This window comes from Bombina bombina, chromosome 2 (assembly GCF_027579735.1).
Source record: "Bombina bombina isolate aBomBom1 chromosome 2, aBomBom1.pri, whole genome shotgun sequence".
NCBI lineage: Eukaryota > Metazoa > Chordata > Amphibia > Anura > Bombinatoridae > Bombina > Bombina bombina.
Window position 1 is genome coordinate 506,433,938 of NC_069500.1, and position 144,179 is coordinate 506,578,116.

The following is a 144,179-nucleotide window of genomic DNA, read 5'->3' on the forward strand; positions in this document are numbered from 1 at the left end:
CTTCCGCTTGAGGATCCCTGGATCTGGACAGATACCTGGGGAGTTTCTTGTTTAGATGAGAGGCCATCAGATCTATTTCTGGAAGTCCCCACATTTGGACAATCTAAAGAAATACCTCTGGGTGAAGAGACCATTCGCCCGGATGCAACGTTTGGCGACTGAGATAATCCGCTTCCCAATTGTCTATACCTGGGATATGAACCGCAGAAATTAGACAGGAGCTGGATTCCGCCCAAACCAGAATTCGAGATACTTCTTTCATACCCAGAGGGCTGTGAGTCCCTCCTTGATGATTGATGTATGCCACAGATGTGACATTGTCTGTCTGAAAACAAATGAACGATTCTCTCTTTAGAAGAGACCAAGACTGAAGAGCTCTGAAAATTGCACGGAGTTCCAAAATATTGATCGGTAATCTCACCTCCTGAGATTCCCAAACCCCTTGTGCCGTCAGAGACCCCCACACAGCCCCCCAACCTGTAAGACTTGCATCTGTTGAGATTACAGTCCAGGTCGGAAGAACAAAAGAAGCCCCCTGAACTAAACGATGGTGATCTGTCCACCACGTCAGAGAGTGTCGTACAATAGTTTTCAAAGATATTAATTGAGATATCTTTGTGTAATCCCTGCACCACTGGTTCAGCATACAGAGTTGAAGAGGTCGCATGTGAAAACGAGCAAAGGGGATCGCGTCCGATGCAGCAGTCATAAGACCTAGAATTTCCATGCATAAGGCTACCGAAGGGAATGATTGTGACTGAAGGTTTCGACAAGCTGATATCAATTTTAGACGTCTCTTGTCTGTCAAAGATAGAGTCATGGACACTGAATCTATCTGGAAACCCAAAAAGGTTACCCTTGTCTGAGGAATCAATGAACTTTTTAGTAAATTGATCCTCCAACCATGATCTTGAAGAAACAACACAAGTCGATTCGTATGAGATTCTGCTAAATGTGAAGACTGAGCAAGTACCAAGATATCGTCCAAATAAGGAAATACCACAATACCCTGTTCTCTGATTACAGACAGAAGGGCACCGAGAACCTTTGTAAAAATTATTGGAGCTGTTGCTAGGCCAAATGGCAGAGCCACAAACTGGTAATGCTCGTCTAGGAACGAGAATCTCAGAAACTGATAGTGATCTGGATGAATCGGAATATGCAGATATGCATCCTGTAAATCTATTGTAGACATATAATGCCCTTGCTGAACAAAAGGCAGGATAGTCCTTACAGTTACCATTTTAAATGTTGGTATCCTTACATAACGATTCAATATTTTTAGATCCAGAACTGGTCTGAAGGAATTCTCCTTCTTTGGTACAATGAAGAGATTTGAATAAAACCCCATCCCCTGTTCCAGAACTGGAACTGGCATAATTACTCCAGCCAACTCTAGATCTGAAACACATTTCAGAAATGCTTGAGCCTTTGCTGGATTTACTGGGACACGGGAAAGAAAAAATCTCTTTGCAGGAGGCCTTATCTTGAAGCCAATTCTGTACCCTTCTGAAACAATATTCTGAATCCAAAGATTGTGAACGGAATTGATCCAAATTCCTTTGAAAAAACGTAATCTGCCCCCTACCAGCTGAGCTGGAATGAGGGCCGCACCTTCATGTGGACTTAGGAGCTGGCTTTGATTTTCTAAAAGGCTTGGATTTATTCCAGACTGGAGATGGTTTCCAAACTGATACCGCTCCTGAGGATGAAGGATCAGGCTTTTGTTCCTTGTTGTGACGAAAGGAACGAAAACGATTATTAGACCTAAATTTACCTTTAGATTTTTTATCCTGTGGTAAAAAAGTTCCTTTCCCTCCAGTAACAGTTGAGATAACAGAATCCAACTGAGAACCAAATAATTTATTACCCTGGAAAGAAAGGGAAAGCAGAGTAGACTTAGAAGACATATCAGCATTCCAAGTTTTAAGCCATAAAGCTCTTCTAGCTAAAATAGCTAGAGACATATACCTGACATCAACTCTAATGATATCAAAGATGGCATCACAAATATAATTATTAGCATGTTGAAGAAGAAGAATAATAATGCTATGAGAATTATGATCTGTTACTTGTTGCGCTAAAGCTTCCAACCAAAAAGTTGAAGCTGCAGCAACATCCGCCAAAGATATAGCAGGTCTAAGAAGATTACCTGAACACAAGTAAGCTTTTCTTAGAAAGGATTCAATTTTCCTATCTAAAGGATCCTTAAAGGAAGTACCATCTGCCGTAGGAATGGTAGTACGCTTAGCAAGAGTAGAGACAGCCCCATCAACCTTAGGGATTTTGTCCCAAAATTCTAATCTGTCAGATGGCACAGGATATAATTGCTTAAAACGTTTAGAAGGAGTAAATGAATTACCCAAATTATTCCATTCCCTGGAAATTACTTCAGAAATAGCACCAGGAACAGGAAAAACTTCTGGAATAACTACAGGAGATTTAAAAACCTTATCTAAACGTTTAGATTTAGTATCAAGAGGACCAGAATCCTCAATTTCTAATGCAATTAGGACTTCTTTAAGTAAAGAACGAATAAATTCCATTTTAAATAAATATGAAGATTTATCAGCATCAACCTCTGAGACAGAATCCTCTGAACCAGAAGAGCCATTATCAGAATCAGAATGATGATGTTCATTTAAAAATTCATCTGGAAAATGAGAAGTTTTAAAAGACTTTTTACGTTTACTAGAAGGAGGAATAACAGACATAGCCTTCTTAATGGATTTAGAAACAAAATCTCTTATGTTATCAGGAACACTCTGAGTATTAGATGTTGATGGAACAGCAACAGGTAATGTAACTTTACTAAAGGAAATATCTGCATTAACAAGTTTGTCATGACATTCAATACAAACAACAGCTGGAGGAACAGCTACCAAAAGTTTATAGCAGATACACTTAGCTTTGGTAGCTCCAGCACCAGGCAGCGATTTTCCAGAAGTATCTTCTGACTCAGCTTCAACATGGGACATCTTGCAATATGTAATAGAAAAAAACAACATATAAAGCAAAATTGATCAAATTCCTTAAATGACAGTTTCAGGAATGGGAAAAAATGCCAGTGAACAAGCTTCTAGCAACCAGAAGCAATAAAAAATGAGACTTAAATAATGTGGAGACAAAAGTGACGCCCATATTTTTTTAGCGCCAAATAAGACGCCCACATTATTTGGCGCCTAAATGCTTTTGGCGCAAAAAATGACGCCACATCCGGAACGCCGACATTTTTGCCGCAAAAGAACGTAAAAAATGACGCAACTTCCGGCGACACATATGACGCCGGAAACAGAAAAAAAAAAATTTGCGCCAAAAAAGTCCGTGCCAAGAATGACGCAATAAAATGAAGCATTTTCAGCCCCCGCGAGCCTAACAGCCCACAGGGAAAGTCAAATTTTAAGGTAAGAAAAAAATTGTTTTATTCAAATGCATTATCCCAAATATGAAACTGACTGTCTGAAAATAAGGAATGTTGAACATCCTGAGTCAAGGCAAATAAATGTTTGAATACATATATTTAGAACTTTATAAAAAAGTGCCCAACCATAGCTTAGAGTGTCACAGAAAATAAGACTTACTTACCCCAGGACACTCATCTACATGTTGTAGAAAGCCAAATCAGTACTGAAACGAAAATCAGCAGAGGTAATGGTATATATATATATATAAGAGTATATCGTCGATCTGAAAAGGGAGGTAAGAGATGAATCTCTACGACCGATAACAGAGAACCTATGAAATAGACCCCGTAGAAGGAGATCATTGAATTCAAATAGGCAATACTCTCCTCACATCCCTCTGACATTCACTGCACGCTGAGAGGAAAACCGGGCTCTAACCTGCTGCGGAGCGCATATCAACGTAGAATCTAGCACAAACTTACTTCACCATCTCCATAGGAGGCAAAGTTTGTAAAACTGATTTGTGGGTGTGGTGAGGGGTGTATTTGTAGGCATTTTGAGGTTTGGGAAACTTTGCCCCTCCTGGTAGGAATGTATATCCCATACGTCACTAGCTCATGGACTCTTGCTAATTACATGAAAGAAATTAGATTTGGATGGTTGAAAGGACCCTGAAGTAGAAGGTCCTGTCTCAGAGGCAGAGTCCATGGTGGAGAGGATGACATGTCCACCAGATCTGCATACCAAGTCCTGCGAGGCCACGCAGGTGCTATCAAAATCACTGAAGCTCTCTCCTATTTGATCTTGGCAATCAGACGAGGGAGCACAGGAAACAGTGGAAACACATAAGCCAGGTTGAAGGACCAAGGCACTGCTAGAGCATCTATCAGTGCTGCCTTGGGATCCCTGGACCTGGAACCGTAACAAGGAAGCTTGGTGTTCTGATGAGACGCCATGAGATCCAGTTCTGGTTTGCCCCAAAGTTGAATCAACTGTGCAAATACCTCCGGATGGAGCTCCCACTCCACCGGATGAAAAGTCTGTCGACTTAGAAAATCCACCTCCCAGTTCTCTACTCCTGGGATATGGATAGCTGAGAGATGGCAAGAGTGAATCTCTGCCCATCGATTATCTTTGAAACCTCCAACATTGCTAGGGAACTCCTTGTTCCCCCTTGATGGTTGATGTAAGCTACAGTCGTGATGTTGTCCGACTGAAATCTGATGAACCTGACCGCAGCTAGCTGAGGCCAAGCCTGAAGAGCATTGAATATCTTAGTTCCAGAATGTTTATCGGAAGGAGTGCTTCCTCCTGAGTCCACGATCCCTGAGCCTTCAGGGAGTTCCAGACTGCACCCCAGCCCAGAAGGCTGACATCTGTTCTTACTATTGTCCAATCTGGCCTGCGGAAGGTCATACCCTTGGACAGATGGACCCGAGATAGCCACCAGAGAAGAGCATCCCTGGTCTCTTGATCCAGATTTAGTAGAGGGGACAAATCCGTGTAATCCCCATTCCACTGACTGAGCATGCAGAGTTGCAGCGGTCTGAGATGTAGGCGGGCAAACGGCACTATGTCCATTGCCGCTAACATTAAGCCGATTACTTCCATACACTGAGCCACTGAAGGGCGAGAAGTAGAATAAAGAACACGGCAGGAATTTAGAAGTTTTGACAACCTGGCCTCTGTCAGGTAAATATTAATTTCTACAGAATCTATCAGAGCTCCCAGGAAGGAAACTCTTGTGAGAGGGGATAGAGAACTCTTCTTTTCGTTCACTTTCCACCCATGAGACCTCAGGAATGCCAGAACAATGTCCGTATGGGACTTGGCAATTTGGAAATTCGACGCCTGTATCAGAATGTCGTCTAAGTAAGGGGCTACTGCTATGCCCCGCGGCCTTAGGACCGCCAGAAGTGACCCCAGAACCTTCATAAAGATTCTTGGTGCCGTAGCTAACCCAAAAGGGAAGAGCCACAAACTGGTAATGCCTGTCTAGGAAGGCGAACCTGAGAAACCGATGATGATCTTTGTGTATCGGAATGTGAAGATAAGCATCCTTTAAGTCCACGGCAGTCATGTATTGACCCTCCTGGATCATAGGTAGGATGGTTCGAATAGTCTCCATCTTGAAAGATGGGACCCTGAGAAATTTGTTTAGGGTCTTGAGATCTAAGATTGGTCTGAAGGTTCCCTCTTTCTTGGGAACCACAAAGAGATTTGAATAGAAGCCTTGCCCCTGTTCCTCCTTTGGAAATGGGTGGATCACTCCCATAACTAGGTGGTCTTGAACACAATGTAAGAATGCCTCTCTCTTTATCTGGTCTGCAGATAATTGTGAGAGGTGAAATCTTCCTTTTGGGGAAGAAGCTTTGAAGTCCAGAAGATATCCCTGGGACACAATTTCCTTCGCCCAAGCCTGGGCGAAGAGAGAAAGTCTGCCCCCTACTAGATCCGTTACCGGATCGGGGGCTGATCTCTCATGCTGTCTTAGAGGCAGCAGCAGGCTTCTTGGCCTGCTTACCTTTGTTCCAGGCCTGGTTAGGTCTCCAGACCGGCTTGGACTGGGCAAAATTTCCCTCTTGTTTTGCATTAGAGGGAGTTGATGCCGCGCTCGTCTTAAAGTTTCAAAAGGCACAAAAATTAGTTTGTTTGGTCCTTAATTTATTAGACCTATCCTGAGGAAGGGCATGACCTTTTCCTCCAGTAATATCAGAAATGATCTCCTTCAGTCCAGGCCCGAATAGGGTCTGCCCCTTGAAGGGAATGTTGAGAAGCTTAGACTTTGAAGTAACGTCAGCTGACCAGGATTTAAGCCATAGCGCCCTACGCGCCTGTATAGCAAAACCTGAGTTCTTAGCCGTTAGTTTGGTTAAATGAACAACGGCGTCAGAAACAAATGAATTGGCTAGCTTAAGCGCTTTAAGCTTGTCAAGTATATCATCCAATGGAGTTTCTACCTGTAAGGCCTCTTCCAGAGACTCAAACCAGAAGGCCGCAGCAGCAGCAGTGACCGGGGCAATGCATGCAAGAGGCTGGAGAATAAAACCTTGTTGAATAAACATTTTCTTAAGGTAACCCTCTAACTTTTTATCCATTGGATCTAGGAAAGCACAACTGTCCTCGACGGGAATAGTTGTACGCTTAGCTAGGGTATAAACTGCTCCCTCCACCTTAGGGACCGTTTGCCATAAGTCCCGTGTAGCGACATCTATTGGAAACATTTTCTTAAAAATAGGAGGGGGAGAGAACGGTACACCTGGTTTATCCCATTCCTTAGTAATAATTTCTGAAACCCTTTTAGGTATTGGAAAAACATCAGTGTAAACAGGCACTGCATAGTATTTATCCAATCTACACAATTTCTCTGCCACTATAATGGTGTCACAGTCATCCAGAGTAGCTAAAACCTCCCTGAGCAACACGCGGAGGTGTTCAAGCTTAAATTTAAATGTAGACATATCAGAATCAGGTTGAAGCATCTTCCCCGAGTCAGAAAAATCACCCACAGAAAGAAGCTCTCCTGCCTCAGCTTCTGCATATTGTGAGGGGATATCAGACATAGCTACTAAAGCGTCAGAGAGCTCTGTATTTTTTCTAGTCCCAGAGCTGTCTCGCTTTCCTTGTAACCCTGGTAGTTTGGACAATACCACTGTAAGGGTATGATCCATAACTGCCGCCATGTCTTGTAAAGTAAACGCCATGGGCGCGCTAGATGTACTTGGCGCCACTTGAGCGGGAGTCAAAGGTTCTGACACGTGGGGCGAGTTAGTCGGCATAACTTCCCCCTTGTCAATTTCCTCTGGTGATAAATCTTTTAAAGACAGAATATGATCTTTATAACAAAGTAAAATCAGTACATTTGGTACACATTCTAAGAGGGGGTTCCACAATGGCTTCTAAACATAATGAACAAGGAGTTTCCTCTATGTCAGACATGTTTAAACAGACTAGCAATGAGACCAGCAAGCTTGGAAAACACTTTGATAAATGTAAACAAGCAAAAAATATAAACGGTACTGTGCCTTTAAGAGAAACAAATTGTCAGAAATTGAAAAACAGTGATAAAAAGCAGTAAATTTTACGAAATGTTTACAGTGTGTATAATAGACTAACAGAGCATTGCACCCACTTGCAAATGGATGATTAACCCCTTAGTTTCAAAACCGGATCAAAAAAAACCATAAAAACGTTTATTTAACAGTCACAACAAACTGCCACAGCTCTGCTGTGGTCCTACCTGCCCATACAACGACTTTTGAAGGCACAAAAACCCTTTGTAGAGGTCCTAAGTGTTCAGGGGACTCCCTGAACACAGAAAGTTTTATCACCAATATGTAGAAAAAAACGTTTAAACACTTCCAGCAAACGTTATCTTATTTTCAGTAATGTGAGAAAGTAATAAGAATATTACCTTTTACAGCAAGCATGATACTAGTTATTAAATCACTGTAATCAGGCTTACCTTAAATAAATCCGGGAATTAACAGCATTTTCTAGCATTCATTTCTCTAGAAAAATTTAAACTGCACATACCTCATAGCAGGAGACCCTGCACGCCATTCCCCCAGCTGAAGTTACCTCATCTCTTCAGTTATGTGTGAGAACAGCAATGGATCTTAGTTACAACCTGCTAAGATCATCAAAAACCACAGGCAGACTCTTCTTCAACTTTCTGCCTGAGGCTAAAACAGTACAACTCCTGTACCATTTGAAAATAACCACATCTCTCTAGCTACTTCCTATCTTGTCGAGAGCTGCAAGAGAATGACTGGTAGGTGGCAGTTAGGGGAGGAGCTCTATAGACAGCTCTGCTGTGGGTGATCCTCTTGCAGCTTCCGGTTGGGAAGGAGAATATCCCACAAGTAATGGATGATCCGTGGACTGGATACACCTTACAAGAGAAAGTGTTTTTTTTTTTATCATCAGATACAGATTATAAGTCATGGAAAATTGTGTACTGGCAGACAACTGCCAGTATCTAAGATGATGGAAATGAGAGAGCAGGAAGGCTTAGAAAGCTTTTTGGGAGGGATCAGGGAGGTGGGAAGGTAAGGGGATAATCCTACACTGAAGAACATAATTATAATTAAAAAAATTATTTTTTTTTTTTTTAAAAAAAAGGTCTAATACTGCATACTGGCAGACTGTCTGCCAGTACTTAAGATGGGGGTGACCAGTGGGGGGGGGGGGGGGGGGGGGAGCTGTTTGAGAGTGATCACAGAGGCCCCTTGAACTAAACGATGGTGATCCAACCACCAAGTCAGAGAAGAACGAACATTGGGATCTAAGGATATTAATTGTGATATCTTTGTATAATCCCTGCACCATTGATTCAGCATACAAAGCTGGAGAGGTCTCATGTGAAAACGAGCAAAAGGGATTGCGTCCGATGCAGCAGTCATGAGACCTAAAATTTCCATGCATAAAGCTACCGAAGGGAAAGATTGAGACTGAAATTGGTTTCAGCTTGTCGAAACCTTCAGACGTCTCTTTTCTGTAAAAGACAAAGTCATGGACACTGAATCTATTTGGAAACCTAAAAAGGTTACCCATGTCTGAGGAATCAAGGAACTCTTTGGTAAATTGATCCTCCAACCATGTCTTTGAAGAAACAACACAAGTTGATTTGTGTGAGATTCTGCAGAATGTAAAGACTGAGCAAGTACCAAGATATCGTCCAAATAAGGATATACCGCAATACCCTGCTCCCTGATTACAGAGAGAAGGGCACCGAGAACCTTCGAAAAGATCCTTGGGGCTGTAGCTAGACCAACAGGAAGAGCAAAAAACTGGTAATGCTTATCTAGAAAAGAGAATCTCAGGAACTGATAGTGATCCGGATGAATTGGAATATAAAGATATGCATCCTGTAAGTCTATTGTGGACATATAATGCCCTTGCTGAACAAAAGGCAGAATAGTCCTTATAGTCACCATTTAGAATGTTGGTATCCTTACATAACGATTCAATATTTTTAGATCCAGAACCGATCGGAAAGAACTCTCTTTCTTTGGAACAATGAACAGATTTGAATAAAACCCCAGGCCGCGTTCCAGAACTGGAACTGACATAATTACCCCAGCTGACTCCAGATCTGAAACACATTTCAGAAACGCTTGAGCCTTCACTGGGTTTACTGGAATGCGTGAAAGAAAAAAAATCTTCTCACAGGCGGTCTTACCTTGAAACCTATTCTGTACCCTTGTGAAACAATTTTCTGAATCCAAAGACTTTGAATCGAATTGATCCAAACATCTTTGAAAAATTGTAACCTGCCCCCTACCAGCTGAGCTGGAATGAGGGCCGCACCTTCATGCGGATTTGGGAGCTGGTTTGGACTTTCTAAAAGGCTTGGATTTATTCCAGACTGGAGAAGGTTTCCAAACGAAAACTGTTCCTTTAGAGGAAGGGTCAGGCTTTTGTTCCTTATTCTGACGAAATGAACGAAAATGATTAGCAGCCCTATATTTACCTTTAGATTTGTTATCCTGAGGTAAAAAGGCTCCCTTCCCCCCAGTAACAGTTGAAATTATTGAGTCTAACTGAGAACCAAACTATTTATTACCTTGGAAAGAAAGAGAAAGCAATGTTGACTTAGAAGGCATATCTGCATTCCAAGACTTAAGCCATAAAGCTCTTCTAGCTAAAATAGCTAAAGACATGTACCTGACATCAATTCTAATGATATCGAAAATGGCATCACACAAAGTTATTAGCATGTTGAAGGAGTTTAATAATGCTATAAACATTATGGTCTGACACTTGTTGCGCTAAAGCCTCCAAACAGAAAGTTGAATCTGCAGCAACATCAGCCAAAGAAATAGAAGGTCTAAGAAGATTACCTGAACATAAATAAGCCTTCCTTAGAAAGGATTCAACCTTTCTATCTAAAGGATCTTTAAACGAAGTACTATCTGCCGTAGGAATAGTAGTACGTTAAGCAAGAGTAGAAATAGCCCCATCAACTTTGGGGATTTTATCCCAAAACTTTAATCTGTCAGATGGCAAAGGGTACAATTTCTTAAACCTTGGAGAAGGAGTAAAAGAAGTACCCAGACTATTCTATTCCCTAGAAATTACTTCTGAAATAGCATCAGGAACTGGAAAAACTTCTGGAATAACCACAGAAGGTTTAAAAACTGCATTTAAACGCTTAGTAGTTTTAATATCAAGAGGACTAGACTCCTCCATATCTAAAGCAATCAACACTTCCTTAAGTAAAGAACGAATAAACTCCATATTAAATAAATATGAAGATTTATCAGTGTCAATATCTGAGGTAGAATCTTCTGAATCAGATAGATCCACATCAGAAATAGATAAGTCAGAATGATGGCGGTCATTTAAAAATTCATCTGAAATATGTGAAGTTTTAAAAGACCTCTTATGTTTAGCAGAAGGAGGAACAACAGACTAAACCTTTCTGAATAGATTTAGAAACAAATTCTTTAACATTAACAGGAACATCCTGAACATTAGATGTTGAAGGAACAACAACAGGTAATGGATTATTACTAATGGAAATACTATCTGCGTTTGAAAGCTTATCATGACAAGTATCACAAACAGCCGGAGGAACAGTTACCAAAAGTTTACAACAAACGCACTCAGCGTCTTTCCAGAAGTAGATTCTGATCCAGGGTCAGGTAGTTACATCTTGCAATATGTAAAAGAAAAAACAACATATAAAGCAAAATTATCAAATTCCTTAAATGGCAGTTTCAGGAATGGGAAAAAATGCAAAATGAAACAAGCTTCTAGAAAACCAGAAGCAACTGAATAGTGAGACGGAAATAGTGTGAAAAAACTGGCGTCAGAAAGGACGCCCATATTTTTGGCACCAAGTATAACGCCCACACATTTTGGTGCAAAGAATGAAGCCCATATTTTTGGGCGCCAAAAAAACATCCGCAATACACATACGTAAAAAATGATGCAATTACGTAAAAACTTCCGGCGCCAACTATGACGCCGGAAATGACGAAATTTTTGCGCCAAAAAAGTCTCGCGCAAAAAACGACGCAATAAATAGAAGCATTTTCTGCACCCGCGAGCCTAACAGCCCGCAATTTTTTGAAAAAAAGTCAATTGAAAATTTAAGGTAAGAAAAAAAGATACTTATATGCATTTTCCCAAAAAATGAAACTGACTGTCTGAATGAAGGAATACTGATTATCCTGAATCATGGCAAATATAAGTTTAAACACATATATTTAGAACTTTACATATAAAGTGCCCAACCATAGCTTTGAGTGTCATAAATAGAAATAAGACTTACTTACCCTAAGACACTCATCTACATAAAGTAGATAGCCAAACCAGTACCAGTAGAGGTAATGGTATATAAGAGTATATCGTCGATCTGAAAAGGGAGGTAGGAGAAGAAATCTCTACGACCAATAACAGAGAACCTATGAAATAGATCCCCTAGAGGAAGACCATTGTATTCAAATAGGCAATACTCTCTCACATTCTCTGACATTCACTGCACTCTGAGAGGAAAACCGAGCTTCAGCCTGCTGCGAAGCGCATATCAACGTAGAACCAAGCACAAACTTACTTCACCACCTCCATGGGAGGCAAAGTTTGTAAAAACTGAATTGTGGGTGTGGTGAGGGGTGTATTTATAGGCATTTTAAGGTTTGGGAAACTTTGCCCCTCCTGGTAGGAACTTATATCCCATACGTCACTAGCTCATGGACTCTTGCTAATTACATGAAAGAAATTAGCACTTACCTCAGAAATCTGCCTGGCAGTAAGGCAGCTCATCCGGCTTGTTTAGTCTTCCCCTTCACATTGCCCTGTGGAAATAAAAAGTGCTGAGTATTCTCTCTCTCAGACTTTGACAAACAGGGCAGCATAAGTGTATGGAAGGCATAGTGAGAATTATGTCCCACAAGTTCCCATTGCTCTAAAGCCACCAAAAGCTCTACTGAAGAGACTGATATGGACTACGGCTACACCCCAGAACAAAGCAGCACACTCTGGTACTACTTTAAAAATAATTAACTCTTGATTGAAGAATCTTTTACTAACGCCTCACTTTACCTCTTCCTATCACTAACGTAGGCAAAGAGAATGACTGGAGTGGGAGGGAAGGGAGGAGCTATTTAACCGCTCTGCTGTGGTGCTCTTTGCCTCCTTCTGCTGACCAGGAGGTGAATATCCCATTAGTAATTAAGATGATCCGTGGACTCATCGTGTCTTAAAAAACAAAAAGCTGGTGACGTGGCTAAGAAGTGACCATGAACAGTCGCACTTCATGAAGCTCCTGGAGCCAAATTACTTACTTTCAAGAATGTATGGGATATGGAGCTAGTTTTGAATTATAATTACAGGTAGCCCTCAGTTTAGGTTCCAGAAGGAATGGTTGTAAATCGAAACCGTTGTAAATTGAAACCCAGTTTACAAAGTAAGTCAATGGGAAGTGAGGGAGATAGGTTCCAGGCCCCTCTCAAAATTGTCATAAGTAACACCTAATACATTATTTTTAAAACTTTGAAATGAAGACTTTAAATGCTAAACAGCATTATAAACCTAATAAAATAATCACACAACACAGAATATATAATTAAACTAAGTTAAATGAACAAAAACATTTGCTAAACAGCATTATAAACCTAATAAAATAATCACGCAACACAGACTTCACTTGCATTTTTCTGCAAACAGTTCTATCTATGCATTCCAATCTGGACTGATTTATAGACAGGAAGATCTTGTTCCTTTGAAATCTGCTCGATAGCTCAGGTCTGGTTAAACTGATTAATTTCAGCTTGCTTGGCTTTGCTGCAACACAAGCTGACAGCTCCCCCTACTGGCTATTTTAATAAATGCACTGCTTCTTAATGCTTTTCAATAGCAGTCACATGACTGGAAAAAAAGGTTGTTATTCTGAAACTGTGTAAATTGAACCGTTGTAAAACGAGGGCCACCTGTATAAGATTCTATTACTGCTTGCTTTCCAGACCTAAGATATACCCAGCTATCTTTTAAATAAGGGCTCTCAGGACCTGAATTGGCCAAATAATTATAGTGGGCTGTCATCTGCACACGAGGCTGTAACAATCTACCCGATGACTTAATATAAGAAGCTCTCACATGCAGAAGCTATGAAGGCTCTATAATACTTCAACTACTAAGCCTTATATCCCGGGTATAGTGGGACCAGCTAATAGCCACTCTTTGACAGCAGGATGGAGGAGTTCCGCACAAGTATCACAGCTTTGCTACGTGCTCTAGAGCGCAACATGGATAGAAACTTCGCTGACCTGATTGCCGCCGCTAAAGGGACTCACATACAAGATGACGCTCAACACCCGCCACTGCTTGAGTGCGACGCCATAGATCCAATAGAAGGCTCCTACATCGCAAAAATGACACCAAGCTATAGTCTAGATAAATGTGGCCAGCACCCAGACCTTACCTGGAGCAAGCATGCCAAAAGCAGCAGAGGAACACATTCTGACTCCCCATCAGGCTCCCGGTATAGAAGCTCTGACTTTTAAAAGGATGAGCGCTACTCTTCTACCTGATCCAGTGAGTTTCCCCTGTTGAGGAGCTCCTGGCACCTAACCAGCCACTCGTTCTTACTTTTGCTTCAGGTGGGGAGCCTATACTCGCCTCTGTGCCCTGGATTTTCTGCTCGGGAGAAGCGGCCGGTCCCCGGGGCGGGATGTTTGGGGCTAGTCAGGATCCACATGGCCCCTGAGCAACTGCACGGTCTGGAGGTGTTCTGGTTATACGTCCTTCAGAGGTGGTACGCACCGGGGATCCTCAGACTTTATTCTAGCTACATATAAAAATAGATGGGCAGCGGGACTCTCTTCATTGTCCGGCAGGATTAACCCAATCCGGTGTAGGCTAGATTTGGAAACTAGAATGGGTGGAATGACAAGCCTATATCCATGAGAACTCATGAAAACTGTTTAATACTTCTTGTTTCCCCTACGCACATATTTTGTTAATTGGGACTATACATATTTACTAGTTTAACTGCATTACATGTTGAGTGTTAGTTCTGATTGCTGAAAAATAGGTTTAGTAATGTCCTGTGTATTATGTTTGCAGACTGATACATGCTCTCTTTCTATGGGTCTGACCATTAAGGGTTAACTACAGAGGAACCTGATGTCTCATTTTCTTATATATGCCTTTCTGCTGTATGGATATCATTGAAATGCATTATCTAATGGTTCTTTTTTTTTGCAGTGTATACACCACTTACGCCTGATATTAGCAATATGAGTAGTGTCAGTTATTATTTAGCAGCTTTGTATCTTCAGGTCATGCCTTCAGATTTTAGTTATATCGGAGAACCCAAGAATACTAATGCTATCTATCCTCTAAGCGAATTGGACTTGACATTAGATAAGCCCATAGTTGATTCATAATTTTGAAGTAGGTTCCCTATGTCATCTGGAACCTAACTGATAACTTATCCCTTTGTACTTAAGAAACATGTTAGGTATCCTACCTTAACTCCCGGCTAAATCAACTACCCTATAGCTCCAACTAAAATTCACCCCATGATAGTATTCTTCCCCAGCCTATCCTAGTTAGTTAGTTGTGTTGCCCTTAACACTGAGGAGATAGTATGTTTTTACTGCTGAGGGTTATCTTGCCATAAGCTACTCGCATGGGTGCAGGTTACTTCTACTACCAGGTTTGCAAATACCAATATATATTGGCCACTACTCTACTTATCCCTTACCCGGCATCTCTCCCTACTTAACCCAACAAGCCACTATTTTATATTTTCCTTTATTTGGCATATATGCATCAATAGTCAATACCCAGAGTATATGGATTTCATTAAAGGATTACTTTCTGTTATAATTTTTAAGCTAAATAACTAACATATTAACGTTAATAAACATTAATTAAAACCTGACCTATATTTTCTCCAAAACGAAGTTTCATAACGTTCTAAAAGTTATATCTTTTATTCGCCGATGATGTCATGTTATCCTGCCCACTATTTTCAGCACTGAGTGTTCAAAATACTTAAACCAATAACTGTGTTTAAAGCGCCATTTTGAAACCTAGGTATTGTAAACGGATTGGTACAGAGCAAAGGATACCCACGGAGTGGGTTTGGAAAACAATTAAATTTGCAGACAAGATTTCTGATATACGGTAGAGATATGTTAATGAAATGCTATTGATAAAAAGCGTATTTGGGGTAGTTAGTAAGTAACAGGCATAGAAAATATTTACTTACAGTGGCCCTTTAAGCCTAAATTTTTTTTTTTTTTTTTATCAGAGCGTCCGCCATCCTCATAATATTTAGCTGAACTTCATCTTTCTATTCTCTTTTTCATTGCCTCTCTCTCAGACATTGCACACTCCTAACAAGGTCCCCCCCCTCCCCTCCTTTAATCTAAGCAGTGCTTACATGCTGATTTACCCCAACCTTTTTCTTTTTTGTTTTTATCTACTATTCTACACCTTATAGTTATACTATCATATTTATTTTATTTCATTTGCTAACCTTTTATTACTTAACTAGGTCCAAAAGCGACCAACTTCAAAACCAATTTCCTCCCCCAGACTATATAAGCTTTGTTGGGTTCAAGAGTAACCCTTAGTGCCAAAGGAGGAACCCACCTAGGAAAAACAGAATTTATGTTTACCTGATAAATTACTTTCTCCAACGGTGTGTCCGGTCCACGGCGTCATCCTTACTTGTGGGATATTCTCTTCCCCAACAGGAAATGGCAAAGAGCCCAGCAAAGCTGGTCACATGATCCCTCCTAGGCTCCGCCTACCCCAGTCATTCGACCGACGTTGAGGAATATTTGCATAGGAGAAACCATATGATACCGTGGTGACTGTAGTTAAAGAAAATAAATTATCAGACCTGATTAAAAAACCAGGGCGGGCCGTGGACCGGACACACCGTTGGAGAAAGTAATTTATCAGGTAAACATAAATTCTGTTTTCTCCAACATAGGTGTGTCCGGTCCACGGCGTCATCCTTACTTGTGGGAACCAATACCAAAGCTTTAGGACACGGATGAAGGGAGGGAGCAAATCAGGTCACCTAAATGGAAGGCACCACGGCTTGCAAAACCTTTCTCCCAAAAATAGCCTCAGAAGAAGCAAAAGTATCAAACTTGTAAAATTTGGTAAAAGTGTGCAGTGAAGACCAAGTCGCTGCCCTACATATCTGATCAACAGAAGCCTCGTTCTTGAAGGCCCATGTGGAAGCCACAGCCCTAGTGGAAGGAGCTGTGATCCTTTCAGGAGGCTGCCGTCCGGCAGTCTCGTAAGCCAATCTGATGATGCTTTTAATCCAAAAAGAGAGAGAGGTAGAAGTTGCTTTTTGACCTCTCCTTTTACCAGAATAAACAACAAACAAGGAAGATGTTTGTCTAAAATCCTTTGTAGCATCTAAATAGAATTTTAGAGCGCGAACAACATCCAAATTGTGCAACAAACGTTCCTTCTTCGAAACTGGTTTCGGACACAGAGAAGGCACGACTATCTCCTGGTTAATGTTTTTGTTAGAAACAACTTTTGGAAGAAAACCAGGTTTAGTACGTAAAACCACCTTATCTGCATGGAACACCAGATAAGGAGGAGAACACTGCAGAGCAGATAATTCTGAAACTCTTCTAGCAGAAGAAATTGCAACCAAAAACAAAACTTTCCAAGATAATAACTTAATATCAACGGAATGTAAGGGTTCAAACGGAACCCCCTGAAGAACTGAAAGAACTAAGTTGAGACTCCAAGGAGGAGTCAAAGGTTTGTAAACAGGCTTGATTCTAACCAGAGCCTGAACAAAGGCTTGAACATCTGGCACAGCTGCCAGCTTTTTGTGAAGTAACACAGACAAGGCAGAAATCTGTCTCATCAAGGAACTTGCAGATAATCCTTTTTTCCAATCCTTCTCGAAGGAAGGATAGAATCTTAGGAATCTTAACCTTGTCCCAAGGGAATCCTTTAGATTCACACCAACAGATATATTTTTTCCAAATTTTGTGGTAAATTTTTCTAGTTACAGGCTTTCTGGCCTGAACAAGAGTATCAATAACAGAATCTGAGAACCCTCGCTTTGATAAGATCAAGCGTTCAATCTCCAAGCAGTCAGCTGGAGTGGGACCAGATTCGGATGTTCGAACGGACCTTGAACAAGAAGGTCTCGTCTCAAAGGTAGCTTCCATGGTGGAGCCGATGACATATTCACCAGATCTGCATACCAAGTCCTGCGTGGCCACGCAGGAGCTATCAAGATCACCGACGCCCTCTCCTGATTGATCCTGGCTACCAGCCTGGGGATGAGAGGAAACGGCGGGAATACATAAGCTAGTTTGAAGGTCCAAGGTGCTACTAGTGCATCTACTAGAGTCGCCTTGGGATCCCTGGATCTGGACCCATAGCAAGGAACCTTGAAGTTCTGACGAGAGGCCATCAGATCCATGTCTGGAATGCCCCACAGTTGAGTGATTTGGGCAAAGATTTCCGGATGGAGTTCCCACTCCCCCGGATGCAATGTCTGACGACTCAGAAAATCCGCTTCCCAATTTTCCACTCCTGGGATGTGGATTGCAGACAGGTGGCAGGAGCGAGTCTCCGCCCATTGAATGATTTTGGTCACTTCTTCCATCGCCAGGGAACTCCTTGTTCCCCCCTGATGGTTGATGTACGCAACAGTCGTCATGTTGTCTGATTGAAACCGTATGAACTTGGCCCTCGCTAGCTGAGGCCAAGCCTTGAGAGCATTGAATATCGCTCTCAGTTCCAGAATATTTATCGGTAGAAGAGATTCTTCCCGAGACCAAAGACCCTGAGCTTTCAGGGATCCCCAGACCGCGCCCCAGCCCATCAGACTGGCGTCGGTCGTGACAATGACCCACTCTGGTCTGCGGGAGGTCACCCCTTGTGACAGGTTGTCCATGGACAGCCACCAACGGAGTGAGTCTCTGGTCCTCTGATTTACTTGTATCTTCGGAGACAAGTCTGTATAGTCCCCATTCCACTGACTGAGCATACACAGTTGTAATGGTCTTAGATGAATGCGCGCAAAAGGAACTATGTCCATTGCCGCTACCATCAAACCTATCACTTCCATGCACTGCGCTATGGAAGGAAGAGGAACGGAATGAAGTATCCGACAAGAGTTTAGAAGTTTTGTTTTTCTGGTCTCTGTCAGAAAAATCCTCATTTCTAAGGAGTCTATTATTGTTCCCAAGAAGGGAACTCTTGTCGACGGAGATAGAGAACTCTTTTCCACGTTCACTTTCCATCCGCGAGATCTGAGAAAGGCCAGGACTATGTCCGTGTGAGCCTTTGCTTGAGGAAGGGACGACGCTTGAATCAGAATGTCGTCCAAGTAAGGTACTACAGCAATGCCCCTTGGTCTTAGCACCGCCAGAAGGGACCCTAGTACCTCTGTGAAAATCCTTGGAGCAGTGGCTAATCCGAAAGGAAGCGCCACAAACTGGTAATGCTTGTCCAGGAATGCGAACCTTAGGAACCGATGATGTCCCTTGTGGACAGGAATATGTAGATACGCATCCTTTAAATCCACCGTGGTCAAGAATTGACCTTCCTGGATGGAAGGATTGTTCGAATGGTTTCCATTTTGGACGATGGAACCTTGAGAAACTTGTTTAGGATCTTGAGATCTAAGATTGGTCTGAACGTTCCCTCTTTTTTGGGAACTACGAACAGAGTGGAGTAGAACCCCATCCCTCGTTCTTTTAATGGAACAGGATGAATCACTTCCAGAAGATAACCTTGGGAGACTATTTCTAGCGCCCAAGGATCCAGAACATCTCTTGCCCAAGCCTGAGTGAAGAGAGAGAGTCTGCCCCCCACCAAATCCGGTCCCGGATCGGGGGCCCGCATCTCATGCTGTCTTGGGAGCAGTGGCAGGTTTCTTGGCCTGCTTTCCTTTGTTCCAGCCTTGCATTGGTCTCCAGGCTGGATTGGCTTGAGAAGTATTACCCTCCTGCTTAGAGGACGTAGCACTTGGGGCTGGTCCGTTTCTGCGAAAGGGACGAAAATTAGGTTTATTTTTGGCCTTGAAAGACCTATCCTGAGGAAGGGCGTGGCCCTTGCCCCCAGCGATATCAGAGATAATCTCTTTCAAGTCAGGGCCAAACAGTGTTTTCCCCTTGAAAGGAATGTCAAGCAATTTGTTCTTGGAAGACGCATCCGCTGACCAAGATTTTAACCAAAGCGCTCTGCGCGCCACAATAGCAAACCCAGAATTTTTCGCCGCTAACCTAGCCGATTGCAAGGTGGCGTCTAGGGTGAAAGAATTAGCCAATTTAAGAGCACGAATTCTGTCCATAATCTCCTCATAAGAAGAAGAATTACTAATAATCGCCTTTTCTAGCTCATCGAACCAGAAACACGCGGCTGTAGTGATAGGGACAATGCATGCAATTGGTTGTAGAAGGTAACCTTGCTGAACAAACATCTTTTTTAGCAAACCTAATTTTTTATCCATAGGATCTTGGAAAGCACAACTATCTTCTATGGGTATAGTGCTGCGCTTGTTTAGAGTAGAAACCGCCCCCTCGACCTTGGGGACTGTCTGCCATAAGTCCTTACTGGGGTCGACTATAGGAAACAATTTTTTAAATATGGGGGGAGGTACGAAAGGCATACCGGGCCTGTCCCATTCTTTATTAACAATGTACGCCACCCGCTTGGGTATAGGAAAAGCTTCGGGGGGCCCCGGGGCCTCTAGGAACTTGTCCATTTTACATAGTGTTTCTGGAATGACCAGATAATCACAATCATCCAAATTGGATAACACCTCCTTAAGCAGAGCGCAGAGATGTTCCAACTTAAATTTAAAAGTAATCACATCAGGTTCAGCTTGTTGAGAAATTTTTCCTGAATCTGAAATTTCTCCCTCAGACAAAACCTCCCTGGCCCCCTCAGACTGGTGTAGGGGCCCTTCAGAAACAATATCATCAGCGTCCTCATGCTCTTCAGTATTTTCTAAAACAGAGCAGTCGCGCTTTCGCTGATAAGTGGGCATATTGGCTAAAATGTTTTTGATAGAATTATCCATTACAGCCGTTAATTGTTGCATAGTAAGGAGTATTGGCGCGCTAGATGTACTAGGGGCCTCCTGTATGGGCAAGACTGGTGTAGACGAAGGAGGGGATGATGCAGTACCATGCCTACTCCCCTCACTTGAGGAATCATCTTGGGCATCATTTTTACTAAATTCTTTATGACATAAATCACATCTATTTAAATGAGAAGGAACCTTGGCTTCCCCACAGTCAGAACACAATCTATCTGGTAGTTCAGACATGTTAAACAGGCATAAACTTGATAACAAAGCACAAAAAACGTTTTAAAATAAAACCGTTACTGTCACTTTAAATTTTAAACTGAACACACTTTATTACTGCAATTGCGAAAAAGTATGAAGGAATTGTTCAAAATTCACCAAAATTTCACCACAGTGTCTTAAAGCCTTAAAAGTATTGCACACCAAATTTGGAAGCTTTAACCCTTAAAATAACGGAACCGGAGCCGTTTTTATATTTAACCCCTTTACAGTCCCTGGAATCTGCTTTGCTGAGACCCAACCAAGCCCAAAGGGGAATACGATACCAAATGATGCCTTCAGAAAGACTTTTCTATGTATCAGAGCTCCACACACATGCAGCTGCATGTCATGCTGTTCTCAAAAACAAGTGCGCCATACCGGCGCGAAAATGAGGCTCTGACTATGATTAGGGAAAGCCCCTATAGAATAAGGTGTCTAGAACAGTGCCTGCCGATATTATTTTACAAAAAATACCCAGATTAAATGATTCCTCAAGGCTAAATATGTGTAAATATGATCGATTTAGCCCAGAAAATGTCTACAGTCTTAATAAGCCCTTGTGAAGCCCTTATTTACTGTCTGAATAAAAATGGCTTACCGGATCCCATAGGGAAAATGACAGCTTCCAGCATTACATCGTCTTGTTAGAATGTGTCATACCTCAAGCAGCAAAAGACTGCTCACTGTTCCCCCAACTGAAGTTAATTCCTCTCAACAGTCCTGTGTGGAACAGCCATGGATTTTAGTAACGGTTGCTAAAATCATTTTCCTCATACAAACAGAAATCTTCATCTCTTTTCTGTTTCAGAGTAAATAGTACATACCAGCACTATTTTAAAATAACAAACTCTTGATTGAATAATAAAAACTACAGTTAAACACTAAAAAACTCTAAGCCATCTCCGTGGAGATGTTGCCTGTACAACGGCAAAGAGAATGACTGGGGTAGGCGGAGCCTAGGAGGGATCATGTGACCAACTTTGCTGGGCTCTTTGCCATTTCCTGTTGGGGAAGAGAATATCCCACAAGTAAGGATGACGCCGTGGACCGGACACACCTATGTTGGAGAAATATAAAACTGAGGTTCTAGATGACTACCTATAGTGACTCACTGCCTTACTTTTACCTTATTTAACTCCATTTGTATGGTAGAGATTTTGTAATTTGTGTTCTATGGTATTTCATTTAAGTGTATTTTTCTGTACAACCTCAATAAAAAACTATATTAAAAAAAAAAAAAGCTAAGTAATTTAAAGCTATCAAAATTTAGGTTGTTTATTATGGACTTTTAAAAGAACATTTGCAAAGTACTTTCATTAGCAAAAATGGATTTGAGTTGCAGTTACTAATGATCAGCCAGGCTGGTCTTCCTTACACTCTTCTGTTGCACCTGTGGATTTGTTAGACCCTATGTCTAAAAGGGTTTATATAGCTATATTAGAAATGCTAACATATATTAGATACTGGCTAACATAAAGCGGCAAAGTTCCTATAAATGGGTTGTGGTGGATGCAATCTTGTATTCCTCATGCTTTCAGATTACAGGCTCTTAAATATTTTTTAAACAGAGGGACTTTTCAGTCACTTTTACTGCTGAAAAACTAATTTTTACTAAAAGCATTTTGCAAATGTGCTTTTATTTAACATTGAAATGCAAATTTCCATGATGACCTCTTTAACAAAGAACCCCATCCTTACCAAAAGGATTTTTATACAACTGTAAATTTTTGATGTGAGATCCAAGAAGGGATTTTCATTTGCTCATCTGCATATGATCATTTGACCCCTCATTCAATATAAAAATTCCAAGGCCAACAAATATTGTTTATAAAATTCTTTATTGGTATTAGGTGAACTTTCGATAAAAAAAAAAAAAAAAAAAAAAAAAAAGTTTCTCTCCCTTTCTTCACTGAAATTACAAGACTCACACGAAATAAAAAAAAAAATTAATATAGCCGTTTTCTATTTGCACACCCCAAAAAAAAATAATAATAAAAAAAAAAAATTATTACCTTTCAACAATCCTAGGTGATGCATCCCCAAAAGGTTTAGTTTGGCGATATTCTAAACAGAAAAAAAAAAAAAAAAAATGTTTAAAAGTGAACACTGAGAGCAGAGTCAAACTGTTGTAAAACGAGTGCAGTCATTTGTCTAACCCCGCAAAATTCAGAAGGCATGTAAAGACAGCCAACCTGTCAGAGCACACCCCTGAGTGAAGATAGGTCATATTTTATCTACGACAAACTAAAATCCCAAAGCTCATAACTTGGAACAGAGAGAGGAACAGCTGTCGAGAACCACCACTTGCTGCCATTCATTATGTATACTATTAAACATAGTCCTCAAAGTACATGCAAGACACTACTAGATGACAAATACAGGGGGGGGGGGGGAATAAGCCAGACTAGCAGACAAGAAAGACTGAAATAGAAGTAAAATAAAGCAATTGTCTAGTCAAAATTAAACTCATGATTCATATTGTGCATTTTTAAAACAACTTTCTAATCTACTTCATTTCCCCCCTTCTCTTGGTATCTTTATTTGAATGTAATGCTTATTATTATTAAAATTGCCTGCTCTGAATCTTGAAAGTTTAATTTTTGATAGACTATTACTTTAAGGCTAATTAGCATTATAAAAACTATGTTGCCCCTGAAATGACACATGGCCCCTCAGGACTGCTAAACCAGCAGCGGTGTCATTTTATAGACCGACACTCCATTTCTAAATATTTAACCAATACATGAATAATAAACATTCTGTCAAACAAAAGATTGCCAAGTTTTACCAGCAGGTGAATTGGTCTCCATGAACTGTCAGATAGCTCTCTTCAAGACCTTGGACCAAGGCTCCTAGAACAAAACAAACTTTAGTCTCATGAAAAGATTAACAAAGCTAAAACCATATTCTATTAAGTGGATCATAAATTCAAAATTAAACTTTCATATCATGCACCGCCCCCCCTCCTAGGAGTGCATTTAGGGTTTCCACCTCGGCAATATTATATGTTCGTGTGTGGTCTATGTGCGCAGTGCATGTTGCCCTCTCCACACCCTGCATAATGTGTAACTCATAAGTGTCCAAGAAAACATGGCCGAGGTGGCAACCCCAAGTACACTGCTGCTCAAAAACATCAAAATTTGCTTCATTTAGTAATACAAGTAAAATGTAAAGTGGTTTAAAATGCTATGCTCGATATAAGACATTTTGGGTTGTGTTCCTTTAAGCCAAGCTTTTCTATTTAAATCTCTACATAAAATAGAAATATGGGCCTGCTCAGAGCATGAAGTATAATCACAGAAGTCAGGTGAAACACGGACTATGCAAACTCATCATTGCAGGCCAAATCCTCTGCAAACATTAGCAATGCAATAAGTGTTCAGCTAGAGAGGAGAATATACAACACACGCTTATATATAAAAGTGCAAAAAGACAATGCTCTAATGTGTAACAGCATTTTTATTAAATTATTGCTTTTGTGTAACTAAAGAAACAGAATTTGACAGTAGATAAGAGCTAAAAAGGCCCATCAAGTCTAACCGATATTACAGGTAACTTTTCTTAGGATAACCCTATGTCCCAGGCATGTAATGATTTCACCTATTGGAAGTTTATCCCAAGAATGCACCACCCTTTCTGTACAAAAATGCTTCCTCACATTTCTCCTGAATCTGCTAGCCTCTAATTTAAGGGACGTACACCACAAAAAATTATATATATTTGCTAATTAAATAAAAAGTTTAAATTAACATGCATAAGCCATTTTGCTTCTAAAGCCGCTAAGGAAGAAACTTTTCATATTAATACCGACGTAAAACAATTGTTAGAGAAGGGTTTTACCTCCCTAAATAGCGCTTACAGCCATCCATCATGCTGGAGCTGTTTTGTGTAATGTGGGTGGGCAGGGCTATATGTAAATGTAGGAAAAGCTGACAAAGCAGCTGCTCACTCCGCTTATTTTCCCTGCAGAGCTCTGCTGCAAGTCTGCTGGTTTGTCAATTCTCCGATTATCCTTTATTGAAAAGCAGCAATGCACTACTAGGAGCTAGCTAACAATTGGTGAGATAATAAAAGAAATTTGTAGTTTCATGTCTAATTTTAGGATGCTGTACCCTCCAGTACAATAGAGAAGCAAGGTCTTTATGTAGTATTGTTCACCCCTCCAGTGCTTTGTTCCTCAAACCGCAGTCATTATAGCTGAACTAGTGCACAGGTAAAATAATCAGCTGATGTATGAGAGCAAGTTTTACCATGGCCTCACTGCTCAGCTGATAACTTCACCTGTGCACTGGTTCAGCTATAATGAGAACCTGGCCTGTTGGGGGTACTTGAGAAACACTGCAATAGAGAAGCAAGGTCTTTATGTAGTATTGTACACATTTATATTTGTAATATTCTTACCTTTAAGAAGATCCAGAAGTCTTGACAAACTGCAGTCACCTCTCAGTGAGCACATAATGTGAACATTCATATGCCTTCATCTAAATAAAAAGAGCTTAAAGTTAACATATGGCAAATCCACCACGTGTTTCCTAGCGGCGCAAGTGCATAGAGATTTTACAATTAAAACAAATATCTCTTCGCCAAACCACCCAGCATACTCGTGTACTCTTTAAAAAAAAACTGCTCAGGGCATCCACATAATCATATATGTATCAGGTGAAACACGGACTAATGCAAGCTCATCACAGCAGTATTATTAAAATAAAAGGCCACCTCAAGACCTAGCTCCCCTCACAGTCTGCTGCGCTAAATTCTGTAGAACTGTTTCACCGATAACCGTTAGAAGCAACAAACACACAATTAAAGTTACCCACAGCACCAGCATTCTTATCGTGGCTATTTAGGCGCCAGTCTCATTATTATATACTGTCCTAGAGGCGGAAGTGTACATCACCCTGAAGGAGGGGCAGTGTATGCAAATGTAATGATGTGCACACGTTTATTAGCCGTTAGTTTTGTGCAGTGGTGGCGCCTATCAGAAATTACAATTCCGTCCGTATTCTAATTTCATCTCGTTAAAAGGACCCACAATTGTAACACTTGTGGTCCGTGATTCATTGCAGCTCTTGTGAAAATTATTTATTTTAAATAAATTAAAGCTTCCTAAATTTTCCATTTAACCCCACTACAGATATATATATAAAAAAAAATGCAATTGGTATCCTGTATAATCACCTAATCTTATCCAAAGTTCACATTTCAGCTTGGGACATTGCTCTTTAACTGAATAGTCGGTCTTGCGACATCACATCAATAGATTACCTATATGACAACACTTTGGTATTTATTTTATTTCATGTATTGCCGTTTTATTTTGTTTAAACTATTAAGAATTGTATTAAATACAAATATCGATTAATTATTTTCTTTATAAAATTAGATGTAAATTATCAGTTAACTAGTTCAAATTGAGATTTTCTACATACATTTTAACAACACGGAGGTCCGAGGGGTAAAAAACAAAGGTCTGATGATGATGAACTGCACTTAACTTTGCAGGCTATTATTAGGGTTGCCAGGTGTCTGGTATCTGACTGGACAGTCCGTTTTTTTCACCAGCTGTCTGTTAAAACATGAAGACAAAAATAAGACACCTTTTTTTTTTTTTTTTTTTTATTTAGTAGACATTGCCGTTCCAAAAGCTGCCGCTAGGTGTCACTCATGGCAGAACAGATGCTAGTTAGGTGAAGAAGCCGAGTTCTGTCAGCCACTTGCAATCAAACACAGATCAGGATGTGTAGTAGAGAGGGGCTGTGTGAGCAGCATGTAAGGTATTTATCTGGAGCTGTAAATTATCACTTGGATTTTAGTTAATTTTTAATGGGGAAAAAATAGAATTATATACAGGGGAGCCATTCCAACATTACTGTAAAGGATGTTTAACAGTATGTCTAGCTGCATCTATGCTATTTGGTTTTAGTGGCAGCTCTTAAGAATCGCATTAAGAAACTGCATCCCAGTACTAGTTTTAATTCTCAGTCCTTTCCTTGTCCTTACAACTTTTAGAAGAATGCTGGGGAATTACATTAGTGTGAATAAAGTGCATTTAAAGAGACATACTTTGATTTTAGACTTTACAGTTCAAATGAATGGACTGAGGTAGCTGCAACTGACTAAACAGTGCAATATGATTTTTAATACATGGGTTAATAAAGTATTGCAAGACTCTTTAGGAGTACACTGCTATCCTATAAATAATCTTAAATTCTCTAGTATAAAGCTGGCAGCCTTCTATTTTCCATCACACAATATATAAAGATAGAAATTAAAGGGACAGTAAAGTAATAAATTAGACTTTCAAGATTTAGACAGAGCATACAATTTTACACAACTTTCCAATTTACTTATTTTATTTATTTGCTTCCTTCTCTTGTTATTCTTTGCTGAAAAGTTTATCTACGTAAGCTCAGGAGCAGCAAATAACCTAGGTTCTAGCTGCTGATTGGGGGCTGCATATATCTACACAGATTTTCATTGGCTCACCCATGTGCTCAGTTAGAAACCAGCTGTGCATTGCTGCTTCTTCAACAAAGGATACCAAGAGAATGAAGGAAATTTGATAATAGAAGTAAACTGGAAAGTTGTTTAAAATTGTATGTTCTACCTAAATCATGAAAGAAAAATGTTGGGATTCATGTCCCTTTAAAGCCACGTTCTAAAAGAAAAGTTAGCAGCTGCAAGTCACTGCTTTTCATCCCAGTGTTCTGTACACTTGATCACTCTATATAACAAATACAAAGCCATAAAGGGGAATGCATGATGTATAAAATATAAATATATATATATATATATATATATATATATATATATATATATATATATATATATATATATATATATATATATATATATATATTTTCAGTTAAATGGTTACTCTCCTTGAAATGTGTAAACCTGTGTAATGTCCCTTTTATTATTTAATTTGACAGCTTTTTCGTGTAATTTAACTATTTTGCTTTCTCAATGACCCTGAGAGGCTGAAGGATATCCTTCGGAATCTATAAGTCTCACCCCCCACAACATTCTACACAGTGATTTTAATCACTGTAGAAGCTCATTTATGTCTGTCAATAATTGGCCACAGAAAAATATTTCCGTTAGAAGTGAGGGGCAGTCAAATCATTTCGGTTTGCATGTGTTCATGTGAGTCACAGGTTATTATTTATTTATTTGTTACTGGTAGCCAAGGGGTATAATAACTGCTCACTTTTGAAGAAATATATATTATATGGCGGGATCAATAATGAGGGCTAAGGTAGAGCTTTTTTTTTGGGGGGGGGGGGGTGGTTTGTGCCCAGTGACTGTCAGAGTGTCCGGTATTTTTGTGGAAGACAGCTGGCAACCCTAGCTATTATAACTCTGTGCTACATACTTTGACAATGTCTTGTTGTATGGGATGCTGAAAATACATTGTAACTCTTTGAAAAAATGTGAATCCATTACAAATCCAAAATAATGTTTAGTAAAACCTTACTGCAGCGGTTGTAACAGTGTGTAAGATAATAAAAAAAATTAAAAAAGTTGGGTTCGTCGTCCGGGATTTGAACCCAGGACCTCTCCAACCGAAAATGAGAATCATACCCATACCTAGAGTAGACTAACGAGCCGACTGTATATTAATGCATACAATATGGAATCTATAGTAGTACACATGAAAATTTAAAAAAAATAGAATTATTCTGCTTAAAAACGATGATACGCAAAACCGTTTTCATTATTCTACGTTTTATTATCATGCTTTTTTTTAATCTTATCAGAAATATGTTAAAGGGACACTGAACCCAAATTTTTTCTTTCAAGATTCAGATATAGCATGCAATTTTAAGCAACTTTCTAATTTACTCCCATTATCAAATTTTTTATTCTCTTGGTATGTTTATTTGAAAAGCAAGAATGTAAGTTTAGATGCCGGCCCATTTTTGGTGAACAAACTTGGTTGTCCTTGCTGATTGGACAGCACCAATAAACAAGTGCTGTCCATGGTTCTGAACCAATAATTTTCTGGCTCCTTAGCTTAGATGCCTTCTTTTTCAAATAAAGATAGCAAGAGAACGAAGAAAAATTGATAATAGGAGTAAATTAGAAAGATTCTTAAAATTGCATGCTCTATCTGAATCATGAAAGAAAAAGAAAAATTGGTTTCAGTGTCCCTTTAACCCCTTAATGACCGGATCATTTTTCAATTTTCTTACCCTTAAAGGGACACTGAACCCAATTTTTTTCTTTTGCAATTCAGAAAGAGCAAGCAATTTTAAGCAACTTTCTAATTTACTCCTATTATCAATTTTTCTTTGTTCGCTTGCTATCATTATTTGAAAAAGAAGGCATCTAAGCTTTTTTTTTTGGTTTCAGTACTCTGGACAGTACTTTTTTATTGGTGGATGAATTTATCCACCAATCAGCAAGGACAACCCAGGTTGTTCACCAAAAATGGGCCGGCATCTAAACTTTCATTCTTGCATTTCAAATAAAGATACCAAGAGAATGAAGAAAATGTGATAATAGGAGTAAATTAGAAAGTTGCTTAAAATTTCATGCTCAATCTGAATCACGAAAGAAATTTTTTGGGTACAGTGTCCCTTTAATGACAATGGCTATTTTTACATTTCTGCAGTGTTTGTGTTTAGCTGTAATTTTCCTCTTACTCATTTACTGTACCCACACATATTATATACCGTTTTTCTCGCCATTAAATGGACTTTCTAAAGATACCATTATTTTCATCATCTTATAATTTACTATAAAAAAAAATTATAAAATATGAGGAAAAAATTGAAAAAAAAAAAAAAACACTTTTTCTAACTTTGACCCCAAAAATCTGTTACACATCTACGACCTCCAAAAAACACCCATGCTAAATAGTTTCTAAATTTTGTCCTGAGTTTAGAAATACCCAATGTTTATATGCCCCTTGCTTTTTTTGCAAGTTATAGGGCAATAAGTACAAGTAGCACTTTGCTATTTCCAAACCACTTTTTTTCAAAATTAGCGCTAGTTACATTGGAACACTGATATCTGTCCGGAATCTCTGAATCTCCCTTGACATGTATATATTTTTTTTTAGAAGACAACCCAAAGTATTGATTTATGCCCATTTTGGTACATTTCATGCCACCATTTCACTGCCAAATGCGAGCAAATAAAAAAAAAAAAAATTGTTCACTTTTTCACAAATTTTGTCACAAACTTTAGGTTTCTCACTGAACGTATTTACAAACAGTTTGTGCAATTATGGCACAAATGGTTGTAAATGCTTCTCTGGGATCTCCTTTGTTCAGGAATAGCAGACATATATGGCTTTGGCGTTGCTTTTTGGCAATTAGGAGGCCACTAAATGCTGCTGCGCACCACACTTGTATTATGCCCAGCAGTTAAGGGGATAATTAGGTAGCTTGTAGAGAGCTTGCAGGGTTAATTTTAGCTTTAGTGTAGAGATCAGCCTCCCACCTGACACATCCCACCCCCTGATCCCTCCCAAACAGCTCTCTACCCTCCCCCACCCCACAATTGTCCCCGCCATCTTAAGTACTGGCAGAAAGTCTGCCAGTACTAAAATAAAAGGTGTTTTTTTTTTATATTTATTTATTTATTATTCATCTGTGATGGACCCCTGCCTTAGCCCCCAACCTCCCTGATCCCTCCCAGCCTACCTATTTGCCACCATATTGGGTACTGGCAGCTGTCTGCCAGTACCCAGTTTTCCCCAAAAAAGAAAGGTTGTTTTTTTGTTTTTTTTCTTTTTTTCTTAAACAGTGGTTTTCTGTAGTGTAGCTGCCCCCCCACCTAACCCCATCCCCCTACCCTAGCAGATCCTATTATTTATTTATTTATTTTTTTAAAAAAAAACCTTTTCTGCCCCCCTCTCCCCTCTCTCTTCTCTAGTCATTGGTGGCAGTGGTTGCTGCGTGCGCGCACACACACACACACATGCACGCCCGCAGGCCCCCCCCTCCGCACGCTCCCAGCATCCGGCGTGCACAAAGCACTTGAAGGAACCCGATGCCGGGGAGCGATGGGCCGCCCACCCGCCTCCCTTGTAAGCTCCCACCCACCAACGGCACCATCGCTACCGGTGCAGAGAGGGCCACAGAGTGGCTCTCTCTGCATCAGATGCTTTTTAAAGGGTATTGCAGGATGCCTCACTATCGAGGCATCACTGCAATACCCTGAGAGCTGCTGGAAGCGATTGCGATCGCTTCCAGCACTCTTAGACAACTGACGTACCAGGTACGTCCATTGTCACTGTCAGTTTTTGCAGGACGTACCTGGTACGTCAGTTGTCATTAAGGGGTTAACCCCTTGAGTGCTAACGACGGCTCTGAGCCATCACAGAGTTTCCCACTCTGGTGCCAACGACGGCTCAGAGCCGTCGCTAGCACTCTCACACATTGAGGGAGATCTGGGGGCTCCCACCCGGGCGATCGTGCCTATGAAGTGACAGGCATCGCCGGGGCTTCACGTTTTGCGCGGTGACGTCACAACGCAACTTTATTAACAAGTAACAGTACAAAGTATAGGGAAAGGGGGCATGCTGCTTAGACGCCTGTATCTCAGGCATCTAAGCAGCTACAGACCCCCAAGACTCACCATTGGAAAAGGTAAATCGCCTAACCTTTCCAATGGTGTAAGTCTTGGGGATCTGAAGAAAATTTTTATATATATATATATATATATATATATATATATATATATATATATATATATATATATATATATATATATATATATATATATATATATATATATATATATATATATATATATATATATATATATATATAAAATCTCAAAAAAAAAAAAAAAAACACCCCTTCAATCACCTTAGCACCCAGGTGGGAAAGTGCTTAGCACTCAAAGGGTTAATATGAATGGACTCAATATTCTATTGATACTTTTAAAAGAACGCTCGTTTTTAAAAATGGGCTCGTCCGGGATTTAAACCCGGGACCTCTCACACACAAAGCAAGAACCATACCCCTAGACAAAACGAGCCAATTACTAATATGAAGTTTCCCTACAAATTATTATGTATTTTATAAATATAATACTACAAAATGATCCTATGGCATATTTTGTATCTTTTACAGCTCAATGTAATTTCAATATATTCACAAACAAAAACATGATTGACATAGTGAAAACAAGGGCTCGTCTGGGATTTGAACCCGGGACCTCTCGCACCCAAATAGAGAATCAAACCCCTAGACCAACGAGCCTTTCAAATGGTCCCCTACAAACTATTTCTAGAAATGTTATGAATATTATACCATAAAATGATACTAACACATATTTTGTATGGCTTATTGCTCAATATAACTTCCATATATTCACAAACAAAACATGGTTTACATAGGGAAAACAAGGGCTGAAAGTTTGAAACAGAAATTGCACAATTCACTTTAAAATGGCATTGTTTAATTTATCTTCGCTATCACCATCCAATTCAAGTGAACCCATTTCACTATGATGCCACCTAAAAATGTAACAAAGGGCATGACTAACCTTTAGACATACAGCTGTTGTGACCCCACGAGGAGAGTTCATTTCCTAAAAATAAAATATATAGGAAAAGAATTTAGCTTTACATATACACACTGCCTACCTTAATAGCAAGATAACATCTGTGTTAATCAAAATGCTTTACTATTGTAAACGTTGATACACTACTACCCGTGAAGGTCAGCATGCGCCATAAAGTCAAACATAGGAAGGGCATCACTGTGTCGCCATCACTCTAGGAAAAAAGATGGCCGCCTACCAAATCCACCACGTGCTTCCAGGCCGCGCAAGTGCATTGAGATTTTACAATTAAAACAAATATCTCTTCGCCAAACCACCCAGCAAACTTGTGTACTCGTAAAACAAACAAAAAAAACAACTGCTCAGGGCATACACATAATCATATGTATCAGGTGAAACACGGACTAATGCAAGCTCATCACAGCAGTATTATTAAAATAAAAGACCACCTCAAGACATAGCTCCCCTCAGTCTGCTGCGCTAAATTCTGTAGAACTGTTTCACCGATAACCGTTAGCAGCAGCAAGCACGCAGTATAACTTACCCACAGCACCAGCATTCTTATTGTGGCTATTTAGGCGCCAGTCTCATTATATACTGTCCTAGAGGCGGAAGTGTACAGCACCCTGAAGGAGGGGCAGTGCATGCAAATGTAATGATGTGAAACTGGCACTAATGTTCATTTTTTAGGACAAATCAGCAGAAAAACAGCACAAATGAATGGTATATTTTTATTCACATTTTTGAAACATGGAGTGCCAACGTTACACAGCTGAGGTGAATTGGATGGCGGGTTACATCATTTTCACTGACAAAAAAACCCAAACTGTTATAACAAAAAAATCAAAGCAGTACAAATAAAGATGTTAACGGCACAAACCGGTAAAAACACAGCACTAACCAACCAGCTGGGTGACCTTTATTTAATCTGCAATAACTCAAAAAACAATTGCTATTATCTTAATAAAAGCAGCACAAATCTTATTTTGTATCACAAAACAGCACAAACGTAGCACTAACGAAACAGTGGATTTTTTATTTTTTTTATTTGTGCCGATTGTAGGGGGTCCAGCTTCACACAGCCTCCAGTCTTATACATTTTATAACGTAATAGTTAACTCTTTTATTCAAGGGTTGGGGTTATTTTCTTCTTATAGGATCTTAGATTTGTTTTAGGAACATTTTTCTTTAATACATTTCAAACTGTGAAACAAATAAACTTACTAACTAAATGTGATCATCGTTTATATTTAAAGGGTCTTATTTATCATCGTCTTTTGGGTCCTTTAGTGTAGGGAGGTAGTTTTCTATTTTTCCGTTTGCTCTGTGTCCATAAGTAAATTTGTTTCCCCCTATGTCTATGTACATTCATCTAACTCACGAGTTATTATACATGATCCAGTAAAACCATCTTTTGAAATTGATCGGTATTACCTTGAATCCAAGCTACGTTCTCTGTCATACTAAAATATGCCTTGGATCTTGTCTATCACTTCCTTCCAAATGGGGGGAGCCCACCTTCCAGTACCTCGCTATACAGACTCTGGTAGCCGTGCATAAGATTTTAATACATTTATTGTTGAGTTGAACTGTGGAATCCCCCGATTCAGGAGTGCCTGGGAAATGGATATAGGTGTACTCAAATGTTTTAACTGAACAAACAGTTTCCGTGGGGATTATCTAGATCAACTAGTTGGCAACTAACGAAGGCCCTGATTCTCAAAAATTCACTAAGCAGAGAGAGAAATAACCTTATTTTAATAAGCACTATTGTTAAAGGGACACTCAATCAAAATTAAACTTTCATTATTCAGATAGATCATGCAATTTTAAGCAATTTTCCAATTTACTTCCATTAACTAAATGTGCAGTCTTTTTATATTTAAACGTTTTGAGTCACCAGCTCCTACTGAGCATGTGCAAGAATAAGTGTGTATGCATTTGTGAATGGCTGATGGCTGTCACATGGTACAGGGGGAGTGGAAAAAAAGAGACATAACTTTTAAAATTATCAAAAAAATATATATATATATATATATATATATATATATATATCTACTACTCATTTGAAGTTCAGACTAAGTGCTATTGCATTGTCTTGATATTGTGCATTTGTTAATTATGCAAATCTACTGTTTTGACTGGTCCTTTAAGTCTATTTCCTTCGCATAATATTAACATTAGTGAACTCTGCTTAATGAGATAAACAGTTAATAACTAATATATGCCTTTAAAACAAATCGCTGAGGGAGCCCACATAGTAATGGAAAGAAATCTTATAGAAATATCACCAGACAAGGATAACAAGAAAAAGAATTACATTTGATAGAAGAAAATTGGAAAGTATTTTTAAACTTGTATGTTCTATCTACATCATACGTTTTTTTAGGGGGGTACGTCCCTTTAAGAAACAATTTTACACAATCATGAAGTTAAAGGGACAGTAACCTTACAAAATAATGTTACATACATTATCTTAGCAGCAGCTTTGCAAATCAAAAGCATTGCGAGATTTGATTCCAAAGTTGGACTTACCTGCTCTCCGCTCCAGGCTCTACTAAGCGGGTCTTGTTTTTCAAAAGTGCTTTGCGGGCGCCCGGTCTAGTCACAGTGCGCCCAATTGCACCATTGAACTGAATAGCTCGCTCCCGCTACCAGACCAGAGTTGGAGCAAGCTACATTTAGTTCAATTGTGCGGGCAGGTGCGCTGTGACTAGACAGCAAAAACACAAAGCACTTTTGAAAAACAAGACCAGATTAGAGCCTGGAGCAGAGACCAGGTAAGTCCAACTTTGGAATAAAAATAAATAAATCTTGCAATGCTTTTGATTTAGAAAGCCGCCGCTCACATAACATTATATAATTCTGCACTGTGTGCAGAATTTGATAACATTTTGTAAGTTTTGTCCCTTTAATGCTAGTTTAAAAAGGGACTGATTTTATCACCAATTTTGCTTTATTCTCTTGGTATTTCTTTGTTGAAAGCTAAACCTAGGTAGGCTCATATGCTAATTTCTTAGACCTCGAATTCCGTCTCTTTTCTGAATGCATTTTGCCAGTTTTCCACCACTAGAGGGTGTTAGTTCATGTGTGTCATAGATAACACTGTGCTCATGCACGTTGAGTTACTTAGGAGCCAACACTGATTAACTAAAATGAAAGTTTGTCAAAAGAAATAAGCCTTAGTGTAATATAACTGTTGGTTATGCAAAACTGGGGAATGGGTAATTTAGGGATTATCTATCTTTTAAAACAATGAAAATTCTGTTGTAGACTGTCCCTTTAATTTTAAAATCCATTAATTTTTTCATCCACAATTATTTTTAGCACGTTTACCCGCTGCTCTTTTTATATAAAATTATACAAAAATTGCATACCAACATCCTTTAAAAAAAAAATTAATAGTATGTTTTGTAGATGAGGACTTTTTAAAATGTACTTCCTTTTTCCAATACTCTATTTTGTGAGTTTACTATATCACCCAGTGACTAGTTTATTCCCCTAAATATGATTTCCCCAGTTTCTGTACTTACGACAGGCAATTTTGTTCTTCTGTATTTGTTCAACCATGACTTTCACTCTTGCTAAAGACGCACATACATATTATACAGTTTTACCCCTTAAGGACAGAGGCAATTGTCAAATTCTTCACATAACCAAAACTTAGAATTTGAGCTATACATTTGTGCAAACATAGCTTACCCTCTTTCACATTAAAAGTGATACTAAACCCAACTTTCTTTCATGATTTGGATAGAGCATGCGATTTTAAGCAAATTTCTAATTTTCCCCTATTAATTTTAAATCGTTTTGTCTTTATTTGAAAAGCAATAATGAAAGTCTAGGAGCCAGCCCATTTTTGGTTCAGCACCTGGGTAGCGCATGCTGATTGGTGACCAAATGTAGCCACCAATCAGCTAGCGCTATTCAGGGTGCTAGACCAAAAATGGGCTGGCTCCTAACCTTACATTTCCAAAATAGCAAGAGAACAAAGAAAAAAAGTAAGTTAGCATGCAATTTTAAGCAACTATCTGAATAAAAAAAAAAATGGGTTTAGTATCCCTTTAAGTGCACCCACACTTCAGGACAAATAGGGCTCTCTTGACAAATATATATAAACTTTAATTTAATAAGCATAAAGTTTTACTGCACCTAAAACATCCATATTGTATTCTGCAATAGTGAGACTGACACGCTAGCCGTTAAACCAGTACCTCTGCTAGTGTCAGTCGGCATTCCCCTTCTTACTCTGACAGCATGATATTGCATGCTCACTCCTGTGTCTGATCACAAAGGCTGTGCCGATTAGACATGGGAAGAAATGCCCATTTCTGGGACGTTTGGAAAGACTTCATCAAGGGACTATTTTACAGAGTTCAAAGTAAGATTAATTATATCAAAGTAGCTTGTTTTTTTAAAAAAATATAAAGATTTATAAAAAAAAAAAGCTAAGTAATTTAAAGCTATCAAAATGTAGGTTGTTTATGATGGACCTTTAAAAGAACATTTGCAAAAATGGATTTTAGTTTCAGTTACTACTGATCAGCCAGGCTGGTCTTCCTTACACTCTTCTGCTGCACCTGTGGATTTGTTAGACCCTATGTCTAAAAGGGTAATTCAGTATTGCAGCCTTAAGGCCAGGGTTTATATAGCTATATTAGAAATGCTAGCCCCATTTTAGATACTGGCTAAAATAAAGTGGCAAAGTTCCTATAAATGGGTTGTGGTGGATGCAATCTTGTATTCCTCATGCTTTCAGATTACAGGCTCTTAAATATTTTTTAAACAGAGGGACTTTTCAGTCACTTTTACTGCTGAAAAACTAATTTTTACTAAAAGCATTTTGCAAATGTGCTTTTATTTAACATTGAAATGCAAATTTCAATGTTGACCTCTTTAACAAAGAACCCCACCCTTACCAAAAGGATTTTTATACAACTGTAAATTTTTGAAGTGCGATCCAGTGATAATACAAGTTCCTCAGATCAAGCAGGGATTTTCATTTGCTCATCTGCATATGATCATTTGACCCCTCATTCAATATAAAAATTCCAAGGCCAACAAATATATTACCTTTCAACAATCCTAGGTGATGCATCCCCAAAAGGTTTAGTTTGGCGATATTCTAAACAGAAAAAAGAAAAGAAAAAAAGTTTTAAAGTGAACACTGAGAGCCGAGTCAAACTGTTGTAAAACGAGTGCAGTCATTTGTCTAACCCCGCAAAATTCAGAAGGCATGTAAAGACAGCCAACCTGTCAGAGCACACCCCTGAGTGAAGATAGGTCATATTTTATCTACGACAGCCTAAAATCCCAAAGCTCATAACTTGGAACAGAGAGAGGAACAGCTGTCGAGAACCACCACTTGCTGCCATTCATTATGTATACTATTAAACACAGTCCTCAAAGTACATGCAAGACACTACTAGATGACAAATACAGGGGGGAATAAGCCAGACTAGCAGACAAGAAAGACTGAAATAGAAGTAAAATAAAGCAATTGTCTAGTCAAAATTAAACTCATGATTCATATTGTGCATTTTTAAAACAACTTTCTAATCTACTTCATTTCCCCCCTTCTCTTGGTATCTTTATTTGAATGTAATGCTTATTATAATAAACAGGTATTTGTAGAGCACCAACAGATTCCACAGCGCTATAAACATAGGCGGTATACAAGATAACATTTATAGGGATCAAATGGGTAGAGGGCCCTGCCGAGAGTTGCACTGCTGTAGTCGGCCCTTATGAGGGTGATTTACAAACAGCTGGGCTCATAGGCTTACATTCTAAGGGGTTCAAGGGGATGCTTAGGAGCTGGGCCATTTTTGGTTCAGCATCTGGGTAGCACTAGCTGGTTGGTGGCTACATTTAGACACAAATCAGAAAGTGCTACCCAGGTCTGAACCAAAAATGGCCTTACTCCTATGCTTACATTCTTGCTTTTTCAAATAAAGATACCAAGAGAACAAAGAAAAAAAAATAGTAAATTAGAAAGTTGCTTAAAATTGCCTGCTCTATCTGAATCATGAAAGTTTAATTTTTGATAGACTATTACTTTAAGGCTAATTAGCATTATAAAAACTATGTTGCCCCTGAAATGACACATGGCCCCTCAGGACTGCTAAACCAGCAGCGGTGTCATTTTATAGACTGACACTCCATTTCTAAATATTTAACTAATACATGAATAATAAACATTCTGTCAAACAAAAGATTGCCAAGTTTTACCAGCAGGTGAATTGGTCTCCATGAACTGTCAGATAGCTCTCTTCAAGGCTCCTAGAACAAAACAAACTTTAGTCTCATGAAAAGATTAACAAAGCTAAAACCATATTCTATTAAGTGGATCATAAATTCAAAATTAAACTTTCATATCATGCACCGTCCCCCCCCTCCTAGGAGTGCATTTAGGGTTGCCACCTCGGCCATATTTTCCTGGACACTTATGAGTTACACATGGTACAGGGTTTTTAGGGATGAACATGAATAGTGCTGTCCAGAGTCACTGTTCGTGTGTGGTCTATGTGCGCAGTGCATGTTGCCCTCTCCACACCCTGCATAATGTGTAACTCATAAGTGTCCAGGAAAACATGGCCGAGGTGGCAACCCTAAGTACATTGCTGCTCAAAAAGATCAAAATTTGCTTCATTTAGTAATACAAGTAAAATGTGGTTTAAAATGCTATGCTCGATATAAGACATTTTGGGTTGTGTTCCTTTAAGCCACGCTTTTCTATTTAAATCTCTACATAAAATAGAAATATGGGCCTGCTCAGAGCATGAAGTATAATCACAGAAGTCAGGTGAAACACGGACTATGCAAACTCATCATTGCAGGCCAAATCCTCTGCAAACATTAGCAATGCAATAAGTGTTCAGCTAGAGATGAGAATATACAACACACGCTTATATATAAAAGTGCAAAAAGACAATGCTCTAATGTGTAACAGCATTTTTATTAAATTATTGCTTTTGTGTAACTAAAGAAACAGAATTTGACAGTAGATAAGAGCTAAAAAGGCCCATCAAGTCTAACCGATATTACAGGTAACTTTTCTTAGGATAACCCTATGTCCCAGGCATGTAATGATTTCACCTATTGGAAGTTTATCCCAAGAATGCACCACCCTTTCTGTACAAAAATGCTTCCTCACATTTCTCCTGAATCTGCTAGCCTCTAATTTAAGGGACGTACACCACAAAAAATTATATATATATTTGCTAATTACATAAAAAGTTTAAATTAACATGCATAAGCTATTTTGCTTCTAAAGCCGCTAAGGAAGAAACTTTTCATATTAATACCGACGTAAAACAATTGTTAGATAAGGGTTTTACCTCCCTAACTAGCGCTTACAGCCATCCATCATGCTGGAGCTGTTTTGTGTAATGTGGGTGGGCAGGGCTATATGTAAATGTAGGAAAAGCTGACAAAGCAGCTGCTCACTCCGCTTATTTTCCCTGCAGAGCTCTGCTGCAAGTCTGCTGGTTTGTCAATTCTCCGATTATCCTTTATTGAAAAGCAGCAATGCACTACTAGGAGCTAGCTAACAATTGGTGAGATAATAAAAGAAATTTGGAGTTTCATGTCTAATTTTAGGATGCTGTACCCTCCAGTACAATAGAGAAGCAAGGTCTTTATGTAGTATTGAACACTTTTACATTTATAATATTCTTACCTTTAAGAAGAGCCAGAAGTCTTGACAAACTGCAGTCACCTCTCAGTGAGCACATAATGTGAACATTCATATGCCTTCATCTAAATAAAAAGAGCTTAAAGTTAACATATGGCGAAAGGTAATTTCAGAAGCACTGCAGTTAATCTGTTCAGAGCATTAATGTAATCACAGAAAGCCTCAGGTGAAACTGAATACGCAAATCCCATCACAATGCCCCAGAGGGCAATATAAAATGGGCATGGGTATTCGGCAGTGGGTTTGCAGACCAGAGAGCCTGATTTATGCTTATGAAAGACCACACTAAGATCTGTTCAAATCCATATCTTAGCGTGGTGATCTTTCACTCTGGCTCTGAAAATAGACAAAATCCACCTACTTCTAGCTAACAGTTGCCACATATATAACACACATAAAGCAAAGAATATAGAGAAACTAATAAAGCCACAGCTGTTCAGCGTCCTTTTAACATTGGCTGTGTATTCTACACACAAAATTGCCAAATGCAGCATAAAAGTCTACTTTTTATTTTTAAACTTAATTTGTGCAGTTTCCATTACTTCTTGACACAGCCCTACAAGTGGGTTGGGCCTCTGTAGGAAGGCCATAAGCTGGTTTATTATAGACACAACTGCTGGGATAGGTCATGTCCCCTAAATGCACAAGGTTGAAACAGATTGCACAATTCACTTTAAAATGGCACTGTTAAATTTATCTTCGCTATCACCATCCAATTCAAGTGAACCCATTTCATTATCATGCCACCTAAAAATGTAACAAAGGGCATGAGTAACCTTTAGACATACAGCTGTTGTGACACCACGAGGAGAGTTCATTTCCTAAAAAAAATATGCTGCAGGGTGGAGTATGCAATTGTGTTTCTGGACATCACTATTCATATTCCTCCCTGCAAATCCTGCAGCATGTGTAACTTATAAGTGTTCTGTATTTCAAGGGATGGGCGGCAACCCTAGGCGCAAGTGCATTGAGATTTTACAATTAAAACAAATCTCTTCACCAAACCACCCAGCAAACTTGTGTACTCGTAAAACAAACAAAAAAAAACTGCTCAGGGCATACACATAATCATATATGTATCAGGTGAAACACGGACTAATGCAAGCTCATCACAGCAGTATTATTAAAATAAAAGACCACCTCAAGACATAGCTCCCCTCACAGTCTGCAAAAATGGATTTTAGTTTCAGTTACTACTGATCAGCCAGGCTGGTCTTCCTTACACTCTTCTGCTGCACCTGTGGATTTGTTAGACCCTATGTCTAAAAGGGTAATTCAGTATTGCAGCCTTAAGGCCAGGGTTTATATAGCTATATTAGAAATGCTAGCCCCATTTTAGATACTGGCTAAAATAAAGTGGCAAAGTTCCTATAAATGGGTTGTGGTGGATGCAATCTTGTATTCCTCATGCTTTCAGATTACAGGCTCTTAAATATTTTTTGAACAGAGGGACTTTTCAGTCACTTTTACTGCTGTAAAACTATTTTTTACTAAAAGCATTTTGCAAATGTGCTTTTATTTAACATTGAAATGCAAATTTCAATGTTGACCTCTTTAACAAAGAACCCCACCCTTACCAAAAGGATTTTTATACAACTGTAAATTTTTGAATTGCGATCCAGTGATAATACAAGTTCCTCAGATCAAGCAGGGATTTTCATTTGCTCATCTTCATATGATCATTTGACCCCTCATTCAATATAAAAATTCCAAGGCCAACAAATATATTACCTTTCAACAATCCTAGGTGATGCATCCCCAAAAGGTTTAGTTTGGCGATATTCTAAACAGAAAAAAGAAAAGAAAACAAGTTTAAAAGTGAACACTGAGAGCCGAGTCAAACTGTTGTAAAATGAGTGCAGTCATTTGTCTAACCCCGCAAAATTCAGAAGGCATGTAAAGACAGCCAACCTGTCAGAGCACCCCCTGAGTGAAGATAGGTCATATTTTATCTACGACAGCCTAAAATCCCAAAGCTCATAACTTGGAACAGAGAGAGGAACAGCTGTCGAGAACCACCACTTGCTACCATTCATTATGTATACTATTAAACACAGTCCTCAAAGTACATGCAATTTGTGCATTTTTAAAACATCTACTCCATTTCCCCCCCTTCTCTTGGTATCTTTATTTGAATGTAATGCTTATTATTATAAACAGGTATTTGTAGAGCACCAACAGATTCCACAGCGCTATAAACATAGGCGGTATACAAGATAACATTTATAGGGATCAAATGGGTAGAGGGCCCTGCCGAGAGTTGCACTGCTGTAGTCGGCCCTTATGAGGGTGATTTACAAACAGCTGGGCTCATAGGCTTACATTCTAAGGGGTTCAAGGGGATGCTTAGGAGCTGGGCCATTTTTGGTTCAGCATCTGGGTAGCACTAGCTGGTTGGTGGCTACATTTAGACACAAATCAGAAAGTGCTACCCAGGTCTGAACCAAAAATGGCCTTACTCCTATGCTTACATTCTTGCTTTTTCAAATAAAGATACCAAGAGAACAAAGAAAAAAAATAGTAAATTAGAAAGTTGCCTGCTCTATCTGAATCATGAAAGTTTAATTTTTGATAGACTATTACTTTAAGGCTAATTAGCATTATAAAAACTATGTTGCCCCTGAAATGACACATGGCCCCTCAGGACTGCTAAACCAGCAGCGGTGTCATTTTATAGACTGACACTCCATTTCTAAATATTTAACTAATACATGAATAATAAACATTCTGTCAAACAAAAGATTGCCAAGTTTTACCAGCAGGTGAATTGGTCTCCATGAACTGTCAGATAGCTCTCTTCAAGGCTCCTAGAACAAAACAAACTTTAGTCTCATGAAAAGATTAACAAAGCTAAAACCATATTCTATTAAGTGGATCATAAATTCAAAATTAAACTTTCATATCATGCACCCCCCCCGTATGCTTTGTTGAAATGCATACACAAGTAGGCTCAGGAGCAGCGACGCACTACTGAAGTTAGCTGCTCATTTAACTCAGGTAGCTCCTATGAGTGCATTGCTGCTCAAAAACATCAACTTGGCTTCATTTAGTAATACAAGTAAAATGTAGAGAGGTTTAAAATGCTATGCTCGATATAAGACATTTTGGGTTGTGTTCCTTAAAGCCAAGCTTTTCTATTTAAATCTCTACATAAAATAGAAATATGGGCCTGCTCAGAGCATGAAGTATAATCACAGAAGTCAGGTGAAACACGGACTATGCAAACTCATCATTGCAGACATAGTCAACATTTGAAAAAAAAACAAAAAAAAAAAAAACCACACACACACTTTCCAGCTATCAATTACCTGCATGAAAATTTTTACCACACCCCCTGCCCTAAAGTTCCGCTACACTTTGCCAAACCCGCACAATTTAGCCCCGCCTATTTATTATAGTGCAGAATATATAATTATATATATTAAAATATGAAACTAAAAAAAAAGGTATAGAACAAATGAGGGAATATGCACTATTGCCAGTAGGAGACCTGCGCCAGGTTTCTATATTTTTAGTGCTACTTAGTAGATCACTATTATAGTTGTTGCTGATCAAAAGAATAAATTTCTCTATTAACAGAAAGTAGTTTAGATTTTGACAATTATCTTTACACCCAATTTATTCTTTTACAAAATGAATCTTCAATAGATCTGTATATATCTTATTTTACTTTAAAATTCCAACGGTGCCTTGCACAGATAAAAGAAAATATCTACTGTTGTTTATTTAACATAACCTAAAAGTATAAATACAGTGCAAACTTAGTTTGAACTGGACATGCTTTAAGTAGAAGGTAGACAGCGCTGCAGTAAATGCTGTAGAGCCAACTTTCCCCCGCCCCAGATTTTTTTTTTTTTTACCTCACCTTCCCTCTTTTTGACCTTCTCAATAAAGGCAACACTGGTGTAGTGACAAATTTAACAAGGTCCCTTTATTTAAATCATATGCATATGAAAACGGCAATGATTCCCCTAACTAAACCCCCCCGTAATTGAGGCTTAACTTGCCTTAACCAGAAACCATCATTTGAAATCGTGGGTAGGGAGCCTATGCTCCCTCAGCCAGCCTACCAGGTGCTTAACTTACACCGCTCACCAAACGCTGCATTGCGCATGTGGAAACATTACTGGCTCGCCCGTCTGGGTCATAGACCTATATTTTCACTTACGCCCTTTGCGTTACTCAATCAAACCGTGCACCAACCCTGACTGCCAATAACCGCCACCATACCCAAAAACAAAAAAAAGAGGGGAGTCTTTGCCGCCACCTCCCTATACTATTCAACTGCCCAACCTAGCTTGTGACCTCTACTCCCCATGTTTTTTAGAGTGGTCCTTATGTCCTGTAGGAAAATGTATAAACCACCATCCGAATGATGTACCCCATCTGGCCTGTACATCTCCGTGCTTACCACTCTTAAATTTTCATGTTTGACCACTGCATGCCTTCAAGGCTCATGTAAGGTCATGCGAAACTGCGTGATGGCACTATTGATGCGCTTTCTAGCCCTAAAAACCGCCTCTCTGGGAATCTACGCCCCACCAATTGTGTTATTATACCAGTCTGATATGCTTTCCATCTAAAAATCAGCCCCTGTGGCAAGTGTTCCCATCTCATGCCTCTCCTCCCTAACTACAGTATTGAAGCTTTGCTGTTGCGGAAACCCAACTTCTGATTATTATCCCTTGTGGCCTATATACCACTAAACCAACCATTTAGGATGACAATCCAGAAATATAGGGGTCAGATGCCTGAGACTGTATGTTAAAGTCAAATAACCTATCTAGTACAGTAGAATCTCTTGAAACTATACTTGCTTTACAAAAAAGGTTAGGCCCAACTGATCACATAAGTAGGACACCATTAAAGGACCAGTCAACACAGATTTGCATAATCAACAAATGCAAGATAAGACAATAGCATTTACTCTGAATTTCAAATAAGTAGTAGATTTTTTACTAACAAATTTCAAAGTTATGTATATTTCCACTCCCCCTGTACCATGTGATGGCAATTAGCCAATCACAAATGCATATACGTATAGTCAGTGAATTCTTGCACATGCTCAGTAGGAGCTGGCGACTCAAAAAGTGTAAATATAAAAGAATGTGCACATTTTTTTTTTTAATGGAAGTATATTGGAAAATTGTTTAAAATTACATGCTGTATCTGAATCATGAAAATTTATTTTGACCTGAGTGTCCCTTTAAACCGCTGATCCAGTTCTAAAGAATGCAGTTCTTTCGTTATTAAATGCTTTTGCTTCAGGATAAGGTATCAAGCAAGCCCACAGTTCCTTCTCTGTCTGACTCACGGTAAATCCTCATGGAGAGCTTAACCAGAGCTTTCCAAACTTATTATGTTTGTGACACACTTTTTAGACCTACATCATTTCGCAACACAGTAATTCAGTTGTACTAGCAAAAAGGAGGTTAAACTAACTTGTTTTAAGAGATACGGACACATACATGAATTATATAATAATGAAATGTATTTACAAGTAACAGTATGTATGTGCAAGAATTAAAAAAAGTTTACCACCAATAGCTACTTGCTAGTTTAATGGGATGTACGAGGTTGATGGGGTGAACACAATTTCTGAATATTTGGTGGAATATTAGATAGACACTCGTATTTCATCATCAAGCATTTTTAAGCTTCCACTTCCTATCCATATATCAAGAACAGGAGCAGCAATGCACTACTGGGAGCTAGTTGCAAAAAAAAAAAAAAAAAAAAAAAAAAAAAAAAAAAAAAAACACCCACTGACTTCAGCTCAGCATTTAAGCTGCCGCCCTCAGAGCTCGGCGAGTCCCATTGACTACTGCCCGCGCTGCAAACACACTGCTGTCCCACTCACTGACTACACATGCAGTCACGAGCCAATTAAGGAGACTACACGTGCAGTCATGAGCCAATGTGCCGCTAATGGGAATAGTTTCAGCTCCCACTGAGCTGCGCCAATAGGTTAAGATGATCTGTGTCCCCCTAGGTATCAATCACGTGTCAACCAAGTGATATGCGTAGCAGGTAAGCGGAAAGTCAGAAACAATTTGTACAAATTTTTTTGCTGAAGCAGGGACACGCCTACACACTGCTGCCGACACACTAGTGTGTCCCAACACAGTTTGGAAAGCACTGGCTTAAACAATAGGACCATGCTTTAGTCCTCATCATGCGTAACTGTTCCCCTAGAGGATATAAACAGAAAATGGCATCCTTTTGATTAGCAAGGAATAGCTTTTAATAATTTCATTTGGTACCAAAAAACACTCCAGAATCAATAAACAACCATGTCTATACCGAAATTAGAAGCGGAACTAGGAATGCCTAACTTTAGAAATGCAGTCTTTCCCCAAAGTAAAGTGGACTGGAGTATAGATAAAAATTATAAACGTAGGTTATCCTAGAACAAGATATAATACAAACTTTACAAATTAGTAGACTCTGTTGGTCTATAACTACCTTGTAAAAAGAAAATAGTATGCTCCATCCAAGAAATAAAGCAACATTCCAAATCTGGGAAATAAGTTCAATACATGTACCCCACATCTCTTCTAAGGTCTGTCCCCCTCCCTTACTGGTAGAAAACAGAGAATTAGACTTAGGACATTATATAAAACCAAATAAACAATGTATGCACTGAAAACGTTCACATATTGGAATTAAAACTTCTGAAAAGTCCTGGCGAGTGCATTATTTTCTATGTACTTATCTGCTGCACCCTGGGCATTTGAACTGGATTTCTGGTCTATCTTGAAATATATATATATATATATATATATATCTCTCTCTATCTCCACACGGTGCCTTTATAAGAATTATACAGTATGGATTACGTAGGTAATTATTTTATGTTGCGTTTATTTCCAGTACTACAAATATTGATCTGACTGGCATAAAAGAAAAAAAAAAAAAAAAAAAAAAAGTGTGACACAAGAGTGTTCTTATGCATTGTGTACTTATTTTGTTTGTCACTTTAAGCAATATATATTAGTTTGTTTAAAATATTCTTCTAATAAATAGCTATAGCTGAACTAGCATTTAAGTAATGTATTTTTAAGGAATTTTGCTGTATTTTGCTCAAACTAGTTAAATGACTGCTATAATCATTAAAGGGCCAGTAAACCCACAAAATAATGTTATATAATTCTGCACATAGTGCAGAATTATATAACATCAGCTTAGCGCAAACTTTGTACCTTAAAAGATTTCAGTGAAAAAAATGCTACAAAAAGTTACTTTCTCAGTACGCCGCTCTTGGCTCTACTGAGCGGGTCTGTTTGTTTTCCCTAAGTCATCGGGCACGCTGTCTATTCACAGCCAGCCCGATCGTGCCATTAAACTAAATGTAACACGCTCCCACTCTGGGGGAGGAGGGGAAATCATCCTGCTCAGAGTTGGGAAAACAATTTGTTTACAAATAAAAATGGTCTAACTAAAGAACATTTAAAAAGGGACAGTATACACTCATTTTCATATAACTGCATGTAATAAACACTACTATAAAGAATAAGATGCACAGATACTGATATAAAAATTCAGTACAAAACTGTTTAAAAAAAAAAACTTATTAGCAGCTCTTAGTTTAGCTCTGTTGAAAAAGGTAGCTGGAAAGCCCACTGCAAGTGGGAAATAAGACCCTCCCCCTTCTTTTGCATATGAAAGGCCATTTACACAAACAGGAGCAAGCTGGAGAAGGCAGCTGACTGTATTCTCATAAAACTTTGGGGCTTGGTTAGGAGTCTGAAAATCAGAGCAATGTTATTTAAAAATAAGCATAACTATACATAAAAAAAAAAAAAAATGGGCTATATAAGTAGATCTTCTACAAAACATTTATGTAATGAAAAAAATGAGGGTATAATGTCCCTTTAACAAAGTTATTTCCAGAAATATCAGGCAAAGGACCATAGCAATATGAATAAGCAATATCCTAATGTTCAAAAAGGTTACAGAAGCTCAGAAATTGTGGGGATATAGAAAATTCAGCATATAGAGAAACATATCGATCTCATGCATTATTCACTGCATAGATTTATTAAATCTCAAGAAAGCTCTCTAATCTTGTATAATTATTTCTGTATGACTAAAACAGGACCTGGAGATATTTCTCTCACAGGAGAAATATGTGGTTTTTAGCATGATATTAGTTATAGATCGCATTTAATTGTATACAATTACTATTCGCAGCACACAAACATCTATTTTATACAGTGTTGTGTGTGATTAGTTATGGTAATATATGGGGCACATTGGGAATCAGAGGGAGAGGATGCTGCAGGGGGCAATGAGTAGGATTTAGGGGGATAACACTCACCTGTAACCCTGGTCTTCTTTCTAGGTAACTGTATGTGTAGCACGCTATCTTGCAGTCTTTTAGGTGGAACCTGCTTCCATGCTCCATGTCCCTGCGGCCTGTGAAACCAAGAGAAGCTGTCCCTGCGGCCTGTGAAACCAAGAGAAGCTGTCCCTGCGGCCTGTGAAACCAAGAGAAGCTGTCCCTGCGGCCTGTGAAACCAAGAGAAGCTGTCCCTGCGGCCTGTGAAACCAAGAGAAGCTGTCCCTGCGGCCTGTGAAACCAAGAGAAGCTGTCCCTGCGGCCTGTGAAACCAAGAGAAGCTGTCCCTGCGGCCTGTGAAACCAAGAGAAGCTGTCCCTGCGGCCTGTGAAACCAAGAGAAGCTGTCCCTGCGGCCTGTGAAACCAAGAGAAGCTGTCCCTGCGGCCTGTGAAACCAAGAGAAGCTGTCCCTGCGGCCTGTGAAACCGAGAGAAGCTGTCCCTGCGGCCTGTGAAACCGAGAGAAGCTGTCCCTGCGGCCTGTGAAACAGAGAGAAGCTGTCCCTGCGGCCTGTGAAACAGAGAGAAGCTGTCCCTGCGGCCTGTGAAACAGAGAGAAGCTGTCCCTGCGGCCTGTGAAACAGAGAGAAGCTGTCCCTGCGGCCTGTGAAACAGAGAGAAGCTGTCCCTGCGGCCTGTGAAACAGAGAGAAGCTGTCCCTGCGGCCTGTGAAACCAAGAGAAGCTGTCCCTGCGGCCTGTGAAACCAAGAGAAGCTGTCCCTGCGGCCTGTGAAACCAAGAGAAGCTGTCCCTGCGGCCTGTGAAACCAAGAGAAGCTGTCCCTGCGGCCTGTGAAACCAAGAGAAGCTGTCCCTGCGGCCTGTGAAACCAAGAGAAGCTGTCCCTGCGGCCTGTGAAACCAAGAGAAGCTGTCCCTGCGGCCTGTGAAACCAAGAGAAGCTGTCCCTGCGGCCTGTGAAACCAAGAGAAGCTGTCCCTGCGGCCTGTGAAACCAAGAGAAGCTGTCCCTGCGGCCTGTGAAACCAAGAGAAGCTGTCCCTGCGGCCTGTGAAACCAAGAGAAGCTGTCCCTGCGGCCTGTGAAACCAAGAGAAGCTGTCCCTGCGGCCTGTGAAACCAAGAGAAGCTGTCCCTGCGGCCTGTGAAACCAAGAGAAGCTGTCCCTGCGGCCTGTGAAACCAAGAGAAGCTGTCCCTGCGGCCTGTGAAGAAAGAAGACAAGCTGTAAACTGAACCTCCTACTCTGGTAAGTCCCTATTCTACCATACTCTTTTCTAGTCCCTCCCCTAGCCTCTCCCTATTTCTCCCCCAGCCTCTCCCTATTTCTCCCCCTATCCCCTTTGTTCTGCCAGCAGCTCCCTCCCCCCCTAGATCTTGGTATGGAGGGGGGGAGGGGAGATGCTGGCTTCTGGTGCTCCTCCATTGTCCCACCCACTTACTGAAAAGTAGTCTAGCTGCAGACTGGAGCTCCACTCTAGACAGGAAACATGTGACCTCCACTGACTCTAGACAGGAAACATGTGACCTACACTCAAAGATTTTTTTTTTTTAAATCAACTTTAATGTAACAAACAACCTATAGACAATCATTCTGAAAACGAAACATTTTGCAGCTTTCTTGTGGTTTATGCTGATTGTCATTTATAAGGTAACCACTGTGAGTGCACATTAACCCCATAGTTGCCAACATTTGAAAAAAATTTCCAGGGACACTTTGCAGCTATCAATTACTGCATGAAATTTTTTACCACACCCTCTTCCCTAAAGTTCCGCCCACTTGCCAAACCCACATAATTAGCATAATTAAGCTCCGCCTGTTTATTATGGTGCAGATTATATATATATATATATATATATATATATATATATATTTATTTTAAAATATGAAACTAAAAGGTATAGAAGGAAAATGCAAAAGGAAAATGTATGCACATATGCCATTAGCCCTGTCACTGAGGCAGACTTTTGGTTGCAGTGGTTTTCAGATATTTCCACCATTTTTGTTTATTCCCCATTCTGCTTCACCTGCACGGTCTATTAACTGCAGCAAAATTAAATAAACCTGTCAGAATCCATCTTCAACGCTGTGCAATAATCATCATCATCATATTGGTTTTATGGCTAATTGGTCACTTTGCCACCAACACACTGAAAGGGACATTAAACACTAAATAATTCTAGATAGAATTATGCATTCAAAGAAAAGATTAGTCAGAGAATAACCTGTAGATGTATTTTTTTAAGTTTCATGAGCTGTTTAAATATTGACAAAATAAGTGTACAGTATTGTGGAATATAAAATAATGGGAGCTGCCAGCTGCCATGTTGGAATTTAGGATAACTTCTCTGCTGTGGCCAATTAGTGACAGTTTTAAATAGGTCACTATAGTGTACAGCCAATGGCTGTGTGGAATATAACAATGTTCTGCACTTCCATTTCTAACAGGAACTGAAAAGAATTGAATTAAAGGAAAATGTGGACAAAATAAATCCTGAAAGTATATTGCCACTATTTTTTATATATTAAATTTATCATTTTATATAACCATCTCAAAGTGTTTAATGTCTCTTTAATGCACTTGTTCGTCTGCATTACACAGTTTGCATGTATCTCCATTTACAGTACACTAACCATGCATGAAAACTAGTCACTGCACGTCAGCAGCATCTTCAGCACTGATTACTATCCACTACACCAAATGCACTAGCACCAAGTGCTTGTAGAACTGCATCCACCTATTGCCCCTATTGATATAACTAAGGACCCACTGCAGTCAGCATCTCCAGCACTACTGATCCTGTACTCACTGTATCAAATCAATTCCAACATTAGACTCTGTATATTTGTTACTGTTGGTATATTTTACAATAAAAACATATACAGCTCACCTTCTAATTGTCCTGGAATATCTTAGTGAAAAATGTACCAGCAGTAAACGCAACAAGGAAGCATAAGGTCACAAGCATGGTTGTATTCTAAACATGGCAGCTGATCAGTCTCTCGCTACACTTTTCCTCTAAGGAAGAACACTCATGAGACTAATGAAGGGCACTGTGCGGGGCCCACATAAATCACCTTTTATGTTCCCTTATGTCAGATATGGCGGAATAAAGAATGGCATTTGACTTGAAGAACCTTAACAACATTGTAATGTCACTCACTCAATAGTCAGATGTCACGGTAGGTGTTGTTCTGAATAAAACATGCATACTGTGACCAGGATTTTGGACAGCTGCATAGGATAGAGACAGAAAATGTGGCCCCATGAGTGATACCATAGTATTTCTCAACACCAGTAGTCATGCAGCCTTAGTAGAGCAGATTTTTTTTAGGTACATTTCTTTTTGCACTGATCAGCAGATTAACCACAATATGCCTCAATTTTGTTTAGATAGAAATCCAGTTTAGAGCTTTGTGAGGACTAGAACCAAGAAACACTTTCATAATCTGTGTGCCAGAGGTTGGTATTAATGTCTGAACTGTTGACCAAAATCTCAGTTATATATATATATTGTTTGCAAGAAAACCGCTATGCACTGCTTTCACTGTGCTAGACAAATACATATTTAAATTTGGGACCATTTGTAAAATTTAGCAAAACAGCTTTACATCTTTGCAAAGCTCAAACTTTATGGGTTAATTGCATATTACCAATAAAATTTGAAAATACAATGTTTATAACTTACATTATTGTCTGAGTTTTAAATCACCCTCACTGCCAGCTGCCTCATCTGAAACTAATCTTTTCTTGGCGTGCAGTTCACAATGGACACAAGCAGCGTGACCAGACAAAAAAAAAAAGACTCTGGCACCCACATCGCACCTCTGGTGCGACTGTCGCAGACTTTTGGCACTGATATGGCTCAGGCTGCCTCTGCAGAGTAACTCGCGTGTGTAAAGTCTCCAATATATGAGCGGCAAGCCTCAGGGTCACATGATGGTGACGTTGCATGCTGACAGTGTCCTAAAGGATCGCGAGATTTAAAGTAGGAGACTGAGTCAGTGACACAGATCGCGCACAGGTCACGCTAGCTAAACCGGAGCTGCAGCCTGCTACTTGCCGGGACAGTCCGGGACATTTAAATGGCCGGCACTGGGACCCAAATTCCGGGACTGTCCCGGCAAAAACGGGACTGTTGGCAACTATGTAACCCTTTAGTGACAGGGTGAAAGTGCCTACATCGGAACACCTGTTCCGATGTAGACAAATTGAAACTACGCGATCGTGCATACGATTGCGAGATTTCAATTATTGGATCGCATCTGGGGGGCGTCCCTACAACCCTAGGAACGCCCTCCAGACCGCGATCAAGTCCTAGAAGCACAGAAGGCTTCAGGACAGCCGTTTGTTATGACGTTCTATTCCGTCATAACGGCTTTAAAGCCCAGTGTAATTATGACGGAATAGAACGGCATAACGGCGTTAAAAGGTTAAGAAGAACAAGAAAGCTGCAAAATGTTTCGTTTTCAGAATGATTGTCTATAGGTTGTTTGTTACATTAAAGTTGATTAAAAAAAAAAGCTTTGAGTGGAGGTCACATGTTTCCTGTCTAGAGTGGAGCTCCAGTCTGCAACTAGACCCTTCTCACTTACTGTGCTCCCTGCCCATCTGGTCACTCCACACTCAAAGGATTCACACTATGGGCTAGATTTATCAACGCTGAGGCGTACAGGGGCGCATATACGCGCCCCTGTACGCCTCAGCTCGCCTGTTGCGGGGCGAAATTACCCGCAGGTAATTAACATTGCACACAAGCGCAATTTTGCGCTCACGTGCATTCCCGTCCCCTGCCCGCGCGTGATTGGCTGTCGGACTCGACCGAGGAGATTGAATTTCGCCACAATAGAGATGGCGTAGATGTTAGGGAAGCAGCGGTCTGGTGACCGCTGCTTGATAAATCACGGCGAGCAAGTTCTTGAGAGAACTTGCAGCCGTAGGGGCTTAATAAATCTAGCCCTATATCACATTTAAATAAAGGATTTGGCTGACTAAACTGTGAACCTTGTGCAATTTAGATTAATAAAAGGAAACAGGAAGGAAAGTCAAGATCCTGAAACATGGATACAAAACTACTTGACTAACCTAAGCAGATCTGCTTTCACAGAGCTAACAACTGAAATGTCACACAGTTTGCAGGACTCAGCTGTGATCAAAGTACAGTGGCAAAGGGAGTGGGCAGTACACAATAGTGCAATACTGATAAACCCCCAAAGATCAGATAATCTCACTGTCCTCTAAACCAGTGTTCTACATTTTTTTTTTACCAGGACCCAGTACCATGATCCCACATACATTCGCGACCCTATTTTTATGTTTGGTCTGAAAATTTCTGAAGTAATATACAAAATAGCTGCCATTTTTAGCACAGTGGCTAAATATGTGTGCATGCTTTATTCCTGATTGTAGCAAAAGATAATAACAAACATTCTTATACAACACACACCCTCATACTACACACACACACACACCACATACTCACCCTCATACTACACAAACACACACACCACATACTCACCCTCATACTACACAAACACACACACCACATACTCACCCTCATACTACACACACACACACACACACACACACACACACACACACACACACCACATACTCACCCTCATACTACACACACACACACCACATACTCACCCTCATACTACACACACACACACCACATACTCACCCTCATACTACACACACCACATACTCACCCTCATACTACACACACACACACACACCACATACTCACCCTCATACTACACACACACACACACCACATACTCACCCTCATACTACACAAACACACACACCACATACTCACCCTCATACTACACACACACACACACACACACACACACCACATACTCACCCTCATACTACACACACACACACACACCACATACTCACCCTCATACTACACACACACACACCACATACTCACCCTCATACTACACACACCACATACTCACCCTCATACTACACACACACACACACACCACATACTCACCCTCATACTACACACACACACACACACCACATACTCACCCTCATACTACACACACACACACACACCACATACTCACCCTCATACTAAAAACACCACATACTCACCCTCATACTACACACACACTCAACCTCCTACTACACACACCCATTCTCAAACACTACACACACACACCCACACTCTCTCACCCTCATACTACACACACCCAACCTCAAACTACACACACACCCTCATACTACACACACTCACCCTCATACTACACACACCCACCCTCAAACTACACACTCACCCTCATACTACACACACCCACCCTCAAACTACACACACACACTCACCCTCATACTACACACCCACCCTCATACTACACACACTCACCACACTACACACACTCACCCTCATACTATACACACATCACACACACTCACCCTTATACAACACACACACACTACACATTTACCCTTATGCAACACCCCCCAACACACACTCACCCTTATACAACCCCCCACACACTCACCCTTATACAACACCCCCCACACACACTCACCCTTATACAACCCCCCACACACACACTCACCCTTATACAACCCACACACACACACCCTTATACAACCCCCCCCACACACTCACCCTTATACAACCCCCCCACACTCACTCTTATACGACCCACACCCCCAACACACACACTCTCCCTTATACAACCCCCCACACACACTCACCCTTATACAACACCCCCACACACACACACTCACCCTTATACAACACCCCCCCCCCACACACACTCACCCTTATACAACACCCCCCCACACACACACACTCACCCTTATACAACCCCCCCACACACACACACTCACCCTTATACAACACCCCCCCCCACACACACACACACTCACCCTTATACAACCCCCCACACATACTCACCCTTATACAACACCCCCCACACACTCACCCTTATACAACCCCCCACACCACACACTCATCCTTATACAACACCCCCCACACACACACTCACCCTTATACAACACCCCCCACACACTCACCCTTATACAACACCCCCCACACACTCACCCTTATACAACCCCCCACACACACACCCGTATACAACACCCCCCACACCACACACTCATCCTTATACACCCTCCCACACACCACACACTCACCCTTATACACCCCCCCCACATACACCACACACTCACCCTTATACAACACACACACACCACACACTCACCTTTATACAACACACACTCACCCTTATACAACACCCCCCACACACTCACTCTTATACAACACCCCCCAACACACACTCACCCTTATACAACCCCCCACACACTCACCCTTATACAACACCCCCCACACACACTCACCCTTATACAACACCCCCCACACACACTCACCCTTATACAACACACACACCACACACTCACCATTATACAACACCCCACACACACTCGCCCTTAAACAACACACCCACACACTCACCCTTATACAACCCCCCACACACACACTCACCCTTATACAACCCACACACACACACCCTTATACAACCCCCCCCCACACACACATTCACCCTTATACAAACCCCCCACACTCACTCTTATACAACCCACACCCCCAACACACACACTCTCCCTTATACAACCCCCCCACACAAACTCACCCTTATACAACACCCCCCCACACACACACTCACCCTTATACAACACCCCCCCACACACACACTCACCCTTATACAACACCCCCCCCACACACACACACACTCACCCTTATACAACCCCCCCACACACACACACTCACCCTTATACAACACCCCCCCCCCACACACACACACACACACACACTCACCCTTATACAACCCCCCACACATACTCACCCTTATACAACACCCCCCACACACTCACCCTTATACAAAGCCCCCACACACACACCCGTATACAACACCCCCCACACCACACACTCATCCTTATACAACACCCCCCACACACACACACTCACCCTTATACAACACCCCCACACACTCACCCTTATACAACCCCCCACACACACACTCACCCTTATACAACCCACACACACACACCCTTATACAACCCCCCCCACACACTCACCCTTATACAACCCCCCCACACTCACTCTTATACGACCCACACCCCCAACACACACACTCTCCCTTATACAACCCCCCACACACACTCACCCTTATACAACACCCCCCCACACACACACTCACCCTTATACAACACCCCCCCCCCCCACACACACTCACCCTTATACAACACCCCCCCCACACACACACACTCACCCTTATACAACCCCCCCACACACACACACTCACCCTTATACAACACCCCCCCCCCCACACACACACACACTCACCCTTATACAACCCCCCACACATACTCACCCTTATACAACACCCCCCACACACTCACCCTTATACAACCCCCCACACCACACACTCATCCTTATACAACACCCCCCACACACACACTCACCCTTATACAACACCCCCCACACACTCACCCTTATACAACACCCCCCACACACTCACCCTTATACAACCCCCCACACACACACCCGTATACAACACCCCCCACACCACACACTCATCCTTATACACCCTCCCACACACCACACACTCACCCTTATACACCCCCCCCACATACACCACACACTCACCCTTATACAACACACACACACCACACACTCACCTTTATACAACACACACTCACCCTTATACAACACCCCCCACACACTCACTCTTATACAACACCCCCCAACACACACTCACCCTTATACAACCCCCCACACACTCACCCTTATACAACACCCCCCACACACACTCACCCTTATACAACACCCCCCACACACACTCACCCTTATACAACACACACACCACACACTCACCATTATACAACACCCCACACACACTCGCCCTTAAACAACACACCCACACACTCACCCTTATACAACCCCCCACACACACACTCACCCTTATACAACACACACACACACACCCTTATACAACCCCCCCCCCACACACACATTCACCCTTATACAAACCCCCCACACTCACTCTTATACAACCCACACCCCCAACACACACACTCTCCCTTATACAACCCCCCCACACACACTCACCCTTATACAACACCCCCCCACACACACACTCACCCTTATACAACACCCCCCCACACACACACTCACCCTTATACAACACCCCCCCCACACACACACACACTCACCCTTATACAACCCCCCCACACACACACACTCACCCTTATACAACACCCCCCCCCCACACACACACACACACTCACCCTTATACAACCCCCCACACATACTCACCCTTATACAACACCCCCCACACACTCACCCTTATACAAAGCCCCCACACACACACCCGTATACAACACCCCCCACACCACACACTCATCCTTATACAACACCCCCCACACACACACACTCACCCTTATACAACACCCCCACACACTCACCCTTATACAACCCCCCACACACACACCCGTATACAACACCCCCCACACCACACACTCATCCTTATACACCCTCCCACACACCACACAGTCACCCTTATACACCCCCCCCACATACACCACACACTCACCCTTATACAACACACACACACCACACACTCACCTTTATACAACACACACTCACCCTTATACAACACCCCCCACACACTCACTCTTATACAACACCCCCCACCACACACTCACCCTTATACCCCCCACCCACACACATTCACCATTATACAACACCCCCCCCACACACACACACACACTCACCCTTATACAACCACCCCTCCACCACACACTCACCCTTATACCCCCCCACACACATTCACCCTTATACAACACCCCCCCACACACACACACCCTTATACAACCCCCCTCCACACACACTCACCCTTATACCCCCCCACACACACCCTTATACAACACCCCACACACACACACTCACCCTTATACAACACCCCCACACACACACTCACCCTTTTACAACACCCCCCCAACCCGATGAATTGATTTCTGATCAAGTACCCCCAACAGGCCAGGTTTTCATTATAGCCGAATCAGTGCACAGGTGAAGTAATCAGCTGATCAGTAACTCAGTGGTTACTAACTTACTCACACCCATCACCTGATTATGTCACCTGTGCACTGGTTCAGCTATCATTTAAACCTGCCCTGTTGGGGGTACTTGCGGCCCTCTGTACATGTGTTTCTCCCGCGTATCATATCTAGTGCCTCACCAGCCTCTGACCTCACTGCACGTCACTGCCTTATACAACACCCCCCCCACACACTCACCCTTATACAACACCCCCCTCCACACACTCACCCTTATACAAACCCCCACATACACACTCACCCTTATACAACACCCCCCCACACACACACACTCACCCTTATACAACTCCCTCCCCACACACTCACCCTTATACAACACCCCCCACACACACTCACCCTTATACAACCCCCCCCCACACACACCCGTATACAGCACCTCCCCCCACACCACACACTCACTCTTATACACCCCCCCACACACCACACTCTCACTCTTATACAACACACACACTCACCCACCCTTATACAACACACACTCACCTTTATACAACACCCCCCACTCACCTTTATACAACACCCCCCTCCACACACTCACCCTTATACAACACCCCCCCACACACACTCACCTTTATACAACACACACACCACACACTCACCCTTATACAACCCCCCCACACACTCACCCTTATACATCCCCCCCACACACACACTCACCCTTATACAACACACACACCACACACTCACCCTTATACAACACACACACACACTCACCCTTATACAACACACACACACTCACCCTTATACAACACACACACACCACACATTCACCCTTATACAACACCCCCCACACACTCACCCTTATACAACACACACACACACACCACACACTCACCCTTATACAGCACCCCCCCACTCACACTCACCCTTATAAAACACACACACCACACACTCACCCTTATACAACACCCCCCCCCACACACACACACCACACTCACCCTTATACAACAAACACATACCCTTATACAACACACACACACACACACACACACACACCACACACTCACCCTTATACAACACACACACACACACACCCTTATACACCACACACACACACCACACACTCACCCTTATACAACACACACACACCCTTATACAACACACACACACTCACCCTTATACAACACACACACCACACACTCACCTTTATACCACACACACACCCTTATACAGCACACACACTCACCCTTATACAACACACACACCACACACTCACCCTTATACAACACACACCACACACTCACCTTTATACAACACACACTCACCCTTATACAACACACACACTCACCCTTATACAACACCCCCCTCCACACACTCACCCTTATACAACACACACACCACACACTCACCCTTATACAACACTCCCCACACACTCACCCTTATACAACACCCCCCCCACACACACACCCTTATACAACACCCCCCCACACACACTCACCCTTATACAACCCCCCACACACACACCCGTATACAACACCCCCCCCCACACCACACACTCTCCCTTATACACCCTCACACACCACACACTCACTCTTATACACCCCCCCACACACCACACACTCACTCTTATACAACACACACACTCACCCTCCCTTATACAACACACACACACACCACACACTCACCTTTATACAACACCCCCCACTCACCTTTATACAACACCCCCCACTCACCTTTATACAACACCCCCCCCCCACTCACCTTTATACAACACCCCCCCACTCACCTTTATACAACACCCCCCGACACACTCACCCTTATACAACACCCCCCTCCACACACTCACCCTTATACATCCCCCCCACACACTCACCCTTATACAACCCCGCCCACACACAATCACCCTTATACAACATCCCCCCACACACTCACCCTTATACAACACCCCCACACACACACTCACCCTTATACAACACCCACACACACACACTCACCCTTATACAACACACACACCACACACTCACCCTTATACAACACACACACTCACCCTTATACAACACACACACACTCACCCTTATACCACACACACACTCACCCTTATACAACACACCAAAAATAATGATATAGCTGCACCACCAACTGTATTAAAACATCATGATTTTATTGTGCCACTTAAAACAGACAACGTTTCGGACCCATGTCCTTATTCATGTCTAGACATGAATAAGGACATGGGTCCGAAACGTTGTCTGTTTTAAGTGGCACAATAAAATCATGATGTTTTAATACATTTGGTGGTGCAGCTATATCATTATTTTTGCACTGTCTTCTTGGGACCTTGGTGCAGGTCCAATATTTGGCACACCTGCAAACAAGCTTTGTTATACCCTTGGTGCTTGGGCAATTCTTTGCTTTCTACCTTATACAACACACACACACTCCCCACACACTCACCCTTATACAACACCCCCCACACACACACACTCACCCTTATACAACACACACACACCACAAACTCACCCTTATACAACACACACACACAACCACACACACTCACCCTTCTACAACACCCCCCCACACACACACTCACCCTTATACAACACATACCCCCACAAACTCACCCTTATACAACACACACACACTCACCCTTATACAACACCCCCCACACACACCCTTATACAACACACACACACACTCACCCTTATATAACACACACTAACCCTTATACAACACACACACCACAAACTCACACTTATACAACACCCCCCACCCCCACTCACCCTTATACAACACCCCCACACACACACTCACCCTTATACAACACACACCCCCCACACACTAACCCTTATACAACACACACACACACACTCACCCTTATACAACACACACACACCCCCTTATACAACACACACACACACACTAACCCTTATACAACACACACACCACAAACTCACCCTTATACAAGCACACACACCACACACTCACCCTTATACAACCCCCACACACACACTCACCCTTATACAACACACACCCCCACACACCCACCCTTATACAACACACACACACACTCACCCTTACACAACACACACACACACACACTAACCCTTATACAACACATGCCACAAACTCACCCTTATACAACACCCCCCACACACTCACCCTTATATAACACTCCCCCCCACACACACACCCTTATACAACACCCCCCACACACACACACTCACCCTTATACAACCCCCACCCCCACACACTTACCCTTATGCAACACCCCCCCCCCCCACACACACACACACACACACTCACCCTTATGCAACACCCCCCCCACACACTCACCCTTATACAACCCCCCTCACACACTCACCCTTATACAACACCCCCCTCGCACACTCACCCTTATAAACCCCCACACACACTCACCCTTATACAAAACACACACACCACACACTTACCCTTATGCAACACCTCCCCCCCACACACACACTCACCCTTATACAACACCCCCCACACACTCACCCTTATACAACACCCCCCACGCACACTCACCCTTATAACCCCCCCACACACACACCACACACTCACCCTATACACCCCCCCACACACACATCACACACTCACCCTTATACAACACACACTCACCCTTATACAACCCCCACACCCCCTTATACAACACACACCCCCACACACCCACCCTTATACAACACACACACACACACACACTAACCCTTATACAACACACGCCACAAACTCACCCTTATACAACACCCCCCACACACTCACCCTTATACAACACTCCCCCCCACACACACACCCTTATACAACACGCCCCCACACACACACACTCACCCTTATGCAACACCCCCACACACACACTACACTCACCCTTATACAACACAAACCCCCACACACTCACCCTTATACAACCCCCCTCACACACTCACCCTTATACAACACCCCCCTCGCACACTCACCCTTATAAACCCCCCCACACACACACACTACACACTCACCCTTATACAACACACACACACCACACACTCACCCTTATACAACACACACACACTTACCCTTATGCAACACCTCCCCCCCACACACTCACCCTTATACAACACCCCCCACACACTCACCCTTATACAACACCCCCCACGCACACTCACCCTTATAACCCCCCCCACACTCACCCTATACACCCCCCACACACTCACCCTTATACAACACACTCATCCTTATACAACACACACACACCACACACTTACCCTTATACAACACACACACCACACACTCACCCTTATACAACACCCTTCCCCACACACACACTCACCCTTATACAATACCCTTCCCCCACACACTCACCCTTATACAACACCCCCCACACACACTCACCCTTATACAACACCCACACACTCACCTTTATACATCCCCCCTTTCACACACTCACTCTTATACAACACCCCCCCCCACACACTCAACCTTATACACCCCTCCACACACACACCACACAGTCACCCTATACACCCCCCCCACACACACCACACACTCACCCTTATACAACACACACTCACCCTTATACAACACCCTCCACACTCACCCTTATAATACACACACACACCACACACTCACCCTTATACAACACCCCCCACACACACACACTCACCCTTATACAACCCCCACCCACACACACACCCTTATACAACAGCCCCCCACACACTCACCCTTATACAACACCCCCCCACACACACTCACCCTTATACAACACACACACCCACACACTCACCCTTATACAACACACACCACACACTCACCCTTATACAACACACACACACACACACACTCACCCTTATACAACACACACACACACACCCTTATACAACACACACACCACACACCCACCCTTATACAACACTCCCCACACACTCACCCTTATACAACACCCCCCACACACACACACTCACCCTTATACAACATCCTCCCCACACACACACTCACCCTTATACAACACACACACACTCACCCTTATACAACACACACACACCACAAACTCACCCTTATACAACACCCACACACCCACACACACTCACCCTTATACAACACACAGACTCACCCTTATACAACACACACACACTCACCCATATACAACACACACACACACTCACCCTTATACAACACACACACACACACACACCCTTATACAACACACACACACTCACCCATATACAACACACACACACACTCACCCTTATACAACACACACACACTCACCCTTATACAACACCCCCCTCGCACACTCACCCTTATAAACCCCCCACACACACACACTACACACTCATCCTTATACAACACACACACACCACACACTCACCCTTATACAACACACACACACTTACCCTTATGCAACACCTCCCCCCCACACACACACACTCACCCTTATACAACACCCCCCACACACTCACCCTTATACAACACCCCCCACGCACACTCACCCTTATAACCCCCCCACACTCACCCTATACACCCCCCACACACTCACCCTTATACAACACACACTCATCCTTATACAACACACACACACCACACACTTACCCTTATACAACACACACACCACACACTCACCCTTATACAACACCCTTCCCCCACACACACACTCACCCATATACAATACCCTTCCCCCACACACTCACCCTTATACAACACCCCCCACACACACTCACCCTTATACAACACCCACACACTCACCTTTATACATCCCCCCTTTCACACACTCACTCTTATACAACACCCCCCCCACACACTCAACCTTATACACCCCTCCACACACACACCACACACTCACCCTATACACCCCCCACACACACACCACACACTCACCCTTATACAACACACACTCACCCTTATACAACACCCTCCACACTCACCCTTATAATACACACACACACCACACACTCACCCTTATACAACACCCCCCACACACACACACTCACCCTTATACAACCCCCACCCACACACACACCCTTATACAACAGCCCCCCACACACTCACCCTTATACAACACCCCCCCACACACACTCACCCTTATACAACACACACACCACACACTCACCCTTATACAACACACACCACACACTCACCCTTATACAACACACACACACACACTCACCCTTATACAACACACACACACACACACCCTTATACAACACACACACCACACACCCACCCTTATACAACACTCCCCACACACTCACCCTTATACAACACCCCCCACACACACACACTCACCCTTATACAACATCCTCCCCACACACACACTCACCCTTATACAACACACACACACTCACCCTTATACAACACACACACACCACAAACTCACCCTTATACAACACCCACACACCCACACACACTCACCCTTATACAACACACAGACTCACCCTTATACAACACACACACACTCACCCATATACAACACACACACACACTCACCCTTATACAACACACACACACACACACACCCTTATACAACACACACACCACACACCCACCCTTATACAACACTCCCCACACACTCACCCTTATACAACACCCCCCCCACACACACACTCACCCTTATACAACATCCTCCCCACACACACACTCACCCTTATACAACACACACACACCACAAACTCACCCTTATACAACACACACACACCCACACACACTCACCCTTATACAACACACACCCCCACACACTCACCCTTATACAACACACACACGCTCACCCTTATACAACACCCCCACCCACACACTCACCCTTATACAACACCCCCCACACACACACACCACACTCACCCTTATACAACACACACTAACCCTTATACAAAACACACACCACAAACTCACACTTATACAACACCCCCCCACCCCCACACACACTCACCCTTATACAACACACCCCCCCACACACACTCACCCTTATACAACACACACCCCCACACACTCACCCTTATACAACACACACACACACACACTAACCCTTATACAAGACACACACCACAAACTCACCCTTATACAACACACACACCACACACTCACCCTTAAACAACACCCCTCAAACATACTCACCCTTATACAACCCCCCCACACACACTCACCCTTATACAACACACACCCCCACACACTCACCCTTATACAACACACACACACACACACACACACACTAACCCTTATACAACACACGCCACAAACTCACCCTTATACAACACCCCCACACACTCACCCTTATACAACACTCCCCCCCACACACACACCCTTATACAACACCCCCCCCCCCCACACACACACTCACCCTTATACAACCCCCACCCCCACACACTTACCCTTATGCAACCCCCCCCACACACACACAGACTCGCCCTTATACAACACCCCCCACACACTCACACTTATACAACACCCCCACACACACACTCACCCTTATACAACCCCCCCTCACACACTCACCCTTATACAACACCCCCCCACGCACACTCACCCTTATAAACCCCCCCACACACACACCCCACACACACACCACACTCACCCTTATACAACACACACACCACACACTCACCCTTATACAACACACACACACCACACACTCACCCTTATACAACACACACAGACCACACACTTACCCTTATACAACACACATATACACACCACACACTTACCCTTATACAGAACACACACCACACACTCACCCTTATACAACACCCTTCCCCCACACACACACTCACACAACACCCTTCCCCCACACACTCACCCTTATACAACACCCCCCACACACACTCACCCTTATACAACACCCCCACACACACACTCACCCTTATACATGCCCCCCTTCACACCCCCCACATACACTCACCCTTATCCAACACACACACCACACACTCACCCTTATACAACACACACACACACACACACCACACACTCACCCTTATACAACCCCCCCACACACACACAACCTTATACAACCCCCCCCACACACACCCTTATACAACACCCCCCCCCCCCCACACACTCAACCTTATACACCTCCCCACACACTCACCCTTATACAACACACACACCACACACTCATCCTTATACAACACACGCCACACACTCACCCTTATACAACACCCCCCACACTCACCCTTATACAACCTCCCCCACACACACTCACCCTTATACAACCCCCCCACCCACACACTCACCCTTATACAACACCCCCCACACACACACACCACACTCACCCTTATACAACACACACATACCCTTATACAAAACACACACACCACACACTCACCCTTATACAACACACACACACCCTTATACGCCACGCACACACCACACACCCACCCTTATACAACACACACACACGCCACACGCCCTTATACAAAACAAACACACACCACACACTCACCCTTATACAACACACACGCCCTTATACAACACACACACCACACACTCACCTTTATACAACACACACACACACCACACACTCACCCTTATACAACACCCCCCACACACTCACCCTTATACAACCCCCCCACACACACTCACCCTTATACAACACCCCACACACACACACACACTCACCCTTATACAACACTCCCCACACACTTACCCTTATACAACACCCCCCACACACACTCACCCTTACACAACACCCTCCACACACACTCACCCTTATACAACACACACACTAACCCTTATACAACACACGCCACAAACTCACCCTTATACAACACCCCCCACACACTCACCCTTAAACAACACTCCCCCCCACACACACACCCTTATACAACACCCCACACACACTCACCCTTATACAACCCCCACCCCCACACACTTACCCTTATGCAACACCCCCCCACACACACACACACTCAGCCTTATACAACACCCCCCCACACACTCACCCTTATACAACACACCCCCCCACACATTCACCCTTATACAACCCCACAAAATTGCCAAATGCAGCCACCATATTCAACATAAAATTCTACTTTTTATTTTTAAACTTAATTTGTGCAGTTTCCATTACTTCCTGACACAGCCCTACAAGTGGGTTGGGCCTCTGTAGGAAGACCATAAGCTGGTTTACTATAGACACAACTGCTGGGATAGGTCCCCTAAATTCACAAGGTTGAAACAGAGATTGCACAATTCACTTTAAAATGGCACTGTTAAATTTATCTTCGCTATCACCATCCAATTCAAGTGAACCCATTTCAATATGATGCCACCTAAAAATGTAACAAAGGGCATGAGTAACCTTTAGACATACAGCTGTTGTGACCCCCACAAGGAGAGTTCATTTCCTAAAAAAAAAATATAGGAAAAGAATTTAGCTTTGCATATACACACTGCCTACCTTAAAAGCAAGAAAAAAATGCTTTACTATTGTTAACATTGATACACTACTACCCGTGAAGGTCAGCGTGCGCCATAAAGTCAAACCTAGGAGGGGCATCACACTGCGCCATCACTCTAGGAAAAAAGATGGCCGCCTACCAAATCCACCACGTGCTTCCTGGCGGCGCAAGTTTATTGAGATTTTACTTTATTTTAAAATTAAAACAAATATATCTTTGCCAAACCACCCAGCAAACTCGTGTACTCGTAAAACAAACAAAAAAACAACTGCTCAGGGCATACACATAATCATATATGTATCAGGTGAAACACGGACTAATGCAAGCTCATCACAGCAGTATTATTAAAATAAAAGATCACCTCAAGAACTAGCTCCCCTCAAAGTCTGTTGCGCTAAATTCTGTAGAACTGTTTCACCGATAACCGTTAGCAGCAGCAAGCACGCAGTACAACTTACCCACAGCACCAGCATTCTTATCGTGGGCTATTTACTTAGGCGCCAGTCTCATTATTATATACTGTCCTAGAGGCGGACGTGTACAGCACCCTGAAAGCACCCTGAAAGAGGGGCAGTGTATGTATGTATTAGCTGTTAGTTTTGTGCAGTGGTGGTGGCGCCTATAGGAAATTACAATTCCGGCCGTATTCTAATTTCATCTTGTTAAAAGGACCCACAATTGTAACACTTGTGGTCCGTGATTCATTGCAGCTTTTGTGAAAATATTTTATTTTAAATAAATTAAAGCTTCCTAAATTTTCCATTTAAAGGGTTAGAAATGTATTATCATTTGAACCTATTAAAATATATTAATATAAAGACTACTATAAATGCAATCAAATAAAACTTTTGTTTTTTTAAATGAAGCTTTCAAATATCTTAATTTTAAAGATTAAATTATCATGAAATGAGCAGTAACAACTGCCCATAAAATGAGGCATGGCTCATGCAAATCTAGCATCCGCCCCCCATCCAATGGTGAAGTTGCTGGGCCCCTTAATTTTAATATTTAGATTTAGTGTTAAAGCACACAGCAAAGTAAGGACATGCACTGCGCTATGGAAGGACGTGGAACAGAATGAAGAACTTGACAAGTGCTTAGAAGTTTTCATTTTCTGACCTCTGTCAGAAAAATCCTCATTTCTAAGGAATCTATTATTGTTCCCAAGAAGGGAACTCTTGTTGACGGAGACAGAGAACTTTTTTCTATGTTCACCTTCCATCCGTGTGATCTGAGAAAGGCTAGAACGATGTCTGTATGAGCCTTTGCTTTTGACAGGGACGACGCTTGTATTAGAATGTCGTCCAAGTATGGTACTACTGCAATGCCCCTCGGTCTTAGAACCGCTAGAAGGGACCCGAGTACCTTTGTGAAAATCCTTGGAGCAGTGGCTAACCCGAATGGGAGGGCCACAAACTGGTAATGTTTGTCCAGAAAGGCAAACCTTAGGAACTGATGATGTTCTTTGTGGATAGGAATATGTAGGTACGCATCCTTTAGATCCACGGTAGTCATAAATTGACCTTCCTGGATAGTGGGTAGAATCGTTCGAATGGTTTCCATCTTGAATGATGGTACCCTGAGAAATTTGTTTAGGATCTTCAAATCCAAAATCGGTCTGAAGGTTCCCTCTTTTTTGGGAACTACGAACAGATTTGAATAAAATCTCATTCCTTGTTCCTTTATTGGAACTGGGTGTATCACTCCCATCTTTAACAGGTCTTCTACACAATGTAAGAACGCCTGTCTCTTTATTTGGTTTAAGGATAAGTGAGACATGTGGAACCTTCCCCTTGGGGGTAGTTCCCTGAATTCCAGAAGATAACCCTGAGAAACTATTTCTAGTGCCCAGGGATCCTGAACATCTCTTGCCCAAGCCTGAGCAAAGAGAGAGAGTCTGCCCCCTACTAGATCCGGTCCCGGATCGGGGGCTACTCCTTCATGCTGTTTTGTTAGCAGCAGCAGGCTTCTTGGCCTGCTTACCCTTGTTCCAGCCTTGCATCGGTTTCCAGGCTGGTTTGGGTTGTGAGGCATTACCCTCTTGCTTAGAGGATGCAGAATTAGAGGCCGGTCCGTTCCTGAAATTGCGAAAGGAACGAAAATTAGACTTATTCTTGGCCTTGAAAGGCCTATCTTGTGGAAGGGCGTGGCCCTTTCCCCCAGTGATGTCTGAGATAATCTCTTTCAATTCTGGTCCAAATAGAGTTTTACCTTTGAAAGGGATGTTAAGCAATTTTGTCTTGGATGATACATCCGCTGACCAAGACTTTAGCCAAAGCGCTCTGCGCGCCACAATTGCAAACCCTGAATTTTTCGCCGCTAATCTAGCTAATTGCAAAGCGGCATCTAAAATAAAAAAGTTAGCCAACTTAAGTGCGTGAACTCTGTCCATAACCTCCTCATATGGAGTCTCTCTACTGAGCGACTTTTCTAGTTCTTCGAACCAGAACCACGCTGCTGTAGTGACAGGAACAATGCACGAAATGGGTTGTAGAAGGTAACCTTGCTGTACAAAAATCTTTTTAAGCAAACCCTCCAATTTTTTATCCATAGGATCTTTGAAAGCACAACTATCCTCGATAGGAATAGTAGTGCGCTTGTTTAGAGTAGAAACTGCCCCCTCGACCTTAGGGACTGTCTGCCATAAGTCCTTTCTGGGGTCGACCATAGGAAATAATTTCTTAAATATAGGGGGGGAACAAAAGGTATGCCGGGCTTTTCCCACTCCTTATTTACTATGTCCGCCACCCGCTTGGGTATAGGAAAAGCGTTGGGGTGCACTGGAACCTCTAGGAACTTGTCCATCTTGCATAATTTCTCTGGAATGACCAAGTTGTCACAATCATCAAGAGTAGATAACACCTCCTTAAGCAGTGCGCGGAGATGTTCTAATTTAAATTTAAATGTCACAACATCAGGTTCAGCTTGTTGAGAAATTTTTCCTGAATCTGAAATTTCCCCATCTGACAAAACCTCCCTCATGGCCACTTCAGATTGGTGTGAGGGTATGACAGAACAATTATCAGAGTGAACTAAGGTTGACTGGGAGCTGTGTGAGACTTCACAGCTGTTTCATTCTGTCCCACTTCAGCCTTGCACTAAGGAGAGCAGACGGTAAATACAGCAGTGAGTAAAAAGTTTATTTTACACTGTCGGGCTCATCTTCCCCCTCTTCTTGCTGTCTTTGCTTGATTAGTGACTGTGAGGGCTCCGATTCCACATGAAAGCAAACACAGCAAGAGGGAGGGAGGAGATGAGCCCGACAGCTTAAATAAACAGAGCTCTCATACTCACCGCTGTATTCAATGTCTAAAGCACAGATGCACTTTATCATAGGCAAGGAAGAATTGTAGCAGGAACGCTGCTCTCCTAAAATGTCTCCTCCTCTGTTTTTTTTTTGTGACGCTGCCCCTTCAAGCAGTAATCATGGAAAGCTTTTTATTTTTCACTCCCTGAGTTGATGCCTTTCTGAGATCCGGTTTACAAAATCTGTCCAGATGCCCCTCTAGAACCCTGATTAGCCGGTGCCTGCTTGGAGTGCTTGCAAGAACCTGTGCTACTGCCTCCTGTCAGTAGACTGCTTAATTCGCTGCTGGAGACAGGGGGGCTAGTCTGCGCATGCATTGCCAATACCTTTGTTTTAATGCGCATGCGGGCGGCCATGATGTTTCTACCTAGGTAGAACATTGTAATAGGCACATATAATGAGCAGGAAATGGTTTTGGAGCAGTATTCATTTTTAAATTAAAATTACAAGGAATGTAAACAAAACTGTACAAAAGTACCAATTACAAATGTACTTATTATATAAAGATGTTTTGATTGAGTTAAAAATATTTTTGGGGTTTACTATCCCTTTAACCCCACTACCGATAAAAAAATAAATAAATGCAATTGGTATCCTGTATAATCGCCTAATCTTATCCAAAGTTCACATTTCAGCTTGGGACATTGCTCTTTAACTGATTAGTCGGTCTTGCGACATCACATCAATAAATTACCTATATGACAACACTTTGGTATTTCTTTTATTTCATGTATTACTGTTTTATTTTGTTTACACTATTAAGAATTGTATTAAATACAAATATTGATGATCAATTATTTTCTTTATAAATTAGACGTAAATTATCAGTTAATTAGTTCAAATTGAGATTTGCTACATACATTTTAACCACATTGAGGTCCGAGGGCTGAAAAAAAAATGTCTGACAATGACGAACTGCAATTAACTTTGCAGGCTATTATAACTCGGTGCTTCATACTTAGCACGATGTCTTGTATGGGACGCTGAAAATACAACGTAACTCTTTGAAAAAATGTGAATCCAACAAATAATTACAAATCCAAAATAATGTTTGGTAAAACCTTACTGCAGCGGTTGTAACAGTGTGTAAGATAATACAAAAATTAAAATTGGGCTCGTCGTCCGGGATTTGAACCCAGGACCTCTCCAACCCAAAACAAAAATCACACTCCTACCTAGAGTAGACTAATGAGCTGACTGTATATTAATACATTATATATGGATTCTATAGTAGTACACATGAAAATGAAATAAAAAAATGTAATCATTCTGCGTGAAAACGATGATACACAAAGCAGTTTTCATTATTCTACGTTTTATTTTCATGCTTTTTTTATTTTATCTGAAATACGTAAATATGAATGGACTCAATATTCTATGGCTACTTTTAAAAGAAAGAGTGAACAAACCATTCCTGCTCAATATAATTTCCATATATTCACAAACAAAAACATACTTTACATAGTGAAAACAAGGGCTCGTCCGGGATTTGAACCCGGGACCTCTCGCACCCAAAGCGAGAATCATACCCCTAGACCAACGAGCCAACTATAAACATGTTAGTCCCCTACAAAATATTACTGTAAATTTGATGAATAAAATACCACAAAATGATATTATGGCATATTTTTTATCGCTTACAGCTCAATGTAATTTCGATATATTCACAAACAAAAACATGATTGACATAGTGAAAACAAGGACTTGTCAGGGATTTGAATCCGGGACCTATCATACCCAAAGCAAGAATCATACCCCAGACCAACAAGCCAATTTCTTTCAAATACGTCCCCCCTACAAACTATTTCTAGAAATTTTATGAAAATTATATCATAAAGTGATACTATAACATATTTTGTATGGCTTATTGCTTAATATAATTTCCATATATTCACAAACAAAAACATGCTTCACATAGTGAAAACAAGGGCTCGTCCGGGATTTGAACCCGGGACCTCTCGCACCCAAAGCGAGAATCATACCCCTAGACCAACGAGCCAACTATAAACATATATGTCCCCTACAAATTATTACTGTAAATTTGATGAATAAAATACCACAAAATGATGTTATGGCATATTTTTTATCGCTTACTGCTCAATGTAATTTTCAAATATTAACAAACAAAACCATGCTTGACATAGTGAAAACAAGGGCTCTACTGGGATTTGAACCCAGGACCTATCGCTTCCTAAGCAAAAAATCATACCCCTAGACCAATAAGCCATTTACTTTGAACCCAAATGTAATAAGCTTACAAATACATTTTATGTTATTTATTGTTCATGAAATTATAGTCACTAAAATTTCAAAAATTACACACAAATTCCAAATACAGTATAGCCCTCGAAATGTAAATTGCATACATTTACCACAGACATCTGAATTGTTTCCAAAAAAAACAGGGCTCGTCCGGGATTTGAACCCGGGACCTCTCGCACCCTAAGCGAGAATCATACCCCTAGACCAACGAGCCACCAGCTTGGTGTTTTGAGGATAGCATTTATGAATTATATATCAAGTTTCATTAAACTACTGAATACATTTATGGATAAAAATAAAAGCCTAAAGACTAACAATATGTAATCTTATACATTTTGTCACAAATCTAAAACTTAAGATCTTAGTACTTTTTCATTGATGCAAAAATTTTATTCTTTACTATTCTCTTATTATTAACAGGTATTTGTAGAGCGCCAACAGATTCTGCAGCGCTATAAACATAGCTGGTATACAGGATAAAATTTACAAGGTTTAAATGGGTAGAGGGCCCTGCCGAGAGTTGCACTTTTGTAGTTGGCTCTTATGAAGGCGATCTACAAACAGCTGGGCTCATAGGCTTACATTCTAAGGAGTTTAAGGGAAAAGCGATGGAGTTAGCAGGGCCGGACTGGGAATGAAAAGCAGCCCTGGAAAAATTTTAAGACCAGCCCTAAATTTTGCTGCGGCGCACCCATAGAATGCACATGTCCGATTTTTTACAGTGGGTAATTGGGATATGGGTTATTCCTCCTAATTTTTCTTTTTTGTATAATGTATGTAAACTCGTGAAGAATATGCTAGGTTCATAATGGATAGATCTTGTAACAGTGCAATATTTGTGAAATAGGGGCAACAAAATTATGCATCTTAGCATAGGGATATTAAGGTGAAATGTCAATACTTTATTAGAACATATGTTATAAAAAAAAAAGAATAAAAAAAAAAAAAGGAGGTACCGCACAGCAGTAACTTTGAGCAATAGACAGCTTACATGTTCTTGCCAGGAACAGCACTTCAGAGATATTGAACACATAGTCCTCCATTCTTTAAATAATAAAATAATTTAAATATAAAAAAATCTCAAACTATCTGATACACAGATAACAACAAAGTGCAGAAATGTATATATACAAATTAACCTTGTGTGACATCACAAATCTACATAGTGAAAATAAATATTAAACAACATTCAAGTAATAATAAAAGTGCATAAAAATCTTAATGTATAACAACACATACTCTTTCTTTCTTTAAATAGTACAGGTAGCCCTTAGTTTACGCCGGGGTTAGGTTCCAGAAGGAATGGTTGTAAATTGAAACCCAGTTTATAATGTAAGTCAATGGGAAATGAGGGAGTTAGATTCCAGGCCCCTCTCGAAATTGTCATAAGTAACACCTAATACATTGTTCTTGAAGCTTTGAAATGAAGACTTTAAATGCTAAACAGCATTATAAACAGTATCAAATAATCACACAACACAGAATATATAATTAAACTGTTAAATGAACAAAAACATTTGCTAAACTGCATTATAAACCTTATGAAATAATCACACAACACAGACTTTACTTTGCTGCAACACAAGTGGACAGCTCCACCTACTGGCTATTTTAATCAATGCACTGCTTTCTCAATGCTTTTCAATAGCAGTCACGTGACTAAAAAAAAGGTTGTTATTTTGAAACGGCCCAAATTGAACCGACGTAAACCAAGGGCCACCTGTATTACAATTTAACTTTACAAACACCAAACAATCTGGATGCATAGTAGATAACAATAAAGTGCAGAAATTTTAAAATACAAAATACAAGGTAAAAAACAATATTAAACTGTTAACAATATTTAAGTAAAGGTTTAACAACCTGTAACTATAGAAAAACAACAATTCACATGTTCGGGAAAGTTTGATTTTACTGTCCTGCTTTTATCCAGTAACAAACCTTGCAGCAATCGGCTTTTGGAAGCCAAAACATTAATAATTGTCTCATTACTTAGTGACATCAAAGCACCTTTTTCTGATGACATCGGCATAAAGGCTTCTAAATGTTGCTGTAAAAGGGAATTTCTAAGTCTGTTCAGGACATACTTAAGTTTGGAAAAAGACCTTTCACATGCCACTTGGGAAGAGGAAAGTGTCAGTGTCAGCTTGTATGCATTGAAAAGTGAACTATAAGCTAAACTGTACAAGTTGTAACACAGCAATACATTATAGCAGCATGCAATACAATTTTTGCAAGTCCTGCACTTTGCCCTAATCTGACCTACATTAGAATGCTGTTGTTCTTCAGCTTCAGAGGTCAGATGATAAAGGACGTCTTCATCATCCTGGTCTTCAACGTTGGCATCAATGTACTCTTCATCTAGAGACATTTTTAGTCTGTTCCATTTTGATGCAAAATCAAGCAACTCCCTTTGCAGTTGTTCTTTGGATGCAGCTGAATCAAATTTAACAACTAAGCTGCTCAGCCGTTCCAGAGCATTTGAAGGAAGGTGCTGGAGTATGTCCTGAAAATTTCTGGGATCCAAACAAGCTAAATCAGCAAACAGCTGACCATGTGTTGTAAAACGGTTCTGCAGATTAGTGACGATTTTGTCTAATGCAACATTGTAAACCTCTACTCTGAATTTATCACATGCCAACTGGATAGGTTCATCTGCTGCAAGCTCACCAGGTAACCTTTTTTTTTTTTTGGATACTCGTCAGCACGTTGGGAAATCTGACTCAACGATAACTTCACTGTCCAATTTCTCCAACTTGTCATTTGGCAAAATTACAAACTTGTTTGCTACCTCCCTTACTCAAAGAAAATCCTGACGATATCTTTTTAAACTGTCCTTGGTTTCATTTACCATTCAATATGCTTGTAGCACATCCAAACCTTGAGTTTGCAGGTAGAGAGACAAGGTAGTTTTACTGAATATTAATAGATATGTCTGAGCTGTTAGTATTGTATTGGATTTTTTTAGGGATTCTAAATATATGCCAGCCTTAAATCTTGTTTCTGCATTGAAATAATTTGATGATGATATCTCTTCCATTGTTTGGATCAGATCAACATACATGGCTCGACTTGGGTCATTATAAGAACCAAACACTTTAGTAAGTGCTGATTCTTTGGACCACCATCTTGTTTCTCCAATTACAGAAATGGATCTCCTTCTCTCTTTATTGCATTTTTCTCGCCACACATTCATTCGAAGGTATGATTCTCGAATAAACACAGCACATGAATTTAGCAATCCAAACAATGATACTGCTTCTACAGACATTTTGGTGACATCCATCATTACTAAATTTAGTACATGTGCATAACACCACACATGGATTTGGCCAGGTGCCTTAGTACTTAGCCATGTGGTGAATCCATTATATTGTCCTTGCATGTTGGAGGCACCATCAGTTGAATTACCTACACAATTTGTAACATCGATCTCCATGACTTCCAGAACATCACAGACCAGGTCACACAAAGCCTTTTCAGTGGTTTTAGAACAATTTACAACAGCAACAATGTACCATAACAGTAACATATCTAATAATAATTGAACACTGATCGAAAACATTTATACAGGGAGTGCAGAATTATTAGGCAAATGAGTATTTTGACCACATCATCCTCTTTATGCATGTTGTCTTACTCCAAGATGTATAGGCTCGAAAGCCTACTACCAATTCAGCATATTAGGTGATGTGCATCTCTGTAATGAGAAGGGGTGTGGTCTAATGACATCAACACCCTATATCAGGTGTGCATAATTATTAGACAACTTCCTTTCCTTTGGCAAAATGGGTAAAAAGAAGGTCTTGACAGGCTCAGAAAAGTCAAAAATAGTGAGATATCTTGCAGAGGGATGCAGCACTCTTAAAATTGCAAAGCTTCTGAAGCATGATCATCGAACAATCAAGCGTTTCATTCAAAATAGTCAACAGGGTCGCAAGAAGCGTGTGGAAAAACCAAGGCGCAAAATAACTGCCCATGAACTGAGAAAAGTCAAGCGTGCAGCTGCCAAGATGCCACTTGCCACCAGTTTGGCCATATTTCAGAGCTGCAACATCACTGGAGTGCCCAAAAGCACAAGGTGTGCAATACTCAGAGACATGGCCAAGGTAAGAAAGGCTGAAAGACGACCACCACTGAACAAGACACACAAGCTGAAACGTCAAGACTGGGCCAAGAAATATCTCAAGACTGATTTTTCTAAGGTTTTATGGACTGATGAAATGAGAGTGAGTCTTGATGGGCCAGATGGATGGGCCCGTGGCTGGATTGGTAAAGGGCAGAGAGCTCCAGTCCGACTCAGACGCCAGCAAGGTGGAGGTGGAGTACTGGTTTGGGCTGGTATCATCAAAGATGAGCTTGTGGGGCCTTTTCGGGTTGAGGATGGAGTCAAGCTCAACTCCCAGTCCTACTGCCAGTTTCTGGAAGACACCTTCTTCAAGCAGTGGTACAGAAAGAAGTCTGCATCCTTCAAGAAAAACATGATTTTCATGCAGGACAATGCTCCATCACACGCGTCCAAGTACTCCACAGTGTGGCTGGCAAGAAAGGGTATAAAAGAAGAAAATCTAATGACATGGCCTCCTTGTTCACCTGATCTGAACCCCATTGAGAACCTGTGGTCCATCATCAAATGAGAGATTTACAAGGAGGGAAAACAGTACACCTCTCTGAACAGTGTCTGGGAGGCTGTGGTTGCTGCTGCACGCAATGTTGATGGTGAACAGATCAAAACACTGACAGAATCCATGGATGGCAGGCTTTTGAGTGTCCTTGCAAAGAAAGGTGGCTATATTGGTCACTGGTTTGTTTTTGTTTTGTTTTTGAATGTCAGAAATGTATATTTGTGAATGTTGAGATGTTATATTGGTTTCACTGGTAAAAATAAATAATTGAAATGGTTATATATTTGTTTTTTGTTAAGTTGCCTAATAATTATGCACAGTAATAGTCACCTGCACACACAGATATCCCCCTAAAATAGCTAAAACTAAAAACAAATTAAAAACTACTTCCAAAAATATTCAGCTTTGATATTAATGAGTTTTTTGGGTTCATTGAGAACATGGTTGTTCTTCAATAATAAAATTAATCCTCATAAATACAACTTGCCTAATAATTCTGCACTCCCTGTATATTATGTGGTGTCTAGCTGTATTGAAAACATTCCAGCCTCTCTGACTTCCTGAGCAATACCTTTCTTCAAAAGGGATGAAATCACGTCAATAATATTGTTAACAGTTGTTTTTGAAATCAGTGTAACAAAACTACCACACCCTTTACTGCCTTTTGCATGTTGTGCTTTTCTTTTCTTTATTACTTCATCAAGGTGACTTTTAAGCAAAGGGTCAAATTTGCTAATGACTATCAGAAAATCCAGGAAATTACCATGGTCTAGGTTTTCATCTTCTAAGGTAAAGGCTGCCTCTGTTGATGCTCTGTAACTTAATCCCCTTTTGCCGATTGCTTTAATGATTTCAACCACTCGTTCAAGTATAGCACGTTTTCTCTTCACTTCCTCTTTCTTTGCAATATTTTCTTTTCCAAAGAAATGGCTACTTATATCTTTGCTCTTTGATCTCATACGAAAGGCTTCTGATGTAGAATTGTGAAGGTTGCTTATTGTGAAGGTTGCTTTCTTCGTGTTCCTCAATTCTTTGGTACGTATGCTTTTGGTCAAAGCACCCATCAATAAAAGCACTGCTATCTGTTGTTCCGCTAAAGGCAAGGCAGACCATGCAGAAAAAGGCTCCATGTGAATGTGAATAAGTCAACCACTGACGCTTATTTCCATCTCTCCGCTGATATAACTTTTTGGCATTTAAAGATGGTACATCTGGTTGACATGGGTGAAACTTCAAAAAAGCACTCACATTTTCTGATTTTGGTCTGACAAACCACAACTTGTCTTTAAGAGTTTAAATTAACTCCACATCACTATACACAACTTCTGCTCTCTCATCCAGGATCTCAGGGACATTCTCCACTGCAAGCTCTTCATGTGTTTCTACCACAGCAACATTTTCAACTTCAAACTCTTCATCAATTTGTACTTGAGTGTCTTCTACCCTGTCATCATGGCCTTTATCAATTAAAGCTACATCTGTGCCAGCTATTTCTGAACTTTGTACAGAAGCTTCTGTTGCAGTGCTGCAGCTAGCACTGCTGCCTTCATGTGATGATGATGATGGTAACACATGTTTGGTCACCATAGCTTTAAACATATTACTGACTTTTTGGCATTGGCTTGCATCTTTTTCTAACATTTTTTTTTTCACGTTCTTTCTCAGCCCCTCCTTTGTCAGTTTTCTTTTACTTTCACTTTTCTTATCCATGATAAATACTAAAATAAAAGATTATTTTTCTGTTACCTATAATTGTTACAAAAAATAATAGATTAAAGGGACAGGAAACCCCATTTTTTTCTTTCATTATTCAGATAGAACATACAGTTTTAAACTACTTTCCAATTTACTTATATTATTACATTTGCTTAATTCTCTTGTTATTCTGTACTAAATGGACAGTTTTGCACTACTGGCAGCTATCTAAACATATGTAGTTAGCCAATCCCCCCCAAAAAACATAATTTATGTAAGAACTTACCTGATAAATTCATTTCTTTCATATTAACAAGAGTCCATGAGCTAGTGACGTATGGGATATACATTCCTACCAGGAGGGGCAAAGTTTCCCAAACCTTAAAATGCCTATAAATACACCCCTCACCACACCCACAAATCAGTTTAACGAATAGCCAAGAAGTGGGGTGATAAGAAAAAAAGTGCGAAGCATATAAAATAAGGAATTGGAATAATTGTGCTTTATACAAAAAAATCATAACCACCACAAAAAAGGGTGGGCCTCATGGACTCTTGTTAATATGAAAGAAATGAATTTATCAGGTAAGTTCTTACATAAATTATGTTTTCTTTCATGTAATTAACAAGAGTCCATGAGCTAGTGACGTATGGGATAATGACTACCCAAGATGTGGATCTTTCCACACAAGAGTCACTAGAGAGGGAGGGATAAAATAAAGACAGCCAATTCCTGCTGAAAATAATCCACACCCAAAATAAAGTTTAACAAAAAACATAAGCAGAAGATTCAAACTGAAACCGCTGCCTGAAGAACTTTTCTACCAAAAACTGCTTCAGAAGAAGAAAATACATCAAAATGGTAGAATTTAGTAAAAGTATGCAAAGAGGACCAAGTTGCTGCTTTGCAGATCTGGTCAACCGAAGCTTCATTCCTAAACGCCCAGGAAGTAGATACTGACCTAGTAGAATGAGCTGTAATTCTCTGAGGCGGAATTTTACCCGACTCAACATAGGCAAGATGAATTAAAGATTTCAACCAAGATGCCAAAGAAATGGCAGAAGCTTTCTGGCCTTTCCTAGAACCGGAAAAGATAACAAATAGACTAGAAGTCTTACGGAAAGATTTCGTAGCTTCAACATAATATTTCAAAGCTCTAACAACATCCAAAGAATGCAACGATTTCTCCTTAGAATTCTTAGGATTAGGACATAATGAAGGAACCACAATTTCTCTACTAATGTTGTTGGAATTCACAACTTTAGGTAAAAATTCAAAAGAAGTTCGCAACACCGCCTTATCCTGATGAAAAATCAGAAAAGGAGACTCACAAGAAAGAGCAGATAATTCAGAAACTCTTCTAGCAGAAGAGATGGCCAAAAGGAACAAAACTTTCCAAGAAAGTAATTTAATGTCCAATGAATGCATAGGTTCAAACGGAGGAGCTTGAAGAGCTCCCAGAACCAAATTCAAACTCCAAGGAGGAGAAATTGACTTAATGACAGGTTTTATACGAACCAAAGCTTGTACAAAACAATGAATATCAGGAAGAATAGCAATCTTTCTGTGAAAAAGAACAGAAAGAGCGGAGATTTGTCCTTTCAAAGAATTTGCGGACAAACCCTTATCTAAACCATCCTGAAGAAACTGTAAAATTCTCGGTATTCTAAAAGAATGCCAAGAAAAATGATGAGAAAGACACCAAGAAATATAAGTCTTCCAGACTCTATAATATATCTCTCGAGATACAGATTTACGAGCCTGTAACATAGTATTAATCACGGAGTCAGAGAAACCTCTTTGACCAAGAATCAAGCGTTCAATCTCCATACCTTTAAATTTAAGGATTTCAGATCCGGATGGAAAAAAGGACCTTGCGACAGAAGGTCTGGTCTTAACGGAAGAGTCCATGGTTGGCAAGATGCCATCCGGACAAGATCCGCATACCAAAACCTGTGAGGCCATGCCGGAGCTATTAGCAGAACAAACGAGCATTCCCTCAGAATCTTGGAGATTACTCTTGGAAGAAGAACTAGAGGCGGAAAGATATAGGCAGGATGATACTTCCAAGGAAGTGATAATGCATCCACTGCCTCCGCCTGAGGATCCCGGGATCTGGACAGATACCTGGGAAGTTTCTTGTTTAGATGAGAGGCCATCAGATCTATCTCTGGAAGCCCCCACATTTGAACAATCTGAAGAAATACCTCTGGGTGAAGAGACCATTCGCCCGGATGCAACGTTTGGCGACTGAGATAATCCGCTTCCCAATTGTCTACACCTGGGATATGAACCGCAGAGATTAGACAGGAGCTGGATTCCGCCCAAACCAAAATTCGAGATACTTCTTTCATAGCCAGAGGACTGTGAGTCCCTCCTTGATGATTGATGTATGCCACAGTTGTGACATTGTCTGTCTGAAAACAAATGAACGATTCTCTCTTCAGAAGAGGCCAAAACTGAAGAGCTCTGAAAACTGCACGGAGTTCCAAGATATTGATCGGTAATCTCACCTCCTGAGATTCCCAAACTCCTTGTGCCGTCAGAGATCCCCACACAGCTCCCCAACCTGTGAGACTTGCATCTGTTGAAATTACAGTCCAGGTCAGAAGAACAAAAGAAGCCCCCTGAATTAAACGAAGGTGATCTGTCCACCACGTTAGAGAGTGTCGAACAATCGGTTTTAAAGATATTAATTGATATATCTTCGTGTAATCCCTGCACCATTGGTTCAGCATACAGAGCTGAAGAGGTCGCATGTGAAAACGAGCAAAGGGGATCGCGTCCGATGCAGCAGTCATAAGACCTAGAATTTCCATGCATAAGGCTACCGAAGGGAATGATTGAGACTGAAGGTTTCGACAAGCTGTAATCAATTTTAGACGTCTCTTGTCTGTTAAAGACAGAGTCATGGACACTGAATCTATCTGGAAACCCAGAAAGGTTACCCTTGTTTGAGGAATCAAAGAACTTTTTGGTAAATTGATCCTCCAACCATGATCTTGAAGAAACAACACAAGTCGATTCGTATGAGACTCTGCTAAATGTAAAGACTGAGCAAGTACCAAGATATCGTCCAAATAAGGAAATACCACAATACCCTGTTCTCTGATTACAGACAGAAGGGCACCGAGAATCTTTGTGAAAATTCTTGGAGCTGTAGCAAGGCCAAACGGTAGAGCCACAAATTGGTAATGCTTGTCTAGAAAAGAGAATCTCAACGTAGAATCTAGCACAAACTTACTTCACCACCTCCCTTGGAGGCAAAGTTTGTAAAACTGATTTGTGGGTGTGGTGAGGGGTGTATTTATAGGCATTTTAAGGTTTGGGAAACTTTGCCCCTCCTGGTAGGAATGTATATCCCATACGTCACTAGCTCATGGACTCTTGTTAATTACATGAAAGAAAAGTGTGCAGGCACCAATCAGCGGCTAGCTCCCACTATTGTAGGATATGTGCATATTCGTATTTAGCAAGGGATACCAAGAGAACTAAGCATATTTAATAATATAAGTAAATGTAAAAGTGTCTTACAATTACATGCTCTATTTGATTCATGCAAGTAAAATTTAGATTTTCCTATCCCTTTTATCAAATTTCAATACAAATAATATAAACTAAGCCCAATATCCGTCACACACAACAATCCAAACCCCAATGTAGCACATATTATCCTTAATTCTTACATTACACAGCTTCTTAAAGGAACAATATACTATAAAATTGTTTTTCCCTTAATGTTTTGACAATTACTTTTTTTTACCAGCTGCAGACTATAAAATGTATGAGATTTGCTTTTTAATGTTTATTTGTGTATATGAATTAGCTGGCTTTGTGTTTTGAAGACGCAAAGTAATAAAATGGGTTGAGCTTGTGTTATAATCAGATCTCATTACTTTATCACATTGTGTACATATACCTGCTTCTTTATCTTATCTTTATCTGTCCGTAAACCAATAACCAATACGTGTAGAGAACAATGGATAAATAACATTCCTTATCTCTTCTATACTTTACTGGGAGTCAATGTAATGTATTCTGAAGGCTGTGTTTACACAGCTTGGTCTTAAGGCCAACAACTTTCAGAATAGGTATGCATACCATACCACAGGCTAAATCAAATATTTCAAATGCCAATATAAGGGTAATGGAAATAATAATAAACAATTTAATACACTCCAGCAGGTAAAGGTGTGGATAATTGGGAGCAAGTTAAAGGAGAGAGAATTTTTGAGTAAACTGTCCCTTTAAAGCCAAGCTGAGTCTGTGGGGGGAGGGGGAAGGGGGGTATGTGTTTGTTTGTGTGTGTATGTATGTGTGTGTGTGTGTGTATGTGTGTGTTTGTGTGTATGTATGTTGTGTTTGTGTGTATGTGTGTGTGTGCATGTGTAAGTATGTGTGTGCATCTGTCTAAATAATAAAATATAAATAAAGTGAAAGCTATAAGATTGCAAGTTATCCTCAAGTAGCATTGTAGACTTGCGCTTAATAAACGTGTTAACTTCTATTATTGAAGAACATTTTAAAATGGATTAGAGTTTTAAGGTTTAACTATACTAAACTGAAATAGAGGGGATTCTTACAATTTGTTGTATTCAGAACTTAGAATAAGTTTTACTGCAGTAACTCATGAGGTGGACCACTGTGTTCTCCATTCCAAATCTTCACTTAAAAGCATATATTTAAGTTGTACAACAGAATTACATGTCATGTTTGTTTGTGTTACTCCATAAAATGCATTTTCCTGACAACTTTTCAATAAAGCAATACCAAAATGGTGTATCACCCTGCTACAACATGTGAAAGTGAGACACATATCTAACACATACTAACCTGTACCATAAGCACTAACACCTTTCAACCTATGTAATAAGCAATACTCTCATTGTCTGCCTACAATATCTCAACACTTACACTGTACAGCATATATGTGAAATATAAAGAACCGCATACAATGACAAAGAAATTAAAATACTTTGCAGTTGAAAACACTATTAATCAAATTCAACATCAGTCCCACTTTAGTTTTATAAAAAAAAAAATGAAAAATTACTGTTAAACTTACTTGGCACACCTTACCCAAGTTTTTACTATAATGGATAATGTATAGTTAAAAACAATTTTTATATATATATATATATATATATATATATATATATATATATATATATATAAATAAAGTGAATCAAATGAAAGGAAGGGCAACAACAGCCTTAGAATAAAGTAAGGAGCCGGTTTCTTTGTATGCATTATTTATACAGACAGATCATCATCACCGGACAGGCGGACACTAATAATCCTGAAAGGGATTTAAGATTTATTTATTTTTTTACTGCCTGCTCTAATTTTAAAGTATAGCCTTCTTACATCATAAAGAACATTATCTAACAGAATATGGAGGGACTTAAGATTTTTTTTTTTTTTACTGCCTGCTCTAAGTTAAAAGCATAGCATTCTTGCATCATAAAGAACATTATCTCACAGAATATGAAGTATATATATTATATATATACTTCATATTCTGTGAGAGAATGTTCTTTATGATGCATCATGCAAGAATGCTATATATACTTCATATTCTGTGAGATAATATTCTTTATATGCAAGAATGCTTCTACCTAGAACCTCCACAGGACAGGAGAAATAGTGGATATATTTTTGAGAATGCAACATGCAAGAGAAAATTGCTGTAATTTAAAACACATCCATATAGAAAAAAAACATTACTTTTTAATTTTATCACTGAGTGACATGAAAAATGATCCTAATCTGTTTAAATATAAGGTAACCATGTTCTCATCAATGTAAATTGTAAAAGAAAGCAATTTTTTAAACTGGAAGTAGCTAGTAATAAATAGATCATTGTCAATTGGATGATAACATTTACTGTTACAGATCTGAAAATCCATTTTTTTTTCTTTTAGATTTTTTATTCAAAAATCAAAATCACACGTGACAGGACTCAGCTCTGACTGACTCTGACAGACAGTATGTGTCAGAAAAAAACCATAATAAGTGTTTGAGGATGGCGACTCAAGCTGGCAGTGGCTGGTGGTAGGTGAGGTCAGGTCAGTAGTTCAGTACAGTAATTACTAACTGGACTTGTTGTTCATCATCATGTTCACATCATTCATTCAAATCACATTAATAATTATTAAAACGTGTTGACTGTTCATGTTCACATCATTCATTCTTCATTCACATTTAATTATTAAAAAAATATACTAGTAGTAGTACATACCGTGATGATGATCGATTCCAGACAGTCTTCAGACCAGAGACTTCACTGTACTTGAAATTGAACTGTCTGAACAGTGAAATGTTTGACTGGCTTGCTTGCCTCAGAATGATGCCTCTCTGGCTCTGCTAGTCACTCACTGCTGCATGCTGGCTGACAACTGCAGTGGCGCTGTCCCACCGTCAATCTAGTAGTCCCTGCTGAGCCTGCTCCCACACGTGACCCCACGTGGCCTGCTGCAACGTATTCCTGCTTTCTCCTCAAGTCGGCTCGATGACGCATGCGCTATTGCGCAGGCGCTCCCAGGGCCAGGCTGAGGCTCCCGCTCCCTCCCCTATCACTATCATGTGTCACGTGTGAGAAGACACAGATTCGGTCTCTCTACTCACTCAGTGACGTCACTCATGTAAGCCGCCGGCCCGCACCACCTGACCCCCGGCCCGCCGCTGCGCTGCATCATAACTAAGAAGAGATCTGATAATTGACTCAGACTGGAGGCTGAGTGACCTGACCTCCCTAGTCCCTGGCCCAGTGGTGGCCCGCCGTCCGGCCCCCGCGGCCCGCCGGCCTCATTGACACTGTGTGTGACAGTCAGACTGAGCCTGTGACTGTCTGTCAGTGACAAATATTTCAATATTTGTCAATGAAGAATATAAATGGCAAGGCATTGGCTAGTATACTTAACTTGCGATAATAATTAGTTAGCGGTTAGGTAACGTAACGGTTGGGTAACAATTACTATTTTGTATTAAGTAAAAGATCAGAAAAATAAATGACATTGATGTCAGACAGTGTAAGGAAAGTAACAGGGAGTGGAGTGGGATTATTCATTACCGCAACGCAAGCAAAATAATCAAATTCGCAATGCATATTAATATATATATAGCAGCAGCAGCAGCCAGCCTAGCTGAGCCCAGTCCAACTGAGCTGCAGGCAGGCAGCCCACCGGGATTTTTCCTGGTATCCCGGCTGCCCAATCTGGCCCTGGGAGTTAGGAAAGGTTAATGTTGGTTGTATGCATCCCTGAATAGTAGAGTCTTTAGGGAGCGCTTGAAGCTGTTAAAACTAGGGGAGAGTCTTGTGGAGCAAGGCAAGGAGTTCCACAGTATGGGGGCCAGTCTGGAGAAGTCCTTTAAATGGGAATGTGAGGAAGTAACAAGAGAGGAGGAGAGTAGGGGACGGGAGGGAGAGTATCTGGAGACAAGGTCTGAAATGTAATGGGGAGTAGTGCAGTTGAGGGCTTTATATGTCAGCGTGAGGATTTTGTGTTTAATCCTGGAGGCAAGAGGAAGCCAGTGAAGGGATTGGCAGAGAGGTGCAGCAGATGAAGAGCGACGTGTAAGGAAGATGAGTCTGGCAGAGGCATTAATTATGGATTGTAAAGGAGCTAGGTGGCAGCTAGGTAGACCAGAAAGGACAGAGTTGCAGTAGTCGAGACGGGAAAGGATGAGAGAGTGGATTTAAATCTTAGTTGTGTCTTGTGTAAGGAAATGTCTAATTTTAGAGATGTTTTTAAGGTGGAAGCGACAGGCTTTAGCCAAGGACTGAATATGAGGAGTGAAGGAAAAGTCAAGTGTGACCCCAACATCGGGCATGCAGGGTAGGGGTAATGATTGAATTATCAACAGTTATAGAAAATTGGAGGGTGGAGATTTTGGAAGAAGGGGGAAAAATAAGGAGTTCAGTTTTGGAGGGATTTAGCTTAAGGTAGTGAGAGGACATCCAAGATAAGAGATGAGAAAGACAGTTAGTGACACGGGTTAGTAAGGAAGGAAGTAGGTCTGGTGCAGAGAGGTAGATTTGGGTGTCATCGGCATACAAATGATATTGAAACCCGTGGGACTTTATTAAGGAACCTAATGATGACGTATAGATTGAGGAGAGAAGTGGACAAAGGACAGAGCCTTGAGGTACCCCAACAGAAAGTGGTAACGGGGCAGAGGAAGCTCCGGAGAAGGCTACACTAAAGGTACGGTTAGATAGATAGGAAGAGAACCACAAGAGAGCTGTGTCGCAGATGCCAAAGCATTGGAGGGTTTGGAGCAAAAGAGGGTGGTCAACAGTATCAAAGGCTGCAGACAGATCAAGGAGGATAAGCAGAGAGAAGTGGCCTTTGGATTTTGCTATAAGTAGGTCATTGGTAATGGTAACCTTGACAATTGCTGTCTCTGTGGCGTGATGGGGATGAAATCCAGATTGCAGTGGGTCAAGAAGAGAGTATAGTGTAAGGAAATGGGATAGACGTGCATATACTAGCTTTTCAAGGAGCTTTGAGGCAAGAGGGAGTAGGGAAATAGGACGGTAGTTGGATCGAGGGAAGGTTTTTTGAGGATAGGTGTGACCAGTGCATGTTTTAGAGATGAGGGAAATATACCAGTGATGAGGGAGAGGTTGAAAATGTGTGTAAGTATGGGGGTGAGGGTAGAAGAGAGGGAGGGGAGTAGCTGTGAGGGGATAGGGTCGAGGGGACAGGTAGTGAGGTGGGAGGACAGCATAAGGGCAGAAACTTCTTCCTCTGTAACAGGGGCAAAAGAGCTAAATTTAAGGGTATTTGGGTTTTGAATGATTGTGAGCTTTTGAGGGGGTGGGAGATTGGTAGCAAGTTGAGAGGTAATTTCATTTCTGATGGAGTCAATTTTGTTATTGAAGTGGCTGGCAAAATCTTGAGCTGAGAAGTTATATTAGGAGGTGGGGGTGGGCGGAGAAGAGTATTGAACGTTGAAAACAGACATTTTGGGTTAGAGGTAAGACTAGAGATGAGAGTAGAGAAGTATTATTGCTTATAAAGTTTAAGGGCAGAATAGTAGGAGTTCAGGATGAACTTGTAGTGAAGAAAGTCAGCTGAATTCCTCCAGTGTCGCTCAGCAGTACGGGAACATCTGCGTAGGTACCGTGTCAGAGGAGTATGCCAAGGCTGAGGATGAGAGTTTGGTTTCTGAGCTATGGTAGGAGGGGCCAGGGTGTCAATGGCCGATGTAAGGGTGGAGTTATAGTGGCAGATAGATTAGTCAGGGCAGGAAAAGGAGGTGATGGAAGAGGGGAGAGGTTTGAGAGAGCTAGCGAGCTGTTGCTGATCTAATGACTTAGTGCTTCTGTGAAGTTTGGTGTAAGGGGTAGAAGAAGGGGGGGTTGTAGGAAGGGAAGTGATGTTGCAAGTTAGGAGATGATGGTCAGAAAGAGGAAAAGGGGAGTTTGTTAAATTTGAGATACTGCATGGATGGCTGAAAATCAGATCAATGGAGTGACCATCTTTGTGAGTGGGAGAGTCAGTCCATTGTGACAGGCCGAAAGAGGAAGTGAGTTGCAGAAGTTGTTTTGCAGTGGAGGCAGTGGGATTGTTAAGAGAGATGTTGAAGTCACCAAGAATGAGGGCAGGGATGTCTGAGGAAAGGAAATAAGGAAGCCAGGCAGCAAAGTGATCTAAAAATTGAGTTGGGGAGCCAGGGGGGCGGTATATGACTGCAACACGTATAGAGAGGGGAGAAAATAAACAAATCATATGTGCTTCAAATTAATAAAATGTGAGGGAAGAGAAGGGCTGTATTTGTTGAAAGGTGCAACGAGAGGAAAGTAAAATACCAACACCACCTCCTTGTCTATTGCCAGACCTAGGAGTGTGGCTGAAATGGAGACCCCCATGTGACAGTGCAGCAGTGGATGCTGTGTCTGAAGCAGAGAGCCAGGTTTCTGTAAGAGCCCGAAGGTTAAGAGAGTGGGAGATAAAGAGATCATGGATAGAAGTGAGCTTGTTGCACAAGTGAAGGGGGTGGTGGTTTTAGATGCAAGAGGAATGAGATTAATGTTATCAGAGTTTTGTTTTTGGAGTCTATTGAAAGGCAAGAGTGGATGTGCAAGGCTAAGAAGTTGTGGGGGACCAGGAATAGGGGAGATGTCGCCAGCAGCTAGGATGAGCAAGAGGGAGAGTGACGTGAGGTGAGATGCAGATTTGCAGTAATGAGACTGTTTTTGGGCTGAAGTGCAAGGGGGGGTGGGAGTCTTTAGGAATGTGTGAAGTTCATGAATACAAAAGTAAGGTGAAGTTAAGAGAGATGGGCTGATGAACAGTGCAGGTGGTGAGGGGGAAGGAGTAATAGAATAAATTAGTTTGTAATAATGACAAAAGGTAGCAAAAAGGTGAATATAGTGAGCATTATTACAAACTAATCAAACAGTGAATAAAACACAGTGTTACAACAGGACTTGCCTTATCCCTTGTCCAATCCTTGTTAATTCTTGTGTAATTATTTTGTCCTATTGTTAATGTCTCACTTATAAATGTTCACTTAAGAGATGTGAACATCTGGAGCGCGATCCAATATACGGCGCAGGTTTCGAAGCAAGCGAGGGAACCTGCGCCGCCCGTAATTTCACCTCGCAACTCGAGCTATCCAATATATTGTGCCGTCAGATGCTAAACTGGCGTAAGTAGGAAAAACCAGCGATCAACTAAAATGTGCGCAAATACACATTTTAGTCGTCGCAAGCACTTACGCCAGTATTTTGTTCACGTAAAGTCTCAATAAAGTGTAGTTTTATGCAAATTAGGCTACAAATCGTAAAAAATAACAGCCAGTTCTAAAAGATGCGACACGTTATTACGCCATTCAAAATTCATACATAAACCCATGCGCAGCGGCCATTTTCTTTAGTGTGTTTGGTTGGTTCTTGGAGCTACAGCACACTACAGTGAGTAGAGATTAGTGGTAAGAGTAGTGAGAGAGGAGCATTTCATTCAGTTAGTTAGGTCGGATTTTTGGATTGTTAAGCCTGTACATTTACTAACACTTTTTTTTACATATTGCACACATTTTGCATACACACATATCCAAAATACACAACACTTTTTTTTTATAACACCTAACACATTTTATTTATCTTTTACAGTGTGATAGGCTGAGTGTTTGGTTGTGATTGTGTGTGATTGAAGTGGGAGTGAGTGTGAGTGTGTGTAGTTTGAGGAAGACAGGGAGAGCTAGGGCGGGGGGGAGGAGGGAAGGGGAGTTGCAGGGAGAGGATTATGGACAGGAGGAGCAGCAGGGTCCCCGTCAGGGAGTGAGTGGAGTGGGGAGAGGGAGAGTTAGAAGGGAGGATGGGAGTGGGGTTACCCCAAGGCCAGGCACAATCAGAAGAGGAATAGAGGGTGCACATGGGGATAGAAGGGAGGAGGAGGGAGAGGATAGGGAGGAACCCACACCAGGGACATCCCAGGGAGGGAGCCAGGCGGCAAAGGACGAGGAGCGCATGAGGTGCCCCAACTTCTCTTTTGCCGAAAACCTCGCGCTAGTCCAGGCCGTCATGGAGAACCACACTGCCCTCTTTGGCCAAGAGAAGGGCAAAGGAGTTGCCCGAAGGCGTAGAGATGCATGCTGAAGGTCGAGGAGGCAGTCAACAGCGTGGCCCAGCAGAGGAGGAATGTGGATGGGCTCAAGAAAAGGTGGAATGACTGCAAGAGGAGGGTGAAGGAGAAAATGGGCCAAGAAGACATGTACCAGAGAGGAACAGGCGGTGGTGCTCCCCAGGAGGCGGAATATAATGAGTGGCAGGAGATCATTCGCAGGTCCCTGAGCGTCACAGCAGTCCGTGGACTTCCAGGGGCTCGTGACTTAGGAGCTGCAACATCTGCACAGCATGCTGGTGAGTAACATCCCACACACCAGTATTATATGTATTTGAGATATAACATCCTTTAATGTCACACATTCATGTACACAATGAGGAGCATGGTATTTGGCCTACTAACAAAAACATCTACAATTATATTTCACATTAAAGGGACATTAAACCAAATCTTTTTATGTCATTATTCAGATAGAGAATACACTTTTAAACAACATCCCAATTTACTTCTATTATCTAATTTGCTTCATTATTTTGTTATTCTTTGTTTATAAAATATCAATACACATGGGTGAGCCAATCACATGAGGCATTGATGTGCAGCCACCAATCAGCAGCTTCTGAGCCTATCTAGATATGCTTTTCAGCTAAGAATATCAAGAGAATGAAGCAAATTAGGTAATTGAAGTAAATTACAAAGTTGTTTAAAATTGCATGCTCTAGCTGAATCATGAAAGAATAAAAATGGGTTTAATGTCCATTTAATGCTACTTAACACATTGGCATTCAGGATATGAAGTGGAATAGTGAAATACTAACATGTCTCAGAGTAACACAGGCCACAAGCCACATGTAGCGTTTTCAGTAAAAGGACACTTTCGTCATCACAATACTTTTAGCTCAAGAAAGCACGTTATGTGCCTACATCAGGCTAAAGCAAATTGTGTGACCATAGAGTCAGTTAAAGAACACATTTTCTCCATCACTGACATGTACAAAAAACTATTGTATGAAACACATACATGTATACTTTGCATATTAAAATCCCTCATATCACAAATCACAATGTGCACATGCATTTTATAGAGTTTGACATGAGAATGAGTATAGGCCCTAACATGTATCAATGTACATTGTATGCCCACATGGATATATATATATGATTGTACTAATACCTCTCATCATTTGACTCCTCCACAGAACCTCCTGTCACCAGGGTGCAAATGGGCATGCCTCAACCACAACCACCAGGCCAGAGAATGCCTCCACTGCAACCCAGGCCAGAGAATGCATCAACAGTATGCTCCCAGGCATGAGCTGGGTTGGATTGCCTCTGTTGAGGACACAGACGTCATGCCACCAACATTGGAAGAGGAGCCCTGGCCGGAGGACTATTCTTTTGGGTTTCAGGGGGGCCAAGTCATCCCCAAAGGGTAGAAGTCTTTACCCCCCTCCCAATATCAGGCCAGTCAGGACTTTTACCAACAGGACATACAAACTGGACAGGCTGAGTGGTCGCACACCAGTTGGCAATGGGACTACCAGTCCACCCAGAGAGCTCCACCATCCTCTTCCCTTGGAAGAGCTCCAGCATATGAAGAGGAGCATATAGCTGTCATAGTTCCTCCTGCAGCACCAGCTGTCGTAGTTCCTCCTGCAGCACCAGCTGTTGTAGTTCCTCCTGCAGCACCAGCTGTTGTAGTTCCTCCTGCAGCACCAGCTGTCGTAGTTCCTCCTGAAGCACCAGCTGTCGTAGTTCCTCCTGAAGCGCCAGCTGTCGTAGTTCCTTCTGAAGCGCCAGCTGTCGTAGTTCCTCCTGAAGTGCCAGCTGTCGTAGTTGCTCCTCAAGCACCAGCTGTCGTAGTTCCTCCTCAAGCGCCAGCTGTCGTAGTTCCTCCTCAAGCGCCAGCTGTCGTAGTTCCAGATGCAACAGCAGCTAGAGGTGAACCTGCGCCTATAATCCATGCTGGTGAACAGCCTGTAGATCCTCTGACTTCTGCCCTGGGCAACGAATACATTGCCCTCCAGAGGAGGCTCACAGCAAGCTGCGAGAGAATGCAGAGAGACCAACGCAGGTTTTACAGGAGCCAACAGACTTTACTCCAGAGTTCCATTGAGCTGCAACATGACATGGCAGCATCTTTAAATGGTATAGTCCAGAACCAATCTCAGATGATGAGTTATTTCGGATATGCAGATGCAGACTGAGAACAGAAGGCGGGAACAAAACCAACTGTTGGGTATATTGGTGGAGCATTTCACACACCAGCAGGACACTGCCTCCAGCCTCTCATCTGTGGCCAGCACTCCAGCTGAATCATCTGAATCCGCACAACCCAGAAGAACCAGAAGATCCACTCCAGTTACCTCAAAACCCTCATCCAAGAAGCAAAGAAAAAAATAAATATTCTTATAGTTGACCATAAATCTTGTCCTCTGTTATTTAACATATAATTGTTATCCACATCCATTAGAGGTGCGTTTTAGTACAGTAATATTGTTAAAACTTTTAATAATACCTGTGTGGAAATGGCCCAAAAAGTTATTATTATCATGTTTATGACATATTCCTGTTCTATAAACCACATCACCTAGTTGTGTATTTAGGGTACGTATAGTAATATTCACTTATAAGATGTAAATCAAGGTTTCTTACATCCAATATAAATTGACACATGGGTATATCTAACTAATAATGTATTTACAGAAGGTGTGAACATAAGATATAAACATCCATTTTCATCATTCTTAAAGGGACACTGAACCCAAATTTTTTATTTCATGATTTAGATAAAGCATGAAATTTTTTATCAACTTTCTAAGTTACTCCTATTATCAAATTTTCTTTATTCTCTTGGTATCTTTATTTGAAAATCAAGAATGTAAGTTTAGATGCCAGCCCATTTTGGGTGAACAACCTAGGTTGTCCTTGCTGATTGGTGGATAAATTCATCCACCAATAAAAAAAGTTCTGTCCAGAGTGCTGAACTAAGAAAAAAGCTTAGATGCCTTCTTTTTCAATTAAAGCTAGCGAAAGAATGAAGAAAAAATGATAAAAGGAGTAAATTATTAAGTTGCTTAAAATTGAATGTTCTATCTGAATCACAAAAGAAAAAATTTGGGTTCAGTGTCCCTTTAATGATAGTTAATAAATCATAGTGACCTAAACAATTCAACAAATGAGAAATATACAGTAATTAGGGTGGTTAAGGGAAGGGGGATGGGATGTAGTAGTTTCACTTACATGCAGTGGAAATCCGAAGTATGTAATTCTGCAAGACATGATATATACACATGCAATGGTTGGTGAGGTACTGTCAAACTTCATAATACATGTGAATGTTACGGTTTACTGTACTTATGAACAAGTAACTTACAGGTTAAGTATTCCCGGATGACATAATCCCTCACTTCATTCCCCCTCAGTGTCCCCCTGTCCACATCCTCAGGTACAGGAACCAGCTGCTGCTGCTGCTCTTGGTCAATGTCCCCCAATAAACGTGTGTCCACAGCAATGTTGTGTAGAATACAACAAGCATTGACAATGGAACACACTTTGTTAGGGTTATACTATAGAGCTCCGCCTGTAACATCCAGACACCGGAATCTGGTTTTTAATAGGCCAAAGCTCCTTTCGATGACATTCCTTGTTCTTATGTGGGCCTCCTGGTACCTGAGCTGTGGCTCTGTAAGGGGGTGCACCAAGGGGGTTAATAGCCATGGTCTGCAGCCGTACCCTGCGTCACCTGTCATGTAACATATGTACTGTATTCCTATTACTACAGGTACATCATGGGCTTAAAGGGACATAACATGGATTTCATTGAAAAGATATATTTAACCAAAACATTAAATTGGTGCATTGTAAGCAATCTACTTTTATGCCAGGATTAGTCTAGACCAAAATTCTATTTTTAAAGGACCAGTCAACACAGTAGATTTGCCTACATCAACAAATACAAGATAACAGGACAATGCAATAGCACTTAGTCTAAAATTCAAATGAGTATTTTTTTTTTCTGAGGATTTTAAAAGTTATGTACTTTTCCATTCCCCTGTACCATGTCACAGCCATCAGCCATTCACAAATGCATACACACTTATCCTTGCACATGCTCAGTAGGAGCTGGTGACTCAAAAAGTTTAAATATAAAAAGACTGTGCACATTTTGTTAATGGAAGTAAATTTGAAAGTTGTTTAAAATGGCATGCTCTATCTGAATAATGAAAGTTTAAAGGGACAGTCTAGGCCAAAATAAACTTTCATGATTCAGCATGTAATTTTAAACAATTTTCAAATTTACTTTTATCACCAATTTTGCTTTGTTCTCTTGGTATTCTTAGTTAAAAGCTTAACCTAGGAGGTTCATAAGCTAATTTCTTAGACCTTGAAGGCCACCTCTTTTCAGAATGCATTTTAACAGTTTTTCACCACTAGAGAGTGTTAGTTCACGTATTTCATATAGATAACACTGCTTGTGCACGTGAAGTTATCTGGGAGCAGGCACTGATTGGCTAGACTGCAAGTCTGTCAAAAGAACTGAAATAAAGGGGCAGTTTGCAGAGGCTTAGATACAAGATAATCACAGAGGTTAAAAGTATATTATTATAACTGTGTTGGTTATGCAAAACTGGTGAATGGGTAATAAAGGGATTATCTATCTTTTAAAACAATAAAAAATCTGTCCCTTTAATTTTGATTGAGTGTCCCTTTAATGATTCAGATAGAACATGCCATTTTAAGAAAATGTACTTTTAAGTGAAAACCTATTTATAGTATAGTGTCCCTTTAAAGGGACATGTAAAACACATTTCTTGTTTCATGAGTTAAAGGGACAGTCTACCATAGAATTGTTATTGTTTTAAAATATAGATAATCCCTTTATTACCCATTCCCCAGTTTTGCATAACCAACAGTTATATTAATATACTTTTTACCTCTGTGATTACCTTGTATCTAAGAACCTTCTTCCAGCCCCCTGATCACATGACTGTGACTATTTATTATCTATTTTCTTAAATTTAGCATTGTTTTGTGCTAAATCTTACATACAAAAATGATTACGATCTTTGCGGTTGTAATGAGCAAGGAGAGGAGGAGTATATGGTATAAAACTTCAATTTATTAAGTCATATTAAAAGCAGAAAAAGAACACAGCAATTCAGGAATTAGAGCTGACGCGTTTCCTGCCTCAACGGCAGTTCATCAGACCAGCTATGATGAACTGCCTTTGAGGCAGGAAACGCGTCAGCTGTAATTCCTGAATTGCTGTGTTCTTTTTCTGCTTTTAATATGACTTAATAAATTGAAGTTTTATAAATTGAAGTTTTATACCATATACTCCTCCTCTCCTTGCTCATTACAACCGCAAAGATTGTAATCATTTTTGGAAGTCTATTCTGCAATCATTGCTGTTTTGGGGGTGTGGAGGATCCCCACGATCTTACTGGCCTAGCTGTGCTGGATGACGTATTGCCGGCTTCAGAACGAGGCTTTGCACAACACAGAGAAGCTTGGCATTACACGCCACAACTGAAGTGTTCGAGAACCATACACTGTCAGAGGGGGACTTCATTGCGGCATTGTCCGTACTCCTGATAACAAGCTGAGGAAGTGGTAAGCCTTATGTTCTTTCATATTTTTACTGCACTTGGAACCAATATACAGGGCCGCCACTAGAAATTTTGGGGCCCCTGACTTGACCATTGATCAGGCCCCCCCCCCCCTTGACATGTGCAATTTTTGACCAAGTGACTAAAACGTATATGCACTTTATTCTTAAGTGTCTATTTAAACTTGGAAATGTTGTAAAGGTAGTAACATACACACACACAGACACACTCATACACTAAAACACACACTCACACATAAGGATTCACATATAGATACTCTAGCAGACACGCAAAATAACACACAAACACACTCAGACACCCACACAGACACTAAGCACTTGATTACATTGACCTGACAAGTAATGAGGTAGGCTACAGTTTTGTAAAAAAAGGAGATTTAGAAAACAAAATATGGAGTTCTGATTATCTTTTTGTAAAGGAAGATGCCAACTAAATGATGACAACAGCATGCAGTGGCTGAAAGGAAGGGCCCTGAACTGCCTAAACAATAATTTAAAGGTTAAATGGTGGATTGGTGACTTCCGTAAAGGTCTCATTAGTCTCAAAGTCTGTAGAAAGATGTGAATAATCAGTAGTACGGTAAAAATGTCCTAAAAAGGAACAGATAATGGACACACACACACACAAACTCAAACTTGCACATACACCCAAGGAAACACTGACAGAGACAGCCTCAGAAAACACACAAAGACATACAAACACACACACAGAGACAACCACATAAAACACAGAAAGACATGCATACACACACCCTCACTGAGACATCCACAGAAAACACACAGGCATACACACACCCTCACAGAGACACCCACAGAAAACACACACCCTCACTGAGACATCAAAATAAAACACACAAAGACATACACACACCCTCACAGAGACACCCACAGAAAACACACACCCTCACAGAGACATCCACAGAAAACACAGACATACATATACACACACACACACACACCCTCACAGAGACATCCACAGAAAACACAGACATACACACCCACAATCACAGAGGCATCCAGAGAAAATACACAAAGGCAAACATACACATACCCTCGCAGAGACACCCATAGAAAAAGCTCAAAGACATACACACCCACCCTCACAGAGAGACCCACAGAAAAAAATACATACACACTCATAGAGACACAAACAAAAGCACAAAGACATAAACACAGACACCCAAAGAAACACTCACAGGAGGAAACATTTATGCACCTTGCATCCCCTAAATCAACAGTGTGTGACATGCATGATAAAAAAAATTGCAGAAATTAAGAGATCACTTTTTAAAGAATCATATTTGTAAATGTGTAAACAAAAATAATTCTGTGAATTCAAAATTGTACATTAATGATCTGGGTAGATGGCTAGATGAAGAAAAGTACTTTTAAAAGGTTGACATATGTTTGTTTGTTTTTTCCCCAACCAAGAGCACCACTTCAAATATAGTGTACAAATGTTCCCATCTGTCAGCTGTACTTATGGATTTTGAAAATGCTGTACTCTATACGGTCTTGGTGGAACCATAAGCTGTGGTACTCATACCATTAGATCTGGTTAAATGCATAATTTAGGCTTGTTGGTATGTATTTCAAAATAAAGTCAGCTGTAGTGTAAACTGAACAGTTTTAAGTTAACCTGACTCATTTCAAACACTGAGCAATCTAAGTCTGAGGGTATAACATTTTATGCAGATGTAAAAATCTTAGATGAAATGCCTCCGTGCATCTGGAAAGTCCTTGCATAAAGGGGCAGTAAAGTGTAATGTTTATATATATATATATATATATATATATATATATATATATATATATATATATATATATATTAAAAATGCATATCTGCCAAAAGGGCACCTACCATTTGTGTATTGAGGAGGAAACATTTCTGCATGGTTTTAAATATAGAATTTCTACAGCATTGTCAAATAATCATAAATACACTGCTGCTAAAAAAAATGTTTTTATGGACCCCTGGCCCCACCATACAACTACTACCACACTGAAGTTACAATCCGAAATTGCACAAAGAAATAAAAAACATTTGCTAAGTAAGTCCTACCTCCTCTGCAAATGAAAGTGATCTGCAGTCTGACTCAGGCACACACTGTACAAACAAAGTCTGTCTCACACTGTGCATAGTGGTTTAGTACACATTCAGAAATACTCTCAAATGCTAATACTTTACTCTTTGTAATACCATTTCCCATGCTCACTTAGCACTCTGCTGTAGTACCCACTGGTGGCTGCCAAAATTAAAAATTTTATTTTTTTATTTTTTTTAGTTCTTGCCTCATGGGGCCCCTCTGGCCCATTGGGCCCCTGACAGGAGTCACCCCTTTCACCCCTGTCACCCCCTGATGGCCAATATATACTTGAACTTTCATCTATGCCCCATTTGTGAAACCGCGAGTGTGGGACTCTAACAAGAGTGTTACTTTTGGGGTTAATGATAAGTAGAATACTGTGTATAACCGCATATGTGGAACTCAAGATTGAGGAGTATACACAGATTAACTACACATAAATCATCATACACACTGAGTTATCTGTTTGGATTATATCTAAATCTTACATAACCCCCTGTGTCTGAACACAGTGTTATCTATATGGCCCACATGTACTTCCTGTCTCTTTGTGTTGAAAAGAGATTTAAAAAGCATGTGAGAAGAGGCAGCCCTCAAAGGCTTAGAAATTAGCATATGAGCCTACCTATGTTTAGTTTAAACTAAGAATACCAAGAGAAAAAAGCAAATTTGATGATAAAAGTAAATTGGAGAATTGAATAAAATTAAAAGTTCTATCTGAATAATGAAAGTGTAATTTATACTAGACTGTCCGTTTAAAAAGAACCTGCAATTTTCAGCAACTTTATAATTTACTTCTATTATGTCATTTGCTCCATTCTCTTGATATCATTTGCTGACAAGCATATTAGATATGCTCATTAGCTGCTGATTGGTGGCTGCACATAGATGCCTCATATGATTGGCTCATCTATGTGCATTGCTAATTTTTCAACAAAGGATATCTAAAGAATAAATCAAGTGAGATAATAGAAGTGAATTGTAATGTTGTATTCTCTATCTGAAACATGAGATAATTAATTTGTGTTTAGTGTCCCTTTAGTAGAAATATACAGACAGAATGAAGGTACTCACCAAGCAGCCATCCTCCCGAGAGTGTTCCATTTTCAAACATCTGGATTAAGGAGGTCTGGCGCAGGATGTAGGAATCATGTGCACTCCCCGGAAAGCCTGCATACACATGTATGAATTTTAGAGTGGTATCGCAGACCATCTGGCAATTCAATGAGTGAAACCCTTTCCTGTTAATATAGAGGATTGGCTCCTCATGTGGGGCCACAATACGCACATGTGTGCAATCAATTGCCCCCATGACATTGGGAATACCCCCCAGTCGATAGAAGCCTTGTTTAAGACGGTTCCATTCCTGGGGGTTACGGGGGAAATGGATGCATCGCTGTGTCTGGTTATCTAGAGCAGTCAAAACCTCCCCTAGAATCCTGGAGAAGGTAGACTGCGCTAGGCCAGACACAAGCCCCTCTGTTGACTGGTATGAGCCGGTTGCCAGGAAGTGTACAACACACAACAGCTTCTGCATACCAGTCAGAGCTCGGTTCCTATACGCTTGAGGGTCAATATCATCCTTCAAGACCTCATATAGGTCAATGCGGCTTGCAGATGTCAAGCGATATTTTTCCCTGACCACCACTTCTGTCATCCCAAACAGGGTGACCCTAACCCTGTGTATTCTTGGTGCTCTTCCCCTCTGCTGATGCCTTCGTCTTATAGGCCCTGCTGGACTATGGCCAGCTGCAGCAAAAGCAGCATGGGGAGCACCAGGAACAGGGACAACAGCAGGAGGAGCAAGGAGAGCAGCAGCAGCAGGAGCAGGGACAGCTACAGCACCATGACCAGGGACCTCAGCAGCAGGAATAACATCCAAAACAGGGGCTTGTAGGGGTTCCAGCACCCCTCGTGTCCCACGATGCTGTCTCACTCTGAAAACAATATACTGCAAGGGAAACATGGTGGCTAATGAGTTTGTGCATTGGCAGGTGTTTTAAGGCTGCAGGTGAGAGGTTGTGCTGTTTGTGATTGGTTTGACACACTTGCAGGGGCAGGAATAATAAATGCTTTTAAGAGGTTAACTATTTGTGATCAAGCTGCTGATATGTATATTGTTACGCATGCATTTGTAAGGCCTTCAGAGAGTTACGTTGGTTTCTAAGTCAGTGCAAGGGTTACTGCGCCTGCAATTTGTGGCGAGATGAGAATGGAGTAGAGTTTCTGAAATCTGCGCGCGTAAGTCCTTACGCCCTATATTGGATACCAAACTGTGCGTGTTTTGTTTGTCAGTCTATGGGCCAAAAAACGACAGGCGAAGGCAGAAATATACGCGCGTAATTTCTAAGTTACGCCGTATATAGGATACCAAACCCGCGCAAATTTTGGTGTCGCCAGCTTTTGCGGCCGATGATTTATATCGGATTGAGGCCCTGATGTTACACTTTTGCTATCTAACCTACATTGCTATCCCCTGCATAGCAATAAAGTAGGCAATGACATGATAAAAGACAATCAAAAGCCATATTGGGAAGGTTTGATTCAGGGTGAGATAAGTAAAAATAACAGAAAATAGAATTTGGGGGGAAGCTGGGGTTATACCATTAGTGAAAAATTCACATACCAAAGAGAGACTGAGTACAATTAACACAGAAAACATATGGCTAGATTACGAGTCTTGCGTTAGCCTTAAAAAGCAGCGTTGAGGGGTCCCAACGCTGCTTTTTAATGCTCGCTGGTATTACGAGTCTGGCACGTACAGGTGTACCGCTCAGTTTGTTTCCGCGATTTTAGCATACCGCAAATCCCCTTACGTCAATTGCGTATCCTATCTTTTCAATGGGATTTTCCTAACGCCGGTATTACGATTGCTGGAAAAAGTGAGCGGTACAGCCTCTCCTGTCAAGACTCCTACAGCATTTAAAAGTCAGTAGTTAAGAGTTTTATGGACTAACGCCGTAACATAAAACTCTTAACTAAAAAGTGCTAAAAAGTTCACTAATACCCATAAACTACCTATTAACCCCTAAACCGAGCCCCCCTCCCACATCGCAAACACTTAAATAAAGTTTTTAACCCCTAATCTGCCGACCGGACATCGCCGCCACTTAAATAAATGTATTAACCCCTAAACCGCCGCACTCCCCCCTTGCAAACACTAGTTAAATATTATTAACCCCTAATCTGCCATCCCTAACATCGCCGACACCTACCTACATTTATTAACCCCTAATCTGCCGCCCCCAACTTCGCCGCCACTATACTAAATTTATTAACCCCTAAACCTAAGTCTAACCCTAACACCCCCTAACTTAAATATAATTTAAATAAAACGAAATAAAATTACTACAATTAAATAAATTAATCCTATTTAAAACTAAATACGTATAAAATAAACCCTAAGATAGCTACAATATAACTAATAGTTACATTGTAGCTATCTCAGGGTTTATTTTTATTTTACAGGCAACTTTGTATTTATTTTAACTAGGTACAATAGTTATTAAATAGTTATTAACTCTTTCTTAAACTAATTACACCTAATCTAATCCCCCTAATAAAATAAAAAAGCCCCCCCAAAAATTAAATTCCCTACCCTATACTAAATTACAAATAGCCCTTAAAATTGCCTTTTGCGGGCATTGCCCCAAAGTAATCAGCTCTTTTACCTGTAAAAAAAATACAATACCCCCCCCAACATTAAAACCCACCACCCACACACCCAACCCTACTCTAAAACCCACCCAATCCCCCCTTAATAAAACCTAACACTAACCCCTTGAAGATCACCCTAACTTGAGACGTCTTCACCCAGCCGGGCCGAAGTCCTCCAAGAAGCCGGGCACAAGTGATCCTCCAGACGGCCAGAAATCTTCATCCGATCCGGGCAGAAGAGGTCCTCCAGAGGGGCAGAAGTCTTCATCCAGGCGGCATCTTCATCCATCCGGAGCGGGTCCATCTTCAATCCAGCCGACGCGGAGCATCCTCTTCCAACGAACTCCACCCGACGAATGAAGGTTCCTTTAAATGACGTCATCCAAGATGGCGTCCCTTGAATTCCGATTGGCTGATAGGGTTCTATCAGCCAATCAGAATTAAGGTAGGAAAAATCCTATTAGCTGATGCAATCAGCCAATACAATTGAGCTTGCATTCTATTGGCTGATTGGAACAGCCAAAAGAATGCAAGCTCAATCCTATTGGCTGATTGGATCAGTCAATAGGACTGAACTTCAATTCTATTGGCTGATTGCATCAGCCAATAGGATTTTTCCTACCTTAATGCCGATTGGCTGATAGAATCCTATCAGGCAATCGGAATTCAAGGGACGCCATCTTGGATGATGTCATTTAAAGGAACCTTCATTCGTCGGGTGGACTTAGTTGGAAGAGGATGCTCCGCGTCGGCTGGATTGAAGATGGACCCGCTCCGCGCCGGAAGGATGAAGATAGAAGATGCCGCCTGGATGAAGACTTCTGCCCCTCTGGAGGACCTCTTCTGTCCGGATTGGATAAAGACTTCTGGCCATCTGGAGGATCACTTGTGTCTGGCTTCTTGGAGGACTTCGGCCCGGCTGGGTGAAGACATCTCAAGGTAGGGTGATCTTCAAGGGGTTAGTGTAAAGGTTTTATTAAGGGGAGATTGGGTGGGTTTTAGAGTAGGGTTGGGTGTGTGGGTTTTAATGTTGGGGGGTATTGTATTTTTTTTACAGGTAAAAGAGCTGATTACTTTGGGGCAATGCCCCGCAAAAGGCCCTTTTAAGGGCTATTTGTAATTTAGTATAGTGTAGGGAATTTTATTTTTTGGGGGGGCTTTTTTATTTTATTAGGGGGATTAGATTAGGTGTAATTAGTTTAAAAATTTGCAATATTTTTTTTATTTTCTGTAATTTAGAGGTTTTTTTTCGTAATTTAGTTTATTTAATTTAATTGTATTTAATTGTAGTTAGTTTAGGGAATTAATTTAATTATAGTGTAGTGTTAGGTGTAATTGTAACTTAGGTTAGGGTTTATTTTACAGGTACTTTTGTATTTATTTTAGCTAGGTAGTTATTAAATAGTTAATAACTATTTAATAACTATTGTACTGTCAGGGTGCTGTTACCCTTAATGTAGTAGGATCTCAACTGCAGACTGTCACTTTAAGGTGTATAAGTGAGAGTTTAGATGTGTAACTTAATCTCTCGTTACTGGAGTAAAAGGTGTCACCTGAATTACTGATTGTAGTTAGTCTCTGATATACTCCTGTAAGTTTAGGGGTTTATAGTGTCCTTTAGGACTGATATAGATGTTTCCTTGTGTCAGAGTTAATTAGATACCTTTACAGTTCAATTGTACCAGTTATGAAAAAGATACAGTTTGTCATAGAAAAGAATGGGTACCTTAGTATTAGGAGACGTGTCTGTGCTGCAGCTGCAGCGCTTCTGTTCAGCCTGTGTGCAGTTCACAGGAACAGCTGACAGGCAGTCAGCGTAAGCCCTTCCTGTGCCGGGACTATCATGCAGTAAATGGAAGGCAGAATGGAGGTGTGTTGCTGGAGTCCTATCACAGAGAGCGCTTGCTGGCAGGCTGCCCGGTGCTAGAGTTGAGACGTTGTTAGTCGTGAGCGGGAATGACCCGCGAAGAGTATTTGTAATCCCTCTGCAGTGAAGTCGAAAAGCCGGTGAGTCTTTGTTAAGGGAGCAAGCCACAGTAGAAAATACTTTAGTTAGCGGTTAATCCGCACAGATGATTGGATTCGAAGTATTGACAACTTGCTTATCAGAGTAAGCGTAACTTAGGTGGAAAACCTTATCCAAGTAGGAGAATAAAGTCAGTGTTAAAGATTAACTAGTATGGAAGTAGCCAAGAGGTTCAGAATAGCGTCCTCTCACATGAGATTCAGGTAGTCTAAACAGATTAATCGGCAGGTGGAAGGGGGAGGAGCAAGAATAAATAAAATTGAGTTAAAGGTACAGGTACCATTCCTGACAGGTCCCCCCGTCAAAGGTGCTGCACCGCAGCAGTTACAGCAGGTTTATCCGGATGGAGCCTATGGAAACGGCCAATCAAACGTGAGGCGTTGATGTTGGATGAGGGTTCCCAAGAATCCTCATCATGTGAGTAGCCCTTCCAATGAACCAGGTATTGCAATACCCCTCGGGAGAGTCTGGAATCGAGTATATCAGAAACTTCATAAACAGCCTCCTCCTGCAAGACAGGTGGGTTATCGGAAGGAAGAGCCTGTTGCCGAGTGGGTACATAAGGTTTCAACAAAGAAACATGGAATGTGGGATGAACAGGGAGTTCAGTTGGTAGCATGAGGGTCACAGCGTTTTCATTAACGACTTTGATGACTTTGTAGGGACCAATGAAGAGATGGGAAAATTTTCGAGTAGGAGTTTTAAGCTTCAAGTGGCGAGTGGACAACCAAACTAGATCACCCACTTGATAGTTGGGTGGTGGGCGTCTCTTCTTATCAAAGTGAAATTTTTGCCGCTGCTGGGCTGCATGAACGTTCTCCTTGAGGAAGGTGAACACTTCAAGAAGTGAGTTAGTCGTGTCATCTACTACAGGTGAGGTAGTGTTGAGATGGGGATGAAGATGGAAGGTTGGATGATATCAGTAGTTGGCGTAGAACGGAGTACTCTTAGTAGAGCTGTTTAATGTGTTATTATAGGCGAATTCCGCCATAGGTAAGTTGGTCATCCACTCATCCTGTTGATGGGAACAATAGCATCTAATGTATTGTTCAATCCACTGATTGACGCGTTCCGTCTGTCCGTTGGTTTGGGGATGGAACGCGGTGCTGTAGCGATGGTCTATATCGAGAACCTTACACAATTGTTTCCAGAACTTTGAAGTGAATTGGGATCCTCTATCGGATATTATAACGGACGGCAAGCCATGTATTCGGACTATATGTGAAAGAAATAACTTGGAGGTTTCTGCAGCGGTTGGTAGTTTTTTGTAAGGGATAAAGTGTGCCATTTTGGTTAGTATGTCCACAACTACCATGATCGTAGTCGACTGGTTGGATGCTGGTAAATCGACTATGAAATCCATTCCTACTGTATGCCAGGGTCTGTCTGGAATAGGAAAAGGTTTTAACAAGCCATACGGTTTAGCCTTTTCCGTTTTCGATACAGCACATACATGACAACTCTTGATAAACTGGTCAACAGATTGATGGATGTTAGGCCACCAATAGTTCCTCTTGACAAGTTCGGTCGTCTTAGTGATCCCTGGATGTCCTGCCAGAGGGGAATCATGATGGTCACGGAGTATGTCATCTCTTAAAGTAGGGGGTATGTAAATCTTTCCATGTACATGAGCTATACCCCTGGAGTCTATTTGTTGGTCCAAAGCTGGAAGAGAGGTATCTTTTTCTTGATGTGACTTTAAGGATAAGGTGGAATTCCTTACTACCCCAATGAATTGATGGGGTGCGAGTATGGGTTGGACAGTTGATGGTTGGGTTGGACGAGGAAACTGTCTGGACAAAGAATCAGCCTTACCGTTTTTAGCTCCAGGTCGGTACGTGATGTGGAATTGGAATCTTGTGAAGAACAGACTCCAACGTACCTGACGTGCCGACAGGGCTTTACTTGATTGGAGGTATTCAAGATTACGGTGATCTGTATATATAAGAATCGACAAAGAAGCTCCCTCGAGTAAGTGTCTCCAGTGTTCCAGGGATGCCTTTATAACAAGAAGCTCTTTCTTCCCAATGGGATAGTTACGTTCAGGGGGAGTCATGAGTCTTTAATAAAAAGCGACTGGGTGTATGGGATCTGTGGGGGATTTTCTTTGGGACAGTATGGCACCTAGGGCATAATCTGAGGCATCCACCTCCAAGATGAACTGTAGACCAGTGTCTGGAAATTGTAGAATGGGAGCGGATGTGAATGATTTCTTAAGGTTGTCGAAAGCCTTTTGAGCTTCTGGGTGCCATCGGAAAGGTGTGTGAGAGCCTGTGAGGGGACTGAGTGGTCTGGCTATATTGGAGAACCCTTTAATGAACTTCCTATAGAAGTTGGCGAATCCTAAAAACCTTTGTACATCTTTTTTGGAAGTGGGTATAGGCCAGTTTTGTACAGCTTCTATTTTCCCTTCCTCCATTTGTACTCCGGATGAGGATATCTTGTAGCCTAGAAAGGTGATTTCATGAGTATGAAAGGTACATTTTTCCAGCTTGGCATAAAGTCGATGTGTTCTAAGGCGTTCTAGGACCCACCTTACATGCTTCTTGTGGTCTTGCAGGTTATCAGAGTAGATCAGGATGTCATCGAGGTAAATGACAAGGCACACATCCAATAAATCCCTGAAAATATCATTAATGAAATATTGGAACGTGGCCGGGGCGTTGCAGAGCCCGAACGGCATCACTGTATATTCATAAAGCCCATAGCGGGTCCTAAATGCGGTGAGCCATTCATCGCCCTCCCTGATCCGTACAAGATTGTAGGCGCCCCTGAGGTCCAGTTTCGTGTAAACAGTTGCTTTACTTAACCGCTCGATAAGTTCAGGTATAAGTGGAAGTGGATATCTATTCTTCTTGGTCCTTCTGTTCAATTCTCTGTAATCGATTATGGGCCTTAGGGACTTATCCTTATTCCTCACAAAGAACATACCTGCTCCAGCAGGAGAGGTAGAGGGTCTGATGAATCCCTTTTTTAGGTTCTCATCAAGGTATTCCTTAAGGTGTTCCAATTCAGGTTGAGACAGTGGGTATATGTGCCCATAGGGTATGGTAGATCCGGGTAGTAGATCGATAGGACAATCGTATATACGGTGGGGTGGTAGGTGTTCTGCTTGTTTCTTATTGAATACGTCCATATAGTCAGCGTATTCATGGGGTATGGTACCTTGTGAGATGTGGAGGAGTTGTTGATGTGGGTAACAGGTGTTACGGCAGTACGTCGAATTTAAGTCAACTTGAAGTGTTTGCCAGGATATGGTGGGATGGTGTTTTTGTATGAAAGACCCAATACCACAGAATATAGCGGTGAGGGAATGACGTCGAAAGTGATGTATTCAGTATGACCATCACCCATAGTGACCTTAAGATGGATGGTGTGATGGGTTACAGGACCAGAAGAAACATATGTACCATCAATAACACGAATAGAAACTGGGTTTGCTTTCAGAATTAGTGGTATTTTATTGTTATTTACAAGTGTTAAGTCAAGAAAATTGGAGTAAGCTCCTGAGTCGACAATTGCTTCAGCTTGTAGTACTTGCTGATCCCACTGTAAAGAGAGAGACATGGTACAGTAAGCTGTATTCAGGATCTTATTTGTCATGCAGTTATATACAATTTTTGGCTTACTTCTTTTCTGACGCTGTAGTAGTGGGCATTCTTTTACGAGATGAGTTGGAGATGCACAGTACATACAGAGATTCTTCTGTTGTCTTCTGTGCCTTTCTTCGAGCGTGAGAGGTCCTTTGGTAAACCCAATCTCCATAGGTGTGGAAGTATCCTTGGGTTGGGGTGCTGGGTAGTACCTTTGGGTACCTTCTGTCTGCTGTCGTTCGGATCTTCTCTCGCGGAGTCTCCTATCTATCTGAATACTGAGTGTCATGAGATCCTCTAGGCCTCTTGGTAATTCGGTACGGGCTAGCTCATCTTTAAGGCTGTCTGAGAGTCCTAGGCGGTATTGGTTACGAAGAGCGATCTCACTCCACTCTGAATCTTTGGTATAGAGTTTAAACTCAGATAAATACTCCTCTACAGGACGTCTACCCTGTCTGAGTGATCGCATCTTTGCCTCAGCTGTCAGCTGTTTTTGGGTATCCTCATAAAGGGTGCTCATTGCAGAGAAAAAGTCAGTGAGTGAACCCAAGATAGGGTCTTCATTCTCTAGAAAGGTATCCGCCCATACCCTAGGTTCTCCAGAGAGGAAGGAAATAACAGTCATGACCTTGAGTCTTTCTGTACTGTATGTCCTAGGCTTCATCTGGAACAATAAATAGCAGGCGTTCTTGAACTGCCTGAATAGCTTCCTGTCTCCTGCAAACCGTTCAGGTAGACAGACCTGGGGTTCTGGGATGTTATCCCTAACGGCAGCTCTGAGCCTATCATTTTGTAATTGAAGCTCCCTCATTCCTTGAGAGAGTTGCTCAACCTGCTGAGATAAATTGTATACGACCGTAGGCAGGTCTGCTGGATCCATAGTAGGCCGATTAATATGTCAGGGTACTGTTACCCTTAATGTAGTAGGATCTCAACTGCAGACTGTCACTTTAAGGTGTATAAGTGAGAGTTTAGATGTGTAACTTAATCTCTCGTTACTGGAGTAAAAGGTGTCACCTGAATTACTGATTGTAGTTAGTCTCTGATATACTCCTGTAAGTTTAGGGGTTTATAGTGTCCTTTAGGACTGATATAGATGTTTCCTTGTGTCAGAGTTAATTAGATACCTTTACAGTTCAATTGTACCAGTTATGAAAAAGATACAGTTTGTCATAGAAAAGAATGGGTACCTTAGTATTAGGAGACGTGTCTGTGCTGCAGCTGCAGCGCTTCTGTTCAGCCTGTGTGCAGTTCACAGGAACAGCTGACAGGCAGTCAGCGTAAGCCCTTCCTGTGCCGGGACTATCATGCAGTAAATGGAAGGCAGAACGGAGGTGTGTTGCTGGAGTCCTATCACAGAGAGCGCTTGCTGGCAGGCTGCCCGGTGCTAGAGTTGAGACGGAGTTAGTCGTGAGCGGGAATGACCCGCGAAGAGTATTTGTAATCCCTCTGCAGTGGAGTCGAAAAGCCGGTGAGTCTTTGTTAAGGGAGCAAGCCACAGTAGAAAATACTTTAGTTAGCGGTTAATCCGCACAGATGATTGGATTCGAAGTATTGACAACTTGCTTATCAGAGTAAGCGTAACTTAGGTGGAAAACCTTATCCAAGTAGGAGAATAAAGTCAGTGTTAAAGATTAACTAGTATGGAAGTAGCCAAGAGGTTCAGAATAGCGTCCTCTCACATGAGATTCAGGTAGTCTAAACAGATTAATCGGCAGGTGGAAGGGGGAGGAGCAAGAATAAATAAAATTGAGTTAAAGGTACAGGTACCATTCCTGACATGTACCTAGTTAAAATAAATACAAACTTGCCTGTAAAATAAATCCTAAGCTAGATACAATGTAACTATTAGTTATATTGTAGATAGCTTAGGGTTTATTTTAAAGGTATTTAGTTTTAAATAGGAATAATTTATTTAATGATAGGAATATTTATTTAGATTTATTTAAATTATATTTAAGTTAGGCGGGGTTAGGGTTAGACTTAGGTTTAGAGGTTAATAACTTTATTATAGTGGCGGCGACGTTGGGGGAGGCAGATTAGGGGTTAATAATTGTAGTTAGGATGCGGCGACATTGGGGGCGGCAGATTAGGGGTTAATAAATGTAGGTGTCGGCGATGTTAGGAACGACAGATTAGGGGTTCATAGGTATAATGTAGGTGGCGGCGGTGTCCGTAGCGGCAGAATAGTGGTTAATAAGATAATATAGGTGTCGCCGATGTCGGGGGCGGCAGATTAGGAGTTAATAAGTGTAAGACTAGGGGTGTTTAGACTCGGGATTCATGTTAGGGTGTTAGGTACAGACGTAAAATGTATTTTCCCATAGGAAACAATGGGGCTGCGTTAGGAGCTGAACGCTGCTTTTTTGCAGGTGTTAGTTTTTTTCCCAGCCGTCTCCATTGTTTCCTATGGGGAAATCGTGCACGAGCACGTTTAGCTAGCTCACCGCTGACTTAAGCAGCGCTGGTATTGAGGTGAGATGTGGAGCTAAATTTTGCTCAACGCTCACTTTTCTGAGGCTAACGCCGGCTTGCAGAAAACTCGTAATACCAGCGTTGTCTTAAGTGAGTGGTGAGAAAAAAAGGCTTGTTAGCACCGCACACCATTACCGACAAAAACTCGTAAACTAGCCGATAGATTCTGACAGCAGATGAATGCAGGGACACAATTCACATACCAAAGAGAGACTTTGAGTACAATTAACACAGAAAACAGAGATTTTGGCAGCAGATGAATGCAGGGACACAATTCACATACCTGAAAGCAGAAGAGAGTAGGTTAGCTTAGCTTTCCTTAGCAGATGTCAATAGGCTGTATGTTTGCTAATAAGCTGCAGTGTGGCGGAGTATTGAGTATAAATCTTGTGTAATTATTTTGCCCAATTGTTAATATCTCACTTATAAATGTTCACTTAAGGGATGTGAACATATGATGTTACACTATTGCTATCTAACCTATAATGAATATATTTTACTATTTGTCCACAATAAGCTCTGCAAAATGGGCAAATTCCTGGAGGGTTAGAATTATATTTTGTAGCCGTGCCCTATCCATGATTAAAAAGGACATGAGATATGAGAACTTTCAGGAGTCTAATGTGAATATATAAGAGGTTCCTGGTACAGGTATTTTATGTACATGTGTGTCTATAAATGGTTTGCAGGGCCTGGGGACTTGTGGATATGTAGCTGGCAGTGGGGTTGCAGGGCCATGGAGCAGATATGATAATGTGGCTGATATGTTGCAGGGCCAGGGGTCTGATGTGGCTGACAGAGGGGTCAATAGGCCAGGGGTCTGCTATGGATAGGTGAGTAACAGAGGGGTCACAGGGCCAGGGGAACAATGTGGAGATGTGGCTGACAGGGCTTATGTGGCTAACAGGGCCAGTGGTCTGATGTGGATATGTAGCTGATAGAGAGGTTGCAGGGCCAGGGATCTGATGTGGTGAAAGAGGGGTCACTAGGCTAGGGATCTGCTGTGGAGATGTGTCTGACAGAGGGCTTGCCAGGCTAGGGCTGATGTGTAAATATGGCTGATAGTAGGGTTACAGCGTAAGGGGTCTGATGTCGGTATGTGGCTGATAGAGATTGCAGTGCCAGGGGTCGGATGTTGATATGTGGCTGATAGGTTGAGTGCCAGGGATCTGATGTGGCTGAAATAGGGGTCACTAGGCCAGGAGTCTGCTGTGGAGATGTGTCCGACAGAGAGCTTGCAGGGCTAGGGGCTGATGTGTAAATATGGGGCTGACAGTGTGTTTGCAGGGCTAGAGGTGTGATGTGGATATGGGGCTGACAGTGTGTTTGCAGGGCTAGAGGTGTGATGTGGATATGGGGCTGACAATGGGTTTGCAGGGCTAATGTGATGTGGATATGGGGGTAACAGTGTGTTTGCAGGGCTAGAGGTGTGATGTGGATATGGGGCTGACAGTGGGTTTGCAGGGCTAGAGGTGTGATGTGGATATGGGGCTGACAGTGGGTTTGCAGGGCTAGAGGTGTGATGTGGATATGGGGCTGACAGAGAAGTTGCAGGGTCAGCAGTCTGATATGAATACGTGGCTGAGAAAGAGGTTGCAGGGCCAGGGGTATGAGGCAGATATGTGGCTGACAGTGGGATTGCAGGGCTAGGAGCTTGATTGGATTTGTGTCTGAAGAGGACTTGCAATGCCAGGGGTATTACGTGGATATGTGGCCGAGAGAGAGGTTGCAGGGCTAGGAGTCTCATGTGGATATGTGTCCAACAGTGAGGTTGCAGGGCAAAGAGTCTGATAAAAAAAGAAAATTTATGTTTACCCGATAAATTTATTTCTTTTTTGATACGATGAGTCCACAGGTCATCTTAATTACTAATGGGATATTCACCTCCTGGTCAGCAGGAGGAGGCAAAGAGCACCACAGCAGAGCTGTTAAATAGCTCCTCCCTTCCCTCACACTCCAGTCATTCGACCGAAGTTAAGGAAAGAAAGGAAAAGCCAAGGTGCAGAGGTGTCTGAAGTTAACAATAACCCACAACCTGTCTTACAAGACCAGGGCGGGCCGTGGACTCATCGTGTCAAAAAAGAAATAAATTTATCAGGTAAGCATAAATTTTCTTTTCTTTTTTTTAAGACACGATGAGTCCACGGATCATCTTAATTACTAATGGGATCCAATACCAAAGCTAGAGTACACAGATGATACAGGAGGGACAAGACAGGGAACTTAAACGGAAGGCACCACTGCTTGAAAAACCCTTTCTCCCAAAAGCGGCCTCAGCTGAGGCAAAAGTGTCAAACCTGTAGAACTTTGAAAAAGTGCGAAGAGAGGACCAAGTTGTAGCCTTGCAAATCCGTTCCACAGAAGCTTCATTTTTGAATGCCCATGAGAAAGAAACTGCCCTCGTGGAATGAACCGTAACCCTCTCGAGAGGCTGCTGTCCAGCAGTCTCATATGCAATACGTATGATACTCTTCAGTCCAAAAATAAAGAAAAATAGTCGTAGCTGTCTGTCCCTTACGTGTTCCTGAGAACAATGCAGAAGACTGACGAAAATTCTTAGTCGCCTGCAGATAAAACTTTCAGGCACGGACCACATCTAAATTGTGCAGACGTCATTCCATCTGAGAAGCAGGATTGGAAAACAAAGAAGGAACAATCTCCTGATTAATGTCCCGATCAGAAACAACCTTAGGAAGAAATGCTAAGATAGTACGTAAAAATACCTTATCAGAATTAAAAATAAAGTAAGGGTACTCATACTGCAAGGACGAGTGCTCTGACACTATGTGAACAGAAGAAATAGCAACAAGATAACCATTTAATATCTAAGGAATGCATAGGCTCAAACAAAGTGATGATACCTCTGTCATCACAAAGGAACTCCTCGTTCCTCACTGATAATAGATGTAAGCCGCTGATGTTCTTGTGTCTGCAAAAACAGGTTCCCAGGGATAGATGATCGAGAGACCACCACCATTGATGTCTCCCTCATGACCGTGTGAAAACTTGCTTGCTGTAAGGAGGGTGCCTGGACTAGGACGTCGTCCAGATAAGGCGCCACTGCAATGCCCCATAATCGAAGCACCACCAACAGCGATCCCAGAGCCTTTGTAAAAAACTCTTATAACTGTGGCAAGACAAAAAAAAAGAACCAAAAAACTGAAAGCATTTGACAAAAAAGGCAAACCCTAGAACTTGAGAAGATACTTGTGAATGGCACACGAAGTTACGCTTCCTATAAGTCCATTGTTGCTTTTCCCTGATCCAAAAATCCATTCAATATATGGTCTCCACATAGAGGACATATCAGATATTAAAATGATAAGAACAGATACTACACTTGATCTTAGCCAAAAGGCCAAGAAGCAATTCATAAATTGACCCCTTTTGGATCAAGGGAGGAATGGAACGAATAGTGCCTGAGATCAAACCCACCGCCTTCCGCTTCGGGAGCAGTGGAGCTAACCACTAAGCCACATATCCCTAGAGCTTCGACTCTTGAGATCTAAAAAGTGGTCTGAAGGTTCCCTTTTTTTTTTTTTGGAAACCACAAACCGATTGGGGTAAAAAAAAAACAGACCATGTACCTGAAATGGAACTGGAACAATCACTCCCAGGTCTAAGAGGTCTCCTACGCAGTGTAAGAACGCCTCTCCTTTTGTTTGATCTGCAGATAAACTTAAAAGCAGAAACCTGCCTCTGGGAGGAAAACTTTTAAACTCAAATTTGTATCCCTGGGACACTATTTTCTATTGCCCAGGGATCCTGAACATCTCGAACCCAAGTCTGAACAAAAGACTTTCCAAGATCTGATCTCGGATCGGGAACATGCTCTTCATGCTATCCTTGATTCAACAGCACGCTATTTGGATATTTTTTAATTTTTTTTTAAATTTCAAAAGAGAGTTCCATCAGTCCAGGTCCCAACAAGGTCTTCCCCTTGAAAGGAACCGATAAAAGGCTTAGACGTAGAGCATACATCTGTAGAAAAAAAAGGCTCAAAACCAGAAGTGATCTGGAACAGAGACACCTGAGAACTATGCTCCCAAATTGAAAACTTGAAGGGAAGAATTTGAAATAAAGGAAGTAGCCAATCTGAAAGCTTTTATCCTTATCTGGATTTTATCCAGGGTAGTTTCTGACTTAGTAGTATCAGACAACGCATCAAACCAATATGCTGTTGCACTAGTGACGGTAGCAAAGTACACAGCTGGATGCCATGGTAAACCCTGGAGTACCTCCGTTTTCTAATTTTTGTCCATAGGACCCTTGTAAAATCCAACTATCCTCTAAGGGTACAGTAGTTCTCTTAGCTAGTCTGAAAACTAGGCTGGAAACTACTCTTTCCAACATAGGGAATGTTTTTCCAGTCTCAGCTGAGTCAGCTATAGGAAAAATCTTTTTAAATATAGGGAATGCGGACTCTTCCATTCCCTATAACTTACCGGACGCACTCGGATAGATTACACCGGTAGTGTCGGAGACGCCCAGGGTAGCAAAAAAAATACCTCCTAAAGAAACAAATGGAGGTGTTCAAACTAAAAATCTGAAAGAAAAACAACCTCAGGATAAAATAAAGATATTATTCATCTGAGTCTCAGAATTCTCTCTCAGATAATCCCGAAGTATCTTCCTCTTTCAGGTAACAAGGAAGAACCATTTGGAATAGCACCTACTGAATCAATCACCCTTAAATGATTGAAAATAATCCCTCTAGTAATGTCTTCTGCCACGTGGGAAAAACATATAATGCATGAAATGCAGAGTAACCCCGGGTGGATTGTGAGAGGAAGCGCAGGGCACTGCAAGTGGGCCATAAAAATTTTTGGAACACTAAAGGAGAAATTTGTCAACAGACTCCTAAGCAGTAAACGCCCTATAAGGAGTAGGTGCAGAAAAAAAAATAATGAAATTTTTAAGAAAAATTGACAAATACAAAAACGTTACTGTCTCTTTAAATGACAGTACTCTATCTATACCTCAGCTTACCCAGCTGAAGTGACAGACAGCCTGTCTATACAGAAAGCTCATTATAGCGCTGGCTGAAGCGCAATCATTTAGTCACAAATTCCTTTGAGTCTTCCGATAAACGTAAGTGACAGGAAGGAAAAGTTTTCTGTACGGCGCCATCCTCCACTCCTAGCATATATATTCACACTGTCAGGAGGGAGGAGAGAAAACTTTGGCGCCGTTTACCAACTCCACCCCTCATGGGCGTTACCCAAGTCATCTCCCGGTCGCCATTGTCTGAGTAAAGGCGCCGGGAGCAAAGGCTAGAACTTACTGAAGTGCCAAAATAGAGCTCTCTCTCAAGTTAAAATATGCAACACCGCTGTTGTCGCGGTAACGCCGCACACACTGTACCTACACAGGTGGTCTATACATGAATAAAAAGGAAAACATGAAATCTCCCAGTCGCCATTGTCAAATTATAGCCCCCGGGATCAAGCAGACAGACTGAACAGCAACATGTCAGTACACAGCCCTTTAGCTTCACCGTTAGCAGAGTCTCTACTGTGCACCTGAAGTTACATAAGCATTGCACAGATTCCATGTAGTCAGCCCCTTTAGGCTTGTAGACAACTCCACATGTCTAAGCCGCAATGCAAGCTCAAATGTAAATTTCTGTATGCCGATATACTGTCTCTTTCACCCAGTCAGTCTTATTATTAGACCGGGAATGAAAGACATGCCAGTGCCTGCGTCCTAACTGCCTTAAAGTGTCAGTAAACTTTAAAAATAATGTTATATAATTCTGCACATAGTGCAGAATTATATAACATTATAATAGCCAAACATTATAAAACATAATGTACCCTATTAATTTTTTTTAAAAAACGCTGTTTTACAGACCCGCTCTCTGTACTCTGCTGAGCGGGTCTGTTATATTTACTCAGCGCATCGGGCCAGCTGTATAGTCACAGCCCGGCCCGACCGCGCCATAAGACTAAGTGCAGCTTGCTCTGAGCTAGGCTTGCTAGGTTCGTAGGATAGCCATATGCTTATCCCAGGCATTCTTAAAGTCCACCACAGTGTTCGTCATTGCTACCTTGCACCTTTTGTGGAAGTTTATTCTATTAATCAATCACCCTTTGTGTAAAGAAGTGCTTCCGCAAGTTACTCCTGAATATACTGCCCTTCAGTTTGATAACATGACCCCTTGTTCTTGCATGTTTCTTTTTTATGAAAACTACTCACAGCCTCAGGTTTACTAAGCCCCTAAAAAGGACATTCCGGTCAAAATTTAAATGCACATAAATGAATTAGATATTTGAAAAGAAACATATTTGCAATATATATACAGGGAGTGCAGAATTATTAGGCAAATGAGTATTTTGACCACATCATCCTCTTTATGCATGTTGTCTTACTCCAAGCTGTATAGGCTCGAAAGCCTACTACCAATTAAGCATATTAGGTGATGTGCATCTCTGTAATGAGAAGGGGTGTGGTCTAATGACATCAACACCCTATATCAGGTGTGCATAATTATTAGGCAACTTCCTTTCCTTTGGCAAAATGGGTCAAAAGAAGGACTTGACAGGCTCAGAAAAGTCAAAAATAGTGAGATATCTTGCAGAGGGATGCAGCACTCTTAAAATTGCAAAGCTTCTGAAGCGTGATCATCGAACAATCAAGCGTTTCATTCAAAATAGTCAACAGGGTCGCAAGAAGCGTGTGGAAAAACCAAGGCGCAAAATAACTGCCCATGAACTGAAAAAAGTCAAGCGTGCAGCTGCCAAGATGCCACTTGCCACCAGTTTGGCCATATTTCAGAGCTGCAACATCACTGGAGTGCCCAAAAGCACAAGGTGTGCAATACTCAGAGACATGGCCAAGGTAAGAAAGGCTGAAAGACGACCACCACTGAACAAGACACACAAGCTGAAACGTCAAGACTGGGCCAAGAAATATCTCAAGACTGATTTTTCTAAGGTTTTATGGACTGATGAAATGAGAGTGAGTCTTGATGGGCCAGATGGATGGGCCCGTGGCTGGATTGGTAAAGGGCAGAGAGCTCCAGTCCGACTCAGACGCCAGCAAGGTGGAGGTGGAGTACTGGTTTGAGCTGGTATCATCAAAGATGAGCTTGTGGGGCCTTTTCGGGTTGAGGATGGAGTCAAGCTCAACTCCCAGTCCTACTGCCAGTTTCTGGAAGACACCTTCTTCAAGCAGTGGTACAGGAAGAAGTCTGCATCCTTCAAGAAAAACATGATTTTCATGCAGGACAATGCTCCATCACACGCGTCCAAGTACTCCACAGCGTGCTTGGCAAGAAAGGGTATAAAAGAAGAAAATCTAATGACATGGCCTCCTTGTTCACCTGATCTGAACCCCATTGAGAACCTGTGGTCCATCATCAAATGTGAGATTTACAAGGAGGGAAAACAGTACACCTCTCTGTACAGTGTCTGGGAGGCTGTGGTTGCTGCTGCACGCAATGTTGATGGTGAACAGATCAAAACACTGACAGAATCCATGGATGGCAGGCTTTTGAGTGTCCTTGCAAAGAAAGGTGGCTATATTGGTCACTGATTTGTTTTTGTTTTGTTTTTGAATGTCAGAAATGTATATTTGTGAATGTTGAGATGTTATATTGGTTTCACTGGTAAAAATAAATAATTGAAATGGGTATATATTTGTTTTTTGTTAAGTTGCCTAATAATTATGCACAGTAATAGTCACCTGCACACACAGATATCCCCCTAAAATAGCTATAACTAAAAACAAACTAAAAACTATTCAGCTTTGATATTAATGAGTGAGTTTTTTGGGTTCATTGAGAACATGGTTGTTGTTCAATAATAAAATTAATCCTCAAAAATACAACTTGCCTAATAATTCTGCACTCCCTGTATTGGCAAAAATGCTTCTACTAAAAAGTTAACATTGTTTTAGTTTTGCATTTTTCTCTGTACATGCATGTAAAGCATAGCTAGATATTCTCAGTACAACAGCATTTTAATACTGCAGCTGCTCAGAGCCCCAGTGGACTGGTATAATGTCCTTAGTTAAAGGGACATTCCAGACAAAATTGGAATGCACATGGAAACATTTCAGTTTTGAATAGAAGCATTGTTGTTGTAATATAAATGTATTAGCAAAAATGCTTCTAATAAAAGCTATAGCTTTTTTTAAAAGTGTATCTAAGTATGCACCATGCACCAGCATTTTAAACAGCACTTGCTAAGAGAGCCTAAGGTGCTTTTACCATCTGGTAATGACTTAATTTGTTGATTTCTGACATGATACAAGCCCTCTTCTGCTTATTGACACTTCCAGGTTTCCAAGGCGTGGAGATGTCACTGGCATCCCCTGACAATGCTGAGCCCTGGTGAAGTCACTGGCATCCATGAGCAATACTGAGCACTAGACCACCAGGGATTAGGTGAGAGTGCGAGAGGGAAGGCACAATAAGCTCAGAGAGAACCCCCCGCATGACGACACATGGCCATCATGTAAATAAAATGTGCGGATGACGGCCACATGTAAATACAATTTTGAAACAGCTATTGTTTTTATTAGAAGCATTTTTGCTAATACAAGTATATTATAAAAATGCATCCATGTGGATTCCAATTCTGGCTGAAATGTCCCTTTAATTTACATAAAAGTCACTATCATGGACTTCCGGTGGGCGGCGTTCTAAGATGGTCGCAAGTCTGAACGGCTGTGCCTGAGAATCAAGACTTTTTCCTTATTATAGGATTAATTACTTGCCATCCTGTTAGCCCTTAATGGTTTTAGCTATTCGGGCATCTCCAAGGATCAAGATCAACATCTCTTGGCCCCCGGAACGAAGAAAAGGTATAGGGAAGGAGAACAGCTGCGACACACACTACTCACAGCGTAGCTGAGAACGGAATGGAAACCCTCCCCGCTGAAGCAACACTCCTATAAAAGGACATTTGGATTTCATTGCGGGATCTCTTTCTACCAGCTTTGAGCAAGCTGGAATCTACCATGCAACAACTACTGGCCAACACTCGGGTAGAGAATCCCGCAGGGCCAACGTCAAAATGGCGCCAACTCCTAGCAGCGCCACCTTGCAGTGATCGTTACTCATCTCCTGAGACACATCAAACAGGGCTGCAGGAGAGATCGCAGGGGCAACAGATATGGTGGCAGCTTCGGGATTCAGCTTTGCAGAATCACGGCCCCACGATAAAAATCAGAGAAGAACCTATTAAGGCCACTGGAGTGGCGATATTGACTATCAGTGCTGCTGATTTTGCACCGCAATGCGGCCCTGACACTTACTTGTCCCCTGGCCAGTCGAGACCTCTGCCAAACTTAAAGGCGGGCTTACAGATGCTTTCAGTGCCTTCTCTAGTGCGTACCTCAGTCCCAGCCACTGAGTCTGGATCGGGATGGGTGAGGAGAGCCGCACACTTTACATTCAGCTCGGTGAGGAAGGCAAGCGATCCCTACGGCTCACAAAACTTACATGCCAGCGCGATTGGAGACCTGCATTGCCATTCTAAAAACCAATCTGCTTACATACTGGCGGACTTAGTTTACGAAACGGACTTGAATGTAAACAAGCAGCAAGATTATTACCATGCCTGCAAGATACATCACGGGTGGAAACAGGGTAAGACCTGGCTGGCTGTGGGTGTTGGTTGATTTATGACCTTCCTGCTGAGTCTGGCCAGATCTCCAGGCACTATGAAGCTGGTTGCTTCTCGGACTCGGCTGAACTCTCATACATATGTCATGTCTGTGTTTTGGTCTGGTAGTCATTCTTGCACTTCAAGTTATCTTCTCCTACGGCATCGCAAACTTGGATATAGCAGATGTATTTGTCAAATGCCTTCACTTAATTGGGTGTTATATACAACGTAATGCAGCTCTGCTAAATGCTATAAAAGCAATTTATCAGCCACACATTTGGATATAAAGTTTCTGTATCCATCACTTTGAACGCCACTGTCAATTAATAGCCATTACTTTAATTTTTCATTGCTCAATTGGATCTACCTTTAAGATTCTGATGTAAAAACCATCTCTTATACTATAATCATGCATTATGTTAACAACAAAAAACACCCACCTACACTTAATATGGTATAACATTAGGTTTCTAGCTCAGACAATAGAACAATGTAGCAATGAAGGGATAAGGATCAGCTAGACAACCAGATCCTCTAGGTTTAACATTATCAGTTGCTTTTTGCCATATACACTGGTTTTTATGTAGAAAGGGAGATTATATTATCCAGCTATTATGTTCAGACACTGCTGGGAGAGTCCGCTGTAGGTCAGCAGATGCCATAACTTGTTTTGAACCTGACTGTTTTGTGTGTTATGGTTGTAAAGATGTTTGGTTTTAGTTTTATTATTATTATTTTTTTTGCCTCCTAGTTATTCTCAATAAGTTACATCACCCTGCTAAAGTCCGGATATGGCTATTTCATATGTACTCTAGTTACCCCCAATAGCGTTGTCTGTGATATATATTATAAGCCATTCGCAGTGAAACCTATACTCAAGGGAGTCGCAATATACTCTCAGTGTAATTTAACTTTAACCACATTTTAAATAAAAGCACATTCGGGCTGATAGTATGAGCATTGCCATTAGCACCCTTTTAAGGTTTATTCTGGAAACCAAAGCACAATTTTAACCACTTATTCTTATAGGTTATTTCGAGGCTTAGGCTCGTACATATTATATACATTCAGATCCCCTTAGCCGATCGCTAATCCACTGTTTGTTATAGGAAAAGTACTGGTTTGTATAACTCATCAATAGAATCGGTTATACTCTAATAACGCTCTTATCAATTGAACCTCAATAGATTAATTGTTTAATTAACTGCACAAGCTTGCCTATCTTGCAATACTGGGTAACTTCTATATTGTCCTTCCTCCTATATATGTATTGGGGATGGCACACTTTTGACGCCTCTGGGTCAAGTAGGGAAGGGTTTGGTTTGGGGATTTAAGGTAAGGGGGTGTTGTGTTGTTTTGTTTATTGTTGTATTAAAAAACATAAGAGACACAGGTTACATAAGTAGAAAACAGCAGATTTCCCATAGGTTTAGTAACTTGTATCCTAATGAAGTAATGTATACACATTCGTGGCTGGACAGTCATACGACCAAAATAGCTGTTAAACCCCCAGGAAAGCACACTATACGTGCACCAAATGAACCCGTAAGTCCAAACAGCTCCAAAGCTCCCAACAGGGTCAGGTAAATAGGAGACTACTTTCAACTTCACCCCGCAAGTACTGTTTAGGCAGAAAAATCTTCTTTGTTATATAAACATTAAACTTCCTCTTTACCTTGCATCAAAGAATCCCATCGTCTGCCGGATACAGGCTCCGTCGTCCTGGTGAACCGCAGCTCCGGTGCGGAATTACTCACTAGACGAGCCTCCTTGTGCAGCGTTGCCTTTGGAATGCAAGACCGGCGTGTGACGTCACATCGGGGGCGTGCCTATACAGGAGCTTGCAGCGTGTGTGTCTCCCAAAAGCTTAGTGCCGTTTCTTCAGCTTTCCTAGGGGAAACAGGTAAATCAACAGCTTGCCATGGAAAGTGTAGAGGCTGTAAGGGCTCCAGATGAGAAGCGGGCTCCTTGTAGCCCGTAGATAAATAGACAAAGGAGGATTCAGGAGTTCCAGTTTAAAATAATCCAACAAACTTTATTTGTGAAAAAACAATAAAAATAAGTAGTGACACCAGCAAAGTAACAGAGAAACAGCTGGTCCTACTAGTTTCGGCTAGTTGCCGTAATCTAAGACCTACTGTGTACTACAACAAGGGCGTTTAAAAGTAGTGCTCTGCACAGTTATTGGCTACTGGGATAACAACAATTAACTCCCACTTAACCCATGATTGAACAAATACATTTTTGGGGTATACGAGCAAAGATAACATTAACATTAATTACAATTGGCTAACATGTTAATAATACATCACATAAATGCAAATACATATATACATACTTGTTGGTTACAGAATGCAAATATATATATATATATATATATATATATATATATATATATATATAAATATATACACATGAATGTACAAATAGCAGTAATAAAGGACGACATATGATGATGGAAGGAAAACACATTTAAGAATAATCAGATCAGTACTAGCAAGTGTATACAATTACATAAATATACTCAGATTGGCCTATACTTTGATAAACACAAGTAGAATATATAAGCTAACACAAATTAAAAATTCAATAATTAATATTTAATTATTAAATTATTAAAAATCAAAATTACCCAAATAAGCCAATAAATGGTGCTCAATAAGAATAGGTGGAAAATATCTTATTCTCCATTATTATCTATTGTATGAAAACATTGGTGTAATTTAATTGAGTTTAATTTGGAAAGTATGCTTATAAATATATGTATATATATATATAAAACTACAAGTGTATTAGAACAAGGTATATAATTAAGGCTGTGTATAGTAGGGAAGGAATACACTTGACCAAACTGAAACTAATCAGGTACAGGAATGGATTATTATATGGAAAAGGTTACAAATATTGAAACTGCCAATCCAAAGTGCATTCCCAAATTTAGCCACTTATTCTTATAGGTTATTTCGAGGCTTAGGCTCGTACATATTATATACATTCAGATCCCCTTAGCCAATCGCTAATCCACTGTTTGTTATAGGAAAAGTACTGGTTTGTATAACTCATCAATAGAATCGGTTATACTCTAATAACGCTCTTATCAATTGAACCTCAATAGATTAATTGTTTAATTAACTGCACAAGCTTGCCTATCTTGCAATACTGGGTAACTTCTATATTGTCCTTCCTCCTATATATGTATTGGGGATGGCACACTTTTGACGCCTCTGGGTCAAGTAGGGAAGGGTTTGGGGATTTAAGGCAAGGGGGTGTTGTGTTTTGTTTATTGTTGTATTAAAAAAACATAAGAGACACAGGTTACATATGAACAGACAAATGACCAGTTTGGTAAAGCTCCGTTTACGCAGACTTATCTATTTTGAGCAATATAGAAGGGCTATAATGATGGTTATCGATAGAAAACAGGAATACAATCTGCAGCCCTTCTCTGATATATGTGAAGACAATTATATTGAACCTTTTGATGTATTCAATACCTGTATCATATGCGCACTGTGCATTGTCTATGATGTTTTTTTACTTTGTATACGCATACAACTGTTTACCTGTACCTGTGTTTCTTTAATAAAAAGAATTTAAAAAAAAGTCACTATCATATGACCTCTTTTCCTTCTCTCCTCTAAGCTATACATATTTAGGTCATTGAGCCTCTGGTAAGTTACATTTTTTAGACCATGTACCATGTTAGTAGCCCTCCTTTTCACAGATTCCAGTTTGTTTATATCCTTCTAGAGATATGGCCTCCAGAACTGCACACAATACTCAAGATGAAGCCTAACTCATGATCTGTAAAGCGCCATCTTACCATTTCTGCTGCAAATACCTCTACCTACACAACAAAGCATTCTACTGGCCATACTCGCTGCAATACTACATTGATGTGGATATTTGGCTGACAGATTTTATATGAGATCTGCGGGTGACTGAGCAAACGCAGCCCAGTTTAGCACCCCCAGTTCATTTCCAGGTAGTTTAGTAATTTTATAAAGGTTACCCCTGGCACCCTAGTAATCTCAGTCACTTCTGCTAGTGAACTACATAAATGTAAGAAAATGAACAGTCACAATTTAATAGCATATCTAAATAGTATATTATTTACTCCACACAAAACTGCAAGTGAGCAATGTAATTTCCTTCCACCTAATACCACTTTCTCAAATAAGAAAACCCTTACACTTTCTACACCACATGGTCATATTCTTCTTTAAAACTCTGAACAATACTCTGTCCACCTCCCCATATGGCAGCATTTGCCATGCTCTACCCATCTATATGCCCAACTTACTAACCAGGGAGAAAAAAGAAAGTCACCTCTTTAAAAAAGAAAAAGTTATTTATTAAAGAAAGGGAACATTAAATAAAGAAAAAAAATATATATACAAAGCAGGATATTTCCAATATTCAAGTCTCTTAAATAAGATATATAGTCCTACTGAGGGGTTTCAAATCACTCTCCACAATAGACTTGTTTGTAGGACATCAGTGCAAATCAGCGCAGGCTCTCTATTGTAAGAGTTCTGAATTGAATTATCAAACAGACCATAAATAAGTTAACTAAAGACATATAAGCCTTGTGTATTTTGTTCTTATGATGATTTAGTGCCAGGTGCTCACGATGTCTGGCACTGAACCCCACCCCTGGGCCTCTCGTCTTCCTGATATGCTTCTCTTCTGTAATGCCGGCTTTGCTCACGTAGGTCAAATTCTGTGAGTTCTACCATATCTATGTCATCTGTGATCATCACTTCTTCCCTGGGGGGCAGCAATGACTCCAGGAGAGGAAGTTTGTCCAGAGGAAGCCAGTGGTTATCAGGGAATGCCACCTGTAAATAGTTAGATATAGCACATCACAATGTGCACTGCTCGTACCATGTCACTACAACATCACCTAAACTATGGTCTACAGGCCAGCTGAATTATTTCTCCCCATATGCAGACAATTATAAGCCCCAGACCCATACAGATTACAGTACTATTAGACTCTGAAATCTATTACAGCATGAAAATCATGCAGCCACCATACAGCCAAGGCAACAGGACACAGAGAAATAATGTACAAAAGAAAGATATGACTAAGACATAAAATGGGTTATATTCTGAAGGCTTAATACATCTGGAAATAAAATATTAGAAGTTAGTAATAGGGTCTTACCAAAAACTGAATAATTAATAGGCCCTTCTCAAAGGGGTCTCTGAGCAGAGGCATTCCTTCATTCTGGATACACTTCAGGTGGTCATGCTTTATCACTTCACCTGCAGGAATAAGCAAGTAGATAATCAAAAACACAGAACTCAGACGCCAATCCCTAGCAGCAATGTTTCCAGTGGTGTCCATATATGGGTTGCTTCACTGTCATAGGTAGATGGGTCACTAATTGCCCAGGCTAAGCACCCATTATATAAAGATGGGCAGATGTTAAATAGTGAGTTATCAAAGAAGGAGGGGGGCATGTGGCCCCTGGCATCAACTGTACAAAGTACCTAAGATCTACAGCTCCACGAGTCTAAAATGTATAAAATATGCATTAATGTATCCCATTGCAGTAATTTAATGCATATATCATCAGAACGCCAATGAAGAAAACACGGACAATATTACTAATAGTCTAATAAGTCTTGCACTTGTTTTAAATTATTTTTCTATCCATTATAGCTTACATAGGATCATTAATGCAGCATTTTCATGCAGTATTTCCCATACTAAGAAGTACTCCTCAGCTACTATGGTATCGCTGTGTACATAATTACAGACTTCAGTCTATTGGGGGTTGATAGAAATTAATTTTTTCTAGACAAATAATTGTATAAACATTCAAAACATTCATTTAAACTTAAACATAGGAGACTACAGCTGAAGGCAGAAGGCATCTGTCTTCATATGGTAAGGGACCACTCTGTAGGTCCTGAGTGGGAGCGGTGGGATGCCCAGTAGAGGATGGAGGAGTTCCCTACACTACAGAAAAAATAAAATAAAAAAAATGTAAGGCAGGGGAGAGTGAGGGATGGGACACTAAGCTACAGAAAATTGTTTGGAAGGGGTATCCCTATGCTACAGAAAAAGGTGATCTTGTAGAGGTAGTAAAGGGGCCCCCGACACTACAGAAAAATAAATACATTTTCATAATACAAATAAAAATATATCATAATTTGTTATTGGTAGACTGGCTGCCACTAACAAATATGGCGAGTATCAGAGGGAGGGAATCAGAGAGGTGGGAAGGACCTAAACTACAGAAATATATATAAAAAAAAAAGTTTTTAATAAACGCCTTAAACTGCATACTGGCAGACTGTCTGCCAGTACCTAAGACCAGTGTGTGAGGGGAGGGAAGAGAGGTGTTTGGGGAAGATCATGTAGGGATCGGAGGTGGGAGGTTAATTCCTACACTACAGCAAATATTAACCTTACAAGCTAAGTGATTAATCCGTTAAGTGCCATATTTTTCAGAAGTGTGGTACAAAGCTGCAATCTGCGGCTTTCTAACTGCCAAAAACCAATAGCAACACCATGCATGTCTGCTTTTCTGAACAAAGGGGATCCCAGAAAAGCTTTCATACCCATTTGTCGTATAACTGCAGTAGTTGTGTGTAAATAACTTCAGCGAGAAACCCAAAGTTTAGAAAAAGTTAACAATTTTTTTTATATGATCCTAATTTGGAGGCAAAATAGTGGTATGAAATATACCAAAATATACCTTGGGTTGTCTGCTTTAAAAAAATATATATATGATTTTCAAAGGTAAATTAAAAAAACAAAACAAAACAAAAAAAAAAAACCCAAATGCTATATTTCTGTTTAAACTGAGTCATAGCAAAAATGCTAAAGATTCTCTGGAACTTTGGGCAAGTTTTTCTCTGAAATTCACGGTAGCAAAGGGGTTAATAAATGTAATAACAGTGGAACATGAGTCTATTGCTGTGTCATTGAACAACTATTTTAAATTACCAAAATATTTTGATCTGGTTCTTTAACAAAAAGCTTCTTAAACACTACCCTCCTGATAGCAATACATTAATTTTGCTTGCTTTCATGACTCACCAGGATGGGATGTTATGGCCAGAATGCGACCATCCAAAGTCTCTATGGTCTTCTTGAAGCCACACAGAGCTTCCACCAGCTGTATTTCTATCTTCATGATCAAGTTCTCTTCCTGCCTTTGGTAGACATCGTGGTCTCTCTGATCCAGGACAATTACTACATCACCAGGCTCTAGGCCAGGCTCCTGGTCCCCTTCATCATGGAAAACTATTTTCTGCCCATCTCTCATACCTGTTAGAATATATTTAACGTTAGTTTCAGACAGAAAAAAAGCCACAAAATGTTTGCAAAAAGCAGCAGATTTCTCATGTAAGGTGCTTGACTCACATTGTGTTCTAACAATGTTATTTATTTTGTCTATACAGTATTATATCAAAAAGCTGTTTTTTGCAGCAGGGATTGCAAAGTACCTTTCTTAATGTGCACCTCCAAGATCTTCTTTTCCCTGACAACTTTGTTGCCAGAGCACTGTTTGCAGCGGTCCTTCTGGTTAATGCGCTCCCCCTCCCCACGACAATCTGAACACATAGTCTGAATCTGCTGAACCATACCAGGCCCAAACTGCTGCACATGAACCTGGATTCCCCGTCCTTTGCATGTTGAACACTTTTCCACTGCTCCCTTCTTTCCGCCCCGACCTTTTAAAAAAGGAAAACATACCTGGTTAAGTCAGAATATGCATACCCCTCTATGTTTAGCCAAAGAAATAAAAACATAGATGCAGTTTGCTTAAAATTCTAAATGAATAAAATGTACAAATAAAAGGACCATGACTAGACATTGAAACTTACCTTCACATTTATCACAGATTACATTTTTCTGCAAAGCTAGTTTCCTAGTTGCTCCATTATATAAGTCTTCTAGGGATACAGACAGTTGATGGACTACATTTTTACCTAGCATGGAAGAGACACATTGCAAATGAACTGAACAGTACAAATGTTAGAGATTGTAGAAACAGTCTACAACTTGTTCCTTAATCAATACTTTAGAGAGCAGGACATTACAGATTGGAACTGAAGATGCCAATGCGACATTTTAAGATGTATTAAAAATACCTTTATGTGGTAAATATCCCCTTACCCAGATGTAAGCACCGCATTACCTTTAGAATCAGCTTTAGATAAGTTAAACGGATAGTAAACCTAAAATATAATGTTATATAACAGAATTATATAACATATTAATGCTATCGTTATTAAACCTTATATTCCCTTTTAATTTTTTTAAAATATGTCCGTTTTTTTCAGACCCGCTCCCTGTACTCTGCTGAACGGGTCTGTTTTTATTCCACAGCGCATTGGGCCAGCTGTATAGTCACAGCCCGGCCCGACCGCGGAATAACATTAAGTGCAGCTCGCTCCTGCTGTCAGACAGAGCGGGAGCGAGCTGCACCTAGTGTTATGGCGCGGTCGGGCCGGGCTGTGACTATACAACTGGCCCGATGCGTTGTGGAATAAAAACAGACCTGCTCAGCAGAGTACAGAGAGCGGGTCTGAAAAAAACGGACATATTTTAAAAAAATTAAAAGGGAATATAAGGTTTAATAACGATACCACTAATATGTTATATAATTCTGCACTATGTGCAGAATTATATAACATTATATTTTAGGTTTACTGACACTTTAACTCAGCCATTCTTCATTTACCTCTCTTTTCTCTGTTCATGCGGCCACCTCCACCGAAGAACATGTCAAAGATGTCCATGGGTGAAGAGAAGTTCCCCCCACTCATGCCACCCTCTTTGATCGCTTGCTCTCCGCATTTGTCATAGAGATCTCTTTTTTTGGGGTCTGACAGCACCTCGTATGCCTGGGAAATCAACTTAAACTGGATAAAAGAGGAGAAGCATATTAGATATCACAACTCCGACAAGTGCTACACGTGACCTATGTGACTGATCACATACTACTTTTCAGCTATTTTATACAAATCCTGGTATAAAGGGACCATTGTCACAGAGCATTATATTAGAACACAGAATATGCAACCCATATACTATGAACAGACATGTAATGAAACCTATATTGTGATTCATTTATGTCATATGGGGCCTGAACCTACTATAAGCATTTAAAAGGCTATATCACATTCAACATATTGAGAATGGATTAAAAGGCTATTATAGTGATAAGATTGCATGCTCGAATTTGTTAGAGAATGTAATTTAATCACTAGATGCTACTGGTCCCAAGTGGAAACTGACACTGATCCAATCAGCAGTACTAGTCGCGCAACCCAGCTGAGAGACTAGAGCTGCTAACTTAATCAGTGTTTCTACTCAGTTCCGATCGGTATTTAAAGGGACAGTATACACCAGTTTTCATATAACTGCATACAATAGACAGTGTCTATTAGACACTACTATAAAGAAAACAATGCACAGATACGGATATAAAAATCCAGCATAAAACCTTTTAAAAAAGTACTTAGAAGCTCCCAATTGAGCACTGTTGATATATTTAGGCTGGGCTGAGAAAGCAGTAAAAGTAGACACCCCCCCTCCCCTGCATATGAAAAGACCCTTTACATAAACAGGAGCAAGCTGGAGTCTGTAGACCTCAGTATACATCTAAAACTTTGGGGCTTGGTTAGAAGTCTATAAATCAGCACTATGTTATTTTAAAAATAAGAAAAACCATACATTTTTACATAAACACCCCAAGATGCGCTATGGAAATGGATTATCTACAAAACATTTATGCAAAGAAAAATCTAGTGTACAATGTCCATTTAAATCCCTTTATATGAGAAACACAGAGTTGCAGCGTCGCTACTGAAAACATAATAATAATAAAAAAACTCTAATAAATTAGAGCTTGTCATTTTATCACTATGATGGCCATTTAAGGGGACAGTCAACGTTAATATTATGTTACATAATTGTACACTATGCAGCAGTTGGCTGCTTTCCCCAGAACAGGAACATGCTACATTTAATTAAGCTACAACGCACTTTTATAAAAATCAGAGGAGCAGCAGATGACGGCGAGGTTGGAAAGGCAAGTATAGTTTTTGGTGTTAAAAAAAGATAATGCTGTAAAATGATGTATCATTAATAGTAACGCTGACTGTGCCTTTAAGATGGAGACACTAAATAAAAATACTAAAGCTAATTGCATCCCTTCCCCTCTGAATATTAAACTGTACCATTTACTAAAATCCTATTACTAACGGAAAAAAAACACCTCACTATAGATACCTTTTCACCCTCATTAGGGTTCTTGTCGGGGTGATATTTTAAGGCCAGCTTTCTGTAAGCTTTCTTGATCTCATCTGGGGTGGCACTGGGTTTCACCCCAAGAGTGTCATAGTATCCAGTCTCCTTCACCATTCTACCTGCTGTACAAATAAACACATGAATTTTAATGAGCAAGTACAAAGTTAAACACATAGGTATAGTCGTAGCTGTGTTTTAGAAAACACTATGCCCACAGTACTCCAATTAAAATTTATGTCACTGTGCAAAAAGAACATGCTTTATATTCATATTAATATATGGAATCTATTTAACAAATGGTGTATTATAGAAAACAATGTGTTAAAGGGACAGTTTACCCTTAAATTTTCTCCCCTTTAATTTGTTCCTAGTGATCCATTTTACTTGCTGCCGTGTATAAAATAGTCTACAAATAGATCCTTTGCCTCTAAATCAGCATTTGAAATAGCTGGGTAGCGCTTGCTGATTGGTGGCTACATTTAGACACCAATCAGAAAGTGCTACCCTGTTGCTGGACCAAAAATGGGCAGGCTCCTATGCTTACATTCTTGCTTTTTCAAATAAAGATACCAAGAGAACAAAGAAAATTGATAATAGGAGTAAATTAAAAAGTCGCTTAAAATTGCATGCTCTATCTGAATAACAAGAGTTTAATTTTGACTAGACTACTCCTTTAAGTATAGGCTATTGACAAGCTATGTAAACACCATCAGCAGAAAAAGTTACTTAGTGGGGATTGGGAAATATAAAATTGTAAATGGTTCATTTTCTATTGTTCTTTCAGTGTATTCTATAGACAGAAATAAGAAAGGGAAGCATTTGAGGGTTAGATAAGGATGTCTGATCTATCTGCAAGCTTAGCCTATTTTGAAGGGTTGTTGTTTCAAAGAGCAAATCGAGCTAATTAATTTACAAAAATAAACATAAAGGAGTGATTTCTCACACGTTATACCCTGCAGCTAGTATAACAAGTTATTGGGAACACATTAAGGGGAAACCAGATTTAGTGTACACTGACCCTTTAAAGCCCTCGTTCAATAACTAGAATAGCGGTATCTTATGTTAGCTGACATATAAAAACGCCCTCCCATAGATGTACTGACCCTTACAATTTTAATCAATCCCATCCGTTCGTATTTACCCAGTTATACCTTATACTGCTGTCAGAACTGAAATCTGTATGGACTTATCAGTTTAGATAATTAAATATCCCAATAATCCCTCTGGAGTCTGGACAAGATCTGATCCTTCACGAGTCCGACACGTAATAGTTGTGCTTCCCACTCTATTCTCCAGCAAGCGTCGCTGTATCTCTGCTGTGCTGTGTTAACCTAACCGGCCTCTGTCTTCTCGCAATATATTCCTCCTCGCGTAACCACGCCCCCTCCTAGACCTTACCAGAATTTTCTCGAGCCTGCTTTCGTGACGTCATCGATACACTTCTCTAGCTTTCCAGAACTCTCCGCTACAGCTATGAACGATGTTCTGGGCAGATATCGCTTATTCCTAGACCAAGCCCACATCGCAGATTAGCGAAATGATTGGGCGACACAAGAAAAGGGATGTGAATAGGAGATGCTGATTGGCCAGGCGCTGTAACAGCGTTTGTTGACTGTTGTAATGGTGTGTTGCTAGAATTTTCCCAAATAAAAAACGACAAGGAAGTTGATTTCTTATGCAAGCTGTTTCTTATTCGTGAAATTCTGTTTATTATTCATGGACGTTGGTTTCTTATTCATTTTTTTGTCTGCTTTAAATTGACTTTAAAATAAAAATATAAGTTTTATTAAAATAATAATAGGATTCATATAATGTAGTTACACAGAGGTGGAATCCCTTTATACAAAAATGTTGTATATACAAACTGGAAAAGGGGCATACGTTGGCACCAATACAAATATTACTATTTTGAATAAGTAACTGATATTTTCAAAGGGTTAATAACCATTGGGCCACTGATTTCACTATAATTATATACAGGGTAGATCCCCCTCCATGACATGCAGTTGTTTTTAGCCTGTCCCAATGGTGTTTTGGGCACATAAATTGATGCCAACCCTGGCATAGGTGACATAATTCTGATTTTTGAATAAGTAACTGATATTTTCAAAGAGTTGATGACAATTGGGCCACTGATTTCACTATAAATATATACAGGTTAGATCTCCCTCCATGACATGCAATTGTTTTTAAGATTTGTTAATAAAGGATATGAGAAGCGCTCTAACCCTAGGCTGAAGACACTGGGATATTTAATGTTAATGTTGTGAATTATATTTCTAAGTGGAAGAATACATCTATAGGTGGATCAAATATTTTTAAATAAACGGGAAGTAGATGTGATATCTACACACACTGATCTATTTGATTATGAGAGTTTATTTCAGAAACTTGATTCTAAAACAACCAGAAGAGTTGTACCATCAATCAGCTGCTATATATATATATATGGCAAAAACAAGTAAAAAATTCTTAAAGCCTTATTTATTTCCTAAATCTATAAAAGCATAGTATATATAAAAACACACATAGTAGTGATAATATTCACCAAATCCTATATAATAAATGAGTGCGCACTCTACAATTTTAACGTTAAAATAAACAACAAAAATATCTATCAATTCTAATGAATGACTGTTCACGTGTAAGATGACCCTTATAGTCACGTGTTCTCTTCTGGCCAGTAGGATCTTTAGATTTTCGTTACAAACAATTCAAACTTTGCAACGATTCTCTATTATATTGGTTAAGTTCTTCGTACAGCAAACTTTTGTATCCAATATGTATAACAGATTGTAGCAGTTATATCAGTTAGTTGTTCCCTCTAGATTCAATACTTCATGTATAATATTTTAATCCAAATAAAAAGCCGGTAGCAGAGAGTCCTTATTATTTTCCCCACCAAGTAATATTGCAGACATTAACTTCTTAGACAGTACCTTAATCTTTCATCCACCACTTATTCACGCCCCTATATGACCAAATAGATCTTTATTACCTTGCCTTCCGATGGCACGCTTGATGACTCTGGCGTGTCTCCAGGCTGTCAGATCTTTCTTACGGCCAAATGGGTTCACACGGATTCAGTAGTAGTTCTTATATCAGGCTTCGTCTGCACCTTGCTCTGGGGTTAAACACTTCTGTACCTTTGCTCTTTTAAGGGATCGTTGTTAGCTGAAATATTCTTTGTCACAATTTTGTTTAGCGCTTTAAGTTTGCAGTCAGTAGTATATCTTTAACTCATAGTTCACCAAATCAAATCTACGCGTTTCAGCTCCTGCTGAGCCTTTTTCAAGGTGCTTTCTATGAGTGTAAGGTGTCCTTATAAAGGTCTTCTAATTAGACCAGGTGATTTCTTCATTTGTTTTTGTTCTTAAAGGGATAGTATATAACGGTCATATAGGAAGAAAATAGAAATAGAAAAGATAAAATTATACATTACTTCATATGTATAGAAGGATTCAAATCCAGTTCGGCATTTAACCCTAGAGGGTGAAGGGTCTTAAAGCTATAAATCAATTCAGCTTCATTATATAGTAGACTTTGTTCATAGTTGCCCCCCTCCATGGTCCTTTAATAACCATTGGGCCACAGACGTCACAATAAATATATACAGGTTAGTTCTCCCTCCATGACATGCAATTGTTTTCAGCCTGGCCCAATGGTGTTTTGGGCACAGAAATTGATGCCAACCCCCGGCATAGGTGGTCTAATTCTCGTTTTTGAATAAGTAACATATATTTTCAAAGGGTCAATAACCATTAGGTCACTGATTTCACTATGAATATATACAGGGTAAATTCCCCTCCATGCCATGCAATTGTTTTTAGCCTTGCGCAGTGGTGTTTTGGGCGCAGAAATTGATGCCAACCCTGGCATAGGTGACATAATTCTCATTTTTGAATAAGTAACAGATATTTTCAAAGGGTTAATAACCATTGGGCCACTAATTTCATTATGATTATATACAGGGTAGATCCCCCTCCATGACATGTAATTGTTTTTAGCATGGCCCAATGGTGTTTTGGGCACAGAAATTGATGCCAACACTGACATAGGTGCTCTAATTCTTATTTTTGAATAAGTAACATATATTTTCAAAGGGTCAATAACCATTGGGTCACTGATTTCACAATAAATATATACAGGGTAGATCCCCCTCCATGCCATGCAGTTGTTTTTAGCCTGACCCAATGGTGTTTTGGGCACAGAAATTGATGCCAACCCTCGCATAGGTGACATAATTCTATTTTTTTTATAAGTAACAGATATTTTCAAAGGGTTAATAACCATTGGCCCACTGATTTCACAATAAATATATACAGGTTAGCTCTCCCTCCATGACATGCAATTGTTTTTAGCCTGGCCCAATGGTGTTTTGGGCACATAAATTGATGCCAACCCCCGGCATAGGTGCTCTAATTGTTATTTTTGAATAAGTAACATATATTTTCAAAGGGTCAATAACCATTGTGTCACTGATTTCACTATGAATATATACAGGCTATATTCCCCTCCATGCCATGCAATTGTTTTTAGCCTTGCACAGTGGTGTTTTGGGCACAGAAATTGATGCCAACCCTTGCATAGTTGCCCTAATTCTAATTTTTGAATAAGTAACAGATATGTTCAAATGGTTAATAACAATTGGGCCACTGATTTCACTAGTGAAATAAGTGGCCCAATGGTTATTAACCCTTTGAAAATATCTGTTATTTATTCAAAAATAGTTATTACAGCACCAATTCCAGTGTTGGCATCAATTTCTGTGCCCAAAACACCATTGGGCCAGGCTAAAAACAATTGCATGTCATGGAGGGGGGGTCTACCCTGTATATATTCATAGTGAAATCAGTGGCATAATGGTTATTATCCCTTTGAAAATATGGTACTTATTCAAAAATGAGAATTATTTCACCTATGCCAGGGTTGGCATCAATTTCTGTGCCCGAAACACAATTGGGCCAGGCTAAAACAATTGCATGGCATGGAGGGGGATCTACCCTGTATATATTCATAGTGAAATCAGTGGCCCAATGGTTATTAACCCTTTGAAAATATCTGTTACTTATTAAAAAATGAGAATTAGAGCACTTATGCCGGGGTTGGCATCAATTTCTGTGCGCAAAACACCACTGGGCCAGGCAAAAAACAATTGCATGGCATGGAAGGGGATGTACCCTGTATATATTCATAGTGAAATCAGTGGCCGAATGGTTATTAACCCTTTGAAAATATATGTTACTTATTCAAAAATAGTTATTACAGCACCAATGCCAGTGTTGGCATCAATTTATGTGCCCAAAACACCATTGGGCCAGGCTAAAAACAATTGCATGTCATGGAGGGAGATCTACCCTGTATATATTTATAGTGAAATCAGTGGCCCAATGGTTATTAACCCTTTGAAAATATCTCTTATTCAAAATTGAGAATTAGAGCATCTATGCAGGGGTTGGCATCAATTTCTGTGCCCAAAACACCATTGGGCCAGGCTAAAAACAATTGCATGTCATAGAGGGAGATCTACCCTGTATATATTTATAGTGCAATCAGTGGCCCAATGGTTATTAACCCTTTGAAAATATGTTACTTATTCAAAAATGAGAATTATGTCACCTATGCCACGGTTGGCATCAATTTCTGTGCCCAAAACAGCATTGGGCCAGGCTAAAAAACAATTGCATGGCATGGAGGGGATCTACTCTGTATATATTCATAGTGAAATCAGTGGCCCAATTGTTATTAACCCTTTGAAAATATCTGTTACTTATTCAAAATTGAGAAGTACAGCACCTATGCCAGGGTTGGCATCAATTTCTGAGCCCAAAAACACCATTGGGCCAGGCTAAAAACAATTGCATGGCATGGAGGGGGATCTATCCTGTATATATTCATAGTGAAATCAGTGGCCCAATGGTTATCAACCCTTTGAAAATATCTGTTACTTATTCAAAAATGAGAATTATGTCACCTATGCCAGGGTTGGCATCAATTTATGTGCCCAAAACACCATTGGGCCAGGCTAAAAACAATTGCATGGCATGGAGGGGGATCTACCCTGTATATATTCATAGGGAAATCAGTGACCCAATGGTTATTAATCCTTTGGAAATGTCTGTTACTTATTCAAAATAGTAATATTTGTATTGGTGCCAAGGTATGCCCTTTTTTACAGTTTGTATATCCAATTGTTGTATAAAGGGATTCCACCTCTGTGTAACTACATTATATGAATCATATTATTATTTAAATAAAACCTATATTTTTATTTTAAAGCCAATTTAAAGCAGTCTGGCAAAAAAAAAAAAATGAATAAGAAACCAACTTCCATGAATAAGAAACAGAATTTCACGAATAAGAAACAGCTTGAAAAAGAAACCAACTTCCTTGTCGTAATAAAAATCTGTAAATGTGTAAATGTAATATACATCAGAGGCGTAACTAGAAACCACAGGGACCAGGTGCAAGAATCTAAGAAGGGCCTACCCACCCCCAACAAAAAGGTGAATTTGATACATATCTTTTTTTTTTTTTTTACATTTAACACAAAAAAAAAGTGAATCAGATTACATGTCTGCAAAAGGAGGTACCCTGTGCCCACAGTCTGTGAGATGTTCTGACCCCCTATTACTGTATATAGTGACACTGTGTAACCCACCAGTACTGTATATAGTGAGTTAGTGACAGTCTGTAATCTGCCGGTGAGATGGCTGGTCTGACCCTCCCCTCCCCAGTACTTTATAAAGTGACCACAGTAGTCAGTGACAAGGCCCAGCCCCCCGTACTGTATATAGTGGTACACTACTGTATAGTGACACTTTATACCCCCTGCCCCCCCATGCTGTAGTTACAAGGTCTGTAATTTGTTTTGCTGGTTCCACAAACATACACACACACATACATGCATAAATAAATACATACACAGTCACATACATACATACACAGACACACAAACACCAATGGGTAAAACAGAACACTAACCCCAGTAGTCAGAGACATTAGTGAAGCATCACATCACACTGACATGATATCAGTGCAGGCAGTGGCAGGTCAAGTTTTTTTTTTTTTAAGCTGGGCCCCCACCCTCAGGGGCCCAGTCGCAGCTGCGACCTCAGCACCCCCTGTAGTTTCACCCCTGAAATACTTTTTAAATATTTTTACTTTATGTGTAATTACAAAGAACTTTCAAATAAAATATTAGAATTATGAGAGGATTCGGTGAACTGTTTTTCAGGGAATATAATTGCAATTAAGAAAGCTCTACTACTAATACAATGAAATCTGGGAATAAATTATCCAGACCAGTAAAATCGTACTGTATATGAATAAATACTGTAAAAGTTCTCTCTAACGTAGGATAGCTAACCTCTCTTTCTTTCATGTAATTGGCAAGAGTCCATGAGCTAGTGATGTATGGGATATACAATCCTACCAGGAGGGGCAAAGTTTCCCAAACCTCAAAATGCCTATAAATACACCCCCACCACACCCACAATTCAGTTTTACAAACTGTGCCTCCTATGGAGGTGGTGAAGTAAGTTTGTGCTAGATTTCTACGTTGATATGCGCTTCTCAGCTTTTTTGAAGCCCGGTTCCTCTCAGAGTGCAGTGAATGACAGAGGGATGTGAAGGGAGTATTACCTATTGAATACAATGGTCATCCTAACGGGGATCTATTTCATAGGTTCTCTGTTATCGGTAGTAGAGATTCATCTCCTACCTCCCTGTTCAGATCGACGATATACTCTTATATACCATTACCTCTGCTGATTCTCGTTTCAGTACTGGTTTGGCTATCTACTTTATGTAGATGAGTGTCTTTTGGTAAGTATGTTTCCTTTATTTAAGACACTCTCAGCTATGGTTTGGCACTTTATATTTAAAGTTCTAAACATATGTTTGTATTTATATTTGCCATGATTCAGGTTTATCAGTATATTTCCTTTTTGCAGACTGTCAGTTTCATATTTGACAAATGCATATGGGGGAAAAAAAATATTCTTACCTGAAGTTTTCAAATTGTCTCTCTTTTCTAAATTGCGGGCTGTTAGGCTCACTGGAGCACAAAATGCTATAATTTATTGCGTCATTCTTGGCTCGAGACTTTTTTGGTGCGAGAATTACGTTTGTTGACGCAATTTCGTCATTTCCGGCGTCTTAGTTGGCGCCGAGTTTTTTCACGTAGTTGCGTCATTGATAACGTTCGTGTTTGTTGCCGACGTTCTTTGCGGCAAAAAAAATTTGTCAGTTGGACGTCATACTTGGCGCCAAATTTTTTTGACATTATTTAAGACTTCATTTCTTTTTGCTTCTGGTTTCCAGAGGCTTATTTTGTTTTGCATTTCTTTCCCATTCCTGAAACTGTCATATAAGGAAATTGATATTTTGCTTTATATGTTGTTTTTTTCTCTTACATTTGCAAGATATCTCAAAACTGTTCCTGTATCAGAAAACACTGTTGGATTCATGCTGACTGATATCAGTCCTACCAAAGCTAAGTTCATTTATTTTAATGTTATGAATTTTTATCATTAGCTATGGTTTGTAATAAGTTATCATGATAAACTTTTACATGCAGAGAAAATGTCCATCAGTATTAATGCATTGTCTATTGCTATTCTTTTAACATCAAATGTACAAGATATACCTGGGAATTTATAAGAATATTTTTCTGATTCTTTTCAGAAGGCTTTGTCTGCCATCCCGCCTTCTAATAAAATGTAAAGGTCTTTTTTAAACTTCTCATTTAGTTGATGAATTTTCAAATGACCGACAACATACTGAATTATCCTTCTCTGATGAGGATTTATCTGATTCAGAATATCCTTCATCAGATATTGACACTAACAAATCTACTTTTTTATTTTTAAATGGAGTACATTCGTTCTTTGTTGAAAAAGTGTTGATTATATTGGATATTGAGGAGACTAGTCCTCTTGATTTTAAGGCTAGCTAACATTTAAATTCTGAGAAGAAAGAGGGCGCCTCATAGCGTGATAATGTTTGACAAACCAGTAGTAAACTGTTTGGAAATGTGCTTACCAGATGATGTGGCACTGAACTTTGACCAGTGCAATCGCGCAGGCTGACTCTTATCATTGGCCAGTACACTGCTCCCGGATCAGCTTGAAGTAGTCCCCGCTGTTGCTGTTTAGCCGGTCTGATGAAACGACCAGGAAAGTGGTCGAGAAACGCGGCATAGCAATAAAGCGTTTTATGTATCTTTTAATAAAAATCGGAAGTTGTCTCTGGTTTTATTAAACAGTTCGAAACAAAGATCACAGATCTAGGACCATCTGCAGCGGTGTTTGACTGCAAGCAGCAGCGTCGATTACCCCAAGCCAATCCGGGTGCAGTATACCGGCTAAACAGCAACAGTGGTGACTACTTCAAGCTGATCCGGGAGCAGTGTACTGGCCACTGATAAGAGTCAGCCTGCGCGATTGCACTGGTCAAAGTTCAGTGCCACATCATCTGGTAAGCACATTTCCAAACAGTTTACTACTGGTTTGTCAAACATTATCACGCTATGAGGCGCCCTCTTTCTTCTCATTTTCTCTGACAGTTCACTCCACACTCCGTGATCAAGAGGAGCAGCCTCATTAATTTCCATTAAAACATTAACTCTGCACTATAAGGAACATTTTAACAGACACTACTTTCTGTTTTATTATATTTAAAAACTGGATGAACTTTGTTCATTCATTATATTATTTTTGTCTGTAAACATAGCTCGCCTTTTTTCCCCTCCAGGATATTTTTCTAACATTTAAATTCTGTTTATTTACCTCCTGTGGTTACTTCAGAGGTTTTTTCCAGTTCCTAATACTAGGGAATGGAATAGGCCTGGTGCTTCTTTTATTCCTTCTTTAAGGTTTTAAAAAATTGTATCCTTTGCCAGCAGTTAGTTTGGAGTTTTGGGAAAAGATCCCCAAAGTTAAAGTGAAGGTAAAGTTAGCTTTATTGTATGAGTACATGTTAAAATAATCCCAAAATTAATGCTAGTTTCATTCATCATTTTTTTAAATTTAGCATATAAACTCACTTATATCTGTTTTTGCATTTAATTTTCTGCGCTTTCAAAACAACCCGCTTTTTTTTTTTTTTTTTTCCTTGCCGGTCACGTTCTTGAAAAGGCCAATTGAAAACCTGGCCGTTAGGCGGCCGTCATTTGACGTCATTCCTCTACTTGACGATTTGCGCATGCGTTGCAATTAATTCTTCCCTTATTTGAGAAGCTCGCTCCCGTTTAGCGCTGCTATTTACTCTTCATTGCAAACGATTTGAGTAACGCATGCGCATAGGTAATCATTGTAGCAATGTGCGCATGCGCAATTTGTTAGTTACACGAGAACGCTCTTTTGAGATACGTATAGAGCGGGTGGGACCGCTCTATACGTAAGAGTGTCAAAAACCAGGAAATGGATTGTGGGAGGAGTAAACACCGGCACAGTTAGTAAATATAAATCGTTTGCAATTAAAAAATACATATTGAAATGCTGGTAAAAAAGTTAGCGATCACACTATTTAGGCTATAAGTAATATAATTATGCTTAAAAAACATCCATACTTTACCTTCACTTTAATGGGGCTCTCTGTACTCTTGCTAAACGTACTACTATTCCTATGGAAAATAGTATTTATTTTTAAGATCCTTCAGATGGGAAACTTGTATCTTATCTAAGGAAAATTAATTTATTTTCAGGTCCTTTTCTTAGGCCTGCAATTTCTTTGGCTGATGTTGCAGCTGTTTCATCTTTTTTGGTTGGAAACTTTAGCGCAACAAGTATCAGATTATGATTTGTTTAGCATTGTTAACTTGATTCAACATGCTAATAATTTCTTTTGTGATGACATTTTTTGATATTATCAAAATGGAGGTTAAATCTATGTCTTTAGCTATTTTAGCTAGAAGAACTTTGTGGCTTAAATCTTGGAATGCTTATTTGATTTCTAAATCCAGATTTTTATTTTCTTTCATTCCAAGGTAATACATTTTTTGGTTCACAGTTGGATTCAATACTTTCAACTGTTACTGTGGGGAAGGGAGTTTTTTGCCTCAAGATTAAGTTCTAAGGGTAAATCTTAAGCTTATAACCATTTTTGTTCTTAATAGGGAACAGAAACCTAATTCTTCCCCAAGTAATATGTTTCTAATTTTAAGCTTTCTTCAAAATGGAATGAATTCAAGCCATTTAAGAGATCAAAGCCAGTCCCCAAATTCGCATGAAGGTGCGGCCCTTATTCCAGCTTAGCTGGTTGGGGGCAGGTTAAGATTTTTCTAAAGATATTTGGTTCAAATCGGTCCAAACTCCATAGATTGGGGTACAGAATAGGATTCAGAGTAAGACTGCCTGTGAGAAGTCTTTTTTTCTCTCACATATTCCAGCAATCCCAGTAAAGACTCTGTTACAGAAGCATTAGTTATTTTGTTGTGAAGAGCTTATTTCCCAGCAGCAATGCCTGAACCAGCAAGCCAGCGCCTAAGAAGGGCTCCAAGAAAACCGTAACAAGTATCATTTCATAAAGAGTTAACTCTTTTTTTTCAGCTTTTAGAAACTATTGTCTAATCACCTCTGGAGCCAGACTGCTAATTGATAAGATGAACTTGTAAACTTGTTATCTTAAGTACTGTAACCCTATTGTGGCCTGTCAAAGGACAGTGCTCTCTATCTAAATGTGTGATGGGGGATTTTGTGCTTCCCCCCCTCTCCCCCTGGGAGTGCCCTGTGTGCATGTAACCTTAATAAAAAGCAGGCTGGGCATCCCAGTCCTGAGTTCTTGTTTGACCCTCAATCGCAGCGTTGACTCGTTTTTGTGGGCAGAAGGGTATCCTAGCTGTACTGCAGCTAAGGGAGATTATTCTATATTTGCGAGACTCATATAGAATACTATGGAAAGCAGCTTCTCCCCTCTTTAGCAATAGGGATCCAGGCTACTAAGCGGTCCATCTCTCAGCGAGACTAAGGGTAACCGTAACATTTGGCGGCAGCGGCGGGATTTTCCTGGATTTCCTAGGAGAGGTACAGAACGGATGGAGAGCGCTTACGAAAAATTGAAGCGTACAACCCTAAAGGATTTACTTGAAAGCAGAGGGGGGTACGCCAGCAACCGGCCGAGGAGAGAGCTGATCGCAGAATTGACCGAACTGGATCAGAGCTTCACAATGGCGGAAACACCGACCACGATTAGTGACGAAAAAACCAGGATTGTTCGGGAAAGGCTCTCATTATACGGGCCGAACCCCTCCATGGAATTGGTACAGCAGTTGATGGCGGAGGCGGACGAGGATATACGAGAGACTCGAGCCCACGAACTCAACCTAGCGAACGCACACCGCAATGCTGAAGCCCCGCAGGTAATCATCCCTGTCGAAAATGCTGGGAGGCCCAAGATACCCTATGCGGCATTTCGACCCTTCCTAGAGAGCGAGACAGGGATTGATGAATATTTGGCGGACTTCGAAAGGCAATGTGCCCTGCACCAGATTCCCAACAGAGAGTGGCCCACGATATTGTCTGGGAAACTATCCGGGCGAGCCCTGGAAGCCTTTCGTACTCTGGGTGCTGAGGAAGTGACACAGTATGAGCTAGTTAAGGAGACACTGTTGCGACGGTACGCTGTAACTCCGGACACGTATCGCCGACAGTTTCGGGGCACGGAAAAGAAGCCTAACGATACCCATATGGAATGGGCGCACCGAATGCGGAGAGCGGCAAATCACTGGCTGAGCGGATGTAAAGCGGTGACTGGGGAGGAAATTTTACAATTGTTTCTCTTAGAACATTTTTATAATGGCATGGAACAGCAAGGGAAGGAATGGCTGCGAGACAGGCGGCCTTCTACCTTAGAAGAAGCAGCCAAATTGGCCGATGAACATTATGACTCCCGTCTTCACGAACCCATGAACTACAGAGCTCCAGCACGGGTCGAACCCAGAGAGGTTTACCGTGCACCCCCTCGTGCTGAATTCCGAGCCCCGGTGCCCACAGGGCCCGTCCGACACTCAGGACCACCCAATAACAGCTCTGAGCGTCCCAGACCGACTTGCCACCGATGCAAGCAACCAGGGCATTTCATGGCTAGCTGCCCCCTTAATACGCACCAGACACCCAGGAATTACAATTACCCCTCTGGGTCCTATCGTCCGGCCCGGGCCCTCTGTGTTAACCAAGAGGCCCCTATGGAGGGATATGTGGGGCCGCTTCACGAGGCAGACCCTGTATATGCTGCCTCAGATAACCGCCAGCACCATCGGCAGAGGGTATGGCTCGAGGGGCGATCTACCGAGGGATTGCGAGACACAGGGGCTACTATCACGCTGGTACAGAGTCATTTGGTGCCAGAGCACAAGCGATCCGGACAGACTGTGGCCGTTAGAGTGGCGGGGGGGGATGTGTACAAAATTCCAACAGCTAAAGTACATCTTGATTGGGGAGCGGGAAAGGGGGCTGTGAACGTGGGCCTAATGGATAATTTACCTGCCGAAGTACTACTGGGCAACGATTTGGGCCCCATGACTTCTGCCTATGCTCCAGTATGCAACAACGAGGCGGACCCAGTGACTACACGGGCCCAAGCCCGGACGGAGCGAGAGCTCTCACCAGTGCGGGAGACACAGGTAAGACCTACCCCGACCTTGCCTGACAGGTTAGG

The 144,179-nt window shown here is 40.9% G+C and overlaps 1 protein-coding gene, 1 long non-coding RNA gene and 9 other non-coding genes across 11 annotated transcripts; all 11 read right to left on the reverse strand.

Annotated features, from left to right (window-relative positions):
* Nucleotides 1–22,724: 22,724 nt before the first annotated feature.
* LOC128649154 (uncharacterized) lies at nucleotides 22,725–48,510 on the reverse strand. Its single transcript, XR_008400650.1, has 10 exons — nucleotides 48,255–48,510; nucleotides 42,691–42,741; nucleotides 41,666–41,717; nucleotides 39,920–39,999; nucleotides 38,470–38,520; nucleotides 37,312–37,363; nucleotides 32,221–32,265; nucleotides 25,117–25,196; nucleotides 23,504–23,567; nucleotides 22,725–22,779 (listed from the first exon to the last, which is right to left on the reverse strand). It is a non-coding gene; the product is annotated as an uncharacterized LOC128649154 (long non-coding RNA).
* On the reverse strand, nucleotides 22,861–23,008 carry LOC128650708 (small nucleolar RNA SNORA79). Its single transcript, XR_008400970.1, has one exon. It is a non-coding gene; the product is annotated as a small nucleolar RNA SNORA79 (small nucleolar RNA).
* Nucleotides 23,985–24,059, reverse strand: LOC128650717 (small nucleolar RNA SNORD126). Its single transcript, XR_008400977.1, has one exon. It is a non-coding gene; the product is annotated as a small nucleolar RNA SNORD126 (small nucleolar RNA).
* On the reverse strand, nucleotides 37,445–37,592 carry LOC128650706 (small nucleolar RNA SNORA79). Its single transcript, XR_008400968.1, has one exon. It is a non-coding gene; the product is annotated as a small nucleolar RNA SNORA79 (small nucleolar RNA).
* Nucleotides 39,006–39,080, reverse strand: LOC128650719 (small nucleolar RNA SNORD126). The gene has a single exon (XR_008400979.1). It is a non-coding gene; the product is annotated as a small nucleolar RNA SNORD126 (small nucleolar RNA).
* On the reverse strand, nucleotides 41,799–41,945 carry LOC128650705 (small nucleolar RNA SNORA79). Its single transcript, XR_008400967.1, has one exon. It is a non-coding gene; the product is annotated as a small nucleolar RNA SNORA79 (small nucleolar RNA).
* A 23,962-nt stretch (nucleotides 48,511–72,472) lies between the features above and the next one.
* TRNAP-UGG (transfer RNA proline (anticodon UGG)) lies at nucleotides 72,473–72,544 on the reverse strand. The gene has a single exon. It is a non-coding gene; the product is annotated as a tRNA-Pro (tRNA).
* Nucleotides 72,545–72,925: 381 nt separating this feature from the next.
* TRNAP-UGG (transfer RNA proline (anticodon UGG)) lies at nucleotides 72,926–72,997 on the reverse strand. Its single transcript has one exon. It is a non-coding gene; the product is annotated as a tRNA-Pro (tRNA).
* Nucleotides 72,998–73,402: 405 nt separating this feature from the next.
* On the reverse strand, nucleotides 73,403–73,474 carry TRNAP-AGG (transfer RNA proline (anticodon AGG)). The gene has a single exon. It is a non-coding gene; the product is annotated as a tRNA-Pro (tRNA).
* Nucleotides 73,475–113,803: 40,329 nt separating this feature from the next.
* LOC128650584 (U2 spliceosomal RNA) lies at nucleotides 113,804–113,997 on the reverse strand. The gene has a single exon (XR_008400870.1). It is a non-coding gene; the product is annotated as a U2 spliceosomal RNA (small nuclear RNA).
* Nucleotides 113,998–124,573: 10,576 nt separating this feature from the next.
* LOC128647865 (dnaJ homolog subfamily A member 4) lies at nucleotides 124,574–131,815 on the reverse strand. Its single transcript, XM_053700573.1, has 8 exons — nucleotides 131,672–131,815; nucleotides 130,503–130,642; nucleotides 128,950–129,130; nucleotides 128,090–128,194; nucleotides 127,709–127,936; nucleotides 127,299–127,529; nucleotides 125,412–125,512; nucleotides 124,574–125,082 (listed from the first exon to the last, which is right to left on the reverse strand). Exons 2-8 carry the CDS (start codon nucleotides 130,632–130,634, stop codon nucleotides 124,870–124,872), a joined length of 1,191 nt encoding a protein of 396 aa, XP_053556548.1. The 5' UTR covers nucleotides 130,635–130,642; nucleotides 131,672–131,815; the 3' UTR covers nucleotides 124,574–124,869.
* Between the last annotated feature and the right edge of the window lie 12,364 nt (nucleotides 131,816–144,179).

Bases quoted from the DNA above. Each gene is read 5' to 3' on its own strand.
- LOC128647865 (XM_053700573.1), bottom strand. From the start codon at position 130,634: ATGGTGAAGGAGACTGGATACTATGACACTCTTGGGGTGAAACCCAGT. The intron at 128,195-128,949 runs GTAAATGAAGAA...CTTCCATGCTAG, and splicing joins CATGAACAGAGAAAAGAGAG to GTAAAAATGTAGTCCATCAA. The intron at 127,937-128,089 runs GTAAGTTTCAAT...CTTTTTTAAAAG, and splicing joins AATCTGTGATAAATGTGAAG to GTCGGGGCGGAAAGAAGGGA.